A 116287-nucleotide genomic window follows, 5' to 3' on the forward strand; every position below is an offset into this window, starting at 1 on the left:
GCTGGGATGGGGCTGGGGACAGGGCTGCTGTCCAAGGAGCCCATCCTGAGCTGAGGGCTCGGGGTCTGAGAGCTCCCATGCTGGGAAACTGGGAACAGGGGGCTGTGGAGGGTGGCTGTGCCACGGGGGGGACACCCCAGGGTGCCCTCCAGCAGCTGGGCTGAGGGTTGTGGCAGGGAGTGCAGGATCTGCGGCCCCGGGAACACAGGGCCGTGGCAGAAAATGGATTTATTGTGTTGGGGAGGAATTCCCTCTGCAAAGGACAGCGACAACACCAGAGCAACACCCAGAGGGGACTTTGCACATGCAGCCAGGATCTGAGCCAAGGAATTGCTGCCAAGGCCAGCAATTACTGCTTGAAACATGGGAGAAACTCCAACCCATCGTTAATGCAGGAATTTACAGGTATTAGAGCGAGACTCTGTTGCCTTGGGAAGGCTGAAATATGTAAATACAATTAATTCTCATTCCAGCGTATTGGAGCTACCCTAAAACCATGTTTATTCTCAGCAAATTCCAGTTCAAGATTGAGTCTAAAAGCAATTAAACCAGGATCTTACAAAAGGAGACGCGCAGAGAGGCAAACGCCTCCGTGCTTTCGCAGCTTCCCGTGTAGCTAAAATTAAAACTTCGCATAGACTAAATCTGAGCCCTCCCAGTTGTTTCTTCTGTCTTCCTGTGTAGCTGCGTGTCCTTGGCACATGCCTGAAATCTGCCCTTTGTTAAGAATTCCGTGGTTTGGATCAGATTAAGCTGCTTTTTTGAGAGTGTGTTTGCTATTTCCCACGCCCCGTGTCCCAGGAAGTCACCGAAGGGCAGTGCCAGGGCTGGACTGGGAGAGCTCTTGGGTTCTTTTACACTGTCCAGCTTGGCAGTGGCTTCCCTGGGTTTGTGGCACTCAAGTCTGGCTATTTACCAAAACACTGGGTGTTTCCCAGTTCATTTGGGATTCAGCTCCTTAGGGGTGAGGGTGGCACTTCCTCCCACCCCTACATCCTCCTGGTCTCCCCGTTGGGCTCCAGGACAGTCAGGTTTCCTCTGGCATCCTGATCCATTTCTATGGCTTCAAACAGAGACTTGAAGTTCCCAGCGCCGAAGCCCTGCAGAGATGGCAGTGTTACAGACCGGGGGCTCGGTGGCCCTCAGGGCTCATGGCCAGGATCAGCGGGAGATCCTCAAACCAACCTGGTGGTTGTGCCTCTGGATCACCTCCAGGAAGACCGTGGGTCTGTCTTGAACTGGTTTGGTGAAGATCTGGAGCAGGTAGCCTTTTTCATCAAAATCCACCAGGATTTTCAGTTCCTGGAGAAAAGAAGTGAGGCAACGGCTTGAAGACCCACAGAGGAGCAAGTGGGGCTCTGTGGGACATCCCTGCAAAGCTCTTTGGGGAGCTGGTCCAGCCCTGGGCAGGCCTTCTCCTGCTCTGACTCACCGCCAGCTTGTCAAGGTTCTCCTTCACTTTGATTTTGGCAGTTTTGAGCCTCTCCCGCAGCACCTGGTAGTAGCTGGAGGGCACGTCCATGAACTGCATGCCCCGCTGCTTCAGGTTGGTGATCTGCAAGGCAGGGGAGAGCCAGCAGGGCTCAGCTTGGGAGGGGTTTGTGCCAGGAGCATTTCCTGGGATGGGCAGTGCCAGGACTCAGGTGCTTTCCCGTGGCTTTGGCCAGCCTCAGCCATGAGAACTTGCCCCATTTCACTTTGGCACCAGGAATGGGCAGGCCCAAGATGCCCTCCCCAGGCACTGCAGAGAGCTGTGCAAGGATCATTTGTCCAGCTCTGACCTGATACCTCTGGAGGCCCTTTGGTCTGGAGAGGAGCCCAAACCTGCGTGCTCAGCAGCAGCTGGGCTCTACCCACACCTGCCCCTGCCCCAGCTGAAGGTGGGTGATGCCTGTGAGGCTCAGCCTGGGCTGCCTGAGTCCCACCAGGCGCCCTGCAAGCACAAAGGTGCCCCCAAGGGCCCTGCAGACCCCAAATGCTTTAAGCTGGAGGCACAGGCAGCTCACAAGTGCAGGCAGGTCCCTTTGCAGTTATTCCCTGGGCAGTTAATCCTGGTTGTAAAACAACCAGGACACAAAGCTCTGTGTTGGCTCTGTGTCCTTGCACCCTGACAGGGTCATGGTCCATCCTGTGATGAGCACTGTGCCCAGAGCTGGGGCAGGGTGGGGCCCAGGGCAGGGGGTCCCAGGACAGGGGGTCCCAGGGCAGGGGGTCCCAGGGCAGGGGGTCCCAGGACAGGGGGTCCCAGGGCAGGGGGTCCCAGGTCAGGGGATCCCAGGACAGGGGATCCCAGGACAGGGGGTCCCAGGACAGGGGGTCCCAGGGCAGGGGGTCCCAGGACAGGGGATCCCAGGACAGGGGGTCCCAGGGCAGGGGGTTCCAGGGCAGGGGGTCCCAGGGCAGGGGGTCCCAGGGCAGGGGGTCCCAGGGCAGGGGGTCCCAGGGCAGGGGGTTCCAGGGCAGGGGGTCCCAGGGCTGCACTCACCGCTGAGATGATGTCGGGGGTGTTCAGTGCGATGTGCTGGACTCCGGCCCCTCCGTAGTAATCAATATATTCCTACAGGGAAAAGATGTCACCATGGCAGTGACAGCACAGCTACAGCTGGGAAGGGATGGGTGTGGGCTTAAAAATACACAGGCGAGATCGGCCCAGGGGCGCCATGGAATGACAAAGACACTGTTGGTGACATGGGGTAAACTGGCTCTGCCCAGCAGCTCTCCCAGGGTTTGTCAGACACGAGCAGAGCCAGGATTGCTTTCTAGCAGCCACTTCAGCACAGCAGGTCTGCTCTGGCTCCAGATCACTGACCCTTGGTCCCTTTCCCTTCACCAAGCCCTCTCTAGAAGTGGAGGCAGCCACATGGATAAACCACCAGTGTCCACTGACCTGGATCTGGGATTTCTTCTTGCCAGGTGCTGGCTCATTGATGGGCATTTTAATGGTCTCCTCATAGTTGGTGACCACGATGGAGCGCAGGGCACTGAACTCGGTGTGCAGCTGCTTGTCATCCACTGACCAGAAGCGGTGGAAGAGCAGGTTCTTCTGGTACCTGCCCGGGTCACAAGGGGCACAATCAAGCCCTTGCTCCATCCCCACAGTAAGGAAGCTCTGCTCTGGCTTTATCAGCCATAGCCACCCCTGTCAGAAGCGGTGAGACCAGCAGAGCTGTGCTGCTGCTCCATCCCGCCTCCCACCAGCTCTCCTCACTCTTACCAGTCCGCCACTGGGACCATCTGGAGGTCAGGCTGGTTCCCCACAACGTGATCAACAAAGCTGAGCTTGGTGCTTGGTCTGTGGGGAAAGCCAAAGGTCTCAGCCAGGTTCAGGGGTGCCCCACAGCTCAGGGGGCCCCAGGGCAAGGCAGTGGGGATGTGTCCAGCTCCTTGGTTGGAAATCCCACCAGAACACGATGGCAGAGAGCCAGGCAGGACCCTCTGGAAAGTACTCACAGCTTGGACAGCAGGGGGTCCTTGAAGAGGGGTGGGTGGTACCCAGGGAGGAACAGGCCCTTGTAGTTGAGCTTTTCTATCAAGGTGTGGGTGGTGTCACCGTACTGCGAGGGGGAAAGTGGTTGTGTTGTGGCTTTGTTTATGTGGGGGCCTCCCAGGTGCAGCCAGCTCCACGGCCCTGCCCTGCCCTGCCCTGCCACTCACCGTCTGGATCACTGCAAACTTCACCTTCCCAAATTTGTCCTGCTCCACCCACGGCTCCTTCACCACCACAGCACCGCGCTCCTTGGCTTTCTGGGCAGAAGGAGAGAGATCCTGTCCTGCCACAGCTCCTTTGGGCCAGGGAGAGACATCCCCAGGCCCCCCCTGCGTCCCCTCACCGTTTTGGGGGGCTGTGTGGGAGGGGGTGGAGGGGCTGCCCACCTGCACGATGAAGTCACAGTCCTCCACTTCGAAGGCGACGTCCTTCACCCCGTCACCATGCTTCACCAGGTGCTCCCCCATCTCTGCCAGGAGCAGGAACAGCCACAGGCATGAGCAGAACTGCTTTGCTCTGCCAGAGCCATTTCCCACTCCAGGCCCCCCAGGGACACCTACCCTCATTCCCTGGGTTCAGAGCAGATGAGAAAACAAACACGATCTGCCGAGGAAGAGGAGGAGAGGTGAGGATGGAGCTGCAGGTGAGGGTGGAGCTGCAGGTGATGGTTTTCACGGTGGGTTTGGCAGCACCACGTGTCTGACACCACCTCACCCTTCCCTGCCCTGGCAGTGGCACCTCTGTCAGGGGCTCCCTTACCTTGTCCTGCTTGACCACGTGTGACACCACCTCCCTGCTGCCGGTCTCCAGCCCCCGGTACGCCAGCTCCTCGAACCCCAGCTTGTTGCAGTAGTAGGATGCAGCCTGTGGGCAGGGAGGAGTCCCTCTGGTTGAAGCTGCAGGGCTGGTGGCCCAGAGGCCATGGAGTACAGCCACCATGGCAAGTGCAAGTCACATCTCCCCTGTGTGTGTGTGAGAACAGGCAGCAGCTTCTCTGCCTCCTCCAGCAGCCCAGGGGGAACAAACAGAGGCAAGAAAGGGCCGGGATTGAAGAAAAAGCCCAAATTCGGTGGGAAGTGCTGCCTCCAGAGCTTCCTGCGAGGCCTGCCACGGAGCAGCAAACATTTCTGTGTATCCCCTGTTCAGCGAGGTTGGGTGAGAAGCAGCTCGGGCGTGAAGCAGGGAGGTGTTTAAGTCACCCAGGTCAAGGGATGGAGAGCAGCTGCCCTGACCCCGTGCACTCTGCGGGCTGGTGGCCACAGCCGAGCTCGGCCACGTGCGGTTCCCGTCGCACGTCCCCGCGCACGCCCCCGGCAGCCGCCCCTCGCCTTGCGCAAGGGCCACCAAGGCCATCGGCGCCAGGCCAGGGCCGGGCTCCGGGACACCGGCACATCCCCGGCACGGGGGCGGCCGGGATGAACCCACACCCCCCTGGCAGCCAATGCCCCGAGCTCCCGGGCTGTCCCGGCGTGGGAGGTGTCCCCTGGCACAAGTGTCCCCTGGCACAAGTGTCCCCTGGCACGCGTGTCTGGTGCCCGCAGCCTCTCACCTGCTTGGCATTGCCGACCCAGAAGGTGATGGAGTGGAAATGGATGAAGCGGCCTCGTTGGGGCTAAAAGAAAGGGAAAACGGGGCTGAAAGCTGCTGCTGCTGCCTTTCCTGCAGCGCTGCTCGGCTCCAGAGCAGGGGGAAGCGGCAGCAGTGACCCTGAAAATGCATCTACTGCAAATGCAAATGTTAATCTGAATTAACTGGGTGGAACAGCCCCCAAATGGTGATTTCCAAAATGCTTTACGGTCGAGTCCCACAGGATCCTGAACTGCAGGTTGGAAGGTACAAAGCCCCATTTTGCCTCTGCCCACAGCCGTGGTCCCGGTTGTCCCAGTGCCCCCTACAAGTCCCAGTGAGTGTGCACCTGCTAACCTCGCTGTGTTAAAGATTAATTCTTCCACAAAAGCTCTTACACAACCACCAGTACCAGGACAGATCTCCCTTCGATCCGTTCCCCACCACTGCCCAGCCTGGCACAGGGCACCCCGCACTGGAAACACTTTAAAAGTGAAAAAGTTGGCAAAAAAAATGCAGCATTTGGAAATAATTGTTGCATGGAATGAAGATTCTACTTAAGGCTTGGTTTCCCTGGGAAATACCCATCATCTCCTGTTTGTCGCCCTCCTCCCAAAACAGAAATTTCAATGATTAATACTAATTTACAACGAAGATCCTGTGTGACCCAGCGAGAGTTTTACTCCTGATTTCAACAGGTAATCAAGGAATTTTTACAATTTGCACTAACATCACTGGTTTCACACCAGGCAGGGAGGCAGGACAGGGACACGACTCTTACCTTTTCTCCCTTGTCTGTGTAGGACGTCTGAAAGAGAATGAGAAAAGAGAGACATTAGCGGGACAGGCAGGTACAGCAATCCCCAGGGAGCTGAATCCAAAAGTCAGGCTGTGAGGAACAGCTCTTCTGTGCCACTCCCAGTCGCTGGAAAACCCAAAATCAAGCAGAGCTTAAATCTCCCAAGGCGTCCCATGCCATGGAGCCCCGGACATTTGAATTAATTCCCATCTGCTGTCCCTCACCATTTCTGTGACCTGGCGATGTGACAGAAGCAAAGAGAGCGTCAGAACTGGAAGGCTTTCAATATAACGGCGGGACGGGGAGGCTCCTCCTCGGCCCCACCTTCTCCCCCCACCAACCCAGGGATGTGTTTGGTTTGGGCTGGAACTGCCCAAACCTGTCACTGCGGCCGTGTCACGGGGTCCGCGCGGCCGCGGCTGTGGCGCCGCGGGGTGAAACGTGGAGGGCAGTGAGGGTGCGTGTGCAGCACATGAGGCTCAGCGGAGGGTCGGGACCCCGCTGACCCCGCAGCCACATCCCTGCCCCGTGTGTGCCGGGGTCACAGGGGGGTGACGCAATTTGGGCAGCACATCCCCCGGTCCGCCCGCTGCCCCTGGGGACACTCACCCCTCCTTGGGCACATGTCATCCTGGCCAGCGCTGAGCCAGGACAGCCTGCAGAGCCCAGCTGGGCGTGTGCTGGTGTCTGGCACCTTCAGCCCCGGTGAGCCCAGCGCTGCAGGGACCCCAAAATGTGGGGCAGCAAGAGGAGGGGGCAAGAGACGGCCCTGCCGGGGAGACACCAGCGCACAAACGCCGCCTGACTGGGAGGGCTGGGAAGTCGGAGCCTCCAGCAAGGCCAGAGAGGATGAACACAGGGGGCTTGGGTGGAGGACAGGAGGACAGGGGTGGGAGTCTCGTGGTGGGGCTGTCCCCTGCTGCCACACTCCCTGGGACATGGATGCCATGCAGCACCCGGCAATGTGCAGGGGCACGCACTGGAGAGGCGCCGGCAGCAGCAACAGGGTCATAACATGGTACACCACGGCTGTGCCACCCAGTGATGGTGACACCGCCGTGCCACTACAGAGCACCATCAAAGCTGTTTAACTCACTGATGGTGACACCGCTGTGCCACTACATGCCACCATCACAGCCACCCTACGGCGCCAGCACAGCAGTGTGACCCAGTGACGGTGACACCGCTGTGCCGCCCCATGCCAGCGCCACAGCAGTGGCTGACGCAGCTGTGCCACCCCGTTATTGCCGTCGCCGTGTCACCGCTGTGTCACCGCTGAGCCGCCGCTGTGTCAGCCCCGGCACGGTCCCCGTTAGCCCCGCCCCGGCCCTGGCTCCGCCCCTTCCCCTGGGCGTGGTCCCTCCGGCCCCGCCCCGGCCCCGCCCCGCGCCCGTCCCGGCTCCCGTCCGGCCGCGGCCATGGCGGATCCCGCCGAGGGCCGCTCCGTCACCGTCAGCGATGTCCAGCAGCTGGTGCGGCGCAAGGACGAGATCGAGGCGCAGATCAAGGCCTGCTACGAGCTGCTGGAGGGGGTCAGTGCCCGGGCGGGGCAGGGCCGGGCCGGGCCGGGGGGCGCCGTGCGGGCCCGGCCCCCTCCCAACCGCCGCCTCTTCCCTCACAGCAAAAGGGCGTCGGGATGCACGAGCCGCTGGTGGACGCCGAGGGCTTCCCCCGCGCTGACATCGACCTGTACCAAGTGCGCACCGCCCGGCACAACATCATCTGTGAGCGGGGAACGGGAACCGGGCGGGGGGGCCCTTCCCGCGGCCGGGCCGCGCCCGCATCCCGCGGGATGAGCCAGCGAAACCGGGATGTGCGGGGGAAACGCGGCCTCTGCCCGGGGACGGGCACGGCGGTGACGCCGCTTAGTTCTCTGAAGCCCCCGTCTCTCTTGTGGGGAGCCCAGGGCTGCGCGGAGCCTGTTTCCCTGTGGTTCTGCTCAGTGCTCAGAGCTGCCGCCTGGGCTGAGTCAGTAAAATGCTTTTGTCCACGGGTTGCTGCAGCGGCACTGAAATTCTGCCACTGCTGCGGAGCCGTTTGGGATGTGTGAAACACAACTAAGCTTTTCTGTGCTGTTTATAGAATAAAATTTGGGTAGGAAACAGCTTGGCATTTATTTCATTCCAGGCTTTCCCAGTGCCCTGACTTTCAGGATGGGTTTTTCTCTTTGTACGTAACAGCAGGTGACTTAATGGAAAGAAGACTTAAGTTGCTCACTGAGTTCTAAGAGATCATGGGCCTCCCAGCCCTTCTGCCTTTGCATGTTTACCAAAATTCATAGGGTGGTTTTCTCTGTGTCTGACTTTTACTGATAAGCATCTGCCGGGCTGGCAGCAGGCCCCAGAGATAGAGCAGAGGTTCTTGCTGAGATCAGAGACAAGCAGGGCACTGCTTGGTGTGGCTGCACAGGGGAGCAGGTGCTGAGAGCCCTTTGGGGAAAGCCTCTCCAGCTCCCTGTCTGCTCATGGTGTCACCCGCAGGTTTGCAGAACGATCACAAGGCCCTGATGAAGCAGGTGGAGGAGGCTCTGCACAAGCTGCACGCCCGGGAGAAGGAGAAACACGCCAGGGATGAGGCGGAGGCCTTGGCCGAGGCCATGAGCCAGAACCAGAGCCTGCCCCAGGCCTTTGCCAAAGTGAACGCCGTGACCCCGGGCTCTCCCGCCAGTGTCTCGGTGCGTTGGGCACAGCTCGTGGGGAGGGCTGTATCTGGAGCCAACAGCTCATGACTCCCTCTGCCCTTTGTTAATAAGTGGACATAAGTGAGGAGCTTGATTGGGGTGTCACTGGCTTTTTTTATCACGTTGGGATGTCCTGTGAAGGGGCTGGTCAGTGTACAGGGATGAGATGGGTGTTCTTTGAGCTGTGCCCTGGCACCACACAGCTCCTTCCATGCCTCACTGACCATTCCAGCCTCAGTATTTCCCTTCCCATGAAACAGAACAGAGGAATGAACACTTACCTCTCCCTGTGGCCATAGAGAAGCTGTAGTGATGTTCACTTGCCTGAGTGTGAGAAGTGTTGCAGCATGTCTCTCTCCCCATGTCTGGGTGAAGGGTGGTGATCCTGTGATATCACCTGTCTCTGGAGAATGCAGATGCTCATCTCTCTTCTATCTCTGTCCAGGGACTTCAGGTTGATGATGAGATTGTGGAGTTTGGATCTGTCAATGCTAACAACTTCCAGAACCTGCAGAACATTGCCACGGTGGTGCAGCACAGCGAGGGGGTGAGCTCATTCCTGCTGTCACTGCATTCTCTTGCCTGTCTCTGTTAGCCACAGCTTTTTCTATGGAACTTGGATCTCTGGAATCATCATTTCCATGTCAGAAACAGTGTCAGATTCGCTCTGTGCTGTTGTAGCCTTGTTCTCTCACAGCACAGAGCTGTTCGCTTACGAATGGAAGAGGTGTGTGCTCTTTGCTGTGAGCATCATTTTGTTTGTTCTCCCTGGGGACTCCCTGCAGCAGCATTGCTGTGCCACCCTCGTGGACTGGCCAGAGAAGCTGCCACAACCATTAAGTGCTTGCTGGTGGAAGTGAGGGATCTCCTGGAGATTACTTCACTCTCTTCTTTCAGTTACAGCCACAAGAGTGGGAATGGGCACTGCTGCAGGACAGTTCCTTGGGCTTAATGTTCTTCTGGTGCTTCAGCAGATGAAGGAAGAGAGTTGGCTTTGTGTTGGAAAAGTGAAATATTTTGGTTAATTTTTTATTTTTCCCTCTCTTTCAGAGACCCCTGAGCGTGACTGTGATCCGTGGTGGCAGAAAGGTGCACGTGGGGCTGACTCCAAAGCGCTGGGCTGGGAAGGGCCTCCTGGGGTGAGCTTCTGTTTCACTTGCTGGAGGGGAAGAGGCTTTCACCAGCTCAGGTTACATTTCCTGAGCCGGATTCCCTGTGTCACTTCCCACTGTGACAGACCTCACCAGGGAGCTGGAGGCTGCTGGTTCTGCACAGCAGTATAGGGAGTCAAGTTCCATCAAACATGAGCACAGGGAGAAAGATCTCAGTGGCTGGTTTGTCTGGTAGAGGAAGCCAGTGGAGGAGGGTTGTGGCGGGTCTGATCCATCCCATATCAGGTCTTCTGTGCCTGTTTGAGAAATGAAATATTAAATTTCCTTTATTTAATTTAATACTTCCTTTCTACCCTCTTCTTTTTCAGGTGCAATATTGTTCCTTTACAAAGATGACCGTGGCTTGAAGAACAATAAAGCTTGTGCCTGCTTTCTGGACTCTGATCTGGTTTGAACACTTCCCTACGTGGTGTTGCTGTGACCTCTGGTGCCTGAAGGTTTCTGGCAGAGCAGGGCCTGCCTGCAGTTCAGAATTGCACTGGTTGTCAGGAGGAACCTGCAGAGCTGCAAGATGTGGCTTCTCATCTCTTCCACCTTGTATCAATTTAGAATAAGGTTCCAAATCTCACTTGATACATGCTCCGAAGGGCTTGAAATGCTCTTGTTTGGTGATAACAGAGAATTCCTTTTTTTCCTCTTTAAAACTCCTCACTGAATATCATGTAATATATGCTAAAAAGTCCTAGAGCTGTTTTTGATGCCTGTCATAATAGGTGACAGGCAAGAGATATGCAAGTTTGATACCTCATCTTCCCCACGTTTCCACAACCTTTAAAGTCAGTGAACATACAGAAAGGATTTTTGGAATGCCCAGTTATTTTAACACAATGAGGTAAGGAATTGGGGTTACCATTCTAATTTTGGAACTTCTGGTAGTTTATCTAGTCATGATAAAAGCACTCCTAATCTGGCTTCTCTCTCTATTTTCTTCTAATTTTTAAAAAAATTTGTTTATTTTCAGGAGGTGATTTTAGGGTGTTTTTCTGGTTCCAGCCAGGATGGGGTTTACCTTTTTGTGCCTTCCATTCTCCTCTCCATCCTGCTGTGGGAGTAGGATGGAGAATGGGTGGGAGACACATGGTCTGGGCTGTTTTCAGTGGGAACAGTAATTTGGGGAATACCATTCCTAAACCACAACAGGTGCATAAACTGTTTGAAGGGATTCTGGGAATAACTGGTTTGTTTGAAGCTTATTTCCAGTTGAACATCAAAATGGTCTCCCAAGACAATAAAACTTGAGTATTGCTTCTCTCTTTTCTCGTAGAAGTCATTATTTGGGGCAGCCTCTCTGGGTCAGGGAGATAATGGGAACTGATAACAAATCTCCTTTCTGCTCCCAGCAGGGTGTGAGGCTCTTTCTGGGCAGAAGGAAAAACAAATTAAGTTTAGAAATTGTTATTATTTGAGCTTAACAGCAAGGCTGAGGTCAACAGCTGGGAGCGTTTGGAGCTGATTATCTGCAGGGGTGGAGTGAGAGCCTGGAGTGAGCCCTGGGAGTGGATTCCCTGTGCAAGTGCCGTCCTGGCAGAGAGCTGGGGACCGTGGGGGACTGGCAGGGCTTGGGGGGATGATGTCTCGCTTTCACTTCGCTTGTCCTGCTCAGGGAAGCCACTGGAACAGAGCTGCCTACAACTCCTTCTGGGGGGCATCGGGTAAAGATCCCTCACCCCACTCCCCGGGCAGGGCGAGGGTTCGGTCCCGAATGGCTCCGGCGATGCCCAGAGGGGCTTTGTCACAGCCATGAGCGGGATTTAGGCTTGGGCAGGGTGAAGGGCTGAGTGTTCCCTCCTCTGGGTCCCTGCTTTGGGCGGGGGGCGCAGCGCTGCCTCTTCCTGGCAGCCGGGGAGGATGAGGAGGTTCTCCTCTCTTTCCCGGTGTTTCCCGGTGCAGCCGGTGAGGATGAGGAGGTTCTCCTCTCTTTCCCGGTGTTTCCCGGTGCAGCCGGTGAGGATGAGGAGGTTCTCCTCTCTTTCCCTGTGTTTCCCGGTGCAGCCGGTGAGGATGAGGAGGTTCTCATCTCTTTCCCTGTGTTTCCCGGTGCAGCTGGTGAGGATGAGGAGGTTCTCCTCTCTTTCCCTGTGTTTCCCGGTGCAGCCGGTGAGGATGAGGAAGTTCTCCTCTCTCTCCCGGCGTTTCCGGGCGCAGCCGGTGCAGCCGGTGCAGCCGTTGCCTGGGAACGGCGGTCGCAGAGGCAGAGAGACGCGGGGATCGCTGTGTCGGTGAGCGGGGGGGTCCTGGGGAGGGTCTCCGGGAGGGTCCCTCGGGACATGAGGAGGCGCCGAAGCCTGGAGGGGTCTTGGGAAGAGCTCCGTGTGAGCGCGGTGAGACCCGGCGACCGCGGCCGCTCCCGTCCCGCCGGGCCCAGGGGAGGCTTTTTCCCAGGACCTCTTTCCCCTCCCGTGAAAGTTTTCTGCGCACAAGGTTTCGGTGTTGGCTCAAATCCAGACCCGTGAAGCCGGAGATGAAGCAGCTGCCGCCCAGGAGCAGCTCTGTGCTCGCAGGGACTGTGACAAAACCCCATCCGAAAGGGGAATTTCCATGCCCGGCGCGGTGTGCAGGCAGACAAGGGAGGGAGCCTGCGCTCAGCCGGAATCGCTGCGCTGGGTTTGCGCTCAGTGTGGGAGTGTTACTGGAGCTGAGAAGGGGCTCTGGGCCCCATTTCCCAGCTTTACAGGTGCCCTTTCCTCCTGCTCTGCCCAGTTCCAGGTTGTTGTGCAGCCAAATCTGGGAGAGTGTGCGTGGGGAAGTATTTCAGAGGATCTCCACACCCCAGCTACCTGGGAGGAGGGCGGAGGTGTGGATGGCTGGTCCATGTGAAGATACACTGGAGTAACCCATTGAGGGAAGAGCAGCGCTAAGCAGTGAGCCCGGGGAGATGTCCCAGGACAGACAGACAGCTCAGGAGACAGATGTACAGCCTGAGGAGGTGAGGGCAGCACCATGGAAAGTCCTGTTTGAGACAGGGTCTGGAGCAGATCCTAGTGGAACCAGCCCCTGGGATGTGAGACATGCTGGGGTTCATTCCTGGCAGCCACAGGGCAGGCCCCACACAGACCAGCCCAGGAGCCAGCATTCACCAAAACCTCCCTTCCTTTCCAAGGATGCCCTTGCAGCTGCCTGCGAGAAGGAAAGATCACCACAGGATAGTGAAGAGTCACCGTCGTGCCCCCGGTCATCTCCTTTAGGTATGGGGATCTCAGACACCCTGGCCAGCACCTGGGCTGGGAGCCAACGCACCCTGGGGGAAGGCAGTGCTGGAACATCATGCCCGGAGGGTGCTGGACCCCCTGAACCATCCCCAGCACAGTCTGAGTCCAAGGGAGCCATCTCCAGCCCTCTCCCAGGCTACAGGGAGAGGCACACACAGCATAAAGGCTCTGCCAGCTTGGTGTGGGCAGCCTCGCCGGGGATGCTGTTCCGGAAGAACAGGGACAGCAGCCTTCACCCCCTTGTGAGTACCAGCGGGCACAGTGCCAACGGGATGCTCCACATGGCACCCAGCACTCCTGCCCCGCTCTCTTCCATCACCCCACAGACCTCGTGTGCCTTTTTTGTCCTGGCTGCCGAGAGACATGAGCTGCCTCTTCCCTGCAGGACCTGTCCTGGGTGTTCGGCTACAACAGCAGCCTGGCCGTGCACAGCCTGATGGACGGGGAGGACTGGGTACTCCTGTACGTCTCCTCCCACATAGTGGTCATCCACGATATCCTGCGGAACAAGCAGTTCCACCTGCAGGTCTGGCACACAGCCGAGCATGTCCCTCCTTGTCCTCCCCTCCTCCTGAACCCCCTCCCTCCACCTCTCTTTCTGGTGCCCTGTGCTCAGGGGTCACCTATAACCAAACCTGTGAGCAGCCCATACAAAAGGTATGAACAGAACAGCCCCAGGTTTGCAACCTCCAAGGCACTCTGCTGCTTCCCTCCCCCAGGGCCACACGAATGTCATCTCCTGCCTGTGTGTGAGTGAAGACAAACGCTGGGTTGCGACTGCCGACCAAGGGCCAGATGCTCTGATCATCGTGTGGGACTCCTACTCTGGGTAAGCTCCCAGGAAGCTCCTCTTTTGGAAATCCTCGGTGTCCAATAAATCACTCAGGACTGACTCCAGTCTCAGCTGAGAGTAAAACGGGAGAATGCAGGGACAGACTAAAAAGCAGCAAAGGAATCAAAAACCAAACCAAGTTCTTCCTTGTCCTTGTATCACCCACGGGACACTGAGACAGGGCTGAGTTCCCCAGACTAAGTACATCACAGCTCCATGCTGTAGGATCTTCAAAGATCCCTGGTGAGTTGTTTCCCAGCACCATTTACTTGGGAGGAAGGGATGGAGGGGACACTGAACACCACCGGTGTTTGCAGCCTCCCTCCTTCCATTCCTTCTTCCACACAGACTGGGGTGGGTGGGTTGTGCCACAGACTTTGCCAAGTGACTGCCTTGTACCCTCTGTGCTGCCAGGAGCACCCACGAGGTCTCTGCTCCGTAGGGTACCCGTGCACACCATCTTCGAGAGTCATTCAGAGGACGGGGTCTGTGCCATTGCCATTTCCCAGGATGCCAAGTATTTGGTGACCATTAGTGCTGCTACGGTGCAGGTGAAGAGAATATCTCGTCTTTCTTAGCTTTGCAGGATAGATACCTGGAAGTCTTTTGCAGTGCAGCACAGGGGAGGTGGGAATTCAGATAGGGAGAGCAGGAGAGAAGGGGAATGGTTTGCAGAGTGATGCCTTGTTTGTCTGAGCCATTAGAAGAAAGACCTGGATTTCGTTCAAGTGAATGCTGCAGAGTTGAGAAAATGGATCTTAATTTGGGATAAAAGCTTCTGACTTCATCACTTTCATCTAGGAAATTTCTAGCATTATTTCCTGAAATTAAGCTTTCTGCTGCCAGGCTGTGCTGGGTTTTACCCTGCTACAATCTTTTAGGCCATGCAGCCCCTGCAGTGGGTGGGGAATGGGATTTACCTGGCTCCCCCAACCTCCCAGAAAGCCACAAGTGTTCCTTGGATTTTTCTTCCCTACTCTTCCAGAAAGTTTGTGTTTGGCGATGGACTTTGCCCACAGAGAAAGCCATATGCAGCATAGAGCTGAAGCCTGAGTTTGGGCATCAGGTAAGTGCCAACGTGGGCAGAAGGGCTGGAGTGGGCAGCCCCATCCTCACCTGCTCCCCCTTGTACCCCCATGCCCCCATCCAGCACGGGGCTGCTGGTAGGTGTCAGCTGGGGATGGGGGGCAGGATCATACCCCAGCCCTGGGACACCCTGATGGAACAGAGCATCCCAAGGGTTATCCCTGTTCCTCTGATGCCTGACAGGCATGGGGTGTCCTCTATTTTCAGTTCACTGCAGCTGGTGAGGTGGTTTTGGATAGAAGAATAAGCAGAAAGCACTGCTCAGCTTGGCACTAATGCAATTCTTTGAATTTCAGGATTATGTAATTTTTAACCCTCAGAATCCCCATGAGTTTGTCAGCAACAGCAAAACCCAAATGATATTTTACGTGTGGGTAAGTAGGGATATGGGAAGTCGTGTTTCTGGTGTCAGAGAGGAGTAGGCAGTGGGGGCTCAGGGGCTGGGTATCTGTCCACAGCTGGGGTCACACGCTGCAGAACTATCCCTTCCCTGCTCCCTGCCCTTGCCAGATCCCAAAGGGGTCTGGACAGAGTATCACACTCCCTCCATTCCTGCTTTCCCATGGGCCCTGTGCCGTTCAGTAGCTTCTGGAAAGCAGCAGATGGAAGAAGAGGATGCTTTGTGCTCTCTAGAACACCTTAGAGCCTTTCTGCTCCAGGAGCCCTGCTTGGGTCTCCACAGTGTGGGGAGGGGACCTGTGGCACTGCAGAGCTTGGTTCCAAAATTCCTGCCCTGGATGTTTTCTCTGCTTTCCCCAGGATGATTCCGGTTTGCAGTATGGGGCACCATTCCTGAGCAACCAGGTGAGCACAGCAGGGAGGGACCACAGCATGTTACCCTCCTGGCTTTTCTGCTGGCAGCAGCAGTGTCCCTCCCCATCCCCTTAAGCAAAAACAGTGGCTGTGGCCCCAGCCTGTCCCCCTCAGAAAGCACGAGCCAGGTTTTCCCAGGCTGAGCTCAAGCAGGGCTCTCTCTCCAAGGTGCCCTGGGGCTCTTGTCTGTCGCCCTGCCATGGGACAGGAAGGGAATGTCATGAGGACCAAGCAGAAACCTCTCTGCTTGAGGAGGGCAGAGCCAGCTCTGGAATAAAAACACAGCCTGGCTGCTGTCTCCACAGACCTTCAAGTGCCTGGTGGGACAGTTCAGCCAGTCAGTTTTCCATTTTAACAACACCCAAGTTCTGACGGGCACCTCGGCCGGGAAGCTGGTGGTGTGGGACATGGACAATCCCCGCACACTCCCCGAGGAACTGCTGGCCAAACCCCACGGAATAACAGCCACCAAAGTGGTGTCAATGCAGAAGGAGAGTCTTACCGTGCTCAAAGTGTTGGAGAGGTAACAGGCAGCCCTTTTCAGTAGCTGCAGGTAGTCCTCAGGTACCTCAGCTGTAGGAGTGGCAGAGATAATATTGGAGTTTTATGTCGCTTGGCAGCATGGTCACTCATGCAGGAAAGTGCTGCTGGTTTTTGAGTCATTTTCCAGCAATGGATTTGCCTGGGGGTGGAAATGAGGTTGAGAAGTCGTGGTGATGCGATGCCAGCTCTGCTGGGGTAGATCAGACAGTGGCTCAGCCTCCCGGCCGCTACCGGCAGAGGGAGCAGACAGCCACCAAACGTCGCGACAGCCTTGGGGACATGGCAGGGACACGGCAGGGTCACAGCAGAGCCACTGGATTCTGCACAACTCTGGCTTTCTCCTGCACATCTGTGCAGGGTTCTGCTCGTGTGCTTGTGCAGAGAAATGGGGGAGAGATTTGCATCCACACAAGGATGCTCTCCAAGAAATACTCGGGAGCTGTCAGTCAGTGTGTTTATTAATAACTTTCCCTTCCCTGCAGCTGTATAGTCACAGGTGATGTGGAAGGGCAGGTTAAATTCTATGATGGGCAGCTGCGGCTCCTCACCATCTACAGCCACGACAAAGTGGGTCCCATCCAGTCCATCTCCTTCTCCACAGTCCTTCGTGATCCTCCCAGTGCCCTCCCAGGCAGCAGCTGTCCCTTTCTCACCAGGTGAGTGTCTCTTTACAAACCCAGGTCTTCTCCTGTGTTTGCCTTGCAGTGGAAAGCTGGGGAGGTGGTCAGTGAGATCTGAGGTGGTGGTGAGTGAGAGCTGCGCCATGAGCTTCTGCCTGGTCTGGAGCAGGATTCAGCCTCTCCTGGGCAGGAGAGGGAGGCAGGACATGGAGGGAGCATGGGTGGGCTCCAGCAGTATGGGAGCCACCCAGACACTGAGCTCGAGGCGATGCCTAGGTGCAGACATGGCATTAGTGCAGGCGTGGTGGTGATTGGTTTCTCTGTCACGTACCCGGCACACCAGGCAATGCTAATGCTGAGCTCTCACTGGGCCCCTTAATCCTCCCTTAAACCCCTCCCAGGGATGGTTATATCCAGTTGGATTTTATCATGGCTTGGCAAGCTAATTGGGGCCATGGCACTGATGCAGGGTTGTGCCACACCGACTGGTCACCAGCCCCTCTCTGTCCCTCTGTGTGATGTAGCTATGTCTGAGGAATTACACGGAGCCTGCAGGCCAGATGAAGCTGTTGTGTGGCTCCATCCAGCCTGCAAAGGCACGTCTGTCACTCCTGCTAAGGCTTTCGTGGCAATGTCTGGTCTTAGCCATGTGTGTTTTCCAAAGAGCCGTGTGGGACAGATTCTTCTCCAGCCTGGAGCAGTGTCCTGGGGGATGGTTTGGTTTCCCTGTTGGTCTCTGTTGTCTCATCCCTCTTCCTGGGTTGCTGCTGCAGCTCCTGCCACCTGCAGCTGCTCTGGGCAGTACAAAAGGCAGAAAACCAAAGGGGAAAGCCTGAGCTCATCCCAGAGGCTGGTGGGATTAGGAATGGCTGGAGAGCCCAGCTAATGCACGCAGGAGGTGCAGAGCCCATCACTGCCTGGGCCTGATGTGCATAAACTGGTGGCTGTGATGGAGCAGCTGGCAGAGGCTGTGCTTCCCCACTTGTCTGCCTGTGCAGTTTCCTAGATTCAGCCTGGAGAAGGCTCCAAGGAGAACTCATAGCACCTTCCAGTGCTCCAAGGGCTCCTCAAAAAACAGCTGGAGAGAGACTTTGGACAAGGCTATGGAGTGACAGGACAAGGGGAGAATGGCTTAAAGTTAACAGAGGGCAGGGTTAGATGGGGTAGAGGAAGAAATTCCTCACTGTGAGGGTGGTGGTGTCCTGGCACAGGTTGCTCAGAAAAGCTGTGGATGCCCCTTGCCTGGAATTGTTCAAGGCCAGGTTGGATGGGGCTTGGAGTAACCTGGTCTAGTGGAAGGTGTTGAAACAAGATGATCTTTAAGGTCCATTCTTACTCAAACCACTCTGGGATTTCTGTGTGGTCCTCTATTGTCCCTTTTACTGGGTCCAGACTCTCAATCAGGCAGACTGAAACGATGCATGTTTGTGCTGTAATGTGAATAATTATCCAGCTGTGTGCTTCACACATCACCAGTCACACGGTGAAACCTCTCTGCTGTGCTGGCCAGTGCGGCCAAGTGAGCAGACAGGGACTGAAACTGCCCTCTGACCTTGGCCACGGCAGCACGGTCAACGTGGAGCCACTGATGGTGGCATGAAGACACATGAAAAGCCCATTCAGAGTATCTTCAATTGCTTATTTGCCCATCTCACACGCCAGTGATTTGCAAAGGGCAGGAGCTCCCCAGATGTTGTTCATCTTCTAGTTTGCCCAGCCAAGTAGAAAATGGAACTGGCTCCAGTGTCTTCCTGTGGCCATTTCCCAGGTCATGAATACAAAGTGCCACTTGCCTTTCAGGTCAAGGAGCGTTTGCATACTGTGTATCATAAAATATAAGAGATTGTCCAACTAACTTGCCAAAAAGAGACTGATGTGTAATATAGCTTGGAGGGACACGAGCCAGTTGGTCTGATTCATTGAATTCTGTTTCTCTCATGCTAAACAGGAACTTTATCCTTTCAACCTCTGATGCAACCATGTTCCATGTTGCAACAGACAGCACAAACTTTGAAAGAATCATGCAAGAGGCGAAGAAGGCTGTGAATGCCATTGCCTGCCACCCGAAGGAGCCACTTGTGGCTGTGGGGAGTCACTGTGGGCTGCTGAAGGTGTGGGAATACAAGGAGACCCAGTACCTGGTTAGCAGGATATTCACTGAGGCTGGCATCCAGTGCTTATCCTATGATCCTGAAGGTATCCCAGCCCTGTGTCGTCCCCATATGTCAAGCATTAGCCTGCCTGGGAGGAGTGATGGTGTCGTGAGAGTTTTCTGGTCTGCTTTCCAGGTTATTTTCTGGCTGCTGGTTTTACTGATGGAAGCGTTTACATCCTTGATGCAATTTCCCTTCAGTCCATCTGTGAAGAATTCCAGTTCTCGCAAGGCCCCGTGACTCACATCAGCTTCTCTCACGATTCCAAGTACCTCGTAACCGCTGTAAGCTTGTTTTTTCCGCTCGGTGATTTACATGCGCTGCTCGCGGGGGAGCTTTGGGAGGGACTGGGAACTGCCGGTCATCCTGCGAGGCACAGAGCGAGCAGGGCAGAGGGCCGTCCCTCCCCTGGGGCTCGGTGACTGAAATGCAGAGCAGCAGGGCAGAGGGCTGTTCCTCCCCTGGGGCGTCCTGACTCCGAAATGCTTTTCCTGGCTTGAAGTCACTCTGTAAAAACGTCACCAGTCACAGCGGCTCCACAGACCCGCTGCTAGCAGCGACTCGTCCCTAACTTTAGTGACAAGTCTTAGCTCTGCATCCATCTGAAGAAGGGGCTGGAGTATAGATTTTTCCTCCTGGCTGGTGCTTTGGGAGGGGGCTGCTCCCTCAGTCCCGTGTCTCGGTGTAGAAGTACTGAGGCAGTGTTGAAGCACTTTGGCTCAGAGGTGATGATCTGTACAAAGAAAAAGATCCCCCTCGTTGACCTTTGTGCTGTTGTTGCAGGATGAGACTTATTCAGTAACTGTTTACAAGAGAGTCCTGAAGAACGGGAGCAGATGCTGGGAGCACCTGGCAGGGCTGGACTCCCACTACAAACCCATCCGGAGCATCCTCTTTGGGGTCCACTCACACAGCAACGAGCCCAGGCTCCTGAGCCTCGGCGAGGACCGGCAGCTGGTGGGTTGATGCAAAAGTTTAAAGGACAGTGAAGATTTGTGGTCAAAGGGGTGGGGCTGGACAAGGCCATCAAAGGATACTCCATGTTTGGTTCCATGGCTCCCAAACCTCACCCCACCAGCTCCGTTGCTGGGGGTTGTTTCTCAGCCTGGTCTTGGTGCTGAGTTTCTCCTATTGTGGGCTTCTCCAGGAGATGCAAATCCAGTGAATCCACAAGGTCAAGGGTGCAGGGCAGACCACAGGGGAGTTGCTGTGTCTCCTTGTCTTCCCTTCAGGTTGAATATGACCTGAACAGCAGCATCAAGGACCACTTGGTGGTCACACAAAGGAACAGGCTGGAGCAGGATGCAGTGCCCCTGTGCTTGACCTGGTACCCACAGCTCAACACCGAGTCCTTTTTCCTCACTGCCAACAACTGCTACAAAATGAAGCTCTACAACACGATGACCAAAACGTGCAGGTAGATTGATTCAGGCCTGCCATTGCCTGGGAGCCTGCTCCTGATCATGTATTCTCTTTGGTCTAATGACCACCATATTCCCACCCATGGGCATGTGATTTTCCGTCTGTGATGCAGAACTTGGGATGGCTCTAGAGCCCTCAGGTCAGTCCATTCTTACACCCACTCTGCTGTTCACTGTCATTCAGCTAGGTTGTGGCTGCAGGTGGATCTTGGCCTGCACAGCACGTTGGACCTGAGATGTAGCAGTTAAGACATCAGACAAAGAGATTGGAGTCCACATGAGCAAAGCATAATAATCCCTGAGCACTAAATTAATTTCTGAGCCTCTTCTAGCCAGGGACCCCATCCTACCCTTTTCTCTCAGACAGTAGCACAAAGCCTCCGCACACCTCCCATATCTACCCATCCTTCCACACAACAGCTGTTCAGAGGGGGGAAAATGTTTTGGGCGGCCTAGGGTGGATAAATACATCGTTTGCCTTTAGAAAGACCCTTTTGGGACCAACCTATGGCTCTCCCTTGGAGAAGATACAAATCCTCCCTAGGACAAGCTCTGCGGACCCCCAGCAACACTACCTGGTGTACATTACAAGGGACAAGGTACGGAGCCCCACCTGCCCTGCCTTACAAGAGCCCCCACCTGCAGAGCTGGAGGTCCCTTGGGAATTTCACTGAAGGTGAAACCACGTGTAGGCTGGTCCTGCCTGAGAGCTGAGCAAGCTCCTGAGGAAGAGGATGTGGCACTGCCCCAGTGGGACCCCCAGCCCTCCCAGACTCCCTCTTCCCTTACAGGTGGGCTTGCAGATGCTGCCTGTCGATGGCAACCCTCACAAGTCCTCAGCCTTCATTTGCCACCCAGATGGTGCCTCTGATTTTGCCATCTCCCACGACGGGCGTTACATCTTTACAGCCGGGGGAAAGGAGCGCACTTTTATGAAATGGAAGGTCAACCTGCAGTGAGTTTTGGCAGGAAAGGGAAAGGAATCGTGTTACTGCTTTCCACAGCTGCTTGGTCGATCCATTGGGCCCCAAGCAGCTATGTGGGGTGGCAGTTGAAACAGGGGGGACGTATTTTTGGGGTTTTGTTCCCCTCTCTGTGATGTAGGAGGGATTGAGCCAGCAAACCTCACAGGGGTGGCCACAGTGCCTAAAGAATACTCCAGGCTGGAATATGGTGCCCAAATGGTAAGAAACTGGGCAGAGGATTTTGTGATTCTTGTGAGGGCCTGGCCAGTGTGATGGGAGGTTGTCAGGGTTAGGCAGGGAGCAGAGGAGCAGCGCTGGCTGCAAAAGGAGCACACAGGGCTGCTGCTGATACAAAAGTCTCTGCTCTCCAAATGGGATAGGAATTTGCTGGGAAATCCCCCCTGTGTTTGAAGACTGGATTTAGGACGAGCTACCTTAATCCCATAAAGCTTTGCTTACATGAATAAATGGGCTGTAGTAAGTGGGGTGGTTGAAGAGTGGAGGCTGCTTTAACAAAGGAGGATCTCCAGGCTCTGGCCCAGAGCATCAGCGATGAATCCTGCCAGGTTTCTTACGCCATCCTCTGCAGGTTTCCCTCTGCCAGATCCCTTGGGCAGTGGTGCCAGACATGCTCCCACATGACAGGAGAGTACAACACCAAAGGCAGGATAGATATTTTGGTTTCTTGGCATGTCAAGGCCCAAAGCTGTTCAATGCAATACATGTTTGGGGCACAGGCTCTTCCCTCAGGGCCGCAGGTGCCCAAGAGATACATTTGTACATAGAAACAGAGCAAGGCAGCTGTGAATGGCATGAAAACTGTCAGGCCACCATGGAACCACTTCACACTTCAGGGACTGGGAAGGGAGCTTAGTCCACGGCAGAGTTAGGATAGTGTGGCATTGTCTCCCTCAGTCTGTGCTGTTTGATTTTTTTATGTTTTCAAATCCTGCACAACACCCTCCTAGCACAGAGCACTGTATCTCCTGGTTTCTGGGAAATAACTCCATGGGAGCTTTTAGCCCTTGCTCCTATGTTTGCCATTTGATAAGCGCCTGGGAAACACCACTGCCCCTCACCTTCCTAGGACCAAGGCTTCGTGGACCACATGCTGGTCCTGCAAGGAACACATTTTGCAGGTACCATTCGCTCTGAGGAAAGCCCAAGGAGTGCCAAGATAGCTCACCTTCATGTGCCAGAACAAAGGAAACCTGAGTGGGAAAGCAATGGCTTTATTTATTTTCTTTTCCACTTTGTGTGGCTTAAACAGTCGGGGGTCAGGATAAGCGACATTTTAAGGAAGGCAATAGAATATAAATGATCCTTCTTTATAATGGTTGGCCAGAGTCCAGGCAACATTGAATTTCTGTGTAATTTGTTTTTGGAGCGAAGTTTTTGATGAGCTAATTATCATTTTATTGCCGCTTCTGGCATCTTGTGAATCTCCACTGTGTTTAATACCCAAATAACTTAATTATGAAAAAAGCATGAAGCTTGCAAAAAAACCCCAGTGGAGGCAGCACGACAGAGGTGTGTGTGAAAGCTGCAGCCAGGCTGCCAGACGTGGGGTATTATGCGGCAGTGTTATGCCATGACTGCACTTCCAGGCTTGGTTTCTTTTTACATCTGCCCAAGCCAAAGGGATTCTTTTGGCTCCAACTGCCTATGAAATTGAAACAAAGAGGTGGCTACTCAGGCACTTTCAGTTTAATGCAAACTGCACCTGCGACTCCGTCGCCCGCCACGGCAGAGGAAGTCGGGTAATGGATTGCACTGAATTATTGGGGAAAAATGTGTTGGATCAAGGAACAGGGAGTCGTGTGGTTTATTGCAAACACCAAGCCCCAGCCTTCTCTGCATGTTCAAAATGCTGATCTAGCTAATTCATCTCCCTCAATGTCTCTATAAGGAAGCAGAAAAGCCGAATGCCAGACACCAAGTTCAAGTCCATGGAAAAGCTCCTGGCTCCCAGCCCTGTACTCATTCCACTAAACAAGAGGACCATTCAGTAATAATTAATTCCCACACTGTGCTATTGTATGTAAAACCTGGGTATGAAATATGCTGTAGAAGTGCAGCTGATGATAAAATAGCACAAGGTTCAAGGCAGTGCTTTTCTTTCCTGAATTCTGAGGCCCAGGGATTTTATTTATTGAAAGTGTCTGTGAACAATGGCTAGAAAGGGAACCGTGAAAGCTCTCCTCACATGAACCCTTCCTGTGCCTTCTTTCCTCTACTTCTGCCAGTGTCTTGGATGCTGCTGCTTTCCTGGGTGGGGAGGACTTGATCCCATTCTACAACCTCCTGGATGGTGGCAGAGAAGGCAAATTCTTCAGGGTAATTATGCTCACCGTGAACGCTGTCTGAACACCTGGTTGGGGTTTAATTTATACAGGCCTGACATTTCTTTATGTTTTGTCCAGCCTGCCTTTAACAGCAATCACATTGACATGGCTGTTAGTAAACCCTAAATGGAGCCTTATCTTCTGTGCCTGTTGGTAACTGAAATTTGCAGTGTTTGTTTGAACCCCTGGCAGGAACTGGAGGACTATTTTTACTACGTACAGCTGTGCAGACAAGGTATCGACACACTGGAGAGGAGACAGGTGTCAACACATATTCCCTTGGAGGAAATTCCTTCTGTAATGAGAGCAATAGGATTTTATCCATCAGAGGAAGAGGTTAGTCAGCTGTTTTTATTGTTATTAAAAGAAGAAAGAGCAAGACTGATTGCACTTCCCAAGTGTTCTAAGGGCCGAATTCTGACTATTGCCATGCTGGATGGCTCTGGGGTATATTTATTGTCTTTCAGTGTATTTTTTTCTGGTCTGCATCAACATAGTAGTGGTCAGAATCTGGCAGAAAATTCCTAGAAAAGTTTCCTTGCTAGCAAGTTGGGCAACTGCAGAGGAAGGCTGAGCAAACCTGTAGCCTGACAGCTCAGAGTTGTTCAACAAGGTAACCTCAGGGTCAAAATTTTACAGCAGAGAGAACTGATTTAATAAGGGTGCTGCTTCTTCCCCTTTGTGTGGCTGTTTCTCCAAGGCAGTTTGTACTGTATACAAACCTCATTTGTAATGTGTAACCTGGCATGACTGAATCTGAAGCCAGGAGATTTGAATAACGGCCTCTGAGCACCAGCTCCAGCCCATCACTGCAGGAGAGGCTCCCCCAAGGGAAGAGGTGCATCAGTGCGCTCCCTCAGCCTTTCTGCAGGGGAGATTGTGTTCATCTCTGCCATGGCACAGGAACCCACAGGCTGCTGAGGCGCTGCTGTGAGTCTGTGCCACCCCATCTGCCCAGGGATGCTCTGCCAGGAGAGCCACCAGATGGGAGGCAGGACCTTTGCCAGAGCTGCCACCAAACTGACTCACTTTGGAGCCCCCACAACCAGCAAATGTTTGTCTGAGCTGGGGCTGCTTTGCCCTGGTGCCAAGTTGAGGTGTAATCTCTTCATGCTGTGTTAGATCTTTTCCTTGGGTTATCACGTTTTTGCCTCCTGGGGACACAGAAAACATATTCCCTTGGGAAATGTCTCTGCAATAGTAACTGATAATGCCCCACACTTCTCCAAATTAAAATATAAACAGCATTTCAGGCATGGAAACAGAGGTGCTGAGCTGTTGTGAAACCAGGCAACCTACCATCAGTAATAAATCCAGAGAGAAGGTTCATCTGTCTCTAGAGTGTTTTAATAAAAGAAAAGCAGGAGGAAGAAAAGGCAGCTTGGGCTGACTAGCAAAGCTTTTGGGAATTGGTATTTTTCTTTTGTATTTCAGTGGGGTTGATATAAAACCTAATCCCAGATCAGGCAGAGCCGAGTGAAAATTACTGTTCTTGCTTAGAGTGACATTCACCGCAGGAAAAATATAAGGCTGAGATTTCCCTCTTCCCTGGGCTTCATTCAGTGGAAAAAGTTGTGACACAAGGACAAAGGCCCAAGGCTGAATGCAAAGTCTTCCCTGGAGAGATCTTGCATCAGCTTCCCTTCCCGGGGAGCAGCAGGCCTGGTACGTGCTGGCACGGGGAATTCTCCCGGCGTCTCTCTGCTGCCCGTGTATCTCTGAAGGGGCTGCAAGTACAATGAAGGCACGGAGCAGATGCTGCCTTTTGGACACATCTGCACAGCTGCTGGGCTGACTCACAGACTTCAGGAAAACCACTGGTATCCAGCACAGCCAGTGCTTGCCTGTTTGTCCAAGACGAGAGTCCAGCAGTGCAGGGCGTCAGCCCCATTGAGCACAGTTTGGATTTGGCTGGTGCAGCACCTGAACCCACCCCCAGACACGGGGAAGAGCAGGGGAAGATAAGATTTCTCATCAGTCAGGGTGTGCAGCCTGGTTCTGTCGGGACCCTTGTGTGTGGGCTCCCAGAGCAAGGATGGTGTGTTTATTGGTTTGTGGTTTGCCGGCCCACTGTCCCAGAGTGGAGACACAGCTGTGCCCAAGGTGCCGGTAACAGCTGCAGGGTCACCGAGTGCCTGTCACAAGAGAGGAAATCCAAAATGCCTGTGGATGCGTAATCCCATCTTTACTTGTTATTGTCATGTCAGCAGGTGTGTAACTGTTGGCCATTCCCATCCTCAGCTGCCGAGTGCAGCTTCCTCCTGGGACGTGGTCATGGCACCCGTGCCACCAACACGCGCACGGTTCGGGGACGTTGGCATTCACGGGATCAGAAACTGGCCCAATGTTCTTCAAAATAAATCTTGTAACAATTTGCCTTGTCTTGATGTTTAGATTGAAGGAATGATAGATGAGGTAAAATTCAGCAAGTATGCGGATACCAGGGAAGAAGTGACAAAAATCAATTTAGATGATTTTATCAAACTTTATATAAATCATCGACCTGCGCTCGGCTTGTCAATGAAAACCATACAACGAGCATTTCAGGTTCTTGGTTATGATAACAAGAAGGGAGACAAAGTTATTGACAGAGGAGACTTCCTGTCACTGCTTCAGTGCAGAGGTGAGTTATTTTGTTTCTAATACCAGTTTTCTGCTTGCTAGCTCTGCTTGCAATTTCAAAACTTTTTCCCTGCAGCAAGAAATGATTCTGGAATGAGAACCTGGTAACCAAGGCAGGCATGAGGAGCCACCTGCCTTAAGATTTTAAATTGAATAATCACTTGTCTTGTCCCAGCTGTGCTTCTTTTACTGCTCTGGAAATCTCCGCTGGCTTGAGTATCTCAGCTGTTAAATGATAAGTATGGATCTTGGCAAAATGTATCCTTCTCCCTGTGTGCCCCTATCTGAATTGCTGTTCTCTCTTCCAGTCACATAGGCTCTGGAAAAGCAGTATAAAACTCATAAAAGGGAGACAAGAAAGGAGGGATGAAATTGGTCCTGGACTAAATCTGTGTAAGATTGAAAAGATGGGATCATTTAGTTGAGCTGAATAAGAGAGAACACCATAAATGTGGGTGTTAATATGCTTGTGGCCAGTGCCATAGAGTGCTAGTAACAAACTTCTGTTGTCTTACTTCTGGTGTAAAAGTGCAGCTGAGCATTAGAACAGGTAAAGGGAAACGCTGGTTTACTCAGTACATCACTTGGCAAGATTCCTTGCCACAAAGATCCTTGGAAACCACGGATTCAACCAGTGTGAGAAAGGTTAGCTATTTATACAGATGGTGTGAACACCCATAAATAGGTACATCAGATAGAACGGTTTCATAACAGATCTATAACCTCATGCTCCAGGGCATGAGCCAACCACTAACTGGGAACAAGTGCTATGTCCGTGTTATTTCAAGATACTAAATCAAGACTTTTCTCCATCTTTCTCTTCCTCTGCCTGAAAATGGCTACATGGACTGTGGTCTGTGCCAGGAATTCTCCAGTGGGAATAGAAGCTCAAGCCCCTGCTACTGCAATGTTTCTTAAAGAGCTGTCTGCATCAGAATTTCTTCCTTTGACATTTTCCCCCAAAAAAGCTAGAGGAAAGAACAATTTTCCTCAGGATCAACATTTTCCTGTGTTGGGATCATGTGTTTTACTTGGCAGTGTATATGTCCCTACCTCAGAAAAGACAGATCCTCTTTTGAACTGTCCTGTTTAGTTTCATTTGAGCTGCTTTTGAGTTTTTGTGCTCTCAACCCCATAACCCATGGGCTGGTGGTGCTCTGTTTTGTACAGGGGAGAAGATGACAGAGGAGGAGCTGGCTGAGTGTCTGACCACCCTGCTGTGCAGGAGACCCAGGAAAGGAGAATCTGAACTGGACACCTGCGATCCCACAGGTACAGGATTAGCATTCCACACAGCACAGAAGCAGGATTGTTTCAACTCCCAAATGGAACAATTTAAATTTCAAACCCAATTTACCCTGTTAGGCCAAGAGCTGTCAAAACTGCTCAGATGGGATTGCAAAAATAGTCACAGAGCTACAGACTGTCCTTCATCCACGCAGAAATTGCACGGGTGTATCTAAAAATAAATGGACAATGAACTATAACTGGGGCCTGACAAGATTACATTGCTGTTTATCTGCTGGCTGGAGCTGAAATTAGAAACACACAGGGAAATCCCAGTGCTGGTTTCACCCGGGCCGCAGTGCCCATTGTAACAGAGCTGTTGGTAACGATCACATTCGTCTGCAATTTATGTCCCAGTCTACACCAGTCTGGAACAGCAAATTATAGCATTCATTTGAGCCAAGCGGCTGTATTTAATTGCCCATTGTAATTGGAACGGCATTTTTGTACAATTCACGTCCCAGTCCCCACCAGTTTGGAACAGCATCTGTTTAGGGTCACTGGCAGTGGGCCCCATGCAGTAAAGGTGCTGCTCCTGAAAGGAACTTCGGAATCCCTGGATCCCTCAGGATCCTAAATCACATCAAATCGACCAAGTGTAAATCTTGTCCCATGACTCCTCTGAGGCACGGAGCTGCTGCAAGGTGAGACACACGGATTTTGACAGGCTTAACCCCTGATATAAACACGTAAAGTATGAAGCTAGTAAACCATCGCTTTGTCATGATCCCTTCATGTATCTTTAAAAACATTTCATTCACTTATTGCTGCTTATAAATTTTACCGGAAAGCCATTGTGACATTGCTTCTGCGTGTCTCATGTTGTTATTACTGCTCTCTAGGTGCAGCAGCTTTGATTGAAGAAGAAATTCCAGCAGAAATCACAGCAGAGATATTTGTTGCAGACATTCTTGGCTTACCTATTGCTGAACCAGAAAAAAAGAACGGAAGGAAAAAGAAGAAAAAAGAAGGCTCAGAATCATAGCTACCACTAGATTTTCTATTTGTTCCTACTTTCCAGAGTCCTCTCCTCAAATATCTGCAAAGTTTATGGCTTGTGTTTATTGCAAAGTAAAGGTCACATAGTTGCACTTCAGCTAAACTCTAGAATAAGTCCCCAGTTTGGCACATGCCACAAACCTGTAATTTCACACCTATATAGGGAAACACTGGAATGGCTGGAAAGAATGAAGCAGGTGGCCACTCCATCCTTCCCAGAAGTAATTTCAGGTGGGTTTGTGCCAGATGCAGTCTATTTTCATTACTTTAAGACAGTATTCATTTGTGAAACTTGACAGCAGAAGAGCAGTGTAAGAGCATTGTATTGATTCAATTCATTGATAAATGCTTTGACAGGTTAGAATGGATTTATAATTATAAATCCAATGGACCTCGGTAAAGAAATAAATGCTGTGGTATACATTAAAGTCACGCTTCTCTTTTGGCCTTTAAACTGACTTTTTCTTTCTGAAAGTAGTAATTCCAATTAGCAGCGTAATATCAATGGGGCGGCATCGCTCTGTGTGTGTATAAACAGCATAATGAGACTGATACAAGTTGCTGTAGAAAGATCAGTGAAGTGCTGTTGAACGGCTTCCTTCTTTACATCATCCTCGGCATCAATTAGAATAATAATGTAGGCCCTTAAGAAGCGTTCCTTTCAGAAGCAATGTTTTTTAAACAGAGATGGCTGTTGTGTACTCAGAGCATCTGTGATTGTACAATTAGCAGGAGCAGCAAGGTGTGCATTAGGGAGAAGTTAATGAAGGAGTCCAGCAGTACCACACCAGAGCTCACGGGTCTGTGACAAATTTCCTGCAGAGCATCGCCTCCCATGGAACTCATTTACCCTCTGTGTTCCATGTCCTTCCATAGATCTTCGTGGAGCTGAGCCTCCAATGCTCAGAAGCAGCCCAGTTCCATGGATATTACTGGAATTATTCAAAGCAGCTGAGAAACCTTATAACCACCGGGGGGAAAAAAAAAAATCAAAATCTGCTAATTATGGATTTATGCTTCCTGTTAAACAGGGGAACTTCATCGCCCATCCCCGTGTTCAAGGTCTGTCACAGCAACCGGCGCAAGGGTAGGACGGGTGTCTGTCACTGCCCTGTACAAAAATAGGTATTATCTCTCTGTAAAGTGCTTTGAGGTTTTTAAAAGCCCTGGATTTCAGGACTGGATTTTGCTTTGTGGTAAAATGTAACTGTGCTCTTGATGCTGCTAGACTGCATTGGTTCATCCCAGAATCACGAGAATCAGTTCGGTGGGAAAAGATCTCTGGGATCATCGACTCCAGCCCTTGACCTGTCACCACCTCGTCACCTAAACCACAGCACCAAGCTCCACATCCAGTCTTTCCCTAAAGGGGAGGTGATTCCACCACCTCACTGGGCAGCTCTTGAGGACCCTTCAGAGCGGAGGCGAGCTGAAATCGGATAAACTTTTTACTTCTGGGGTAACTTACAGCCTCAGCTTGGCGGAAGCGGGGAAAGAACGTTGTCTCGTGCTCGCTCCAGCGAGCACTCGGGGAAAACCAGCGACGGGAATTCTGGAAGCCCCGCGCCGGCGGCCGCCTTCGGATTCTCCCCGGCGCGGGCTCCATCCCGCCCGGCACCTCCTCCGCAAGTCCCCGCCGGGGGCGGCTCGCCGTCCCCGCGGTTCCGCGCTGTCCCCTCAGCCCCGAGAGCCTCGCGGGGGTCCGGCCCCATCGCCTCCCCTCACGCCGCGGCCGCCCTTCCCGCCACCCGCCGTCCCCTCACGGCGCGGGCCCCTCCCCTCCCCGCCGGCCCCGCGCGTGCGCGGAGCGCGGGCCCCGCCGGGCGGGCGGGCGGAGCCGAGCGGAGCCGCCGAGCGCAGCCGTGCCGAGCCCCGCGCAGCCCCGGCATTGTGCGGGCGGGCGCCCCGACACACGGACCGAGCCGCCGGCCGCGCCGAGCGCCGCGTTTCCCCGCCGAGCCCGCCGCCCCCCAGCAGCATGTCGGGCCGGTCGGTGCGGGCCGAGACCCGGAGCCGGGCGAAGGATGATATCAAGCGGGTGATGGCGGCCATCGAGAAAGTGCGCAAATGGTGAGCGGGCCGCGCCGCGCCGGGACCCCGCGCCCGCGTCCCCCCGCGCCCCGCGCCGGCCCCGCGCGGGTCCGGGGCTCGCCGGCGGCCGCGGGGGGCGGGGAGCCGGCGGCACCCAGCAGCCATTTCGCTCCGGCGAGTCACATGAAGGCGGCGGCGGCGTGTGAGGGCGAGAGGCGGCTCCATTGTGCGGCCGAGCCCCCTCCCCGCCGCCCCCCGCCGCTCCCCGCGGACCCCGGCCCGCCGCCCCTCGCCGCGGGTCCCGGGCCGGGCGCCTCGGGCACGGGCGGGCGGCGGGGTCGGGCCGGGCGCCTCCCGCCTCCGGCCGCTACAAAGGGCCCGAGGAGCGGGCCCGGGGTGGCTCCGCCGCCCGCTCTTCTGGGTGGAAATAGCGCTCGGAGAAGTGTTTTGGAAGAAAAGAAAACACGTTAAGAATACCCCTGTAAACTCCCGAGAGTTTATTTTTTTGTCGTTTCCTGTTTATGTGTTGATTTTACCTCCCAAGTTCCCGGGGTTTGCGCGTAAAAGCGCAGCAAGCCCGAGCGCGATCGTCTCTCACCGACGCTCCGGGAGAGAGCGCGAAACTGCGCCTGGAACCTCTCTTAAATCATAAAATTAAAGGTTATACCCCGTGTGAAATAAGTCCCTTTTGTTAGGCCTTTCAACGCGTGTTGGCATTTCTCCGCTTTTGTCTTTTTTCCCCCCTGCTTTTGTTAGAAAAACCCACGCGAGGTGTTTAAACAATACAGCGAAGCGATCGCCGCCGTGCTCTGCGCGGTCGGTCCGGGGGTTTGGGATGGCATAAAGAGCAGTGCCGGTGTGACTCAAGAGTGAATCTTTCTTCCAGCAAGTTGGCTGACTGTTCAGCATTCTCTGTGCACGTATCTTAAAATACTTTCTCTAAACATTTGGAATCCACGGGGAAATCCCTTGCGTTATTGTTACTGTGCATCGCTCAGCTGATTTGGTGCTTTGAAATCAAGGGGACACTTCCATTGTCCTCCTCACCTAACGCTTTGTTTTCGCTGAAAAAAAGAGCAAAACACAGACTCGAGCGTGTTCGTTATTAGGGTGAAATGGATTGTTAGGTTTTTTAATGGCCTTGGGCACACGAATGGGCCCGTTGGCGTGAGCCGGACAAAGAATCGGGACGTGTGTCCAGTAACGCCGGGCACGGGATGGGGATTTCAAAGAATCCAGCCTTTGTGCAGGGAGCCGGAGCAGCCCCGGCTCCGCAGCTCGGGTGGTTTCAGGAACTCTCTTCTACTCGGGTGTTGTTTTTAAGTGCAGTTTGCTGACTGCTGGGCCGGCTTTGGAGGGTGAGAACAATGTGCAGCGGTGTGACAGGACTTTTGTTCCAGCCGGAGCGTGGTTGGATGTGTGGGACTGTTCTGTCTGTAGGTATTTCATTCATGAGCGCAGCATGCTCCGTTTGAATCCTGGTTTGTGGAATTCAGAGTGGAGTAGGGACAGAAGCTTGGCCATTCAACAAAATACCTAATTTTTTTTTTTTTTTCATTGGCAAGGACTCTCTGCCATCATGCCAGTTGCTATGGCTGTTTCTGTAAAACAGAAATCTTATGGTATAAATAGATTTCTCTACATTTTAACCTTCACGACAGACAACTTGCTTTAGAGGGTTCCGGTACAGTCACGCAATGTTTCTGTTGATTATTGTCAGAAGTATTGATAGGACTTTTTGTGCATGCACCTCACAAGTATTCACATAGAGCAATTTTCTTATTTTTAAAGGAATTATACTTGGAAGGTGAATCTCATGGTTACTCCCCCCCACATGCAGGCAGCTACAGCAGGAGATTAGGTAGAGGGATTCTGTTTTGTGGTTTCAGTGTTTTGAGGAGGCTTGGCTTGCTAAATTGAACTTTCCACACTAGCAATTCCTGCATCTTCAGAAGAGCCACATCGGCAATTTCCAAGTGTGCAGTTTCATTTGCATAATAGGAGCAATTTGTTGCCATCCACAGCTCTTCTGTGGAAATGCAGCCACTGAAAATTAAAATACCTTGCATCCAGCATTTCCTAGAACAGAGTTTTGTGAGACCTGTGTGCTCAGAGCAGTGCGTGCCAGGGATGTGCAGGGAGACAGACCGGGCTGTGAACTCATCTGAGCAGGCAGTGGCTTTATCCAGGACACTATCCACCTCTGCAGGTGTGCAGCACCTTGCTGTGCTTGGTGCTTCTCAATCCCTGTGCTGCCACGTCTGTGAATGTGCCTGCTGGAAAGCAGCTTCCATCAGGGCAGGCTTTGTTCCTCAGAAAATCAGAGTTCCTGGACAGCCAGCGCTTGGATGCAGGTCCCCTGTCTTCCTGTGGTTCACGGAGCGCGTGGCACTGCTGGTTGTTGCTGAAACTTAGTAGTAAACATTGAAGTTGTTACGTTTTTATCTCGAGATTACTGTAACCTTATCTCCTTTGTTTAAACCAGGCTAGTGAATGGGCATCTGTTTTGGAAAACACACAGCGTGTGCCTTACAGAATACATGGTTGCCTTGTGTTTGTGTGGCAGAAATGTCGAATTTATGCAGTAAGAGGACAGTTCTACCTTTAACAATACTTAAAATTCTCCTCTCAGATTTTTTTGTCTCAGTGAATGCTACAGGATCGGTTTTTTGTCTTTAAAGGTTGATAGGTACCTGTAGATTCCAAGTGGGCTCTCAAGAAGAGAGGGGCAAGAACTATTGTGCCATCAACCAGCATTAGAAAAAGACTGAAGACGCCCTTGGTTTTTGTCAAAGTCTGATTTAGCAAATGAAGGAAAGTACTAAGAGATAGGGAATGTGCAGGAGGAAAGCATAAGTGGTTGGATGTCTTGGGAGGCAGTGAAATAATTTGCATGGGTACATAGCACTGCTGGGCCTTAGGACAGCTGTGCCAGCATGTAAGAATGGAATACCTGGTGGGAATAGGTAATCCTGGCTTTAGAGAATGCACCAGGAATGGGGAAATCCCACTGAGCCTTGCCTTTGAACTGCGGGATTTCTCAGGGGTCCTTTGACCTTTTTCTGACCCATCAAAGCCCTGCTCTGTGGGTAGCGATAACACCTTAGGAAGAAGAGGTGAACCTGGACAAGTGGTGAAAGTACCTGGAGAAAACTGAGGGGAAAAGCACCCACAGGTTGTGTTAGCTGATGCCATTGCCTGGGACCGTGAGCTGTGGCTATTTAGGATTTCTAGGCAGTGCTGCTGTAGCTTTTCTGTTCACTGTCTCCATTCAGACTTGCTAAAATGCTTTTGCGTGGTATGTAGTGCTCTGAGATTGAGCTTCTGCAGGTTTTGCTGCTCATGCCTCCTCCTTCAAATGGGCTTTCGTTCTGAAAAGGAGTCATGATGTCTTTGGAAAAAGGCTGTTTGCTGCTCCCAGATCACCTCCCTGCTTTAGCCTGTCTGTGTTGGGTGTTCTGCTAAGACTGTAGTTCAAGTAGTGGTGGTTGAGGTAAAAATACCCAGTGTATATGTGCAGGAATGCACTGAAGTTCTGTAGTGGCCCAGACACCCTGTTGGCCATGCTGTCTTTTTTCTGGCTTGTCATTATTTCTTTCTGAGCCAGGATATGCTCTCTCACTTCAGTGGAAGCTGAAGGTAGAGTTCTGGCATGTGTAAGCCATGATTCTCTGCTGTGAGCAAGATGCTTGTGGCCACGTGGAACGAAGCAGGGCTTGCTTTAAGCCATGTGTACTTTACAGGGGACTGCCCAAATGTGCTGTACGTAGATAAACCCACAGAGAAGGTGTCTGTGACCACATGTCCCTGTCCACATGTCTCTCTACATGGCATTTTATTGTATTTGCAGCCTGGTCAATAAACACCATGTGTGTTTGGGGCTCCTTCACGTTAGTCACTAGACAAACATCTACTCAGCAGTAGGCGTGCTCGGAAAAGCAAGCCCACGCTTCAAAAAATCATTTTCTGTGCAACTGACAGCACTTTTTTTGTATAATAATGGCATATTCTTTCCCATCCCCTTTCTCTTTTGCTTGATCCCACAGGGAGGTCATAATTCTGTGATTTTCACCAAACTCTGTTGCAATGCAAGTGAGTGTGATGTGATAAATTCAGCATTATGACGTCACTTCGTGATCACCAGCAGAAGATGGGGTATGTGGGAGCAAATCCGTGTGCAAACGCAGATCACTGTGATGAACGGTAGTGACGGGGAAAGGCCAGACAAGTGGGGGAATCCTCTCCTTGTGGGATATATTGGCAGTAAAGGCTTTCTGTGCCTCTGCCATCAAACGTTCCTGGCACTCACTGCTGCTGCAGAAGCTGCCTTGACACTTTCTGTATAAGTGTAATATACACTGTTGTGTTTGCTCACCCGTAGATTACTTTTATATGTGGAATCTGATGTTCATCTGTGGAGCTTTAGTGTTATTAAACAAAGTATAAATACATTTGAGAGTCTTGGTTTTTTTAGAATGGGGAATTGAGTATATAATGATGTAAGTTCTGAAATATTAGTATGCCTCAGGCATAAGCACTGAAGAAGTGTTGATACTAATGGTTACCCTTTGTACCCTTGGCTGTCCTTTAAATGCTGTGCAGATATAGTTCAGAATTTAAAAATGCTTTTACACAATTTCAGATAAATGTAAGGGTTTGTTTCTGTTGCACTGATTAGTTTCTGAATTTGCTGTAACTAAAATGTTGAAGATACTTCTCAGTGTGGAAGATTAAAAGAAAAAATACTATTGTATATATTTCAGTTTTGCCGTTTTCTGTTGTTGTTACTTCTGAGTCATTCATGGAGGAACAGGAGAGCTTTGAATACAATCAAAATAGGGGTTTTTTTGTAAAACTGTGGAGTTTTATGAGCTAGACATGGACAAGTGAAGTTGATAATTGCCACATTTTTAGCCTGATACAGTGTCAGGTTGATGGTGTTTCATTAGCATCTTTTCCAATCCAACAGTCAACATAGAGAATAACAGGGGATGGTGCAATAACAGATATTGCTCAGTCATCACTTATCAAAGGTGGAATTGAGTGATGGGGGTGGAATTCTGGTCAGGATCTTGGGGTGGGTGGGTGCAGCAGACAGGAAAACAGGTGAAGGAACTATTTAAGGTTTCACAACGGACTGAGCACAAGAGTTGATGAGTTCCTCATTCCTATTCCTGCCTTGGGCCCGTGAGGATCTTCTGTGATTCGTGCAGAATTTCCCAAACTTGCTGCCACGGGCAGCATCAGTAAATTGTCAGTTCTCACTGAGTGAAAAGGAAAGTCCTCGACCAGCAGGTTGGGATGATGTCTTTGCACAAAAGATTAAAAAGTCAGTGTTCAGAGTAGAAGTGGGTTTGGGGGTTTTGTCTGCTAGTTTGGATTTTGGGTTTTGTGTTGAAATGGTAAGGCAGTAAGTATTACAGATAATATTCTAAGCTTAATTTGCAATAAATGTCATAAATCTTGAAATTATTTTACCCTGTTGATCTTAAATGTCTGAAAGTCATTGCGTTTCTTTGTTAACAAATTTGTGTTTGTGCTGCCAATGCTTTTATTAAGTTTTAGAGGAGGTTGTCTTCTTTTTTTCTTATTAACACTTTCATGGTCTTAAACTGTTAATACTGTAAATATTTACACATGTAAAATATTTGCATAATAGCACTGTGATGTTGAGTTTTCTTTTTAGCCGTAAGTGTTTGCAGGACTGGGATGTTGGTGTACTTCCATCACAAAATATTCCCGTTGTTGTCTGAATTACTGTGTATTGAAATCAGTTAAAAAATCCCTAGAGCTGAGGGTTATCAAAACTTAAAGTGGTACGTAAAAAGCTCAGAAGAGTTAAAATGTCAGGGCTAACTTTAACACTAGAAGGAAAAAGTTACTAATATAGGTTTCCTCCTGTGTTCTACAGTCTGTCCAGTGAAGATGCTGTGTGAGGCTGCTTTGAGATGCTAACAGGTATCTTGAACTTTTGGTTTTCCAGTGCAGCATCTCTAAGTAATATTTTGCTGTAGGAAAAGACTAAAACCTTGATTTTTTAAAAAAGCATTTATTCACCTCTCCCCACACCCAAAACAAAACCCTAGCTGGTTTTATTTCCATAATTTCAAAGGTTTTCTTAAGTAGAAGTAAATCTAGTTTGTCTTGTATCCTTAAAAAACCCCAAATTATATCATGATCATCTCTTCACAATTAAGTATGCTCTCATTATTGACATGCCCTCATCTCCACTGTCATTTTTGTCGCATGTAGAGCTCCAAATTAGAGTGAAATTGGATTTTGACATACTTTAGCCACCTAGTGTACTCAAATGGCTGTGTCTAAACACACTGAGGGAACACTGCTCCATGAAGAGCAGTGGGAAAGAAATTAATTTGAAATAGTTTTTGACTTCAATTAAAATATCATTATGGACAGAGCCAAAATGTATCAAATAGTCATATATAGTTCAGTTTTGCCTTTGTTCTTAATTAAACAGGAAAATGCCTCTTCTAAAGGGAAAATATAAGATTGGCTTTAGTAGCTAAAACAAATAGTCAGGAAGATGTTTGTGACATTTGTACAGTGTGGCTGCTTTTGATTCTGGAGGCCCTTTCTAAAAATGGAGCTATCACTTATATAAAAATATATATTTGGAGTCACATCCAGCTTCTCCCATCCTGCAAAGAACATTTTTTATTTTTTTAATCTATAACTAAATCCCAAATCTATTATTTAAATGTGTTTATGGGAAGAGGAAAAAAAAAAAAAAAAAGGCTGAGATCTCATGCCAAATAAATTTCAGATGTTCCTGAATATTTAATGGAATCGGTCTTTGTTGTTAACTTTTAATCGATCCATTTGCAGAGCTGCATTGCAAACCCAGGAACCAGCAGTGGTAATCTGTGACCTGAAAACTGATCCCAGAAACGTGATGAAATTTCTCTGGCATTGCGGACCTTCTTTTAATCCCTGACGTGCAGAGCTCAAGGAACGCATCCCCCTCCATCCCAGCGCTGGGACCCCGCAGGCAGAGCCGCCCTGCAGCCACTTTTCCTTCCCCGTTTGTCAGTGTCACCACTCACGGCTGGCAGGCTCTGCACCCGAGGTTGTGCCGTCCCCTCCCTGGTAGCTCAGCCTTGCCTTTCCCCAGAGCTGGGCTCTCCAGAGTCTGGACTCTGCACCACGGCACGTACTGCTCCCCGTCAGGCTGGAACTGCAGAGCTGTTCTGTCAGGGGTGTGGAGTGAGAGTTAAATTGCCAGCAGCAAATTTCTGCCCCCCCAAATAAAGCTCAGATGGTCAAAATGCATCCAGATCTCTAATCCCATTAAACAGCTTCATGACAGTCAAAACGCACTGGTCTGTCTAAACCCTCTTCTGCTGTCTAGAAACTTAAGTGAAAATTGTAGGCATTAAATCTGCATTTTCAATTGCTGTTCTTCTTAACTTTATCTTTAATCCACATCTTATTACTGCTACTGCAGTTACTCACCCAGTCAAATAACAGCCCTGAGAAATCTGGAGGTTAGCAGTGCTCTAGCAAGTTGTGAAATGCAAAGAACAATTTGCACAATGCAGTGCTAAAGACGATGTAATAGAGATCATCCTACTCGATAGCCTGTTTAAATCCTTGACAACTTACAGTAGTAGATCACTCTCTTCTGAATCTGAAGTTTAACTTCTCCTGCATTGTAATTTTGTAGGGAGAAGAAGTGGGTGACAGTTGGCGACACATCCCTAAGGATTTACAAATGGGTACCAGTAACAGAGCCTAAAGTGGATGATGTAAGTATCCTGCAGTATCTCTCTTTTTCCAGATGTAGATGCTCCTGTTTAGGCAAAGTTGAAAGAAATATTCTTTGAGCCTTTAAGCTACGACTGGTGTGGGTCTTGCAAGCTCCAGGGAGATGTTGATCTCTACAGCAAGTGATGTTGATGGGTGAGTGTGTGACAGTCTCCCTGGAGTCAGCTGGGATCAGTTCTCAGAAAACTGTTAAACATGCGGCTGAAACCGAGTTTGAAACCTTTCTCTAACTAACTGGGAGGCAGGGAGGGAAAGCTGTGACATGGATTATTTTTCCCCTCTTTCTGCCTGGTGATTTAAAGAAAGTAGCTGGTTTGAAGCGGGCAGAGGGCATATTCTGTGTGTGCATCACTGCTGTTTTGCTCAAAAATAGGTAGAGAACACTGACACGAGCATAGGAATATCCCGTGGAGCTGGGATCACTTGTATTAAGGTGTCCAGCCAAATAATACAGCAACACACACTTCTGTTGTCATGTGTGTATTCTCTTGATAAATGTTCTGTCTGTGCATCTTGTTTTTGTTGTGTGCACTGTTTGTGTGGTGTAAAAATCAAAGGTGATAGGACTTACAAATTGGTTTTTAAAATGATTGTTGCTCTCATGAGTTGTAATATTGTGATAGAGAGAACACTAACCCATGATACCACAGTAGATTAATGACACAATAGAAAACTTGGGATAAGTTTGATACCCTCTCCTTGGGCTGTCATGTGCTTTTACTTTACCTGAAGTATGAGTGAAGGCCTGTTTGGAAGAAAACATCTGTATTATTATTCTGTGTTATTAGATGTGTAAAACGGTGGGTTTTCAGACAAGGCAGTGTCATGACCATGTCTTACTCAGACTCCAAATTTAAGACCTATTTTTTTTTTTTTTTTAAATCAGGATTGCTTTAACCGAGTTTGTTTCTTTCTGTGCTTTGGTTGCCTCACAAATTTCAGGGACTGTCAGATGTGGTAAACCTAAGGGGTTCTTCCAGTGCTTGGGCAGCCTCTCTCTGAAGTTACCCCTTGGGAATTGGGAAACCTGCCCATTCTTTCTAACTGTCAAATGTTTGGTCTTGATTTTATTATTTATAGTATATAGTGGGGGGGAAATTGTGCTGTCCCTGTGAGAGGGAGTGCAGGGTTTAGGATATTTAGGCTCAGGGCTTCTGGCAGTTGTTTTCCTGCTCTTCAGCTGTGCCTGCAGGATGGGTGCTGTGGGACTCAAACCCAGAATTTCTAAGTGAGCTTCTGGAGGAATTTTGAAGGTCACTGCTACCCAAAGTCAAGTTCTCTATTATGAAGAATGGGTTTATGTAATGGTTCCTATGTGCAGAGTTTAATTGTGTTTTCTAAGCCATCATCTCTAGGCTGAGGCTCCACGTTTGCTGAAATTGGGACACTTGTTTCAGACCAGTTACACTGGTGTCCTACAGTCATGTTCTTTTTATTTCAAGTAGAGGCTGTTGTGCAGCTGCAGTTGTTGCAGGCTTGATATTGGCAGGGTTTCTGTCCTGTGGCCCTGGAAGTTCTCACAAACACAAGCACGTATATTTTAATGATAAATACCAGGTAGAGATAATTTTGTCTGCTTAATTTTTGTTGTGGACATCCTTTTATATCTGATTTCCTTCACTCTGAAGGACCAGACAGTGTATTTGCTTTTCACTAAAACAGAGGAGTGATACCTTCCCTATTTCAAATGGAAGTTGTCTTTGATTTTGGTGAACAGAAATGATATTACTTCTCCCCTCACGTGTTGCTCCCTAGACACTTTGACATTTCTCTGCACTACAATTAGCTTGGCTTTTCCTCCTCCTGGTTTGTGGAAGGCTGTTCTGGAACCTCACCACTTTAATGGTTAAACCTCTTTAAAAAACACCTGTCAGCTGAAATTGCTCACAGTCGCTTTCAGTGTTTCTTTTGTGGCAGAAGTGTCCTTTTTATCTTTGAAAAACAACAAAACCAAACCTGGGAAGGATCTTGACCCCTCTGATCTTTCATTTTGCAAAGGTAAAGAAGTCAGTGTGGTCTCACCTCTGTTTCATGGATCAGCGAGTAAAATCTGGCTTCTCTATGTAAAAACACAGTTTAGAAGTAAGCTTAATAATCTGTTTAAAACAGAGAAAAAAAAGTCCCTCCAGATATCACTTGTTGAATTTCTTCTGCAGTGTTAGGCAGTATTTGATTGTGGTTCAGTTCCTTTCCTGGTTGGAGGACGGTCTCTGTCCAAAGGGGTGGGCTGAGAGCATTCTTCCTGAAGTCAGGCTTTTAATTGTCTCCTCAGCAGGCAGGATCTCCAAAAGCAGTGCAGCTGGCTCCTTTTCCTGTGAGACTGATTACGTCACCTCCTAATTGCAAGTGCTGCATCCCTTAGCAGGCTCAGATTCCCCACGTGATGGATGCCACGGTCCCTTCCTTTGTTTTCATCCTTGTGGGCTGGGAGCAGGGTTGAGAGCATGCTTGTAGGGTTGGGACCTACAGCTCACGCAGGGCTCTTTGCTTTAGGTCAATCTGATTTCTGTTAATCCATCTTTCGGTTTTAATGAAGAAACAACATTAGTTGTAGAGAAGGAGGAGGTTTCACTTGAGATTGTGAGCTGTTCTTACAGAAGCGCTGAGTGGGGAGGGGTTTTACACAGCAACGTGGATTTTTCTGCATGGCCGTAGTCTCATTTGTGTGTGGTGCCTTTTGTTTTTCAGAAAAATAAGAATAAGAAAAAGGGCAAAGATGAAAAATGTGGCTCTGAAGTGACCACCCCGGAGAACAGCTCCTCCCCAGGGATGATGGACATGCATGGTGAGTGGGAGATCAGACCCAGTTCCCCTCTTACCCTGCTGTGAGAGTGTAAACCAGCAACCTCAGATTCTCCACTGCTCTGATGTATGGAATCAAACTGAAAAACACCATCTGATACTCACTTGGTACCTTGGACTTCTCTTCTGTGGATGTACAGTTGTTTAAATGCTGTTTGTATTTGGGCTGTGAATGTAAGGGAAAAAATTATTAGTGGAGCTAAATATGAAAATAAAATTATAGATGCACTGCACTCAGGTGGAGTAATACCTCAAAAGAGTTTGCTGCTTGAAGAACTAAAAATGCCCCAAAGCCTCAGTGGGACCTACTATAATTTAGGCAGGTTTTGTACTTTTTAAGTCTCTTACTGATTAAGGTCAGGAGAATTCTGCAAGAGCCAAGAAAATGGGCTCTGGTTCTGTGGTGCCTTTCTTCTGCTGCAGCTTGATGAAACTAACTGCTCAAAAATTAGCATTTTTTGTTTGCCAGTGAGGCACTGTGAGGTCAACTTTATTTCACTTTTTTTTTTTTTTTAATGTGACTTTTGAGTGTTAGCCTGGTGTTTATTACAGAGCAGTTTGCACAGCTCAGCTCTGCTTCAGGTTTTTACCTTCTGGGTGTTTGGATAACAATTCTGGCTGAGAACACAGCACGGTTCAAGCTGATAAGAGAGGATCACTTTTTAGTGGGTTTTAAGTTTTTAATTTCAGTTTTATTTGCATTTGTGTTGCCTCATGGTTGCTTTTTGCAGTGCTGACAGCAAGTGTGGTCTTATAGTTAAAGGAATGAGCAGGGCTTTTGCAGATCTGGAATTGTTTTTCATCTGTTTCAAACCTTCTAAGTTTTGCTTTGGTCAGATCATTTAATTTTTTAAAGTCTTGATTCTCCCATCCGTGAGGTAAATATACTGATTGCTTTTTTATCACTTTATTACCTGTGTTTTTAACAGTACAATTTCACACTGTACAGTTTTGTGATAATCTTAACCTGAATTGACTTCAGGCTGCTCTGGAGAGAGATGGTCCCAACAGCAGCTCTGTGCTCCTGAAGTCCTTTGGATATACTGGTTGTACAGATGCAGAGGGAGGTGGCTTTACTTGTGTTCTAGTCATTTAATTCATAATATTTTGCAGGGTTGGTTTTCATGAGGGAGCAGGAACTTCCCTCTTGGTTATCCTTGGAGGTTGGTCTGGCTAAGGAAGTTGCACCCCAGTGCTATCCATAAAATAACAGCTGAGCTACTTAAACCACTGTCACAGGCAGAATATTTCCTGTTAACTACAGATCTGTGCTGCAGAAGATTACTGGGATCCAAGTCTTTGAGGGCTAGAGAATATTCTGGACACTTACCACTTAGAAACTCGTAATATTGGGACTGGATGTTCATTTCACCTTGAAGGGGTTTTGTGTTGTTAATTTTTTTTTTTTTTTTTTTAAACCTTTAGGAGTCAGTTAAAAAATACCTGCTTATCTGAACATTGGAGTGATGGGTGTTTGTAAATCTGCAGCATGAACTTAGTTAGCCCTGTGTTATATGAGACTGCTACTTGAGTTGATCTGGTTTATTCATATTACAAAATTCTGGCTTCTTTTGGATCAGATCTGGGTAAAACACTCTTTGTTTTAATGCATAAAATCAGAATTAGATTTTTAGTAGCTGCTTGAAGACTCCTTAGGCTGGTGTGGAAAACAAGTTGGAGGTGTAGTGTGAGTCTAAATGAGTGGACTCGATCCCTAATGAGCTAAATTATATCATATGTTATCAGGGAATAATATGGAAGAATTGAGGTGTGCTTTGCATCTTGTCAAGTGAAACTGTTGTTTTTCATTCTTCTGTTCACAGATGACAATAGCAACCAGAGTTCAATAGCTGATGCTTCCCCAATAAAACAGGAGAACAGCAGTAATTCCAGCCCAGCACCAGAGCAGAACTTGGCAACACAAGCAGACGGCACTGAAGTCAAATCTGACGAAATTCAGGCAGAGGCAAAGGAGCAGCCTGGTTCAGAAGGTGAGCTGGGAGGGCCATTTGAAAGCCAAACAAGAAAAGTTATCCTTTAGTGTGTTATTTATTTGCTTACCCACTTTAAGAACTGGAAAATAACAATTTGAAAGAGATGCTTTCTGAAATCTTGGCATTTATGTGAAAATGGACCACAATTTCTCCGACCTACTGGTGATCTTTCATACAACTGGAAAGGTCACACTGACATTCAGGGTCTTTTCAGAGAGAAACAAACAAAATACTGGTTTGTTGTTCTCAAATCTCAGTCTTGAAAGAAGAAATAATTTAAAATCATCTTTGAAATGGCTGCTACCATGTAATCACACAAATCCTGGAAGGTATTAGTTTGTGTAGGTCTCTGGAAATTTATGCCTTAATGTGACAGTAAAATAAGAGGTGAGATACTTTGAAAGTACTTTTGAAATTGTGTAAATTATAATGCAAGCTTTCTTTTAACCCTGTTAGCTACGTATTCAGAAGTTAGCTCTGAATTCTGTCCTAATTTTCCCAAAGCAATACAAGATTCTGTTGCAGTTGTTGACAGATTAAAAATACGTGTGGGTTAAGGGATTGTTCTGAACATCACTCTTTAAATTTTATTTGGGGTAATTGAAACATGCTCTGTATTTATATTCTTGGACAGATAACTTTGTCCTATTATAACAGATAAAAGATGTCCTTAGCACCATTCTAACAATTTGGTTGCAGAATTCTTTCCATACCAAAGCAATTAAATTACGCCCTCCTGATTTAGTTCTTCACTCAGTAGATCCACTGACCAATTTAAATTTAGAACCTTTATCTTGGTGATGTCAGAGTGGTTAAATATGTTAAGTGTTGTCATTGTTAACTGGGGTTAAAATTTGACAACAGAACCATCACCAAATTGGAATAAATCAGAGCACCATTTCCTTCAGAGAATATCTCCACCTGCATATTTGGCCACAGTAAACAGTAAGGGTTTACTCCTCGGTCTAATATTGTCAGAGCCTGCTTATGTGAAGCTGTTACATAGCACATGTTCCCCTGGTTAAATTTAGGTTCAGGGAAAATCATAACAAGTCCTCTGGATTAGTTCCAGAGCCAGTTCTTGTAAAGTGGAAGGGAGACATAATGGCAAAAAGTACCTGTTATTAATGCAGGGGGTTTTCAGTAGGTTAAATGCTGTGTTAAACAATTTATTAAACATTTATCTACCTTGCTGTGATCAGTCAGAGCCCTGCAGTTGGGACATTATTCAGCTGGACAGGGTTAATGACCTTGCCTGTCTATCTCTAAAATCAGGGAGGTTCCTGTAAGCCACTTTATGTGGTCAGAAATGCTTCATGAGGAATTCGTAAATAAAACAGGTGGATTCAAAGCATTCTGCTGTGTGAACAAGTCCTGCAGGACAGAGTAGCTTGAGGCTTGGTGGTTTAAGGTAAGGATCCCCTTGCCCAAAGCAGGCTGAGTGTTTGATCAGGAGCAGCTGGGAGAGAACAGCAGTGGTGAGCCTGGGCTGGCTTTGTCACGGGGAGATGGGCACACGGCTGAGTGCTCCTCAGCTCAGTGGAGGCTCAGAGATACACAGCAAAAATCAAAATTCAGATTTCTTTGGACCCTCGGGACTTGTTTCTTTATCAGCATGAAGATGCTTCTGTGGTGAGATATGGACAGGAAGAGGATTCTGCCCGAGTTGGCTGAATGTCATCTTGGAGATGCTCGTGATGGGCGTCACTTTGTCTTGAATTCAGAAATGCTTGTGATGTTTTTCATACAGTACACCACAAAAATAGCAGTTACTCACTGGTTATGGCATCTTCATTAACCAAAGCTGTCCAACAATTTTGTTCGATCTTGCATTTATCTTCATATAGAATAAATTAATATAATCTTTGGGTCAGGGATCTAGGAATATATTTTACATGCCCCTGTTCCCTGTTTAAATAAATGGGTGCTTTAACCTTGAGTCTTCTGTAAGTCTTGTTTTGAGAGAGAGAAGGGTTTAAGAAAACAACCAACCAACTAAAAAAAAAACCAAAAAAAAAAAACCACCCAGTGAAAGCTGGAAGCAAGTAACAGCTATAACAGGCTGGAAGACTTCTTCACACCTTTCCACCAGAGTTAAAAATGTACTGGTTAACCTAGTTAGCTGAATTTCTAAATTCTATCTCACATGTAGTATCAAGCAAAAAAATGGATTTTAAATAAATGGCTGAAATTTGATTCAGGTAGCTTTATTCTCTCTGCTCAGCCACAGGTTTTTAGATCCATCAGTTGTTACAATGCAGCCTTTTGCTTCTGGTTTGAGGGAATTCCTTTGCAGTCCAGACTTGTTTGCTGAGGGCTTGGACATCCTGTTTGAGGCTGTGCAGGAGCTTGGCTCCCTCTAGGGTCTGATCCCAGGGTCTGTGCTCCAGCAGCAGGAAGGAAAAGCTTGGGCAGCAGCTGGGTTGTGATCCTGGAGTTTGATCTCAATTCATCATATTTGTACACTTGTTATGTGTGTTTTTCATTAATGGTTTCAATGTGGGTGAAATGGATGTGCTGGGGACGTTGCTGATGGGAAAACATCCTGGAAAGCTCCTGCTGAAGGCTTTCATTTGTTTGTTTAAAATTATTTCTTGCCATTTCAGATACCTCTGATGAACAGAATTCACAGTCTTCAATGGAAAATTCCATGAATAGTTCAGAGAAAGCAGAAATTCAGTCCTCTGGAGAAAATGATTTAATTACAGAGGCATCTAAAAACTCTCAGGTAACTTTAAGTGCAATAGTCTGATTGCAGGGATCTTGGAAAAGTTTATTTTTACTTAAAAGCAAATATAAGGAGGGCAGTTGTGTATTTCTGTTAATTTCCAAAGTGAGGACAGTAAAGCAGCTGTAGAGTATTAAATGTGTCTGTACCTGGTTTTGTGGTCCAGGTGACTGGCTGCCTGAATCTCACAGAATTGGAACAGTAAAACCAGATTGGTCTGATGGATTTCTTGGTTTCTTAAACCAGACCATGTTTTGAAGTGTATATTAACATTTTACATTAAAAAAATTGCTTGTAACAAACCTACTGGACCCTTTGAGGACCATTCAGAAGTAAAACACCTTGTATAAAGGTAAATGCTTATGGCAGTTAGGAGAGTTCATTTGTGGATGCTTGGGAGTTTATTCACTGAAACACTGAAAAATGCTGGGTGGGTGAGAAGAAGAAATTATCCTTGCAGTTGTGCCCTTCTCAGGGCAGGACAAGTCCAGATGCTCAGGCAGAGCCCTGCTCCTCCTGGTTTTCCTGTGGGTCCTCAGTTTCTGTGCACCCTCCATCGAGGCTTTCCTTGGAATATTCACTGTGGGTTTTAGCCTGGAGTTAGAATTTTGCCCTTTGTAGACGACAACAAGTGCAAAGATGTGGAGGTAAGATGTAAGTAGAGGAGTGATTTAAGGCAGCACTGGGATGTGTTCTGGCATGCAGGGATGCTTTGTCTGGGACACGTCACACGCCGGGGAATTGGTTGGTGCTGTTTGTTTGATGTTTATGGTGCCTGAACTTCAGTGCAATGATAACGTGGCTGTTTTTTCTTTTTCCCCCTCATTAAGGACTCTGAAGGAGTGCCACCTTCTAAAAAGATGAAAGTAGAGGCTTCCCAACAAAATGTTGAAGAGATTTAGACTATAGATTTTTCTGGTCAGTTTTTATGTAAGGTACATCAGTGGGCTTAATTATAGAACAACCTTACTTAAGCATCTTCTCTTGGATGAGGACAGAACTCCTAACTTTTCAAGTTACCAAGCAAAAATCCAAGAAAGCCTAACAAAGGTTTAACTTCTCAGACACTGAAAACTTTTTCCTGTGAAACAAACGTTGAGAACTTTTAAGTTACTGTCTCTGAAATGGTTGGAGTAAACAACTCAGGAGGGGTCTACGCACTGTTTCTAAAGTCAAAATTACAATTATGTTGCTGCTGTATTTTTTTTTTTTCATTTCTCTATTTAACATTGTAAGATATTTAAGGATGGTACAGGTCAGGTATTAGCTTTCATGTGAAGTTCATTGTTCTGGCGTGATGTCTGCTTTTGTTTTGTGCCTTGTGTTCTGAAAACAGTGCTAACTTTTAAAAGTTGTTTTGCAACTGTCTCCTTTGCAAAGTGGCCTATGTTTGCATAATGCCATGTAGTAGGGCTTTTTTTTTTTTTTTTTTTTTGGGTTTTTGTTTCGTTTTTAAGTTTTAAATCCCTGGTGCTTAAATTTTTAAACAACTACAAATCAGGAAGCCATTTTCACTCTTGGAGTCCAAGGAGTAAAAGGAGCTTGATATTTTATTTTAGCAGCTATAGTGGAGATCTTTTATTGAATGCATGGCATTCGCAACTGTAAATTTGGTCTTCTAAATACTTAACTTCATCAGAAGTTAACATGATCTGTTTACCATTTATAGTCCAGATCTGAATAGATATTATAACACAGGCACCTAAAATACTTACGTATTAGGTCCAGATCTCTGTACTGGGTACAACTTGCTTTACAGGAAAGTTCCACTATGTACATAAATAGGATCAAAGGGATTGATGCACAGCGAGTTTATTTTCAATTGGTCTTTTTTGATATCATGTTTTCACTGAACTGGATTTCATTGTACTGTTTCATTATGAGATGTTTACTTCTATGTTCCAGGAAAATACTGTAATTGGGGGGTGGGAGGGTTCCTTATTCTCTTTCAGCAAGTCTTGTAAATAAGCCTTGTTGTTTCCATAGTCCAGTTCCTAACTTCCAGTTAGGAACGTTCCTTCTCTTCCAATTAACGTCCAAGTGTGCTTATGCTAACTAAACGAACGGAAAGGCACAAAGGTAGGTGCAGCTCCCCTCAGATTCCTGGCAAGCAGAAGTGTGGAACCATCTGCATCAGGTCACGAGGGTCTGGTCTTCCAGTGGGCTTTGTACTTCCAGGGAATAAACGCCCGGTGTCGGTGGAACCGCTGATCTCCCACTTCCATGCACACCCCTCCATCCATGTGTCCATCCGTGCTGCTGGATCGGGCCCTTGCTCCGTCTTCTCCTGGCGTGGGAGATGGAACTTGGAATTTCGAACGCGATCTCACGGCTCCGGAAATGGTTGCGTGTAGTTTGTAAGCGGAAAAACTGTAAATACTTTTTTAGACGAAAAGAAAAAAAAAAAGGAGTTGCTTCCAGTTGATAATGTTTTTTTTCATAAATTAGGTCTTCGTGAAGCTTATTTAGGTCTGAATTCTCCAACAGTGAAAATGGCTTGCACTTAGACTACTGCATTACGTTTGCAATTACCACTTTATTAGGAAAAATAATAAGGAACTGGGGGGAGGGAAAAGGGGAGGGAGGAGTGGGGAGCCAATACTGACCTTCCGTAAGATGTTTGTAGGATTGAACCCCAAATAACCTATGACACTCAACTTTTTCCCTTATGTTGAAATAAAACATTTTGGATTTTAACCGAATAAAATTTGATTGCAAATCATTCATGTAAACAGCGTGCTCCCTAATAAGATTTTGGGATTTCTGGTCTGATCATGAAGTCCGTTAACATTCTGAAAATAAGGAAATGAGGAGCCAAAAACTGAATTTGCACAATATATGCAATGAAACGGTAGAATTCTCTCTTGAATTATGTGTATGCCTAAAATGTGAATAATTGGTCCATGACAATTGATTTGTATGTATATTACATTCAGATTTAAGTGATATTTTGTGAGAAGTTCTATTGATATATTAAATGGGCAAATCTAGAAAGATTCAAACTTCTGAATATTTTTGATTTACTAACTTTTCGTTATTCCTAATGCTAAAACGAAACGAATTGATGCCACCTTTGACAAGCAGTCGTGTTTACTAATCCCTCTCTTCAGGTGCATCGCAGCAAGTTTTGAATTTTCATTTTGTAGACGTTTCCAAGGGAGTAAATAGACTTTTCATTTAGGAACTAATTCCTGTGCTTTAGGAAGAAATAAAATATATAAATAGCACTAAAAATACCTCAAATTTTTCATTAGATAGAAACATTTATTGGCATTATTGACATCAACAGGTTTATAATTAAACTTCCTTTTCTCTCCTGTGGCTTCTGCTCAGAACTGTTCATTGTTCTGTGGCTAACGAGACAAGGCATCATAACCATCTTCCTAGAGGCTTTATTTCTGAGGTAGAAATCCTTTATTTACAGCTTCTACAGAATGCATTCAGATCTTTTATTTTAACCAGAGATTCTAGTGACAACAGACAACTGAACAAGCAGATAGATTTGGGTTCCTTAGACCTGTTATTGTCAGTCTCTGAGGGAAGAGACTTTGACATTATCTGGTATGAAGAAATCCAAAATAGTGTATAAGACTGTTATTAGTCTTTTTTTGAAGTGCCTGATAACATTTATGGGCCAACGGATGTGATTGAACACATTTTAATGCCAGAAAGTACAGATGGGACCAAACCAGAACATGGAATTCAAATCCACCTGAGGTTGGAAACCAGATCTAAATCCAGCTTTTTTGGCTTGGACCTATCTCTACCCAAAACTTGTTTTATGAACTCACTGTAAAAGGGTTTATTGAAAGCATTGAGAGGTGGGGCAGGAGGAGAGATGTAATTTTTTTCAAGATGACTGAAAGTTCTCATGCAGCTGATGTTTTAGAAATAGTGCAAATATCAAGAAGTGCTTCCTTGCTACAATGCTGAATGTTGGAGCTTCAGTTAAAATAAAGAAATAAAGAAATAAATAACCGAAAAAGAAAAAAAAAAAGAAGAAACTAGAAGCAAGCAAGTAATTTAGCTGAGTTTGTGGAACACGTGGGAAGGCCTTCCAGATAATCGATTTACTCAGCCAAACATTTTATAGCAGAACTATTCCTTGGAATTTTTATGCTTGGGAAAGTAGTTGTTAAACATTCCAAAAAGTGCTGGCACTTACAAAACAACAACAACAACAAAAAATCAACAAGGCAGTATAAAATATTGGTTTTGGGTGGCTATCTTCATACATAAACATTGTCATGTTTTGGAATGTTCTTTATATCTAAGGGCCTGTTAGAAGGTGTAAAGAATTTTGTTTTCTTCAATACCTAATCGTTTTCCATCTTATGATTTGTGTGTGTGTGTGTTGTACAGCAGTATAATTTTTCACTTATTTATTCCATCGGTAGTTATGGTTTGTACAATGTACAATGGTTTCATTTCAAAATAAAATAAAAAAAATCACAACATGAATGCTGTGTGAAGAATTTTTATCAAGAAGCTTAATCTCAGTTTGGTTTTGGTTTTTTTCTTAATTGCAATAAATTTCTGTTTTTATAAATGGTATTTTTAAATGTGTGTTCTCTGGTGGTGTCTCTTTTGATAACGTGTAAAATGATCACCTTTGAGCAGTCCAAAGGTGTCTTGATAATTGTGTGGTGAGGCAGGGGCAGGTGCTGGTTGTAAGAACAGCAAACAGATACGGCCAATGTAATTACAGCAATCTGCAGAATAATTTGGTAATTTAAGATAATTCATTTACCAAATTCCTCGTTTGGTGCTCGGTTAATGTGTTCCGGTAACTCGAACCGGAGGGGGTAGGGAAGGCAGAGTGTGGAAACGTGCTTCAGTTTGGAAACCAGCTCGAGTCTGATGCTTGCAAGGGTAAAACTCCTGAAGAGTTTTGGAAAGATTCTTTACATTCAAGATGGATATAAAGTGTCCAGCTTATTTTTAGTGTTCTGTGTGCTCTGTCCCAAGGTGGCCTGCAGCTCCACAGGCAGCTGGGCTGGCTCCCAGCGGGGTGAGCCCCAGCCTGCTCCTGCCTTGGCTCTCTTGCCCCCCTCACATTTACCAGGGTGCTTTGTAACATCTTCACCAGCCCCTTAAACTCACCAACCTGGGAAGGAAACTGTTTTAGTTTGGTTTTTATCCTTCTCCAGATTAGTGAATTAAACCGGGAGACGCGTATCAAGGAGTTCCATACGGGGTGGAACTGGAGAGAGAGGAAAGGACAAGTAGAAGCAAGGCTGTAACTCAAGATGGGTCCCAGAAGGAAAGGCCTCTGAACAGGTAAGGCTTGTGCCAGGGACAGAGCAGCAGCAGCCTGGAGCAGGGCACGGCTGGAGGTTTCCTGGGAGCAGGATGGGTACGGAGTGGGGCTGGACTCCCACACTCACCCCTGGCCCAGGCTGTGAGCAGAGTCCTTGAGCTCTTTCCCTTATCAGTATGGGAATCCTTATCTTCCTGTCTGTAGATTCGGGAGGATAATCTCACCACTGAGTGGTGTGGAATACACTGGGCGTTAAACAGTTAGGATGTCTCTGTTCACAGTGTGTATTACAGTCGAATTCCTCCTGTCCTAAAAGCCTATTTCAAGGAATTGATGTTCCTTGAGGGTGGTGGCCTATGGTTTACCTTGCACTGTGGATTGATGAAAAACAGTAAGAAAAGACTCAAAAATGCTGTGGGCTCTTAGTGTTTCCCTGTGCCTCCTGGAATTCCTTGCTGTGGAGCAGGAGAGGATCGCTGGCAGTCTTGAACTGTTACTGATCACCTAAATGCTCATCTTAAAAGGGCAAACCGAGAGGTCTGTCTCCAAAACAAATGGAATTATTTTAAGGGATGCTCCTTTCCTTACATCTGGCAGAAGAGAAAACCCTGAACTTGTGTTGTAGCTGAAAGCTGCTGCCCTTTCTTTAGATAATGGTGTACTCCTAACACTTCCTAGAAAATTGCACTGCTACCTAATGATTTTATTTGAACAAGTTACCTGTCTTCTCCTGCAGGAGGAAACACTGGCTTGCTTAGAATTTAGTGAGGTCAGTGTACAGGCTGTTGTCATGGAAATACTTTATACAGTGCTGCTACTTTTGTGATCTTTTTAGCTCAGACTTAGTTCTTAATAAACTACATGGAAGACTTTTAATAGGTATTGTTAAACTGTGAATGTTGTTTTGAAATGTTTTCATTTTTTTTTGTATTTAAAATATTCTCAGCATGTCTTGCTGGGTGGCAGCACTTTTTTCTTTATTTCCTTTTTCTCTTTTTCCTCTTTTTTTCTTTTTTTTTAAAGCAAATGTTAATATAAGATAGCAATAACCAGATTTGAAGCTAAATATGACTGGCCTTTTCTTCAGAATTTGAGTCATGCATGATGCTGATTAAGAGCTGAATGCTAGTTTTGTTTTTTAAGGATCTGAGACAGCTCTCACATGATGTGATCATTCCTTACTGTTGCTTTCATGTGTGGGGAAGTGTTTGACCTACCACTCCTCCCCTAAACACAGGGATCAGCCTTGATTCCATGCTAATGGGGAATGTCAGATCATTGCATGGGCGTAATTGGGATATTGCAGGGATGCCTCTTTTCTCCTCGCCCAAAACTTGCTCTCAATCTCTTAAGTCTCCCTTGATCTTGTTTCTGGTTTAACACACCAGAAAAAGTGGCTATTCAGTGTTTGGCAGCTTTTTCCCTCCTGAGGGTGGCTATGTAGAAGAGCCTGGTTTTTCATGTTAAGTGTGAGGTCCTAAAACTGAAATAATATATGCAATTTAGTAGAAATGCTTTGGAATGTGTGTCCTAGGATCTGACTGCTCTACTGGTCATGGAGGTTTGAACTGCAGGGCAAGTTTGAGATCTTTTCTCTTGACTTTGTGTACACATGCACATGTGTATGGGGTTTTGTGCTGTAGGATGATGCTCTCTCCCCACACTGGCCCTATTGCTGTGCTTTTATGTTAACCTACAGGATCCATTTTTTCTTTTATGCTTTTGAGAAGGATAAAATCTGACCTTTACTTCCCCTGGAACAACTGTGGTTCCTTTTTATGTGCTGCTGAGCAGGTACTAGTATAGGTGTGAGCCACTAACCTGACAGCAGGAGCTCCCTGTCCTGACCTCTCTGTGACTCTGCAGGTCTCCAGCTTCTCTGGTTGTCCTGGCTTCTTGCAGACCGCTTCTGGAAAATAAGAAGCAATTTAGTGCATTAAAGACAATTTAAGTATTTCTAGAGCATTTGCTCTCTCAACATACTTCAACCATTTTTGGACTGTCCTCTACATCTTGTGTTCCTCGCAGTCCCTTAAGTTTAAGAATGTTTTCCATAATCGTTAGAGCTGGAAGGGATTTCTGGGGATCACTCAGTCCAACCACCCTGCCCAGGCAGGGTCACCTGGCGCAGGTGACACAGGAACGCATCCAGGTGTGTTTGGAATGTCTCCAGAGGGGGAGAACCCATCGCCTCCCTGGGCAGTTCCACTGCTCTGCCACCCTCAACGTAAAGGAGCTGTTCCTCGTGTTGAGGTGGAACATTTCGTTTAATTTGGTTTAAAAAAAAAAAAAAAAAAAAAAAAAAAAAAAAAAAAAAAAAAAAAGTCCTGCTGGATCACTTAAACCAGCCATCCTCAGAAAGAGTGGGGACATTCCTGGCACAGGGCAGAGGCGGCAGCAGCGCCTTCCCCATTTTTTAAGACCAGCGATCCCGGCGGAACCTCGGCGCGTCCCCCATCCCGGCGGGGGCAGGGCGGCGGCGGGGCCGCTCCGTCGCCTTTAAGCGCGGCGGGGGCCGGCGCGGGGCGGAGCGGGGCGGTGGCGGCGCAGAGCGGGCGCGGGCTCGGCCGCGGCGGCAGCGGGGCCATGGCCGCCGACGTGTTCATGCGGCCGGCGCGGCTGCTCGGGGCGGCGGGGCCGCTGTCCCCCCGCACGGAGCCCGACGAGGACTCGTCGGACACGGACGACGGCGGAGCGTCGCCGGGCGGGGGGCGGCGGTGCGGGCCGCGGCGGGGGCAGCCCCCGGGCCCTCAGATCATCCACTCGGGGCACTTCATGGTCTCGTCGCCGCACAGCGAGCACCCGCCCAAGAAGGGCTACGACTTCGACACGGTCAACGAGCAGACCTGCCAGACCTACCAGTTCGGGGCGGCCCGCGGCGGCGGCGGCGCCGGCGGCCGCCTCAGCATCGACGCGTCCCTCACGAAGCTGTTCGAGTGCATGTCCCTGGCCTACAGGTACCGCCGGGGGCCGAGCGGCGCCGGGAGCGAGCCCCGGCCGGGCTGGGCGGGAAGGACCGCGCCGGGACCCGGGACCGTGTGAGGGGAGGGGTCGCAGCCGAGCGGGGTTCCCCCGGCCCGACCCGACCCACACGCGGGGTTCGGTGCCGTTTTTGTTTTCAGCGAACTTGGGGGATCCTGGCGGGCGCTTCCCCGCAGGCCCGAGGCCCGTGGTTGGGGGGGGAGCGGGGGGAGTCGCTGCCGCCCCCGCCGTGAGGGCTGAGGGCTGGGGTCCCGCTCGCCCCGGCTGGCTGCTGGCGCCGCTGGAAGCCCTCAGCATCCCGCGGCCAGGCTGGGAGCCGCTGGAAGCCTCTAGTGCTAAACAGAAACCCTTAAAGGGCAAAGTGCCCCGCTCGATGTGAAACCCGGCCAGTTTTCCTTTTTCCCCTCCCCAAATTTTATTTTTGTAACAAAGTCAAGCAAGCCGGGCTCTGTCGCCGTTTCCTTTGTTCCTGTGGTGGCTGCAGCTGGCAGCAGCACTTCCTGGGTTTATCTGCACCTTTTGCTCAGACTTCGATTGTGCTTTTCATCTCTTCTGTAAGGCGTTATATTCCCATTTATCCCCTTTGTCTGTCATCCAAAATGGAGGCAGAGCTGTGGAAGAGAAGTGTTTTGGAAAGATGTGTGTCTGCTCAAGTCTTTTGTTCTGTGTGATATAGCAGAAACCGGATCCAATCTGATGTTCTCTGCTGAGCGTATTTTGGAAGTTGATTAAAAGGGTTGATGGAAAATGCCTCTTGGCATATCAACGGAAATATTTATTTTCATCCATAGGAACCATGTTAGCTTGCTAAAAGAAAATCAACTTTGCCCACCCCAAATTCCTCTATTTAAGTATTGCTCAATGAAGAGGAAGCAGTAGAACTATCCTGTGCAGTAGTGAGAAGATGTGATGTAAGTAATCCTAAAATTTTGGTAATATTGGCCAAGAACATTATTAGTTATTGGCAAGAGACTGAACCTCAGATAAGGTGTATGATATACAGTGGATATACACGGTTGTGTTTTGCACTTACAAAAGAAAAAAAAAAAGTAAGCCTTAATTAAAAATTAATCAATCTGCCTTTATTGTACAAGCTGGGAGGAACTTGCAAAAGAACCATAGGGATTTTGAAGGACAGAATTGGACTGCTCATATGCATCTGCTCCTCAGCCTCTATCACCTTTGTTTGATTTTGTGCTTCCACTAGTGTGTCCTTGGGATTTTGAAACTGAGGATCACATCCGATGCAAAGGAATAATTCTTTTATGCTGACTGACTGTACTGAACTCTGATGTAGGTGAATAAATCAAGCACCCAATTTATTTCAGAAGAAATAATTTTATCCTGCATGCTGGTGGTAGCGTGAGGCAAGGTGCAAAAAATATCTTCTTAGAGGCTGCCAAAGAAAAGCACGTTCTTAATGCTTAGGGTTTGCTGAGTTGCAGCCCTGAAGCATCCTGCCCAGATCCAGCCAGCTTACTCAGCAGCTTTGGGATACAATTTTTAAATCCGCCAAACAAACCAACTGTAAACTTGGGTCTAAAAAGGATTAAAGTAATTCTGGGAAGTCTGATTTGAGGTGATGAACGTGGCTGTGAAATGGGAAATGTCTTTTTAACAAATGATTGAGCCTGTAGGTTGTGGGTGTCTCTGTCCACATCGTCCTCAGGTTGGATTTGATCTTGCTTGGTTTATGGCGATGTTTTCATGGCTGTTGCCTCATTTCTCATTATTGCCTGTCAGATCCAGCACTGACAAAACACACAGATTCTGTGTTAATGTTTTTTGTGCTGCCTTTGCCGGATAGAAATTCACTCTAGAAAGGAGCTGGGGGTGTGGAAACCAACAGCAAAAACTGTAACACAGAAGAGTGAAGATGTGTGGATTTTGCTTTGCGGGGGCTTGAGCTGCCTGCAGAGCTGGGTGATGCAGCGGTGTTAAACACAAACCCAAGGAAGCTGCTGTAAGGGAGCTCTTTGTGTGATATTTATTGACATGTGACGCTCCTTGCTGGTATTTCAGTGTTTAAAGTTTTAAAGAGAAGCAGTAAAAAACGTGTGGTACGCATTAGCTCTGCCGATGGACTAGAAAGCAGAGTTTTTCTAGATTACCTCAGTCATTACCTGGGTCATTACCTCGGGTGGTTTGTTTGGAAGCGACCAAATTTATGCTGGATCACGGATTCATGGTGTGCCCTGGGCTCTTTTAATTGTGCTGTAATTTTTTTTGAGTTTGGCTTTGTGCTGTTAACGGTCAAACTTTTTATGATTAAAAAAACTTAATTTCTGAACACCAGGGAAGCGATTCCCTCCTGCCTTTGAGCAGTACAAACCATCATGATTCCAATTTCCATCGCAGCTGTTTCAGTCACACAGCCAGATGCACAGCTTGAAAAGTCTCATTTCAGATAAGCCATTCCAGAGAGGAAGATATGCCTGTAGCATGATCCCCTGTACAGTGAGCAGATTAAAACCATTTTTTAAATTAATAAGTAACTTATAAACGCTGGGGTTTACAACAGGTGTCACGCAGGCTGTACTTTATCTAAATGTCACCTGCTTTTCTGATGAGATTGATTATGGGAGCTGTACCACACTGATAGAGGTAAAAGAACATTGGTTTTCCCCTTTTAGCCCCTTCATCTCAGCTCTTTAAATCAATGTGACCTTGCAGACCCTGACGCGTAGGTAGCTAGAATTGATCTGCTGCAGGCAGGTCACTTTATACAGGAAAAATATCTTAAAAAGTATTCTTCTCAAAATGAGAGAGACCTTTGACACTGCTCATTCTAATGAGAAACTGTGCTCCTGGGTGCATGACCTACAATGGGCAGAATTAAGTAAAAATGTTATGTCATGTTATTTAATTTAGTAAAGCACTCTAATAACTTTACCATTATCCAAATAATTACATTACCCAGAAATAGCTTCCCGAAGCTGAACTGTATTCAGAAATATTCCAACAACAGCCTGTCATGAGGGTTTGGTTTTTTTTTTTTTCCTGAGATTGGGACACAAGAATTTTTTCTCTTTGTTTTGGAGACTTCTTGTCTCCAGTGGAAGAATCATGTTCAGCTCCATATAGAATGCAGGCTGAAGACTTTTGCCTGTGTTCTACGTGGTGAAAAATTGTGCTTTACAAAAGGGCAGTGTAAACCATTTACTGCCCTGACAGTCTGGAATATGGGACATCGGACTTCCCTGTGGAAAGCTTCACTTTGGGAAGAATGGTGCATAGTTTAAGGTTCAAAACCTGAAATAGGAACTTTTCTGAATTGCATGTGCAGCTCTGAAAAATGGATGTTGGGAATCAGTGGCCTTGTGCTAGTTTATCTCAAGGGTAGAGAGGTAAATCCTGCTAAAATGACTAATGGAATTATTGCAGGGAGTAGGAAATACTCCTGGAAAAGTGTATTACTCTTGGAAAAAAGTAGATTTAAGTTGATTATTTATTTTCTCTGGGTGTAAAATGGATAAGTGACATTGCAGATTTCAGTTATACGCACGCCCTGTGAATAAATAAGAGGTTGATGAGGCTCTGAGACCACATAAATAATAATTTTGTGTATGAAGGTTCCCTTCTTGTGCAGTGCTGGGGAGACAGTCCTGCAGTGGAGAGAATGGGCTCCCCAGATGTGTGTGGTCACGTACATTGTGTAAACAGAGCACAAGCTTTATTTTAGGAATTCTTAATGATACTACTCACACTGGGTGGTGTTATTTTTAAACTATTATATATTATTAGTCAGTCATTGCTTATCTTATAGCGTTGGGCATGGTAGGGTAGATGAAGATGAGTTTGTGGGCTCATTTATTCTTAAGTAGCCTCAGAGTTCTCTCACCTTTTAATAAGAGCTTAAGGAACATGCCAGGTGTTGTACTTGAGGTAAGAGTGTTAACGTTGGCATGAGATCCTTGTCCAAAACCCTCTGGATCCTGCTTGCTAAAGCTGCGCAGAGCAGGAGAGTGGGGTCTGGGAACTGGGACAAAAGCTGCCTTGTGAGCAGTTTGCCAGGTCATTTCTAGATTTCATCTCTCCTCTTTAGCAATATGACTCCTTCACTTCATGTAGATGTAAGCCAAAAATATTCCCTTCCTCAGTGGACTGACGTTAGGGGTCAGCTTGTTTCCAGAGCACCTTTGCCACACATTCTTTGTTAGTGCAGTGTTTGGGGGAGTTCTCAGCAGTGCTGATACCACCTGGAGACTAAAAACTTCCAGAATTCAGTTACATATTTCACATTGCTGCTTGTTTTACTCTGATAAAAACACCTCTCTTCACCTTTGAATTTAGCCAAACTTGAGCAGACTTGCTGTTACAAGTATTTTTTAACCGCAGTGAGGATCCCTTCAAAGCAAGGGTGCCGTATTCAGGGTGCAATGTGAATCAGGACACTGGTACTGAGCCTCTTACCCTGCTTATGTCAAATGCTTGATATAGTCACAAGCTTTTAAGCTCTGTGTAAGATGCACTTTGAAATTCCACCTTGACAACCTTGAACCTCAGGATGGTTTGCAGAAGGGTTGCTGAGCTGTTCTTGTCTCAGAGATGCATTTCTTTGCCCAAGTAAACATTTAGTAGTGGTAGTGAGAAGGCCTTGGTTCAGATTAAGGTTTTGGTGTCTTCAAGGCTACAAATGACTACAGGAAGAGCAGACAAATTCTGTGGACAGAGGTTTAGATACAGGGACAATTTTGTTTGTTTTGCTCCTGGCTATTTTGGTGTCTCTGCAGACTGGTTTCTATGGACCTGGTTGGGCAGGGTGTTACTATAGAGGTGAGGGGACAGTAGTCACCTTTTTCATTAAAAACACACATTGTTGTCATCTCTTGAGTTACCATTTAATCTACATGTTTTGTTGTAGTTCTCATCTTGGGTTTTTACTCAGTAAACAGATGTTATTTTCTGGCTTAAATACAACATGGATTTCATAATCATTTTTGATGGATATGCTGAAATAGGGAAGAGGGAGCTAGTTTGTCCTCCGACTGCCAGTTCTCAAGAAGTTTTGCGTGATCTGAAAAAAATTTGGCTGAACTTTGAGATTTGGCATGATGTTTAGTGAAGAGTTTGTGCTGCATGATTATGATGTGCTTTAAATGGCAACAGAAATTAATACATTGATTTCCAGTTCTCTCCAGCCCCTTACCCGTTTTTATTTCTTTCTGCTGAGTGGCCGGAGGAATTAAAGCCAAGAAACCCAAAATTCAGGTCTTGGCTTTACTCATGTTTTTCCACACACCCCTTTAGTAGGTCACAGAACCATTCTTGTGTGTTACTTTCCCACGTGGGGGGGGAAAAAAAAATTTCCATTCTTCTGGAAAGCAGAGTTGATATTCAGTCACTTGAGCAGCTGCTTATCTGACTGTGTGTCCTTAAGCTATGATTAGTCTTAATCAAACAAAAGGGTATCTAGTGATGCTGCAAGCTGGGAAGGGGTGGGGAGGAATAAAGGGAGCTTTGTAGCCATTTTCAGCTGAAGGCTGGGCATTTCTGGGATGTCAGAGGCATTTTGACAGGCTTGAAGGAGAGAGTGAACTCTTTAAGTTGTTTGGGTGGGTGGAATTTCTCCCCTAATAACAGCACTCAGAGATCCGTTGTAAAGCAGGAAGAGTTGAAGGGGCAAGGAATGAGGCTGGAAGCTCGCTGAGATGTGGAGTGAAATTAAGAGGATCTTTGAGGAATGCACTGAGTGAATTAGAAGGGCCAAGATAAAGCCACAGGAAGAACTGGACGGTGTTGACAGAGGCCACAGGGATGGAAACAGGAAAGAAAAAATGAGATACTGCAAAGTTTAAGTCAAACAAAGGATGTCTCAGCCGACTGAGTGGGTTTGAGCCTGGGTTACAAACTGAACCCCCGTGAGTGGGGAAACCCCCTGCAGCAGGGGTGGGTGGAATGACAGCAAGGAAAGGGAAGTCTCTAATAGTGGTGGGGACTGTGGAGAAGAAAAGAGGTTGGAGTTGTACTTAAATGAGATTTGAATAAAAGGACAGAGGTAAATGATGACAATGAGTTGGGGAGAAAAGAGAATGCTGGTGTAAGGCTGTTCAGGGCAGGAGAAATAAGAATGAAAGGGAGGAATATATGGAAAGTAAGGCTAGATGATGGAAGGTGTGGCTGGCGCTGGAAAAGTCCAGTGTTTATTCCCCATGCTTTGATCTGTGATGGGAGTTAGATAGGAAGCACTTGGTGAGGGTGTGCCTGATAAAGGAGAGAATGAGCTGGATGGACTCAGATATGGAAGTCATGGATGATCAAGCAGTGAGATGGCGGCAGGAGATCTGAAATTCCTGGTTTGGCTCTTCTCATGTTGCCCTGCTGCCTTTTGCTTTTGGAGAGAAAGTGTTCTCTTTTTAAAACAGAGCAACAACAAACCTTATCAGTTGAGAAACCTGGACCAGTTTGGGTTTAATCTGGTATTTTATTTTTAATTAACAGACTACAGGCTATATGCTTGCAACTTCCTTTCTTTGTATGCAGAAATTAATTGCATGTACAGTTTCCCTCATCTGTCCTTTGATATCTTAATATCATTGGCACAAACAGTTCTTTAAAGACAAAACTTCTAAGCTACTTCTGAGGAAAAAGACAAGCTCTCTAAACTCTTTGATGGCTATAGAAATATTTTACAGCTTTCATACAATTTTCCTTTCGCTCTGGAAAGGAAACCTTTAACATGTCCATAAAACAATTATGAAGATGATTAGGAAAAGTACTTGTTTCAGTTGCCTCCAAAGAAAATAGAGTTGGTTCTTTGTGTTTCAGACAGTGATGGAAAAACCTGAATCTGATTGTTTTTTATGCAAGCTAGAGTTACACTATTGTCGCAGTTTCTGAAGCAGGAAGGCTTGAAAAATGGGGTCAGGAAAGGCAAGGTTCTTCAGAAATTGCTTCTAATAGTTTTAGTATCAGAACAAAAATTCTGAACATGATCTTTTCAAATAATTTTTGTTTGTTTGCTCAAATGGGAGTTGGAAGGTCATTTTTGGTTGTTTTTGAACATAAAACACACTGACTTGGTGTCACTCCTGATACAATTAATGGAGCCATCCCTTGGTAAGTAAAGCAGCCATTGCCATTGAAAATGTTCCAGTGTGAATTTGCCACAGCTTATTTACTTTGTGACACAAAACTCTTCACTAACCCTTGGCTTCTTGGCTGTTGATCTTAGATAAATCAGTTACTGCTTTTTCCTCCCTTTCTCCAGTCTGAAAGGACCAAAACAGTGTCGACACTTCAGAGTCCCAGATGTGTGTGCTGGCCTTTTAGAAAGAGGGAAACAAGGCATGTTTAGAAATATGAAGTTTAGAAGTGAGCTGACAGAGGAGTCAAAAGGAAGACCTGTCAAAGATGACACTTCAGCTACAAACTTAATAAAGGAAAGAGAACAAAAATGGAAGAAAGATTTAGAAGGGGAGGATGAAGAAGATGTGCAGCTTACTGACATGTCCCTTAGAAAAGCTACTGAACTGATGAGGAACCTTACAGGTAGAAATGACAGGGTAATAAAACCAGGCTGGGATTTGAAGGGCGATCCTGATGCTTCTGGAAGGCAGTGCTCTACTAGGTGCCCTTGGCCCTTCACTGAATTGCCTGAGAAGCACCTGCTCCCTGCCCTGGCTGTGGTTCTGAGAGGCGTTGTTGCTCTCATTGTCCAGTCCCCAAAAAACCCTTTAATATCTGGAGCATCACTCTGGGTTCCTGAATGTGCTGCTGACAGTGGCCTTCTGGAGAATCTGGAAAACCCTTTTGTTCTGTTGGGCTCGGAAGTCTAAGTGGTGTGAGCTCGTTTGAGCTGTCAGATGGTTAATAGCCATTAGAGGCATGATCCCTTTCCTCAAGAGAGATTTGTTCAGGAGCTGAATGTGCCTCTCCAGGCAGCAGGAGGGCCCTGCCTGCTTGGGAACCCTTTACTCTGCAAGCAGAAATGGAGGGCTCCTCATCTGTCTTCCTGCCTTGGCTCCATGCACTGCAGTTGCTGGACTCTGCTTCCCTGTGTTAAATCTACAGCTGGATTAAACAGAAGTTTGCTTGAACTCGGTGGGGATAGTGTTTTATCTTCCTGCCATTCCCACACGTGTGACAATCTGTGACAGTCTCTTATCGGTCTCCTCCAGGATTAAAGCCTCTGAGGAGAGCCTGGGTGACACCTTGGCCGATCTGTGTTGTGAATGGCTGCAGGGGAATCGCCTGTTCCCTCTCTGTTAAGCAGATTTCACTTTGTGCCTTAAGGTATGGAAACTCTTGAGTGCTGCTTAAGAGCAAGCTCAGCAGCAGTTACCTTTGTGAAAGATTAGTATTTTTAGTTTGCTGTCAGCTGTGACACCAGTGGGTAACAGAAAATGGGATTGTAAAGGACCATAGGAAGCCATCTAGGCCCAGGGGAAAGATCCCTTCCTTTGGGTGGTTATCCAGACCACGGCCGCTTGTAAGGTATGTGAAGGTACAAAGCCCACAGTGTTAGGAGTGGTTCTCAGGGCTGCTTTGTCACCTTTGGGACTGCAAGAGAAATGGTGACATGCCAGATAGAAAGGGCTTACAGGGCACTGCTTGGATTATCATGTAGCAGGGTATTAGTGGAAGAATCTGATTCACTTCAATTAGTGATATGTCAGTGTGTTTTGGCCAGAATACTCCTGACCTAGAGATAACCCTTTGCCATGACGTGGTTGGTGATGTACCGTGATGTGAGGAAAAGCTTCAGCTGTTTAAGTAGCTAAGCATTGCTGCGTAATGAATGGATCGCTTTTCCTGAAAAGCACAGAAAAAATTTAATGACTTATTAAATTTTAATGACTTGTTAGAGAGCTTTTTATCCTTGGTTTTGTGTTTGCAGCACATTATCTACAACAGTAATGCACATCTGGAGACCTTTTAGTCTCTCTACTTCTAGTTTAGCTGATGATGTAGTGCAAGGAAGCAGTGGCAATACAGCCTTTTTTGCTATATTTAATGCCTTTTCTTGCTGTATTTTTAGGTGTTGTAGTGTCTTCCTACATACAGAGACAAATGCTTTTTAAAAAAATTATAGTGGGAGATTTCTGGGGTTATCTTTATTGCTCATTTATATCATACCAGAGCAAGCAGAGAATATCTTTTTGGGTAGAGTACATACGTGGTGTTTATGCTTCTGTTTCATTGCCGATTAACAGTATTTCCCTATGCATTCTCCCGGTGATTTGGGGATAAAAGAACAGAATTCAGAGCAGAAATAAGTGTTGAGGCTGCTTTTAGCTGAAAGAGCAAGGAAGAATGGTTGAAGAGATTAGTCCATGAAAAGTTGTCCTTACTCAAGCAAAGGAGTCTGGTGCTTGTTACAGTTTTGTTCCTGCATGAGCTTGAAAGGATTTCTCCCATCTCAGGAGATGGTGTCCTCGTCTTTGCCGCTTTTGGGTGAGGCTTACTTGTCCTAGGGCTGGCTTGTGAATTAACAAGAATTGAAGAGTGGAGCCTTAAGGGTGACTGAGGGGGTAAGGAGAAGATCCAGATAACCTTGCTCTTGTGTAATAGGTTTGCCCTTCTTGAGAAAGAGGGTTGCTGGTAGTTGTTTTGGAAGTGAGATAGCAGCTGCATTGTTTACAGTTGGGTTTTGCAAATCTGGGGGGAAGGTGGCAGCTTGCAAGTGTGACCTGCCCTGAACTCTTTTTGTGGGATGTTTGCTCCTCCCAGCTTTGTCCTGCACTGCATCTGCCCTGGTATTCTGAGAGTCCTGCTGATGTGGGTCCTCAGAGGTGTCTGTGCTGAGAGCTTGTGTGAACACCAGGGCCTTTAGTGCCATTAGAGTCCCTGTGGTGAGTGCAGGACCTTGGTCCTGTGTCCTGTCAGGCAGAGGGAGCGAAGGAACAAAGGTGTGCAAGTGTTTTGTCTTGACAAGTTTGTGTTGCAGCTCTGCTGCTGCTTGGAACAGATCTGCAGAAGCACAGTTAAGCAGGATTGGGCCTTTTCTTTTCACTGATCCATCCAGTGGAGGCTGTTAGTCCTCAGAGATCAGCAGTGTTGTTCTTTATGAGAGACATGTCTGCATTACAAGATTCAAGCAAACCTAGCAGAGGCACGAAGGAGGCTTTGCTTCTGGAATCTGTCAAGTTCATTGTTTTCAGAATTCTGTAGCGTGGGATGTTTACTCGAAATCCTGGCCTCCTTTCCCTCTGCTGCTTTGTTTACTCTCCCTTCCCTCAAGGTCCCATAGTAACGGGTGCTCTGCCTGCAGCAGTTCAAGGACACAACAGCTGAAGTGACCTTGGCCAGCATGGCTGGGAGACCTCTGGCCAGAGTGCAGCACATCAGTGACTTCTGTATCCAGCAGCCAAACCCTTCCCCAGCCCATGTGAGCTTGTCCAAAACACTTCTTGTCCACATTGCCCCATCTGTGGCAGGGACTTGGTTGTCTTGGCACCAATTTCTAATGTAGGGCAAGGGTTAGACTCACTCCAGCCAGCCAGGGTGATGATACAGAGCCCAGGCCTCTGTGGTAGTGCTGGTGTGTCTTTGGAGCAGCTGGAATGTGGGGTTTCACAATAGACCTAAAAATAACTCAGGCCCTCAGTGTTTAGTTACTGGATGTTGATGTGAATGTGAGCCATCACAGGCTCTTCTGCTCAAGTCTTTATGCATCCTACATCTAGATTTTAGGCTGCTCTTAAATCCAGTTTGTCCTCACTGTCCACACCATTCACAAAGAGACAGAGACCAAATGGTGCAAGAATTGTGGAAGAGCTTCTCATGTCTTTGTAATTGTTTGAAGTCCATGACTGCTCTTGATTATCTTTTTATCATGCAGACTTTTGCTTTTGGTGCTGTGGTGTGACACTTGATTTACCCTGTGTTAGTTGTTGAAAGCCATTACTTTGGAGGCAGATGTGACCAAGGTAAAAAAGGAAAGGCATGCACATAAAAAAGAAAACTTAAAAAAGAAGGCAAAAAGGAAATACCTGAGCTTTTGGGTCTGGCCGCTGTTAGAGAAGTGCCAAACAGGAAGAGGGCAGTGGAAGATCTTGCTGCATTCCTGATCTGCCAGTCATTGGATATGGATATTATCTGCTGCCACGTTTCCCAGAGCAAAGAATGATATAATTTGTTTTGTTCTTTGATGGTCACTCTCTGCTCATCCTGATGAATTTCTGTATGTTTACGTAGGAGCTGTAGTCTGAGTAAATTCAGCCATGGCTAGTCAAGCTCTGTTAATAATATTTACAGTGACAACTGTGCATCAGGAGAACTCCCAGTATTTGAGTGAGAGGCAACACAGCAAAGTCCTGATCCTGCTAAGCTGTGTAGTGGATTCAGGAACGGCTCTGAAATGTGCTCATCTGTGAGCAGCACACAGAGGTCTGGATGTTACAGATCAGGCTTCTTGTGTTAGCTCATCCTGTTAAGTGTCCAAGGAACGTATCTGTATAAACTCGTGAATATTGGTATCTGCACAGCTTAGTCCAGCTTTCTGTTTGCTTGGTAAACATCTGTCCTTGACAGGATCGAGGTTGAGGAAACTTGGATAGAAAATGTGCTGGTGGTGTGGCAGATGTGGGAAAGCATGAAGCTATGAAAGGGAATCAACTACTTGCTTTTGCTCTTTAAAACACAGCTTTTGAGACAGAATATTGAACGCAGGGGTTGTAGAGGACGTTTGCCACCCGGAAACATACAACAGTGACTTTTCTGGATAAGAGGATATAAAACTTTAAGAAAGGAAGGACTAAGTCAAGGGATTTGGATATGGTTGTGAAATATTTAGCCCTGTTACAAAGCCAGAGAAGCTCTTTGAATGTTGTCTGCTTATTTCAAATGAACGTAGTCTTGGGATGGGAGAGCTGACTCGTTCAGGAATACAAATATCCTCAAGGAGGAACCTGCACCCACTTCAGGTAATTATTAGCAACTATGTTTGACACCTAAAACAGAAGACAGAGATTGTGAAATAATTGCTTTGGGAAACCAAAACAATCTGTCCAAAAACTGAGGCATCCAAGCTGTTGAGAAGTCACCATAGTGGCTATTTTCTACTACAAATGTCATTATCCTTCCCGTTTCAAAGCAGAGTCTTGCCAAATCAGTATACATGCTCAGCTGGGGGCGGGGGGGGATGTGTCTATAAAGAGCAAAAAGAGAAACTGTGTAGTTCCTCAGTTCACTTTTAGGGAGTGAGTTAATACACTCGCTAATATCATTTTCCTTTAGAGCTGGGAGGGGCTGGTTGTTGGGAGCTGTCAGGATCACCGTAGGGACGAGCTCATCCTGCTGTGACCCTTCCCCACGCACCTGCTCACCCACTGCTGGGACTGAGCACAGGAAGGCTGGACCTGTGGCACCCTGCATGGGTGTTCTTACAGCCCTTGCCAAAGCAGGTGCCAGGTGCTGGACTGAGTTGCACAGTGTTTTCATATCAGCTGGGGAAAAATTCCAGGCAGCGTTTGGTCTCTGGAAGCTGCGGATCAGGCCAGAGAGTCTGGCTGTGGCTGCTCTCTGTGGCAGCAGCCCCGTTCTGTGCTGCTGCCTTTAGGTGCTGGGGATTCCATGGTCTTGTGAAAGCACAGAGGCAGTATGTTTGTGACTGCAGTGACACTGTGATCTGAGTCATTCCTCCTGTGAGGAAGGGTAATCTGCAGTCAAACTGCCTGGGAACAAGAGACATTCTTGAATCCTGGTCTCTCTCTCGTGCTGTGTGAAATTGTTAACCCTTAATGGAAACCATGGAGTTAGATTGCATTTATTTACCTTATCAAATCAGCAAATGTTACTGAAGAGCAGAGCTTAGCTTCATGAGTAGATGCATAGAATTCCACAATAAAAGCTAATTCATTACTGTTTCTAATAAAATTTTGGTCTGTGAAGGCTGTTGTTTAGGAACTCTGCGTGGATCCCATCTGTTTTTAGTATCCAGTTGTACAAGTAGAACCCTCAAATCTCCAGTAAAAATCTTAGCAAAGCTTAAGGAGACTAAAACTTTTATTAGCAGTTTTTATTAGCACATTAGTGGGCTTGGTGTGTAAGCTTGGCATGTGGTGATTATAGGCTGGGTGCATGTAGCAGGCTTTTGGAAATGGGGAGACAGATCCTAGGAAATTCTGAGAGGTTGCTTCTCTCCATAGCAATAAACTTGCAAGAAGTGTTACTTATCTTTTACATGAGCTTTCCCAAGGGACTGTCGTGTCCCCAGGACAGGACTTTATAGGATGAAGGTTGGGAGTGGGGTTTTTTTTTGTTTGTTTGTTTGTTTTGCGATTTTGGCACATAGGAAAAACACAGTTTAAAGAAAATACTTGAGTGAGTGTCATTTAGTGACTTGGTTGTTGTTTTGCTTGTAGTAAGATTTGTGAAAGTGCTGATGCTGTCACGTGTTTTACTGGTGAAGTCACCACTTGCTTTGGGACATAAACCATCTCAGTCCCTTTGAAAGTCAGTCCAGCAGTGTCTTTTAACTGATGCACAGGTGAATGGCGTGAGACTTTCTGAACCATTTTGCTACTTGATATTTAATCGTGGTGGTTACCTGGAGCAAAGGAATGACTTTATAAGGGTATCATGCAATAAAACAGGGTCCTTCTCTGACACTCGCCGCATGCAGCGAGGTTAAATACTGCTTTATGAAGTTAACTGCTGTGAAACGTTCATCAGTTCCCTGTGCTGTGCATAGTTACCATAACCACCACCAGTATAAAATAACAGATCCAACAATTCAGCAGGACTGCAGCCACCAAGGACAGGGTTGATCTCTCCATCTGTGTGTGGGAACCTGGCATTGCCCTTGGCCTCTCCAATCCTAGACAGGCAACGGGAGCCAGCTGGGAAAAGTGTGGTGAGGATTATGTGGCACGAGCATTATTAGCAGCTTCCCTGCCAACCCGTGTCCCAATTAATTAAGGAAGGATCGCTCACACAGCCTTCCCTCCATTGCAGCAGACAAATCTTCACAGCTCCAGTTTGGCTGATGATCTGGAGGTGGAAGTTTGTTTTCCACTCTGTGTTCTCTAAATGTTCAACCTTCCCCGAAGTCTGTGGTCTTGGATGGGTGGATCCTGGGAATTTAACGGCCGTATTTGAAATGTGGCTGCCCCCATGGCAGTGCCATGCACAGGGCAGTGGGGTGTTCACCGTGAATTGAAGGGCTGGTTTTGGTGAAGCATTGCCAGAGCACTCGTTTGTGCACAGTCCAGGAAAGCTTCTAAGTGGAGACTTTTCCTGTGAGTTGTGCATGACCTTTTAGAGACTTCACCCCCCACCCCATTGCAGGCTGTATTATGTGAGTTCTGGAAGGAGCTTTCTCTCTACATCATCTTTCTCTGGGATTTTGACTGATCTCTGAGTAGTTTCTGTAGTAACACAATGGTGCCTTTACCCTGCTTCTGTCTCTTGTGTAGTTTCTGGTTCAGCTTTTATGTAAACTTTGAATAAACTGTGTGTGCTGTTGCAATCTTGAGTCTGTAATAACTGAATTTGGGAATCAGCCTGGTGTTTTTCAAGCTGCAGGGAGCCGGCTGCAGACAGCTGGGATGAAAGCTTTGTGTCACAGGGGGAGAGCTGGGGGAGCATCTCTGCTTTTTCAAACCCATAAGGCGCTTTCAGAATAAGATCCCTGAAGTCTCGCAGTGTATTTATAGGCTTGTAATGTTGTTCAGAGAATGTTACAGTATCCTCTGCGGCAGAAGTGCTGGTTTCAGGTTTCTCAAGCATGGTAAACAGCTCTGGGCTCCGGCGGTATGTGAGCTGCTCAGAGAGCTGGGCTGATCTGCCACGCTGATAGGGTTTGTTTGGGTTTTTCAGAAGCTCCATGTGTGAAAAATCTTTTTAAGTCACAGATCATCACATCTTGATCAGTTCATTAATCTAGGCTGGGGCCTTAATGTTCAAAAAGATGCTGATACATTTACAGCTCTCCGTACAAGAGGGTCCATCACCAACAGCCATCCTTTCAAATGAAAATGGAGGTGTACTGCAAAACCCTATCAGTTCCTGATCATCTGTATTGGGAAACAGCTCTTTGTAGTGAATATTGTGATTCTGAGAAGGCTGATGAAAAGCCAGTGGCAGAAATCAAGTCTTAGGAAGAAGTGGAAAATTTTAAGACGCTGAAGTAGGATCACTTTAGTTAATATTGAAGCAGCTCTAAAAATGACACTTCTTTCCACCATGCACGAGAGCACAGGAAGCACTTCAGAAAGAAGGAAAACAAAATGTATTGAAAAAAAGAAGGAAAACTAAATGTAGTGATCTGATGTGAAAAATGTAAATCTAATCCTTGCTAAAGCTTACCCTTGCTGGTAGCATTTCTAGCGTCGGGTGTGTGTCTGAGGTATGCTTGGCTGGTGTTCTGTCCTTGCTTTTCACTGACACACTTTGTGCTCATGGGCAGCTGCTCTCCATCACGGCATTTCAGATTTGGGCAGTGAAAGGGGTGGGATTTGCCTCTGAGCCTGGATCTCAGAGCAGTGTGTCAGTTTTGTGTGTCAGCTTCTTTTTCCATGATGGGGTTTCTCGTAGTTCTTTAAGAAGGTCCTGATTTTGACCGTGGAAGTGTGTGGCATTTTATAAAGAGTTAATATTTATAAAGTTACAAAGTATGTGGCTTTTGTAAGGGGGCAAAGTTAAGGAGAGCAGGGATGAAGGAGAGGTCAGCAGTGACAGATGTGATGGTAAGGCCCATTTTCTCAGCCTTTTGACTGACATATTAATGACAGTACTTAAGAAGCCTTTTTTCTTCTCATGCTGTTCCAGTTCTGTACTAAAGTGAGCCACTGTTGTACAAGTGTCTGAAAAGCAGGAACATTGCTAGAAGTATCCTTTGATTTCTGACTGGAAATGAGAAGCTGTCTAAATATTCTGAGTCTTTAAATAGCCACTGGCTGAAGGACATTATGGCCTTCAAGTCTCCTTGATATTTGTACTGTTCTTTGTGTTTGCCCAGTGCTATTTTCACCCTTTCATAACCTGTGTGAAACCTGCATCTGGTGAAGGCATTTCTCAGTGGTCCTTCCCAGCTGCCTGCAGCCTCCTCCTGCACGCAGCTGACCCTGGCCATGTTGTGTTTGACTAAAACCACAGCAAGTGACTCCTTTCCCTGGGTGACACAGTGGTGGTGATGTGAAAAACTCTCAGGGCAGGTATGATAATGCTCCCAAAATGTGAGTTTTTCGTCTGTCCCTGAGGAGGCTGCCTTGACACAACACCTGCCTGGTCATTCCCGAGTCCAGCATAGACCGGGTTGTCAGAGCAAGAGCTCAGGCACTGCAAACTCTCATTTATGCTAATTACATTAAACTTTCAAGCTTAAAATAGCATTGAATTTATAATATAAATAAATCATTTCTTGTGGATTTGTTAGGGCAGCAGGAGTATTTGCTTCAGGCATACAAGTGACCTTTCACTTTCCTGTTCCATTTCAGGAGGTGCATACCTGAGCCTGCCTGCATGAAATCAGTTGAGATAACATATTTCTTGGCAGGTGTTGGAATTCCAGTTTGCCAGTGGCTAAATTTGATCTTTGTTTTTATTTTTCTAACAGTTCTTAATAGGTAATGCTCATGACAGAGGAAAAATATTTGTCTGGTCCAGTATCTCTGTCTTCAAGATGAAAGTATTATTTTTAAAAGGTGATGTATCAACCAGTGAGGGGACGTTGTGGTTGGTTTAAAGTGTTTGATTTAACTTCAGCACGAAGCTCCCTGCTGTCGTTGGTGGTCTGTGGGCAGTAGAACATCCCTCCACAGCCCTGAGCCTGCTACTGTGGGAGGGTTTCAGGGAAGGAGGATGAACCAGGTAACGAAGCAAATGACCTAAATCTGCCTTTTAAAATGAGCTCTGTCTGGGATTAGTATCCTCGAGCTGCAGCTGGGATTAACTGTGTAGGTAGGAATTGTAAGGTGCTAGAACGTGGTCTTCTCACCAGTCCTACACACATTCACGCCGTGTAGAAATGTTTTGGTTTCTCTTGCCTGCCCCTTTGCTCCAACACACAATGCTTATAATCTGATTCTCTGAATGAACCTTTGTTTGGGGAAATACTGTTAGTTTTGGCTCTTGGAGAGCTGAGCTGACAGGCCCAACTCCCCAACAAAACAGATTGGAGATTAAAAAATGAATTAAAACCACGCCTTCAAAAAAAAAAAAAAATGCTGGGGAGAAGCCAGAAAGTTCCTTTTCTGTGTTGCTGAGAAAGCTGATCTATTTAGCTACTGTACTATCAAGTCTGATTTTTGTCTTATTACTTAATTTAAGAGTCTCACTGCCATTACCTGTAATAAAAGTAAAATTCTTACTCTACCTCAAAAAACTGCATGATTGCGTACAGGAAGGAACTGGGGGGAGGGAGGAAGTGGGTTTGGAGGCTGGAGCTAATAAGGCAAAAAAGAGTTTTTTTAGCAAAAAGGCAGGGGGAATCCATTACCTAAACAGGAAAGCATAGGACATTTCTGTAGCTCGTTCCCATAACCTGAATTGACAAAATTTTGATTTGAAAAGAAAATAATTTGTTTACAACCATAGCACATTGGACTCTAGTGATCTGTAGAAGGAATTCCGGCAGACATGCAGGAGCTGCCTTCCAGCCTATCTGCTGGCCTTGCTGGGAATACATATTTGGGCAGCAGGACAGGCCTGTGGAATCTAAACCACAGCACTTGGTGGTTTGTGTTTAAATTCCATGTACCGTAGATCTTGGCCAGGTGCTCTCTGAGTGCAAGAGAAAAAACAACACCTCCTGAGCTAGGGAGCCAAATGCAGCCAGATTTTCCTTGTCCCTGCATATCAAAACAAGTGAAAAATGAGAGGGTGGAAATTAGGGGTTTATGTGCAAAGCACAGTGGTACATCAAAAAAAATCCGTGTGCTGCTTCTACTGTGTCACTCACACACTTTGCAGCCATGGGCATGTAATTCCCTCTTTCCTTATTTTAAGCAGGAGATCCTGCATTCCATCCTCAGAGGATGCTTTAAAAACTTCTTACTTGGTGCAGCATTTAGTTCACTACAATCCCAAGATCACTTCACAGGTGAAATTCCTGCTCAGCAACTTTTACACATCATGGTGTGGAGAGTAAACTTAAATTTTTCTGAATGGGAAAAGGGGATTTTTCAGGCTGATGTTTACAGCAAAGTCTTCCCTATTGCCTTTTATTAGAAAAGGATTTCAACATAAGGCTGTGGTACTGCTGTGAGCATTTCTGAGGGAGATAAAAATGGGGAGCTGCAAGTTGAATCAGAAACAGCTGAATAAAGCATTTGAACTGTGTAAAAGCCATAAGCTCTACCATGCTATACTATATAGTTTCCATTTAATCAACATGCATTCAAGCCACCTGTTAAGTGGAGGATATGTGGAATTTATCTTAATATTTTAAAGTCTGCTTCTCTACCCCTTCAGTGTTCTTTGTAGAAACCAGTTTCCTAAAATGCTGGCATTTCTTAAGGCTAATAAGTAATGAAAAATCCCTAAATGTCTTCTGGGTTTGCACACAGGTAAATGTCCCCTTTCTGCCCACATCTGGAGGGTGCTTGTGTTATGTGGTTTTATGCTGACTGAAGTCCAACTTAAAATCCTCTGCTTAAGGGAGGAGAACAGGGGATTCTTCTGTTGTGAGTCATCTCAGAGCTTGATCCTGCTTCTACAGATGTCGGAAGGAGTTTCTCATTGAGTTGATTAATTGAATGTTGTTTCAGTGCTAGGGAGAGCTACTGGTTTAAATTTTGTAGCAGTCAATGGCATCTCTCGTGTGTCTGGTAGGAAGAGGGTCACCCCTTTGCCTTGTCTCTGCTGAGTCCGAAGCATCACTAAAATATCCTGCAAGATCATTAACTGACTGTTATTAACCTAGAGCAATGAGATTCTCAGAGGCAAAACTTGGCTTGTAAATGGATACTGTCAGTGTACTGCTAGAATTCAAACCTGCTCTCTAATTACGTTTCAGTTGATTGAAGAAAAATTTAGAAATCAAAGGTGTTGAAGGGAATCGGGTCACACTCTCACAGTGGATGTCTGTTTCTTGTACTTTTTTTTTTTTCCCCCTGCAAATTTTGTGATGTTTGAAGGTTTGTAATTGTTCTAAAACACAGCTACTTTCACTGGAGTTTTAGAAATGTAGAATTGTTAGAGATCAGTGCTGTGTTATCTGTCTGCCTGCTTGGATCTGAGTTGCCTGAGGTATAGTTCCTGAGCTGGGAAAATGCCTGTAAAATCCTTGGTGTATCCAGGACTCCTAGGTGAAAGTTTCAACAGACGGAAGTAGCACCCTTGGGTGCCTGCAGCCTCTCCTCTGACAGCCCTCCAAAGCACGTTGGGGCCACTGCATCCAAGGGGATTTCCAGCTCTGCTGGCTGCTGAGCTGAAGCTCTTTTGGCTGGTTTGCTGTGATCAAATCACTTGATGAGGACATTTGGATTCAGGAGGTGGAGATTTCTTCATGGGAGACTGAGCTGAGCTGCTGGAATGCATTGCGAGTCACCCATCAGATGGTTCTCAGCTGCTTTGGTTTGATCTGTGTGTGATAGTGAGGAGAATGTGAAATTCCCCCTTCTTTCAGCATTGCTTACATGAGCTGAGCTTCTGGCAGCAGCATTCCCTGCAGGATGCACCCAGGAGCCCGGCTCGCTGTGCTGCTCAGCTTGAGCACCCTCTGTGCAGCACCAGCATCCCCACAAGCTGTGGGTGCAGCTGTCCTGGCTTGTGCTGTGCACCGTTGGGTGCAGTTCTCCCTTGGGATGTTCTCCTGCTCCCCTCGTTGGGAGCAGCATCCCTGCAGAGCTGCAGCAGCTGTTGGAGCGGGGGCCAGGAGCACTGCTGTGCCCCTGGGTTGTGCTGCAGGTTCATGGTGGCCATCCACCTGTTGGGAAGTTGCTCCACATTTGCTGTAGGAGTTGGTGTGGTCTTCCAGAACTGGCAGGAGCAGCAGCCAGATGGTCTCTCCAGTTGTTTGGGTTTTTTCCTTGTTGTTGTTTTTGCTGCTTTAAAATCTGAAGGCTGCTTTCAGTTAGGCAGCTGCTCCCAGTCACAGTGCTGTTCAAAGTAATTGACTTTCCATTGACTTTGGAATTTGGAATAGTGTCTAAATATTGTTGTCAGCTTCATGCTGATTCCTCTCCACTGAGGCTGAAGTCGTTTCACTTATGACCTCAAGCTGGACTTGTGTTTTGCTCCCATGGGAACTAAAAATAATAATTACTTTAAGAATAGGTTCTTAATCACTTCCTTCTTTTGATGTACTGGTTTTGTTTAGCATTTTCTATGAATATAATTGAAAATATTTTAAACTATTTGTGTTTTAATTCCAGTTTTAATTAGCTCATTGAAGATGCAAGGAGTGTACCAGACTTGATTACAGGTCCTCTTAGTCTTTTTATAGAAAAGCATTTGCTCTTGTTATTCTGAGCAGATTATTAGAGTTTTGTTGCTTTGGCAAACTGTCGAGTCACACAGAGCTATGAAGAGATGAACATTAGGCTGACAGATTTCTTAGTCAAAGGCATGAGGGCACTTTGTCAGTGCTGGTGATGCATCAGCACGTTAATCTCCTGTCTCCAAACTGTTAATGTACAGATGAGAAACAGGAAAAGATGTGCTTTAGTCTGGGTTTAGAAGGTAGGATAAGGCATGGAGTGGCTCTGAGGCAGAGCTGGCTGTGCAGTGAACACTGAAGGTGTTGGGATAGTTTGCAGTGATGGGAGAAATATTAAATGGATGGAGATCCACTCTCTGCCCTTACACATGGGTTGGGTAACAGCAAGATGAAATAGTTGGAGATCTTTCCATTAACTAAAAGTCTTGAAATTCATAAGTGGAGTTTTGGGAGATGTATTTCAAAGAGTGGCATATGGATGCACTACTGAAAAGAAATAATCCAGAAGGATTTTCTAAATGTCTGTGACCATACAGAGTCTGATGGTACTGAGTGTCTTAAAGCACAAGTACATTAATAATGATTTTTCTATTCCTTGCTAATAGTTGACATGGTTTACTCTCCCTCTGTCAGTGAAGTTGCTTACTCCAGCAAGTCTGCTTGTCTTGGGGATGCTTGTGTTCTATTTTGTGTACCAAATTTTGTTTATACTCTATTTTTTATCGTGCACCAGTGTCACAAAGGCTGCAGCACAGCCTTGTGGCATAGTCCTGGGTGCAGCCTACAACCCCAAAGGGGCAGCTGTGCAAGGACAGGGCTCACAACTTGGTCACTTACCCATTCTCTTGCTGCTGGGAATTATCTTTTTAGTGCGGTTCATGCCTGGTCTCTGCATCTGCTTCCTTGTGCATACAAGAACATTGCAGTTTATTTTTAAAGAGGGCAAGGAGGAAAAAAAATGATATCACAGTCAGGCAACATCTCATCTGCTGGTGCATTGCTACAACCTGTTGCCACAACAGACATTTTATACAGCAGTAAAATTGAAAGAGCCAAGCTGGTTTTCTTTACCTGTCTCTTGGCTGATGCCTGGCATTTGCTCCTCTGTTACTGTCAGGGTACCTGAGTGTGAGAGCAGTTGTGGTGTCAGCAAGGGAGGAAAGAAATGGTGAGCCAAATACCTGCAAAAATGTTAGTTTAATATCCTGGTATTGGCAGCTCTGGCATTCTGGTAGCTTTTGTTTAGGCTGAGGACTTCTTACTTGTTTATAGTATTGCATGTTTTAATTAAAAGGTTTCTCTAAAAAGAGCTGCTATTGTGAGGTTTCCCGGACCAAATAGGAAAGTGGGATCATCAGTTCTCCCCCCTCAGGCTCTATGCATGGGCTTTGGTGAGCCAAGGGAAGTGCCTTGTGCTTCTGTAGGATGTGCTTGGAAGTGCCTTGTGCTTCTGTAGGATGTGCTTCCTATTTGCACAGCCATTTTAGAGCTTACATGTGAAATGAGCTTTTAAGATAAGTAATTCCTCTCCAAGTTCATTTGTACTGAATGTGTGAGGCAAATGACCTGTGCCAGGGCGCTGTCTGTGCTGGTACATCTCCAGTGCCGCTGCAGATCACGGCAGAGACCATTCCTGACTGACCACGTGCTCAGGGCATCTCTTCTGAGAGGGCACAGGTTTGTAGGTGCCGTTGCTGCTGTCACTCCTTCGTGTCCATCAGCCCTTGACCTGCTGCTCGTAGTGTGTCAAGGTGAACCTGTTTCCTTTGTTGTTGTGTGAGGTGCAGTTGGTATTGATGGTCCAGTTCCCTCATAGCAAGGTTGCACGAACAGCACAGGAGACAAGCTTGGAAGATGTGGGGCTAAAACCCTCCAAAACAAGAGAGAGAACCTGGGATAAGCACAGTTCCTATACTTTAATCTCTGGCTTGAAATTTACGATGTTTTGAGTATTTCCTGCTTCCTCTGCCTGGTCAATAATATGGATTAATGATTCATAAAGGTGTGTTTTAAGGGCTGGGTAGTTTGTGTTTATACAGTGCTTACTAGAGTCCCTGCTGATTCTTCCTTTTTCTTTCCATTTCCCTTCCACCTCCCAGGAGCATTCATGCATAAGCAATTTCTTTTTCCAGCCTTGCCTTTCCTTGGAGAAAAGTTACTCTTTCCAGCCTGTTGGTACTCCTTTGTGCCCAGCTCTGATTACCAGCAGTGTAGAATTGGTGGGTTATGTTTTTTCTTGGGCCAGAACTGGCATTTCATTCCTCCTTTCCAGTGTTACCAGCCTCGAAAATCAAATGGAGCTGTATCTGACCAAACATACAGAAGCCTCTTAAATAATCTGATCCCAGTTGGTGGGAGCTCATAGATTGGGACTAGAAAAGGTGTGATGCTGGCGAAGAGGAAAGTGTGGGTGAAATGAATTTCATTCCTGATGATCTTCATGAGACCAGTTATGACAGTTCTTACGGAGAACTCTTGAAGACTGGGTTCATCTCTGGCTCCCGGCTCAGTGAGCCGAGGACAGCAAAAGTTGTGACTGGCCAAGTGCAGCTGCTTGTTTCATCTCTTGACAGTTTGACTGGTTTAGGGGGATTATTTGAAAGGAAGGGAGAGAGAAAAATTGAAAGCAGTATGATTTGTTGTCTGTTTCATTGCAGCGGAAGGTTGGTTTCACCGAAATGGAAAAATTTTAAGGGATTGAAGCTTCAGTGGAGAGATAAAATCCGTCTCAATAACGCCATCTGGAGGGCCTGGTACATGCAGTGTAAGTACCGTGCTGGGGGCGGGTCTTTCTTGAGACATCGGTGAGAGCCAGAGAATTGAAATTCTTGTCTAGTGAAAAGCTTGGAATCTGCTCGAGGTCTGACGTTTCAGAGGCAGCGCCGTTGGATGAGGGCGTTCCTGGATGTGCCCGCACTGAGGATGTGCTGAGTGCTCCAAGCACAGCCCGTGTTCTCCCTGTTTGCTGTTTATGGGGAAGGAATCCTGGCTAGGCTCCCTGGCACACCTTGCCACTGAAGTGACAGCTCTCTGCAGGTCCTGCTCGTGCTCAGCACTTGCATTTTCGCTGTTGTTTCAGACCTGGAGAAGCGCAAGAACCCCGTGTGCCACTTTGTGACCCCTCTGGACGGCTCCGTGGACGTGGACGAGCACCGGCGGCCAGAGGTGTGTGAAACTTTGGGAACAGCCCAGTGAGCTCTGGATTTGTAACAGGATTTTCTGGTCTGCTGGAAACAAGGGCAGCATAGCCAATTTGTGCTCTGTTTTTATTTAGAAGGGACCACTAAAAGCAGAGTGAACCCGGTTTTGTTAGTTGATCACGTTAGGATGATCAAGGTGCAGCCAGAAGGACATTTCTTATCTGTGTAACTTTAATGTTAATGTTGTAGTTTAATGAATCATAAGTCGTAGAAGTGCTATATGAATAGTTAGGATTTTGACAGCCACTGCTGTCTAATGACTGGAAGTCGGTGGGAAATCAGAGTGATGAGTATTTTCAGGACTGAATCTAAGTGACCCTGGGAGAGTTTTCTGGATTTTATGTAATTGGAGAGGTGTGGTTTCAAGAGAACAAGCAATTTCTTTTTCTGTGGTGAGGTAGTTTCACAGTCAGATCAAATATGAGTTTGTGTTCTTTCATTTTTGTGCTCCTGTAAACATAAATGAAAACTAACATCTGCCCTCTGGCTCCTTGCAGAAAACCAGTTGAGGCCCTTGATGTGGCAATATGTGGCTTTCTCTATACTGCATAACTCTAGAATAATTTGTAACTCAGAGGAGTTCCAGATGAGTTTGTGGAACTGTCTCAGGTTTTTGAAAGAACAGTGTTGATGTTTGTGTTGAAAGTGACCCTCGAACACAAAGTTAAGGCTCTCATTAGTCTGCTCTCCCTAACTTACACACTGCTCTCTGTGATACATTGAAGACCCACATTGTCTGATCCTTTTGTTGCCATCAGTGTGTGGCCTGCAAGGTCCTCCCTGAGCTGGACATCAGATTTCTATTGCTTTGTCTCATTCGTAGCAGCTTTTGCTTCTGTGTGTGTCTGTGCATGGACCTTGTGAAATTCACAGGATATTGTGTGCTTTATACGTTATATTTCAGTAAATTAATTTTAAAGGGGTTTTTTTGCCATTTCTTAACTCTTGGTTATGGTTGAGCTGCTGTGGGAGATGCTGACAGTGCAGTTGGACGTCATCTTGTGTTTGTTTTTTTGTGGGAAAGATGAAGTTGGTACTGTCAGATTTGCTCTGTGATAGCTGAACTCTGGGACAGTGTGGGCTGCTGATACATGAGCTCAAACAGAATTAGCATGCTTTCTTTTGCATTTTTTATGCCTGAATATTTGCTTGGAAATGTATTGAATATCCAGCCTTTATGTGATTCTGTGTAATTCATGGTATGTGTTTGTGTTCTCAGGCCATTGCAACAGAAGGGAAATACTGGAAACGAAGAATTGAAATAGTCATTAGGGAATACCACAAGTGGAGAACATACTTCAAGAAAAGGGTCTGTTGGTTTACATAGTGAAAATAGTTTGCTTGAGCTTGATCAGTATGTTGTTGCTTTTTGAGGTTTTCTATCACTTTTTCTGGCATGCAAGAGTACTTAAAACAGATGATAAGCTGGTGCAGACATGCTCATCTGATTAGTTCCACTTAACTAAAAATCATTGTGCTGGGGCTGATTGTGCATGATTGGGTCTTAAAAGTTTTGTAAAATCAGGTCTTCCACTGGCACATACGGCACCTATTCTGACTTCACCATCCGTTCTGTTCTCCTTTTGCAGTTGCAGAAACACAAAGATGAAGATCTTTCAAGTTTGGTCAGGGTATGTAGCATGCTTGTGGAACCTGCAGTAGATAACAAAGTTGTAACATGCAGTAGCTTGCTTTGATTAACATCTAAAGACAAGCATCTTGCTTAAGCCTTAATTAAGGTTAGACACCTTAATGTTCTGTGCCTCAGAGAGCAGTGTAAGATTTGTAGCTTGAATTGGAGGGAGGAGAGGTTGAATGTAAAGTGCTGTGACAGAAGACGTGGGAATCAGCACTGTATGCCCAGAGAGATCAATCTGTTTGAGGGCTGGCACATGATTTCATCTTGTTACTGAATTGTATCTGGCACTGCTGCCTTGCTTGTGTAACTGGATCTCTGAAGATGTGGGAGCTGTGTGTTGCAGATCTTCCTGCTGTGCCCACAGCTCAGGCAGATAATATACCAGGATCCTCTAAAAGGACAAATGGTATCACCATTTAGTAATTCCCCTTAAACTATCAAACCTGCTTTGGGGTTATAAACCGATGATCAGAAGCACTGTTCTGCTGTTCTTGCAAGGCAGTGCAGTTTAACTCAGCCTGTAGTGAGGGATGGGTAAGCCAGGGCACATTATGTTGTATTTTTCGTGGGCAAAAGGTGTCTTGTGCAAACTCGAAGTACAGTTACACTTCACTGCACATCAGAGTTTCAGAAACATCTCACAAGACAGGAGTTGTTTTTTGCATTCTTGCTAGTCATGTTTAATCTTTATTCATATGAAGGGATTGTTAAACTAGGTGCAAAAATACTTGTGTAATCAATCAAACAAGAAAGTGCTGTTACTTGTCTTACATACTTTTAGTTAATATCTGGGTTTTGGGCAAAAACCTTTGCCAGAGTGTTGTGGTATTTCAGTGAGCTGAAGTTGCTGCTGTATCGGAAGCACCGCTGATGTGTTTCTGTCCATTTGATGGCTCCTCAAATAGAGGTTCTTTCTTTAAAAATGTGAAAAATGAGGGCTGCTTTTATAGATCTGCACCAGACTGCTTTGGCATTGCTAAGCAGCCTGACCTCTCTTCCTTTCCTTTGGCAGGATGATGATGTGGTTCTCTGGCAAAAAAGAAGGTATGGCAGAGAAACCCCAGTCCCCATGGAGGAAGGCAGCCTCTTGGATGCTGACATGCTCATGTCCGAGTTCACCGACACCCTGTTCTCCACACTCTCTTCACATCAGCTGGTTTCCTGGCCAAATTCCAGGGACATAGGTATTTGTTGGCTGTAGCTATGTTGCAGTGAGAGCTCCTACAAAAACTCTGGTCTGTTGCTTTGCTGCTCTTGTAGTCTTGCCTAAGAAATCTGTCTTATATTGCTGATACAGATAAAAACAGGTCAGGGAATGTAGCTGTCTTATGATTCTGTCTTAGCTTCTTATGTGCTGCTCCCAGCTTTGCCCCCTAATGTTGCTCTGAATAAATCTGTGATGAGCAGTAGTTACTTTATCAGTGGTGAAGGCATTGTGATTTGTCTCAGAGCATAGCTGTGTATTTTTAAGGGAGTGCCTGTGTATTATTGTTTGGCTTTGTCCAGTAGAACCAGTGCAAGTTTCACCTGTACAAACAATCCCAAGAGCTGTTCAGCTCTGTCTGGAGGCTCTGGCTGTCTGATGGGACAGCACGTGTCCACTGTTCACCATCTTTGCTGCATGGATGTCTGAGCAACTCCAGAGCAGCCGTGGTTTACATGAATTGTACCCAAGGCAAATGAAATGGGTGATGGTTTACTTTGAAATACTCTGCTATGAGCTGTGGTGGGTCAGGCTGTGCTTCCCAACAAGGCTGTGTGTAGTGCAGCAGGGGCAAGACAGGAGGTTTGGGAGCAGGAGACATCTGAGCTTGGCAATCCCAGATATCAATTAGAGCCTTCAGGTTTCACCTCTTCCATTTTAATAATTGAAAGTTTCATTCCCCCATGGCTTTGGTATCTGGACTGTGCTGTAGCTCTGAAGAGAAGCAGATGCTCAGTTCCTTTCAGCAGCAGTTTTACTGCAACATCTTGGCCAAGCCTGGCTGTGGAGTGTTTTATTCCTGCTGCTATTATTATGTGAGTGATGGGAAGCTAATCTAATTGTCTGCTGAATTTTGCAGGACACTTAGGAAATGCTGACATGATTCAACCAGGGCTTATTCCTCTCCAGCCAAATTTTGATTTTATGGATACTTTTGAGCCTTTTCAGGGTAAGAGTCATATATAGAGTTCATTAATTTCTTAAATATTGCAGTGATTTATGAACTAGGTTTTAAAGTTTAAGTGTTACAAACATCTAAAGTTTCCTCATTTCACACTTTTTAGTGAAGAAGACATTTAACATTTTGCTTGTCTTTGAATGTTTTATGGCACTGTCAAGAATTCCATATAACATTAAACTTTGATGGTTATGGATCTTCATGGAAGTAAAGAGTCATATCTATTTGCTGGCTCTGCAGGCAGTCTGCATCAGATAAGTGGACTTTGTGGGACTCACTGAGGATCAGCTCTTGGCTGTCTGTGTGTAGATGAACCTTTAACAGGACTGATTTTTGCATTGTTCTAATTTGCATGAAAGTTGAAGGAGTCAGCTCCAAAGAGTTCAGTTCCTCTGGAAGACAGCAATTCACTGTTCAGTCAACAGCAGTTGTATGAAGTAAAGATCTCATTATTTCATTATTTGCTAAATAATACTGATATTCCTGGGAATTTTAGGGTCTAGCAGTGCTGTATCTTGAGTTTGAAAAATAGAAAATTAATAGGTGACTTTTCATGTTTCAGAATTATTCACTCCCAGTCGCTCCAGTAATTATTTGCCTTCCGTGTCTGCTGTCAGCTCTGCTACCACAGACAGCAGCAGCCACTCTTCCCAGGTAAGGGAGGTTTAAAACTGAAGGCTCTGACATGAGCCATGTCTGCTCAGGAGGAGTTCAGACATGTCTGAATCAGTGATATTTCCTTGTCTCTCAGTCTCCTGTCCTGCCGTCGGGTTCGTTGCCCAGCACGCTTCCAGCAGGGAACATGAGTGACGGACTGATTCCTTCCTCAGTACCTGCTCCTGTCATTCCTGACGTCGTTGCTGACCAGTGTTCCAGCATTAGAAGCGAGGGATCTTTCATCCAGCCCGCAGATTTCCCTCCTGACTCGTCTCTCAGCGGGCCACAAACTTTTATGTCAGTGTTCCAGACGCCCCTGCCGGTGCTGCAACCCACGAGTTCCCAGCCGCAGTCCCCGCTGCCCGCGGTGCCGCTGAGCTCCAGCCTGAGCCCCGCGCCCGCCGCCTTCGCTGCTCCGGAAACGCCCAAGTTCGGCCTCTGTGAATCCTCGGTCATCACTCACACGGCTTCTGCCACGCTGACCCACAACGCCCCTGCCACCACCTTCAGCCAGAGCCAGAGCCAGAGCCTGGTCCTGGCCACGCAGCAGCCGGGGGCAGGAGTGCCTTGTAACCTGGCCTTCCAGACTGTTGTGCAGGGGCAGCCCCGGCCCCAGCTGCAGTCCCAGCTGACGTTTGCACTCCCCAAACCTGTTCCTCTGGCCGGTGCTGGGACGAGGCCCAAACAGTCACAAAAAATAGTGCCTGCTCCGAAGCTTGAAACAGTGTCCTTAGTGGTAAAGAATGCCTTCATCACCCCAGGTGAGGAGCGCTGCGGGAGGATGTGTTTGTCTTCTGAGTGGGACTAGCAGGAGGAAAAGACCTTCTTGCTCTATATAATAAGTTAAAATAGAGCTTCTGAGTTTGTCCACAGAACCCTTGAATCCACTGGCTGAATGCAGTGGCTGCACTGTTGAGTGGAATGCTCTGGACTGCTGCAAGGATTGGAAGCAGTTTGGTTTGGTGTGAAAAGCTGACCTGCAAAAGGGGGTCTCTCTTTGTAATGTCTGTGATGGGCTGTGAAGCTGCACCAGCTAGCCCCACTCCTGCCCCACAGAAACCCTGGATTTAGGTGTGATGCTGTTGTGATTAACTGCCCCTCAGAGCATTCAGCCATAGCGGAGGAGGAGATTCTCCTGAGGGAAGATCTCTCTCCTGGAGATCTTTGTTTCAAGCAGTCTGGAAACCCTTGAGATGCTTTAAGTCAGCAGTTGGTTTCAGGTCGGAGTAGTAACACGTGGGACTTCCACACTGGGTGGGATTTGGAGCTGCTGGTGCTGCACAAGGCAAATAATAAGATAAGGAGCAAGAATTGTGCTTGAGGTGGTTCTTGTGGGAGAGCTCAAGGCTGAAGCAGGACAGGCAGAATGCCTTTCTTGGGATTATTGCAGTCTGTTTTTAGACTTGTACTGGCTGGGGGCCAAGTGACTTCAGCCACTTGAAATGTGCAACAATAATTCAAGAAAAAGCCTGCCTGGAGGAGTAATGTTAAACAGGCTTTACTGGGCAGTAGGTGTGTCTGCCAGGTCCTGATAGTGAGGTCACCCACCTAAAAGAAAAATCACTGTTCAGTAGAAGATCAGACCCAAGCTCTAATTCTAGGATGTCACTGGGATCAATTTGGTCCATGACTAATAGCACAAGGGTGTTAATGGCAGTGTTCCTATCTATAGTATGTTATAAACCAGCAGTCCATGTACCTTCACCAGTCGAGACGTGCTTTTCTCACGTAGTAAAGATTGTAGGCAACTCATTTTCAGAAAGCCTTTGCTCCTGCTTTTCTCAGTGCTTCCTGGGTTGTTCCTCACCCCATATATTACTTTCCCAGTGCTCCACCATTTACTTCTAGACCATCACAACCTGTGGCTTTGTTTCTCATCTGGATTTGTGGCATGTGTTTGTGGATCATGGTGTTCTTAAACTACTGGTACATCAAGCTCAGGGGACAAATCCAAGAATTTATATAAATACTAGAGCTTTATTTTTGGCAATAGAATAAATATCAGTGCTTCGGTACTTTTCAGGACAAACAAATCATCTCCTGACTGTGAAGCAAATCACATTATATCTTGTGTTAGAACTGCTGTGTGGTATAAGGACTCAAAGATCTGTGCAGATTGTCTCATCAGGTGCAAGACTTAACTGCTGTCACCACTTGATGATAAATGTACTAATTTTGAGAGGAAAGTCTGCAAAAGATGCATGTGTAGGACAGAAACATGAATCATGTAAAGAGACTTCTAAATATTGTTGCTGGTTGCTGCAGTTCCCCAAATGTGGAAGTCAGAAAGGCCAAGCCTATGCAGCAGCATTAATGCACTGGTAAGAGTAGGCTCTTGAGATCAGTAGAGATGTCCTAAGTCCAGCTGAACATCAGTGAACCGTGGAAGGGTTGTGATTCCAGTTTTAGATGTGGGAATGCTCAAAAAATGAACTCCCTGTGTCAGTGACAGAGGTCTCCTCCAGACAGACAGACAGCAAGGGCTGGCACAAGGTTTGTGCAGTCCACAGGCCTCTCTTATGGAGGCTGCACAGAAACTCCAGTTGAGTCAAAGTCACAGGTGACACTGTCAGGGAGGGGACATTGGATAACCCTGCACTGTCTCCCTGTCCTCCTGTGTGTGTCCTTCAGGATCCTAATGCTGAGCTGCAGAGGGCTGGCTCGGCAGGGGCTGAGCTGTGCTGACACTTCTGCATCGTGGCTTTATTTCTACAAAGGAGAGCTGAAGCAGTACAGCCAAGAGCGAAACCAAATATGTTTGGTTTAGTTTTATCAAAACCCTGACAGAAGCTGTGTCTTTGTGGGATTCTTCCCTTAGATCCCTTAGTAACTGTTTGGGATGGTCAATCATGTTCTGTTTGGACTGGGCAAGAACCATGTCAGCATGAATGCCGTGGTAGTAACTGCACGTCTGCCTTGGTTACATGGAGATCTTCACAGATCATGGGCAGACATTTGCTGCTGTTCAGAATTACCTCTAGCTCCCTAAGCACTGCAGAAGTCCTGGGTCTTTAGTATATTTTGTGTAATTTTGATGCTGATTTCCAGTCGCATTTGGTTGTCTTGTGGTTGTGTGTCATCTAAAGCAGCTATAACGCCAGATAGTGAAAGGAGCTGGTAGGCTGAAGTGCTGAGGGAAAGGATTTAAGATATATATATATACACAAGGAAATGTGAAGTATTGAGTCACTGACCCTTCTTGGGTCAGCAGCTCCAGCAGAGCAAGCCTGAGATCCCAAAGTGTGTGTGGAAGAGGAGAGCTGAAGATGGTCATCCTGTCAAACCCAGCTCAGATAGAATGAGAACACTTTGCATCTCCCTGAGTTACTACATACATCTGTAAATTCACCTTGAAACAGTGACAGTGATGCTAAAAAACTCAGAAATAGCTGGAGTGTTGAAGTCCTTTGTACTGGATTAAGGGGGTTGAGATTATTGAAGACTGGTGTTGTTTTAGATCCACACCCGTGTTTAATGACAAGTTATTTAATACAAAATAATCTCCATCTTTTGTTTTTTGTCTCATTAACTATTCTAACTGAATTGTGTTCTTCAGCTGCCTTTCAGGGACAGTCCAGAGCTGTGATTGTAACTCCAGCACCTTTAAAAAGAGAGGGGATTTTGACGCCAGCCACGTCTCAGTCTAATGTTGCAATTGCACCAGCTGGAATTGTCAGAGTAAGGAGAAGAAAAAAAAAATTATGTATTTGTTTTCTAGGCCTATTGTTTGCAAGTAGTGAGAGCCATAATGTGCTCAGGCGGGTAACAAGCCCACTAAATCATGTTACCCAACATATGCATTTGTGCATTCAGCATTATGTTTGCTTATTTTTAATGCAGCCACTTTATGGGCTTGGAAGCACTTTCCAGTCTTGACAGGCTCTGTGTCACACAGCAGTAAGATTCCAAGGAGGCCTGTATTCACAGTGCTGTGGATGGGGATGGTTGGTGCTTTGTGCAGAAGGTGGAAGGGGCCCAGGGAGCTCACCTTCCCACTGCCATATTGGAAAGCATGCCTTGGGTATGTGACTGGGTTTCCCCAATGTGTTGTGTGCAGGAAGATGGAGATAGATTTTAGTATATTATGCTGTTGATGTGTTGTAATACTGCTTTAAGTTTTAAGAAAGGATACTGGTCTCCTGCCAGAAGCCTGACTTTGGTGCCTGCCAATTCCTTATATATTAGCCCTTGTTTCGTGTCATCAGATTGTTAATCATGTATTAATTTGCTGCTTTTAGTGAAAGGCAAGGTAACAAATCTCTCTCTCTCTCTTTTTCTTTCTTAATCTCTCCCCCTACTTCCTCCTTTCTCTCATCCCTTTTCTCCCTCTGCCCCCACACTGCCCCTCCTGCTCTCTCTTTCTCTGTTTTTCTCTGTGCTGTTTCTGTGCTGTTCCCAGGCTCCCGGGGTGACGGAGTTCCGTAGTAACATTCTGGTTGGTCCAGCACAGCGAGCACCAAGTAGTCAACAAAGCCAGTCCACAGTCTCACATCTCTTCCCTCCTAGTGTAGTCCAGGATGTGTTGGTGAAAGGAGAGCACATCCCTTCCCACTGTAGCAGTTCACAAGTTCCCTCACCTACACCTAGTAAGTTAGAAAGCTGTAAACATTCTCTTCCCTGCATATAGAAGTGTGTTTCTGTTGGGTAGGCAGGACATAAATGGGCCTTGAGGATGCCTAGATAATTTTTAAAGGAAAAGTTTTTCAGGCCCTTCTACCCCACAGCTTCAGTTGTATGCAGCAGTTTGCAATTTTTTGTCTTAAATGACTGTTCAATGGCTCCTTTCTAAAAGATGTGCTGTCATAGTCACCAAGAAACAAAAGGCATCTCTGTAGGAAGTGCTGAATAGGTTTGTTGTTGAGTGTCATAGCTCTGATTTTGACTGGAGGATCTCAGACACAATCCTTGTAGGTAAGTGCAAAGACTCCTTTTGCATGTGCATTGGTGGAGCATTCCCTGGGCTGGTTCTGGTGGTAAATGGCTTGTAAGTGTCACCATCACATCCCAGGCCTTTAGAGATGAATGGGAGAGCCCAGCAGGGCAATGGAATCACAGCCTGTGCATCCAACATGCTGAAATATGTGTGTGTGAAAGGCCTATTACATGTTGCTATTCAGAAACTATCATGTGACATGATATCCTGAGCTTTTCCCAGCAGTCTTGGTATTTTCTAGCATGTGGTAGCTGCATCAAACAGTGTAATTTGGTTGCTGACTGCATTTCAGTTCAGTTCTGAGTAGAAACTTCTCAGCAGTTATGTTTGCTACAGAAAGTTGTTTGTTAATGTGTCTTGTGTTTTTTCCTTTATGAAGGCCGGGACTGTCAGAATTCAGGCCAGGCTTCCCCCTGCACCTCTGAGCAGAGCCCCAGTCCACAGTCTCCTCAGAACAGCTGCTCAGGAAAACCTGCCACTGACCCTGCTATGGCTGCATTTAAGGTGTGTGTCCTTTCCTTTGAGGGGCTTTTCTTTGCCTTCATAGGTACTTTTCTGTCCTGATGTCTGAGCATGGACTAGAGAAAGTTGTGTTTCAGGACAGTAGCATATTTTTGTGTCGGGCTTAGCTTACTGCTGCATCCGTGGTGCTCTGTGAAATTCAGAATGTGAGACTCCGATCTACTCTGCTCCTCAGGGTTGTGTCACCAGAGGGGCCAGTCTTGGCTGTACCTCTGCAGGTCCTTACGGTCGTGACAGCAGTTCCTGCTGTGGCTCACAGGAGTGTTGTGACAGGTGTCAGTTTACTTGGTTAAAGGTTTCAGGTTTAGTGTTCTAAACCGTGGCTTTTTGCCGTTGTTCTGTTGGGGCTCTTCAGTCTGCAGGGCTCTGGCCATCGCTGGAGGGGAAGTTGTTGACCTGCTGAGTTACTTACATGTCTCCAGTGATGCTATGCTGCTCCACAGAGAAGCAGCTCCACAGACTCCACGAGTTACACCTGTAAAACCCTTCGAGAATTACTGGGGTAAGAACTCGGCGGTCTAGAGATAGCACCCGAGCGCTGGTTGTACCTCACACACAAGCTGACCTTGTCAGAACACTTTCTGTGGTGGTATGAGAAAGTTCTCCACAAAATCCCCATCAGAACAATCAGCTGTAACCCTCTCATTCATTATCTTGTGAAAGGGAGTGTTACTTAACCTTTTTACAAGTGCCAGCCTCCTTCTGGCTTCTCTGGCTCTGTGAGTTGTGGTTACTCCAGGGCAGAAAGGTAAGTTTAACATCTGCAGCCTGTGACTATACTCAGGTCTAGATCTGTTGCAGAGGACAATCAGAACTGCCCACTGCTGACCATGCTGCAAGTTACTCACAAAAGTTGGTGGGGATTTGCTTGGCGTGAAAGCTCACAAGCAGTGGATGCAGCCTGTTCTGCTGCTAGAGAGTAAGGTAACAAAAGGAACAAATCAGTAGGGCCGGCTGATGGTGGGAAAGTGGAACAGCAAGGACACGGCTATGGAATAGGCTTTACTGCCATGTAAACACACCTGCTCTGACAGGAATTGCTTTGGATTTGTATTGTTACTAACTCTTTTGTAAGACAAGAAAGAAACAATGATATTTTCCAGGCTCCAAATGTATGTGCTTTTGTTCCTCTGTGTTGCTAGTTAGATTAAACGCTTCTGTATTGCTAGGTAACGTGGTTATTTCAGTTTGGCAAAGCATAGAGGGCGCTGGAAATCTCAGTTCTGCTCACGAACCTGCATTTTCTTTGGTTCTGGGCAACCACTTCACTGCTTTATTGCATTGCTTTCTTGCATTATAAAGTGGGGTAATGGTGAACTGCTGCCAGAAAGCCTCACTCTGGCAGGAATGTGTTCTCAAAATGCAAATTCTGTTGAAGAGGTTTCTTCATCCCAGGTTTTCTGTAGCAGACTCCCAGGAGAAAGCAGTAACTGAGTGGTGCAGCAATAGGAACAACTCAGGCCGGTGCTGCCAGACTCAGAACAAAGAAATCCCTGGGCCGTTACACAGTTGCGGCCTCTGCACCTCCTTCACAAACTGTATGGAGTGGGGATTTTTGGAGTCGTGTCTGGAGTAGTTTCGTTCCTTCCTGGATCCTTTCTGTGTGTCGCTGCTGTGGCTGTGACACGTGTAACCATCCCAGGGATGAGCCCTGGCTGTTCAGGCTCCGGCTGAGCTGGGCAGGGGCCACAGGGCGGCGGTGTGGCTCCAGCTTTGGGAAGGGATCCGCCGGCTGCTCCTTTGTCCTCGGCAGCTCAGAGGCCTTGGAATAATCTGGCCTTCCCAGTGCTGCAGCAGAAACGAGAGCTCCTTTGATAGCTTGGAAAGTCTTCTCTTTCTATGGACACCAACCTTGACAGCTCCTGTCAGTGGTTTGTGTAGCGTCCCAGCCCTGGGATCCAGGGGCTGCAGGATCCTCCTGTGCCTAAAAAATCCTTCCAGTTGTTTGCTTTGTTACTGACTGTGAGGTATTTCTAGCACAGGCAGGGCCAACTCTGGGTCTACTGATCTTTGTTCTTTTCTTAACATAAATCCTAAATATTTTACTTCCTGATGACACAGCTGAAGTTTAGAAAGAGGTGTAGGGTGACCTTTTCTTTCTGTTAAAGCACTCCACAGACAGAATATCTTTCAAACCTTTGTGTGCCTTGCTGGCAAGTAACAAATCATGTGCATACTGTACAAGTCTAGAACCTCTAGGTAACATAACATCCTTCAGATTTTGTCTTTGCCATCCCGGCATGTGATGCTTAAAATAGGTGCAGATGTCAGAGGTGGGTTGGTCCACAAACACACTGTCAGTTCATTATTAAGATTCTGGAGAGTCGTTCCAGGGGAGACCATGAATGCCAGCAAGTCAACAAAAATGACCCTGAATTTGAGTAGCTGAAATAGTCACAGCAGTGAAATAGTAAAAAGGAACAGCATAGACTGAGCTGATTTTATTTATGCAGAATCGAAGGATGAGGCATCTTTCTGAACAAAAGCGAAGGTCTAATATCAAGATTGGTTTCAGTGCTCTGAACAGCTTGGTGTCAGCCAACTCCAAGTCGGTAAGTACTGCAGCAGCACTTAGAGTTTAATGTGAAATGTAAGAAAGAGCCATTCTAAAAGTCTTGTTAATAGATGTAATCATTTCACTGTGAGTAGTCAGCTGAGCGCAGCAGAACACACACTGCAGGAACACAGCAGTGACCAGAGTAGAATGGAACAGCTCAGGTAAATTCCTAAAATTTTCTACACTACTGAGATCTCTGCCTTCCAGCAGGAGTCAGAGGCGGGGTCAGTTCAGATGATCTGGAAAATCTCTTTAGGACTCTTTACACCACCCAGCTGTCTTTAAGAATCAGGGCCTTTTTTTTTCCCCCTTTCTTTCGCACATGGGTTTAGAGAGGAAAAAAAAAATCTAACTGATTTTTTTATTGTCAAATTACTCTGTCCAAACTAAAAGTTTACTCTGGCTACACTAGTTAACTGAGTTGACTAAATTGAAATACAAAAAAATTCTTAGTGACCTTTAAATACCAGGAGCTTTGAAACATAGAAAATACGAAAGCTTTTTGTGCAGCAGGTTGATTCCTTTATATAATTTTTATAGTTTCAGAAATTTAGGCAATACGTTGTCAGAATTTTACTTCCTGACTTGAATAGCCTATTTTGAAAGGAAGTCCTTTTTGAAAACTCAGCTTTACTGAAGTGTCTGGTTATTTTATTTCTCAAGTACAGATATTTAATTGGTTCCTCCAAACTGAAGAGTATTACTACATGTATCTGTACACACATCTGTCTCCTTTGGTGGGTCCTTCTTAATAACCTCAGGTTTCCCAAACAAAATAATTTATATTATCAACTTCAAGCAGCACTTCCACCAGCACTGTAAATCTTTCTGGAGATGTAGCACATCCTTCAGTACTTAAGAACTGTAAAGATTTTTAAGAGGACAGATAATGAAATAAAACATTTGAAATTATTAAAATACTTCTTTCAACAAAGTAGCAGAAATGTAATTTATGGAAGAAAACAACCCCTGCAGCCACATTTCTCTGTACTGGAGTGCAAAGAGGATTCAGAGAAAGGCAGTGTTGAGTATGTGAAGTGTTTGCTCTGCCTGACCCTGTGCTTTTACACACTGAAGGAAAATTAAAATGTGCTGGAGTGCAGGTTAGGAGGACAAACTTCCTGAACTCAGGTTGTTGCAGGAAGCGAGCCGTGTGTCTGTGTTTGGCCTAGATCAGCCATGCCATCACACTCCAGAAGACAGTGGAGTACATCGCCAAGCTGCAGCAGGAGAGGACGCAGATGCAGGAGGAAACCAGGCGCCTCCGGGAGGAGATCGAGGAGCTGAACGCCACCATCCTGTGAGAACGGGCAGCTTCCAGGGATGGAGCAGCTCCAGTGGTGCCTGGGCCAAACAGGGAGTGTGTGCTCAGTGTCACACCGGGGAGCAGATGGGTGTTGGGCAGAACAGAGCTGCTGCCAGCTCCAAGCAGAGCTTCTGTGGGATGGGCACTGGTGCAGACTGTGGATTCTCAGCCAGCTCTGAGCATGGAATGCGCAACAGTGGCAGCATCAGGGGGGATGTGTCAGGTCAATAGCTCTGAGAAGAAGTCAGTGTGGATGTTTTTAAAAAGCTCATTGGTGATTGAGCTCTTGCTCTTCACAGTGGCTTTGCTGCAGTTTTGTTGTTTGTAACCAGAAGTGTTTGTAGCAGCTTGATTAAATTGCTTTGCTGCATGAATATAGACAAGATTACTGGGGAAAGAATTTTTATTCCTGACTGGAGCAGGGGGGATCTGACACTCTGGGGGGATCATGCACTGGGAAGCCCCTCCACCACAGATACCAGGAATACTTTTCTCCTGCTGCAGTTCAGTCTGGAAGAGAAATATGTCCTTTTTGGTGGGATTCTAACCTCCAAACATGTTTTCAGTTCTTGCCAGCAGCAGCTCCCCGCTACCGGGGTTCCCGTAACGCGGCAAAGGTTTGACCACATGAGGAAATTGTTTGATGAGTACGTGAGAAGCAGGACCCTGCAGAACTGGAAGTTTTGGATTGTATCCTTTTATACCAACCTGACGAACTTGGGCTTTGGTACTTTTGAACCCGGTACTTTTAGAGCCAAGAACTTGGGATTCTGATGCTGTGACTTGAAGCCAAGTTACTGAAGTAGCAAATGTCCTCAGTTTTCATCCACATCTGCGTGGATATGGATTCTTGCAGAACTTGTTCACCTCAACATGCAGGAGGTAACTGGAAAGTAAAATGCAGAGGCTAGGTTTTCTTACTAGGTTATTGTACTGCAAGAAATCTTTTGTGCACTCTGCTGTAACTGCAGCTCTGGTTGTCTTTTGGGAAACATACATAGACAATAGCAAATATCAAATATCTCAGCCAGGGGGATGGGGGGAATTACAGTTACTGAAGCTGTTCAAAAACTTGCACATTCCCCTTTTGTTTTTTCCTTTTCAGGTCAATGTCGAGGAATTCTGCAAAATATGGTGAATATCACTAGGAGCTAAGGTTCAGTTTTTTCCTCAGTATTAGTGTTACAGATTTGAAAATACAGTTAGTAAAAAAACATTTCAATCCCTCTGGCAGTTGGAGTCCATTTAGAAATCCAGTGTTTTCTCTGCCACATTCCCATAGAATGTTTTGAACTCCCCCTTTGTTGTCTCCCTTGACATTTGATGGTTTGCAGTTCAGCATTATTATTAAGCCATTGTTTGAGTCCTTCAATGGGATGGTTTCCACGACAAGCTTTAAGGATCTGAACGAAACTGCACTGGCCTGGTTGGATCAGCACTGTTCTCTTCCTGTTCTGAGGCCAAGTAAGTGAAGTTCCATCCATCAGCTCTTCAGATCATAGAAGGCATAATATCATAGCATTTCTTTAGCCTGAGGATGGCAGAGAAAGCACATGATGCTGAACGTGGCTTTTGCTTCCTTTTTGTTAGCTTAGTGAGAAAATAAGAGCCTCTTCTGACTGTGACGGCAGAAAAAAAAATATTGAACATACCAGAATTTAAACTGTCTTTAACTACATTTAAATTTCAAAAGCTTGGCTCCAGTTGGAGTACATTTGGCAGTGTGATTTATCTCATAATGAGGGAAGACCTCTGAGATTTGTATTCAGCTTTGGAGTCACCTTCTGTTTGGGCCTCATCGCTCGATTCTTTCCCTCTTGCCTTTCAGCAAGTATTTAATTTACACTTACAGCTGTCAAGAGGTGCTCTCATTTGTAGAATAAAGATCAGCCAGATAAATAGCTTTTCCTGATGCTTACCTGCCTTTTTTTTCTTTACAGTGGTGCTGAACACCCTGCGGCAGCTGAGCAGGAGCACCTCGATCCTGTCGGACCCGTCGCGGCTGCCGGAGCAGGCGCGGGAGGCCGTGGCGAAGGCGAGCAAGAGAGCTGGGGAGACCTAAAACCAAAGCCACTCTGAGGTGCTTGTCCCAGGGGTGGAGAACCCGCCAGGCCCTGCCTGCCCAGGCTCCTCCAGTTGGTGCACTTTAGAAAGGATTCTCTCCATCGCCCGAGACTGTTCAGGGCACCCGGCCCTGCCTTGCGCAGCGGTGCGGGCGATGCAGCGTTGTCAGAACGTTTGGGTTCCTCTCCAGTGCTGTGCTGTGCTCTGTCACGTGAGAAAAAACCACCAAGCTCAGGTAAACTCGGCAGGTTTGAGCCCTGCAGGCAGCAATAGAATCTCCATCAATGCATCCTTATGCAACGAACGAAACACCCTCAGTTCTCTGAAGTGTAAATCCTGTACACCAAGGAATGTGCTCTTCGAGGGGAAAAAAGTACTTCTGATTTTGTGAAGCGAAATGTGCTTTTTATTTTGTTTCCTGGTATTCAGTTCCATGTGTTTTACTTGAATAGTGAAAATTGTTAAAACAGGATCGTATGAAAAACCAAAGGAGAAGAAAAATCCGTCAGCGATGTCAACTCGTGGCAAAAATACTAGAATTAAAATCTCAGGCTGTGTTTTGTGTATTTTTATTTTAATGAGTGTATCATTGTACTTGATCAGTTTCAAGACGTGCTTTATTTTCTAGTAACTAAAGCAGCTGATTTTTATTTTTTTTAATATAGCCATTGCAAGGGAGCAGCAGGCTGTGCAGTAAGTGCAAGAAAGCAGTTTTAGATTGTATAAATTCTGCAATTAGGATAAATACATGAATTTTATATCAGTTTAATCAATGAACTTTTTTCTTGCACTCTGCACAGTTGAACTGCCACCCTCACAAAATGTGCACATATAAAACACATCCATAGGTAAATGTAGTAGCACTTCAGAGACAAGAATTGTTTGTAATGTTAAAAAATTGGCTTTTTTATTATCTCAGAAGCTATATCGAACCACAAAGACTTGCAGTCCGTTCTTTGCTTCTTGGTCTTTTTTTGCTTTTTCTTTTTGCCTTCTGTCTGAAAAACCTGAAGGACTTTGCTAGGCCTGGTCTGTATGAGAAGATTATGTTGAACGTAAATTATAGAACGTGTGAAAATTAGTTTAAAACTCAAAACACTGCATAACCTTTTCCTGTGACAGTTTCAGCACGTACTGTGCTCTGCTGCAGGTAAACTGAGTCCTGTTCCAGCAGTGATTGTCCATCCTGAGATGAACACTGGGATGTTCATTCCAGCTGATTGTTCATAATCTGGGATGATCCCATGACCCTTGTAATTCCACTCACAACTTGATCCTGATTGTTCAGAGCTGTGCAAATGGTGGGAACACTTCCCTTGAGCAGTTTTCTTGCAGTTCCGAGAGCAGGCTGGAGGTGCTGTGCAGCCTCTCACAGTGGGAAAATGAGGAATACCTGGAACATGTGGCGGTTGCACACTCTGAAATGGGCTCAGTGGGTTCTCCTTGGGGAAAGGAGCTGTTCTCAGCATTGTCCCCAATCTCCTCCACTTGGTGGGCCAAAGTTTGGAAGGAAACAGTTGGCCTGGGGAGCAGGACTGAGCACAGGCAGTGGTTTTGTGTTTGTTTCTCCTTTGTCCTGAGTTTTTGCAGCTAATGGCTTTCCTTGCAGAGTTCCTTCTGTGAGAGCAGCACTGTAGCAAGGACAGGGCACAAAAGGTGAGCCCCTCCCTGCATGGAGGGGACTGAGGGCTGAAGGGAAAGGCAGAATGGCAAATTTTGTAGCAACACAGCTTCCTGTTGTAGCTGTGCAGGCAGAGGGGGAAATGCTTTTATTTTCTCTTTTTTTTACAGTAGATTTGACATATAATTTGAAGTTCGTGGCACTTGTGAAAACCTGTGTCCCTGTGATAGAAGCAACGAAATTCCAAGTGTCAGCCAAGGAATGGTGTGCAAAGGTTATCACAGTAAAGAAATAGTGAGTAGATTTTCTGGAGGGATCATCTTTCATAATGTTGTGATCAGTTAAGCAATATTCTTTTGGATACATCAAGTACAAAGTGTTGAATAAGTAAATCCTTTTTTGTATCAGTGCTTTCAGTCCTCCCATTTTTATCACCAGTTGTGAATTTGACTCCAGTAAAATCATTTTACACTGTGATGAGCTGTCTCTTAGGTCCTTTCCTCAGTGGGCTGATCTCACCGTTTGTGTTAAAAACATGTCTGGGTTTCTAGCAAGAAAGCAGCAGGCATATTGTCCAAGAGCTGGTGTTTTTGCTGACCTTTTCAGATGAGCAGATCCTGTAATGCCTCCCTTGCAGTGTGGTCTCCTGCCTGTCAGCAGTGATGGTGTGTGATTTTTACCATTTCTGGTATCGATGACGTGGGTATCTGGTATCGATCATCCTTCAGGGCCCAGGGAGAAAAACCCTAAAATCTCATATCTCACTGGTTGGATTGGAAACTGAAAGCAACCTGAAAGGAGCAGGGAGGGGTAATTCACCTGTGCTGCCAAAAACTTTGTCCTTCCACAGTTTTGACGTGGATGGAAAACTCATCCACCAGAATGCACTGAGAGCTCGTTACAATTGGAGGGAAGGTGGTTGTTTAACAAACTGTGGTGCAGAAACAAAGCACTATTAAAAAATCTTAAGGAGGAAAGAATTAAATATTGCTTACTTAGGCAAGAGTGTAGGAGGGAGGAAAGGAAAAGTGGAAGGATACTTTCCACTAGTGCAATTACCAGAAATGATGTGGCTGCTCTTTGAAGCAGTGATTCAATACATTCTTGTCACCCTTTTACTGCAGATCAGAATTCTTTTATCAGTCAGCCTTGTGAGGAGAGTGATTTCACTCCATTTGGAAACACAGGAGGAAAAAACTGGTTTATGTCTCACATCTGAACAGCAGAGTCACTAAAGACTGATATGGGAAGAGATGGACCACGTATGTATTAGTTCCTATATAGTTTTCCACTTTGATTTATGTTTAAACACCTTAGTCTGTATTTCTTACGGAGGAGTTTAAATGCTTTATTTTTTTTTTTTTTCAAAGTTTGATAACACTTTCTCCTGTAATTTAAGCACTCTGATTTCCTCAGTGTCACCAAAGTAAGCAAGCCAAGCACACAGTGCCTATAGTCTGCACAGAATTGCAGGTGCTGCACATCTGTCTGGTGCTAAACTTTTGGAGAACCCCCATATAACTGAATACAAGTCGTATTCTGTCAAATCCAACAGATTTCACTCAGTAAAGGAGTGGCTAAATAATTTATTTATGGCCTGTGATATGCACAAAGTCAAACTGGGATTGTCTGCTGGTTCCTTCTGACCTCAAATTGATAATGTAGGTGGCCCCATGCCAAACGCAAGCTCTGGAGAACTTGGGCATTATCTGGTGTAGTTATTGGCTTGTATTGCAGTTATTGGCCTCCTTTTAGCAGGAGGAGTAAGGGGTGAAAGTCCAGGAGCAAACTAGAACTGAGGGAATTACTGAGGAGTAGGATCAGAGACAAGTGCACACATCACCATGACAGTCTGATCTCTGCACTAAACCAAAGGATTCTTGGTTGATACCATTTGGCCTGACTGGAATGTTCTTTGATGTTTTTCTGGACCCCAGGGGAAGGCTTCCTTCCAGGGGGTGGCTACTAGAATGTTTCCATCTGTGCCTTAGATCTTGGTGTCTTGTATGCTTTTGATTAATCATAAGTCACTCATTGTTCCCCCTAAAATGATGCACTGTGGAAAATTCAGCGAATGGAGGAAGTGGGGCTTCCCTGGCTTTTGAGAGGAGTTTATCTGTGGGGCATTACTGTGAGCCTTTCAGACTGAGGTTGTGAGTAACTGTGTGTGTGTTTGGAAAAAAACAATTGCATCTTTCCTGCTGAATCCACCCCTCTCCACTGCCGTGTGCAGGAACACGTGTGCACAAATGGACATAACCTGAGCTCTGACCAAGCCAGGAAACAGGCAAGGGCTTCAACCTCGAAATCTGAAATGGCTTGAAAAGACAAAGGGCTGTCAAATGTATTGAAAATCTGCATCCTTTTGTATCTTCAGGGTTTTTTACATTCCTCTGTGTGTGTGTGTGTGTTCACATGTGGTAGAAGGGACTGGTAAAATTAGTTTTGTTTGCTTTTAAAGCCCAGAACTCCTGAAAAGCAGTTTGAGAACAGGAGAGGGAAGCTCACTGCAGAAATGTTCAGTAAGATAATGCTTATTTGAAGGCTGTTTCACTTTCTAGAGTGGATAATTCTTGCCTTGATGGTGCCAGTTAGAAAGTACTGCTGAAAATGGAATGGGTTTTTCTCTGTTTTCTCCTTTTTCTTTCTATTTCTTGGTTCCTTTCCACCTTTATTGCATGGAAAACCACCAAAAATCAAAAGGCTGATGACATCCAATTCAGGTTCTTTAGGGATTTAGTCACACCAGTCTGGAGGACTATGGACAATTGTTTGTAAGTTTTAGGAGTTTTTTTAAATTAGGTGAGACATCAGGAGTTTTTCTATTACTCCTCAATTTATACACTTGAGTCTCAGAGGAGATGATTTGTTTTGGGTTTTTTCTTTTATAGGACCCCAATATTTTTCCCACCACACCAGTTAAAGCTATAGTTTTCTTTGGTTTCATTCTTGGTTGGATTTTCTGCTCATTTACTGTGTTAGAGCAGAATTGATAGAACCAAACTGTAGCTTTATCTGTAAAACTTGAGTTCTTCAGTTACAATTAAAATAACTTCAGTTACAAAGAAACACACCGTAGGTATATAATGGAATTGATTTCTAGCCGTTGTCTGAACTTTTTATATCTGAACTTTTCCAACATGAATAAGGTTCTCAATCAAACGATATCAATGTTATGAGCAAGCTTTTAACAGTACATTGAATAAATAGATAATTTTCTTCTTCTAATCCTGTATTTAAATGTGTTTTAAGTGAGTGGAATTCATTCTTGTTAAGAAAAAAGGAAAAAAAAAACCAAACTTGAAGGTATGAGGACTTCAGGTTGTGCTCTTGCTTTTGCTTAGGTTTCCTGTTCTGTTGCATGACAACTTCTGTTGTGCTGTTGAAATGTAGCACTTTCCAGTAGGTCTGTTAAATTGTGCAATGCATTTTTTTTTTATATTTACAACCAAAACAATAAAGGATATTTTTTGGAAGAAACTGGTTGTAATGCCTTTATTTTCTGACTGGAGGTGGGGAAATGGTAAGTAGAATTACTTGTGGGCCGGGGTCGGCACTTGGCATCCTTTTTGCAGCTCTAAAAGGTGACAAGGGCTCATTGTCCTGTGAACAGTGCTGGGGTTACCTTTGGATCTGTGTGTTTGACATTCTCAGGGCAGGGCTCAGTATCCCCTATGGAGCTGCTGAAGTTTGGACTCCTTTTGGGATTGATGTCAGTATTAGGCACTGAGCTGCTTAAGTCTCTTTAAAAAATGAAATTAATAAATCTGCCTTTAATTATTGATTTTTGTTTTTCCCTGGTAGGACACTCCAGCTCTCCGTGCTTCAATTGTCACCTCCCTGGCATTTTGGATTTTCTTGCTTAGTGGAAGCAACAGTGAGGCTCTAGTTGAAGTGAAAGGTAATAGAAGAGAAAGAAGGATTTCGTTTTAAAATCACCGCACAAGAGTTTGTTCTGGTTGATGTTATCCTTGTGATTGGTGCCTTTGACTTGGTATTTCTGATGAGAACTTCTGATGAGTCAGGCCTGCAGTTCCAGGAGGTACTGGGGTTCAAAAACCCTGCATTTAATTTTTCAGAAATCACAAGCTTGATCTCACATAAAGCATTTTGGTGGGAGTGAAGAGCAGTGCTATTTCAACAGTGATAAACCAGCTCTTCAGCCTGCCTTCACTCTTGACCAAGCACTACAAATGCCAGAGTTACTGCAGCGATGCTATCTAAGCTTTCTGGGAGGAAGCTGTGGCTGCAGAGCACTGTTTCTGTGCTACTGATTTAGTGGTGATTTCAGGGAGGCTGCTGTAACTTCAGCTGAAGCGCCAAAAGCGTTTGTGAAGTGGTTTCTTTTTGTGGCTGGCTCTGCTAATCCTTGAACACTGCCAGAAGTGGACCCTACACTTGCTCTGTGGAAATGATGCCAAATGAAATCACTGCTGTGAGGGAATTGGCCCTTCAGTGGGCAGAGAGCTCAGGGCTCTCTTTATATCTAAAAGAATGGAATGCTCACTAGATTTTTATTTATCTGTTTTAACCTACATTTGCCCTCAGGAGCTCATCTCAGCCTATCCTCATCCCTGAGCACTTTCTCCAGGAGGTGGGTAGACAAGGAATGTTTTTTTGGGGTTGGGGAAGTTCCCTGTGTGCAGAGAAGAGCCCCTGTTGTCATCCAGAGAGATGTTTAACATGTTCCTGTTTCAGAACAAGGTGTGTGTGTCACACCCCCAGCGCCTTCCCACCACCAAATGGAAACAAACCTGTGAAAGATGAGAGTCATCACGTCCCTGGGTCCTGCTGCTGCCCTTCTGACACTCCTTACAGAGCCCATCTGTGGCTCCTCCACCCGAACTCTTCATTCCTCATAGGCCTCAAAAGCTTTGTTTTCAACCAGGATAAATCTCCTGCTTGTCCGGACATCTTTGCTGGTGACCAAATCCTGATCACAGCAGCGATGCTCCCTGTGGCACAGGTGTATCCCCTGCAGCCCTCCAGGGCTGGGGAGGATTTGTCTGAGCCCTGCTAACCCTGCACCACAAAGGCCACGGGGCTGCAGATGTTCTCTCACTGTTCTGCCTGGGGCTGGTGCCTTTTCCTCTCAGCAGTGGCTGCTTCGAGTCTTTCCCCCCCGGGGAAGAACAACTCTTCTTTCTCAGGTGGCTCTTCCCACAGATGTGAGTTTGGACAGACCATCTGACTCACTTCGATGTCATGTTAGCACTGCTGAGGAAGCATTTCCCTTTCTAAGGAGAACACTTTTGCTGAGCTATTTATATGTTTAGAAGGCAAAACAAAAGCCATGCATGGGAGAGGAAACCACAGGGAGCGGCCCTGTATAATCCTCTGGTTCAGCAAGGCTTAAGTGCTTTGTGTCAGTCCTTGGCAGTGGTGATGTTTAAGCCCTCGGGATGTGACTCTTATCCTCCTCGAGTGCTTTGCTGACCTCACCTGAAAAGGTCAGCCAGGTGTTGCTTTAAGCACGTCACCAGGAAGTGATCTTTTTCCAACCACTCTTCTTTTTCTATTAAAAATGAAGGATGGGAGGTTGGAATTTTACCTTCATCATCTCCACAGTTGTGTCTGAAACGGGACCTATTTGGGAGGAATTCTTCCCCTGGCTTCAGCAAGGAGCTTGGTCCCTCTGTTCCTCTTGGGAAACGAGAGCTTTTCTAGGATCTCCCCTCAGTTTTGAGGGGCTGGCAGTGTAACTCAGCTGATATCAAACCTGCTTTTCATGGAGAAGTGTGAGCAGAACAGAGCCAGCGTAAAATATATTGTAAAAAAGAATTAGTAAAAAGAGACTCCAGCACTATTTGCTTCATTTAATGTTTTATTAAGTTCCAGTTTCTATCCAGAGGTGGTAACAGGAAATGAATAAAACCATTCATCTAGTAAGTGGCAAATAGATCCCTTTCAGTATTAAAATATAAGAGTTTTAAAATATAAATAAATAAATTTATAAACTAATTCCTTAAATAGATTTATAAGAATAGATGTATTGTACAAATTCATAAATAAAATTCTCTAGTGGAGAGAGAAATACAAAATCTGCCTGTTGACAAACAACTTTTCTATTGAAAAATAACTACAAGATAAAAATATAAATAACATTAAAATGACTGAAATTACACTTTCCTGATTACTTATATATGTCAGGGTTGGCTAAATCACCCTGAGGCATAGTCGTCCATCCTTTTATATGCTGTTGCAAATAAGACAGTATAAATAGTTTTATAATAAATACGATCAATAACTTAACACATTCATCCCTTAAATATTAAATTAAACTAGATTATATAGTTATAGAGAGTAGAAAGCACATTATCAGTGTTGATCCTGGCATCAAACTGATCCCATAACCCCTGACAGGTCACATTTAACCAACCCTCCAGCACCCTCAAGTTAATTTTTAATCCTAACGCATCAAAGTGCCGCTTCAGAGTACAGGTTTGCCGTGAGTTGCATGATGTCCTCGTATTTCTTCAAAACCCACCAGGTGTAGGTTTTATTGTCCGCCAGGCTCATGCTCTGGGCCTGGGGATCCCCCTGGGGCGGGTCCTGGCTGCTGCAGGTGTAGAAGGCGGCGCCTTGGCTCAGCGTGGTGCTCAGCTGGCTGAGGTTGCTCTCGACCACGTCCGTGGCGCTCTGGGTGCAGATGGTCTCGATGTGGCCCCGCAGGGTTCGCAGGGCGCTGCGGACGTGGTGCAGGGCGCAGCAGTTGGCCTGGAAAGCCAGACACTCGGGAATTCTGGCTGCCATGTCTCGGCCTTTGGACATCACCGTCCGGGGCTCGGGGTGGAATGTTGCAGAGATACACTTGTCCTGTGGGGATGGAAGAGGAGAGAGAAATTGTTAATCCTTTGGTTTCCCTTTCTCATTTGTGTACCCGTTTGTCGTGTTTTTGGTTGCGGTTCAGTCGCTGTTTTAGCACTTCCATCGCTCTGATGTGTGCAGTTCCTCTCCCTATGCCTTGCTTGCCTTGGTTCTCAGCTTTTCTAAACCTTGGGTTCTAATCTTTGCTGTAGGGGCAAAATTTATCTATTCCAGAGATCGGGTTTGGCCTCTGTGTGTTTTCATCTGTTTCAGCAGAGGTGGTTTGGATTTCAAGAATGAATTCAGAGGAAATGTCAACATTGGTTTTGATCAACATACTCTTGGGAACAATCCTAGGGACTGAACTTTGAGGCAGTGACACCTGGGTTCAGTGAACATTTTACCTTTTTAGGGAAAGCATGGGTGAGCAGGATTTTTGGCAGAAGTGCTCAAGCACTATGGTCAGACTGAGGGGTAAAGCAATTCTCACCACGTTTCCAGTGATCTGACTAAACTCCTGCAAAAAGATGCCCAGGAGACTGAGAAGGAGCACTGGGAATCAGGAAGTTCCCAGCTGGCAATGAGCTGAGGCAAAGTCACCCAAGCTCTCTGCAGCTGCCCTTGCTCCGGCTGCCCCGAAATAACGCAATGAACGCTTTCCTTCTTGCATGAAATACAGAGAAGGGTCTACTTTAGGTTTTTACCCAAATACTTCTTTTCTGGTGTTCCTTCTAGTGTTTTATAATAATTCAAGAGATTTCCCCGCAGACATAGGCACAGCACATGGAAAATGGTGCACTTACATAGAATTTGAACAACTCGTGCGCTTTCTTTTGTATTATTAATGCCAAGGTCGGTATCTCCGGAGTGAAATGATTCTGTCTCCGTGCTGTAGTCATTTTGCTTTCTGATGTCTCTGTCGGTGCCATGGAGCCCAAAGGAACCAGTAAACAGAAGAGGAAGATTGCAAACCTGTTGATCTCTGCATTCAGATGAGAGGAAACCAAAAGGAAAGAAATGTTACAGTGATTAGTCTCAATCTTCTGCATAGCTTTTTGCAATTCTTAATAGTTTTGTGCAGCGTGATACATCTTTAAAGCATACAGACACAAAGTGGCTGAGCTAGAGATGAACATCGACCAGGGCAACCTTACAGGCTGTGGCCAGGGTAAGTTACACCCACCTGCTCTGTGTTCCATGGTGGGATGGGACAGCAGTGGCTTGGCTGGGAGCTGGCGTTGGCGCTGGTTCTGGAGCTTCTGCCTGCCTGGGGTGCCGTGGATGGGGCCAGCCAGGCTGCATTTAAATGCTGTGGAGTCTTGCGTCAGTGGCTCCCCCACAATATTTTTTTCTTTCTTTCTTTTTTTTTTTTTTTTTTTTTGAAAGTGATAATTTGGGGTTTTTTTCTTTTTTTTGAAAGATTACATCAAAAGTTGATTCAAATGCGTGTTCACTGATTGTGATCTAGGTGCAGTTTCAAACTGACATAGAGGGTGTCCTGTGTCATCTCTTTGACTAGGAGCTTGGGATACTTGGCTTGGCCATCCCATCTAAATCCTTGGGCTCTCCAAAGTGTGGGATTAAGAACATAAACTCTTGTTTTATTTATAAAGGTGGTTGGGAGCACGTTATTGTTGCCCAAAGCCATTGCTTCTCCTGCAGAGTCAGTGTAAGAGTGGGCCAGTGCACTTGGCAGGGACTGAAAAAGGCTTGTGTGCAAGGTAGGCCAGGCCTCCAGTTCCATGTATAAATCCTTCTGCTGGATGCCTGTAGGACCCTGTTCCTAAGGGATGCTCAGGATCTCCCCATCCCTGTCGCCCATCTCCAACTCCCCTGAGGCTGTATTCTGCTTCCAGTAACCAAATGCAGGAAATTCCCATGCACACCAAAACAGAGAATAGGTGCTAAATAATGCCAAGGAAGAGATGAGTTACCATGGCCTATGGAAAGGTTGGTTCTGGCAGACACTTTATTTGAGGATTTTACTATTATATGGTGGAAAAATTGAGACAGGGAGAAAGAGAGATGTTTCTTTGTGCGTGGCATTCCTTAGGAAAGTCCCTACAAAGGCAGTGGTGGGTACAGGTGGCTCCTTTCAGGCAGAAGGGTGATTTTGGAGGGTTTCTTGTTTGGAAGCACCAAACCTGTAGAGGTACAGTTGGTCAATGGCCGACAGGAAGATATGCAGGAGCTTGTGTATAAAATATGCCAGTTGGGCACTGCCAGTCCCCTTCCAGCTCTCCCAGATGGGCACAGCCTGGGAGTATTGGGGTCTGGTCTTCCCCCAAGAGCAGGAGTATTTCTTTGTGCAGCGCTGAAGGCAATGGGGCCGAGTTAATTTAAATAGTGATGAAAATAAAAGAAGCAGAATTTTTACAGCATTGCTTTTCCACAAAACACAATTCAACCACTGGTAATTTTCTTTCAAAGACTTTCAGAAGATTTTACTTCATTTTCTCCTCAGGACAGCACTTTACCTGGTTATTCTACACCAGGACATGCCATTATCTCATAGCCTGTGCACGCTGTGCACATCCGTTCCGGTCTGTACAGGGCTGTGATAAGCTGCTGAGCTGATCGGGGAGCAGGTCAGCATCCGTCCTGTAAAACTCAGCCTGAGAAGTTCAGCTTTCCACCACGTAACCATCAGACACCACAGGGCAACTGCAATTCATTTGGTGAAGTTCTGCTGACACATGCTGCTCCGTCAGCTCTCTAAAATGGAATTTGTGGCCATTGCCTCAACATCTATCACTGGAAAAAGGAAATTATTCTCTGTCTGTGGAGACCTGATGCTGACCTGAGACACAGCTGTGGCTTTTGTTCCTGGAGCTCACCTACTTTTTCCAAGTGTGGGAGCTGGTATTTTCAGCCATGAGCTTGTTTTCTGATGGCCTTACATGGTTGTGTGGCAGTGCCCTCCAGGTAAAGTGGAGAGCTGGGCTTTCAGAGCTGACTGACACCCTGACTGCTTCTTCCCAGAAACCTGAGTGACACTCAGGACATAGATAAGGGAAATGGCAAATTCCATGTCACAGGTCCCGGGCCGGGGAAGAATGCTGATGCTGCACCCTCTAAGTGCAGCATGAGGCCACCTGCTCTTTCCCTGGTGGGGAGCAGCCCCCAGAACCCAGCAGCAACCAGAAAATCAGGGATTTATTCCCAGCCGGGTGAGTCCGGTGTTGTTCCGGATCTGCTCCACCCTCTGCTTGTAGTATTTGGTTCCATGGCACTCTCTCCTAGCAACAGGGACACAAACCACTGAGCCAGGGGCTTCCCTGCCAGGCTGGGGCAGGATGGCAGCGCCCGGCAGCGTCTCGGCTGCTTTTCAGGAGTACCTGCAGCACCTGGGGCTGCAGGACTTCCCCTGTGGCTTCGGCAGCTGGGTAGGGGTCTGAGGGGGGCACAGCCGTGGGGCACGGCACAGGGCTGCCACTGCCTCTCCTCTCTCCCCGTCCGCAGAACAAATCTCGCCTCAATGCCCTCAGGAGCCCCCGGGCAGAGCCAGCGGGGCTGGAGGAGGCCGTGCCACCGGGAGAGGAGACCCCCGAGGCGCTGCTGGAGCTGCTGAGAGACCGGCACAGTCCCTGGGCACTGCCCCCCGACTGCAGCCCCCAGGAGCGGCTCCTGCGGGAGGTGGCCGCGCTGGCACCTGAGCTCCTCCGTGGCTCCGGAGTCTTCCAGGCCGTCAGGTCCCTGCGGATACTCGACAAGGGGGTAAGCGCTGCTGCTGGTGCCCGTAAAGCTGTCGGCCAGGGAACCGTGTCTTCTGTTGTGAGGGAAAACGTCCTGGGAAAAGGACACCTTCCCATGCCAGGGTCTTCCCAGGTGCTGCAGCTGGAGTAGAGCAGCTCCCCACAGCCTCCCCAGGATGTTGTGCTAATCCGTGTCACACAGATGTCACGAAGATCAACGCGTGTCCGTGTCACCTTGGCCACGAGGTGCCTCAGGGACGAGTTGGCCAAACCCAGCTCTTTGCAGGTGGAGGAGGTGGATGAGGGTCTGCTGCGGTTCCAGCAGCTGGAGGAGCTCGTCCTCAGTGCCAACCGCATCCGCAGAGTAACCTCAGCCCACCTGCCCCGGACTCTGAAGGTGAGCGAGAGGGGTCTTGTGCAGGATGGGGCAGGAATTCCCATGTGGGAACAGAGGGAAAGCCAAAGAGCTCGAGGGGGTGCCAGGAACAGCTCACTGCCAAGGTGTTTGTTCCTTCTGTCCTGGGCAGGTCCTGGAGCTCTGCTGCAATGCTGTGGATGATCTGCAGGACCTGTGTGCTCGGCCACCCCCGGAGCTCCAGCACTTGGGGCTGGGGTACAACCGGCTGTGTGGCCCTTCCCAGGAAAAGTACTTCACCATGGATTTCTGGTAATGCCACAGGCTGAACGTGGGCTCCTGAAAGGGAAATGAGCAGATGTGAACAGGTGACCTCAAGCCACGGAGGTGGCCCTTTTTTGGGAAAATACAGAAGGGAAAATTTTGGGAAAAATCAGAAGGGTTTTTTCTTTGCTCTGTGTCTACTCTCTGTGCAGAGCAGTCTGTCTCTGCTGTCTTCTGTCTCATGCCCAGAGGTTGTCTTGGTCCTTAGCAAGGTGTGAAATGTTGAGATCACTGGGGAACTGCCCTGTCACCCTGCCCACCACAGTTCCATTTCCCTGGGTAGTTTACTTTTTCCATGTCCTTCCCAAAGCTACTGCTGGAGGTCTGTAAGGATCTGAAGTGTAGACTGCATCATCAAATGGTGCAGTGGGGTCATCAAAGGGTGCTAAAGAAATGTTTTTTGTTGTGGGGCAGACTGGCAATGGACTGTATGGCTCAGGAGTTTGGGACTGGTCTCCAGATTTGATTCCTCTGTTCAACCCAGTTTGTGCTGGGGAAATATGATTTTTGTTTCTGTTTTTGCCCTAGGGCTGTAGCTTTCTATCCTCAAATGGGTGCTGGCTGCCTTACCTCCTCCCCTGGGTTCTCTCCTTAGGCCAAACCTTGTCTCCCTTGACCTGAGCTTTAACAGCCTCACAGACCTGCTGGAGCTGGTCTCCCAGCTGTCCACGCTGCAGAACCTCCACATCCTGGTCCTCCAAGGGAACCCCCTGGCTCTCATCCCCACTTACAGAGGCTTCCTCGTGGACAGCCTGCCCAAGCTGTCCATCCTCGATGACATCCACGTATGGCCTGAGGAGAGGCAGCGGTTCCATGGTCTGGCAAGGCAGCCAGGTGAGCCCCCGCCTTTGAGCCTGCCTGTGCTGACCTGTGGTTCAGGAGTGGGGTTTGCACTGTGGTTGAGCTCTGTAATTACAGTCCAGGTAGTTTCAGCCTTAGGCACAAGAACAACCCATCCCCGTCCCAGCACTGCCTCAGTGTCCTGGCCTGCCTCAGCTTTTCTTCCCAGACACCGTCTGTTTTTATGGTTTTCTGGCTTTCCCTCCCGAGCCGTGGCAAGAGGAACATCTGTACTGGGGAATGTGCTCACGTGGTGCTGCACTGCCTGCACACAGCGGTGCCCCCTCTGTGGTACATCCCTGACTGGGACGACAGCAGGAGGCTGGGGACACCCGGGATGGGGAGCCTCTCTTGATGGCCCCTACTCAATGAGTTTATGTGCTGGATGTGCTTTTTGGAGACTCAAATGTTGAAGGAGCAGAGCAGCCGAGCCAGGAGGTGTTCGTGTGGCTTTGGAGTGACCCCACGTGGCAGTGGTTTGTCACGGCATTTGCACAGGCTGGCACCGAGGGGTGCCAGGAGGTGGGACGTGGGACCTGGAGGTTTCTGCTTGCTCTGTTCCTTCCTCTCTCTGGAAGGGAAGCGCTGCAGCTTCACGGCAAGATTGTCTTCCTTTCAGAGCTGATGAGGAGTGAAGCACGAGTGGTTGTGAGCATTGGGGAGATGAAGGGACTCCCTAATCCAGAAGATTTTCAGCAGCTGGAGGTTGGCTCCGAGGGTCCGGTGATCACCTACAGCTACTGTGTGACCTACGAGTTTACAGAGGGAGAGGAGCCCGAGGACAGGGGCAGCCCTGAGGTTGGTGCTTGATTGTGCTCCTGGAAACAAGCAGCATGGCAGGTCACACACAGCAGGGGGAACTGCATCTCCAGGCTATGGGGTGATGGGCCTGGCACGGGCAGCAGCAGTGCTGGGGACAGAATTCCCATGTGGCTGCATCCAGCAGGACAAGCCCCAGCTGCCCAGAGCTCTGCACATGGGAGTGCACTCACAGTGCACTGCTGACTGTGCCAGACCTTTCCCTGGCAATGAAGTCCTTTCTTCTCATGAGGGTGGTCTGGGGAATAGGATTTTGGAGGCAGATCCGTCTCTGTTCCAGGGAAAAAAAATACACCAGAGTCCCACAGTGGCCATGCTGGATGTGGACAGCTCTGCTCAGGACACAGGAGAAACAAAGAGCCACCAGGAGCCTGCAGCCACAGAGGAGCCCAAGGCCCACTCTGGTAATGTCCCACCTCTCAGGGCAGGTCTATAGCTCTTTTTGGGGTGTGGTGGCATCAGGATGTCCCTTGCTGTGCCAGCTGGGCTGTTCCTGGGACTGATGGACACCAGCCATGTCCTGGGGTCCTTCTGTCCTGGGGGAAGAGAAGTCTCCTCTGAACTTTTTTGTGTCCCTACACAGCCAAGGTGTTTGCCACCCGTGGACAGCCCTGGGCAGACACCATCGACTGCAGCTACAGGAAGGAACACATTGCCAAGGACTTGGTGGGGCTGAAGTCCTACCTGGAGGCTGGAACAATTGTCTCGGTTGTGGAGGAGAAGGTGAGGGTGTGGCTGAGCTGGATGAAGGGGGAAGAACTGCTGGGAGGCCCAGTGGCATCACCTTCCCTCTGGGAGGCAGGCTGGGATGGCAGTGACCCTGGGCCAGCTCCTCTCTCCGGGCAGGTGCTCTCATGGCCTGTGGATCCAGAAGAAAACACTGTCCCAAATAAGAGGGAAGGACAGGAGCTGAAGAAGAATGGTGCAAAGGTATGTGCTGGGAAAAAAACAATGACCAAATTCTATCTGAATTGCAAAAACAGTGATGGGAGAACAAGGACCCTTCTCCTGGGCCAGTTTGGTGTTTCAGAGTCAGACCTGTCCCAAAGTCCCCCATTTCTGTGGGGGGAAGGCAGCAGCCATTGACACATACCTTGACCTGGATGCAGTGGTGTGCAAGGGGCTGGGTTGGGGTTGCTTCTCTCTGATAAAGGGACCCCAGCCTTCTACTGAGGCCTGTCCTTCTGTCCAAGAAGAAGCAGAAAAAGAAGAAGAAGCAGCAACGTGAATTCCGCAGCGACCCTCCCATTCGGAGCACCCTGGGCACCGCGAGGGTGACCTTGGAGACCCTGCTGGCCACCGAGGACCTGGTGGCAACTGTGTGTGACTTTGGGATCCTGATCCCTGAGAAGCCACCAGAATCACCAGTTCTGGAGGAGAAGGTAAGGAACATGTCCCAGGGCAGGGCTGGGGTTCAGCAAGTGCTCTCTCTGGCTTGGGCATCCATCCATCCCTCAGTTCTCCTCTCCTCAAAATGGGGCTGAAATAGCCCTGCCTAGCCACCATCCATCACTGCTGATGTGGTTATTTAAGGCTGATATTAGCAAGCCTGCTGCTTTCTCTGGGCCTAGGAAAATAGATGAGTTTATTTTTCCATTCCAGAATGTGTAAGCAGCCACTCATGCTTCCTCTGGTGCTCTCTCTCAGCACGGCAGCACCATACCAGCTGTACCAACTTTCTGTTTCCTGGATTCTCTTCTCTGAGCAGCCACTCTGCTGTGCTCCTGCTCGCCCTCACCTCTTTCCTGTTCCCCTGAAATGCTGCTGGCAGCACCCAGATGATGACAGCTGTCACAGGGCTGAAGGAGGGCAGTGAGTTTCAACACAGCCTTACTGTGGAAACATCTCTCTCCACAGGAGGTAAAAAAAGGCAAAGACAAGAGCAAGAACGCCGAAGCAGGGAAAGGAGGTCTGGCCAGCCGGAAAACCGCGGCGACTCCAACTCCCAAAGGTGACAGAGGGTGGGGTGTGTGAGAGAGCAAACAGGAGCAGGGCCCGGCCACCCTGCCAGCTCCAGGAGCAGGGATTTACTCATATCCTGAGCCGTGAATACAGACATTGACTGCGGGGCTCTCAGGACAGACAGCCTGGATTCTTTAGTCGGTGTCTGCGCAAGCACGGAGGGTGGGCTGCCAGCTGCCCTGGGAGACACACACCTACTGCACCCTGTGCCAGGGGAGAAGGGCAAAGCAGATTCTTGGGTGAGAAAAGTGCTGCCCGCAGTGTCGGCCGCCAAATGTGGGCGGTGGCGTGGGCGGGCAGCTGGGCGAGGGCTGCCTGCGATGCATAATGTGCTCCTCATCCGCTGCCAGCTCGCATCTCAAAGCACTTTGCAGAGGGGATTATTGTTCTCTCTGGTTTGGAGATGAGATGCACAGAGAGCCCCAGGTGCTCCAGCCAGCCCAGGGCTGGGAACAGATCCCAGTCTGGTGTCACCCATGAAGAAACCACCCCGAGCCCGCCGGGTGTGTCCCCCGCCTCCCCAGCGCGGAGCTCAGGGCTGCTCAGCCGGCAGCGTCGCTTAATCTGCCAGAGGCAAACCTCAGCCTGCCTCTTACAGGTTTTTTTCCAGCCGTCTTAGTTTTGACTGCAAAAATAGGAATGCCAGCACATCGGAGGGGTAATGCAAGAGCAAGAGGAAGTGGGAGAGGGAAGGGGTGGCCAAGCAATGCTGAAAAGCTGCTCGTGGGTCAAGGAGGGCATGGAGAGGGCCAGGCCTCCCAGCACTGCTCAGAGCCACCAAAGGAGCTTTGTTTTCCTGCTCTGGCATCAGATTTAAGAGTGAATTAACCCACAGAGCTCCAGGCTGCTTTCTTGTGCCCTGTCACCCACAGCAGGGTCCCTGTCTTTGGGGAGGCTCTCAGAGCTCTGCAGTCCTGGGCTCTGTCTGCATTCAGAGAAGCCTGTGGCCTCTCCCAGCGATCTGAAAAGAACTCCTGGAGCTGCTGTCCCCCGCAAGAAGATGTGTATTTGCAGTGTACACTCAGCCTGTTGCCGAAGCAGGCAGCTGCTGTCAAACAGCTCAGCTTCAGCAGCGGTTGTTCCTTCCTTCCTTCCCTCCCTGGTGTGTGGAGAGGGCGTGCAGGAGGTTTCCCTTCAGCTCGAACGAGGGTAAAAGTGCTGTTGTGTGCAAGGAAACCCACAGCAATTAGAGACTGGTGCTTAATTTGTTGCCCCAGTTTGTCTGTGCAGGTGGCAGCTGCCTTGGCCTCACTGTGAGGCCACCGAGTCCATATATCAAAGTGTGAGTGCAAAAATCAGTGTCTAAAAATGACAGCTCGCTACACCCACTGTCCCATGGCTGTGACTCACCAGAGCACCCCACTTGTGGCTTTTGGAGGAGCTGCTGGAGCCCTGCTGAGCTCAGTGTCTGCACGTCCCCAGCTGCTCGGGGCCGTTTGACACTCGCCCACACCTGGGCACCTCCTTGGAGCTGTGACAGTGGCCGTGCCCCGGGGGACAGGGAATGGCTCCCAGCCGTGTGTCCAGCGGGGCTGTGCAGGGACCGGCACTCTCACAGCCGGGAGCTGAGGCTGATTTGCATCCCTCAGTCAGCAAATGCACACAAATAATAAGTCTTCTCAGAGGAATTGGGATCACTTCCAGACGGCTCAAAGAGGGAAGGCAGCGGGCTTTGTCACAAGTGAACCGCTTGCCCAGACATTGAAGGATGTCTTCAGAAGTAGTCTCACGTAGGTCTCATTTTACCCTCTGCTTGATTTTCCAGGATCCTTGAAATATTTTATTTCTGCATCTTTCTTTTGCCCTAGGGCAGTTTCACAACAAATTGACCCAGGTCAATTGCTTTTTTGGGCTTATCCGAAGTCATATTCAAATAGATTTCCCTTGAGGCCCAGTCAGTGCTGACAGCCTTGCACACTGCTGCTTTTAGGATGATTTACTGTCTCAAGACCGTGACAAATATACTTCTTATCACAGAAAAAGGAAAAAACAAAGACACTGCCGAAGTGGAGGAGGGCCAAGAGCTCCAGCTGGTGCCGCTGACAGTTCAATTCCAGATGCAGCTGCTTCGGTGGCCTTTGGCAGCCAGCACCCAGAGCCAGGAGAACGTGGCCGTGGGGAAGACTCAGTGATGTGTCCATAGCAGAAGCATGAGTGGAAATAAACCACACGGGAACGCCGCGTGGAGCCTGGTTTGTCTGAACCGCCAGAACTGGGGGATGCCCCGGGGCTCCTGGTGGTCTGGGGCTTCTGCAGGAGCTGGAGCGGGCGGGGGGTGTCGGGTGGGTGTGCCGAGCCGGGGACCCACTGCCCCGGGGCCGGTGCCAGCCCCCCGCATCCCGCATCCTCCGCCCGCGGGCGGGGCTCGGGAGCTGCGGGGCGGGGCGGGGGCGGGGGCAGCTCCCGGTGAATCGCGGAGGGAGCGGAGGCTCCTCCGCAGAGCAGGGCGGGGGTTTTGCCGCTCGGGGTCACCGTGGAGTGGCGGCTCCAGCCCGGTCTGCGCGCCCCGGAGGGGCCGGGGGCTCTGGACCGTCCTCACCGGCAGCACCGGGTCCCGGTGAGAACCGAGGAGAAGCACCGAGACACGTCCCGGCTGAGGTGGGAGGAAACGGCTCGTCTTCATCTGCCCGCCCGGGGCCGGTCCTGCGGCGGATGCTGCCATGTATCCCAGGATTAAAAGCCTTGCACTTTACACCTTCTCAATCACGGCGCTGGCCTGGGTGTTTTACATGAAGAAGGAGGCGAAGTTGGCAGCATCGTCTGCGCAGCAGAAAGTGGATGTGGTGGATCACCGACTGCAGCCTTCGGTTCTGGACGGCGCTGAGCACACCAAGTGTTTGCCGAACTTGACCTTTGCCAATTCTTCTCTCTCCCTCCCGGAGCCTCACCGCGTCTTCTTAACCTACAAGCACTGCAGGAACTTCTCGGTCCTGCTGAGACCTTCCAGGTGCAGCAAAGAGATGTTCCTCCTGCTGGCCATCAAGTCTTCCCCCATCAACGTGGACCGGCGCGTGGCCATCAGGAACACGTGGGGGAAGGAGGTCTCCATCGGGGGCAGGCACGTCAGGCTGGTGTTCCTCCTGGGGCGCTCCGAGGCCAAAATCCAGCTGCAGCCCCTGCACCAGCTGTTGGCTTACGAGAGCCAGGAGTTCGATGACATCTTGCAGTGGGATTTTGTTGACAACTTCTTCAACCTGACCCTCAAGGAGCTGCATTTCCTCCGCTGGTTCACGGAGGACTGCCTGCACGCCAGGTTCGTGCTGAAGGGCGACGATGATGTGTTTGTCAACACTTACAACATCGTTGAGTTCCTCCGGGAGCTGGACCCTGAACAGGATCTCTTTGTTGGGGACGTGATCACCAACGCCCGGCCCATCAGGAACACCAAGGTCAAATACTTTATTCCAGAGCCCATGTATGGAGCCACCTTCTATCCTCACTATGCAGGAGGAGGGGGATATGTGATGTCTAGAGAGACAGTGCGTCGCCTCCAGAGCACCGCAGAGGCCACGGAGCTCTTCCCCATAGACGATGTGTTTGTGGGAATGTGTCTGGCAAAGATGTCAGTGACCCCAAAGAACCACGCTGGCTTTAAGACTTTCGGGATCCAGAGACCTTTCAATCCTTTTGATCCGTGCTTGTACAAAGAGCTGATGGTTGTGCACAGACTGAACCCAACGGAGATGTGGATCATGTGGACGCTGGTGAAGGATGACAGCATTAGGTGTGCGGTGTCGGTGACGCACAGCTACAGCAGGGGCTGGAAACGGAGCTACTGATGAGCCCAGCGGGATTGTGGCTGGTGCCAGGGTACTTAAACTAAAAATCAGGCCGTGATAGAGGCGTGTCCGTTACTAACAGACTGCACTGGAGCTGTCGTGGTTTGGTTTGCAGTGAGTCTTGTTCTGGCTTTGTGAAGGTTACGGGGAGCTCAGCTCCTCCCAGCCAGACTGCCAGGGGAAGTCACCAGTGCCACCTGCACTGGTGTCTGACTGCCAGCCAAAGTAAGTCTTGTGGGGCAGCCAGCGATGACTAACTTGTGACAGACCATTTGAAATTTACTTGAAGGCATGGAAGAAAGGCCAGTATGTCCTGCTGGGTCTGCTGTCCCGGGGCAGCGACCCCACAGCTCCTACCGGACAGCAGGAGAAAGGGAGTGCAGTGGGGAAGGAAAAGCTTAAAAAGTATATGGCCTTAACACAGCAGTGATGATGATCTGAGGGCCTGGGCTCTGCCTCCAGCCTTTAGGCTTTCACAGAAACTCACAACAGGTTTACATGCACTGGAAACTTTAGCACAAACACTTTCTGATCTGGTTTGAGAGGAGCCATGTGTAATCGTGGTAGGAAGAGTGGTTGTATCTTCCCATGTTGTGTGGGAGGTGTTTGGATTGTTGTTGTAACGTTGTGTGCAAATAAAATAGTTTTGAAAAGTATCTATATGGGAATATTCTTAGGTCTCCTGAAGGCTAAGAGCCCTAAAAGCCAGGGAAGGCTGAGATCTGGTGCTGGGTATTTGCATTAGAGAGGATTAATGTCATGTGGAATGGATACTTGCCACTTTCTTTTCTGTGAGCTGTTCTCTGCCCTGTCTAGACAAGATGCATTGACACAAAAGTGATTAATCTGAATGTGCTGGAGTTGCTAATTTGAGAAAAGATCAAATGTAGAACTAAGTTTTGATGGTATTTTGTGAAGCTTGTCAGTGTCTTGCTGCTAGAGCAGGAGCTGTGGATGAGCAGGAAGCAGCCTGGAAACCTTAGGGGAAAAAACAAGCAAATGAGTAAAAAGGAAGTGTGTGATTAGAGAAAGCAGAGCCTTTTGTGCTGTGCTGTTGTAATTGCTGTCTCTAGTGCCAGCTGCCCAGCATCCACCCCCCCACCAGATGGGAGTGGAGCTTTCAGAAGTGCCCAGGAAGCGCTGCCAGGAGGTTCTTGCTTGTCCTACAGACAGGGACACCCTGAGAGCAGAGGTGAGGGAGCTCTCCGTGGGATGTTGAGGGACTGCTGGTAGGACGTGCTCCCTTGGCCCTCTGGAGCACCTGGGGTAGCTCTGGCTGAGCCCCAGGGCTGACCCAGGCTCTTGGGGCAGAAGGTGCCACCTCACAGGAGCTGTTTCTGTGCCAGGGGTGAGTAGGGGTTTGTCTCTAAGAACTGGTGTGTGTCCATCCTCAGGGTGGTTCTTGTGCAAGTTGTTACTGCGTTTTCTGGCTGCAGCTCCAACAGGGTTCATTAACTGTCGCTGAGAAAGTGCCTGTGTGTAGTTTTAGGTGTGTTGGCTTTGTAAACAAGGCCGAGTGTCTGCAGCAAACGCCAGAATCTGGGCACTGCCAGGCTGGTCCTGGAGAGGAGACTGGATGGAGCGGGCACCGTGGTGCCCTGTGAGCTGCTGTGCCAGCACTTCTGTGATCCACTCGATGATTCCCAATGCAAACTCAGGAGCACAGAGCATGATGTCATGTCTGTTGTGGGCTTAGATGTGTGGGCTAACCCCCACCTGGCAGCTCTCACTTCCTAACAAAGGTGAGGGGCTCCCAGCTGCCCTGTTTTGGGGGTGATGTGGAGCCACTGGTGCTCCTCAGCCCCACTTTGACTGGGCTGGACTGACTGGCTGGTTCCAGTCACGTCAGGCTGGATGTGTGTGGGATCAGCTCTCGGCAGGAAGCGCAGGATGTGCAGTGAAACAAGAAGTGGGGTCACAGCAGGGCTGGGAGCAGGGCCTCAAAGGGGAAGAGGGACTTTCCTGGCTTTTGCCATGCAAACATCTGAGTAGAGTTACTGTGGCATCCTGCAAGGTACACAACTTGTTTGTGCACTCGGTTCAGGGGCTTGGCAGATGTTCTTCAACTGCACGAGGTACCAAAGGAGAGAGGCTGTGGTTGGAGGTTGACCTGAGGGTGCATTTGGCTCCTGAGGGCTCGGCTGTGCGACCACTCAAGTAATCCTCTCATCACAGGGTTTTTTTTCCCCTGAAGCTCCAGCCCAGAGCTGTCCTTGGCACAGGGGACACAGCTCCCTGTGAGCTGAATTCCAGACTGTGCCATCCTCCTTGGATACAGCAGCACCCAGTGAGGAGCAAGGAAAGATGGTTTGTTAATTTTCTTTTTACTACTTAATCTATAAATGAACAGTGCTGTGCACCTGAGATTGCATTTGTTGCAAAGGCAGCCAAAACGAGACAGTTTATGCTGCAGGTAAGAAAACTCCTTATCAGGCACAACTCAACTGAGTTACAGCAACCTTGACACAGATGCAGTGGATCAGATGCTAATCTGTGGTGAAAAACCTTTGATAAATGTGTGTTTTCTTACACAACCTG

At 47.5% G+C, this 116287-nt stretch overlaps 7 protein-coding genes across 7 annotated transcripts; 6 read left to right on the forward strand and 1 right to left on the reverse strand.

Moving 5' to 3' along the window:
• Positions 1–489: 489 nt before the first annotated feature.
• Positions 490–6220, reverse strand: HPD (4-hydroxyphenylpyruvate dioxygenase). Its single transcript, XM_040080982.2, has 14 exons — positions 6077–6220; positions 5835–5861; positions 5037–5099; positions 4247–4351; positions 4048–4090; positions 3874–3956; positions 3655–3744; positions 3451–3554; positions 3215–3292; positions 2888–3050; positions 2486–2557; positions 1433–1555; positions 1186–1302; positions 490–1100 (listed from the first exon to the last, which is right to left on the reverse strand). The coding sequence occupies exons 1-14, from the start codon at positions 6077–6079 to the stop codon at positions 990–992; spliced, it is 1182 nt and encodes a 393-aa protein (XP_039936916.1). The 5' UTR covers positions 6080–6220; the 3' UTR covers positions 490–989.
• Positions 6221–7247: 1027 nt separating this feature from the next.
• Positions 7248–10955, forward strand: PSMD9 (proteasome 26S subunit, non-ATPase 9). The gene is made up of 6 exons (XM_040081298.2): positions 7248–7384; positions 7474–7576; positions 8333–8526; positions 8978–9079; positions 9583–9671; positions 10013–10955. Exons 1-6 carry the CDS (start codon positions 7271–7273, stop codon positions 10038–10040), a joined length of 630 nt encoding a protein of 209 aa, XP_039937232.1. The 5' UTR covers positions 7248–7270; the 3' UTR covers positions 10041–10955.
• A 2068-nt stretch (positions 10956–13023) lies between these two features.
• Positions 13024–29007, forward strand: CFAP251 (cilia and flagella associated protein 251; the record flags this gene model as incomplete). The annotated part of the gene is made up of 20 exons (XM_040081127.2): positions 13024–13155; positions 13299–13439; positions 13633–13742; positions 14188–14296; positions 14731–14811; positions 15128–15205; positions 15591–15635; positions 15950–16167; positions 16670–16843; positions 18756–19003; positions 19096–19244; positions 19744–19917; positions 20193–20377; positions 20866–20980; positions 21173–21336; positions 23593–23683; positions 23884–24027; positions 26086–26314; positions 27484–27585; positions 28443–29007. Coding segments are annotated over 20 exons (2832 nt in total), but the record flags the coding sequence as incomplete, so codon positions are not given.
• A 1427-nt stretch (positions 29008–30434) lies between these two features.
• Positions 30435–50368, forward strand: BCL7A (BAF chromatin remodeling complex subunit BCL7A). Its single transcript, XM_040080855.2, has 6 exons — positions 30435–30669; positions 38315–38396; positions 41104–41200; positions 43041–43208; positions 45818–45939; positions 46770–50368. Exons 1-6 carry the CDS (start codon positions 30578–30580, stop codon positions 46839–46841), a joined length of 633 nt encoding a protein of 210 aa, XP_039936789.1. The 5' UTR covers positions 30435–30577; the 3' UTR covers positions 46842–50368.
• Positions 50369–53785: 3417 nt separating this feature from the next.
• Positions 53786–98627, forward strand: MLXIP (MLX interacting protein). Its single transcript, XM_040080627.2, has 17 exons — positions 53786–54156; positions 77165–77271; positions 77587–77672; positions 78927–79016; positions 79297–79338; positions 80359–80530; positions 81410–81499; positions 82071–82162; positions 82260–82926; positions 85722–85843; positions 86565–86751; positions 87478–87602; positions 90074–90172; positions 91350–91477; positions 92050–92173; positions 92818–92947; positions 93424–98627. The coding sequence occupies exons 1-17, from the start codon at positions 53786–53788 to the stop codon at positions 93543–93545; spliced, it is 2754 nt and encodes a 917-aa protein (XP_039936561.1). The 3' UTR covers positions 93546–98627.
• A 6644-nt stretch (positions 98628–105271) lies between these two features.
• On the forward strand, positions 105272–112102 carry LRRC43 (leucine rich repeat containing 43). Its single transcript, XM_040081099.2, has 12 exons — positions 105272–105361; positions 105438–105692; positions 105957–106067; positions 106198–106337; positions 106945–107183; positions 107809–107987; positions 108289–108412; positions 108592–108731; positions 108855–108938; positions 109202–109390; positions 109866–109959; positions 111954–112102. Exons 1-12 carry the CDS (start codon positions 105272–105274, stop codon positions 112100–112102), a joined length of 1794 nt encoding a protein of 597 aa, XP_039937033.1.
• Positions 112103–112388: 286 nt separating this feature from the next.
• Positions 112389–114720, forward strand: B3GNT4 (UDP-GlcNAc:betaGal beta-1,3-N-acetylglucosaminyltransferase 4). Its single transcript, XM_040080973.2, has one exon. The coding sequence runs from the start codon at positions 112631–112633 to the stop codon at positions 113747–113749; it is 1119 nt and encodes a 372-aa protein (XP_039936907.1). The 5' UTR covers positions 112389–112630; the 3' UTR covers positions 113750–114720.
• The last annotated feature ends 1567 nt before the right edge of the window (positions 114721–116287 follow it).

This window comes from Hirundo rustica, chromosome 17 (assembly GCF_015227805.2).
Source record: "Hirundo rustica isolate bHirRus1 chromosome 17, bHirRus1.pri.v3, whole genome shotgun sequence".
NCBI lineage: Eukaryota > Metazoa > Chordata > Aves > Passeriformes > Hirundinidae > Hirundo > Hirundo rustica.

Excerpts from the sequence above, each read along its gene's own strand:
- PSMD9 (XM_040081298.2), top strand. The coding sequence starts at position 7,271 with ATGGCGGATCCCGCCGAGGGCCGCTCCGTCACCGTCAGCGATGTCCAG. Across the intron at positions 7,385-7,473 it reads GCTACGAGCTGCTGGAGGGG|CAAAAGGGCGTCGGGATGCA; the intron begins GTCAGTGCCCGG and ends CTTCCCTCACAG. Across the intron at positions 9,672-10,012 it reads GCTGGGAAGGGCCTCCTGGG|GTGCAATATTGTTCCTTTAC; the intron begins GTGAGCTTCTGT and ends CTTCTTTTTCAG.
- B3GNT4 (XM_040080973.2), top strand. The coding sequence starts at position 112,631 with ATGTATCCCAGGATTAAAAGCCTTGCACTTTACACCTTCTCAATCACG.
- MLXIP (XM_040080627.2), top strand. The coding sequence starts at position 53,786 with ATGGCCGCCGACGTGTTCATGCGGCCGGCGCGGCTGCTCGGGGCGGCG. Across the intron at positions 86,752-87,477 it reads AGTTCCCTCACCTACACCTA|GCCGGGACTGTCAGAATTCA; the intron begins GTAAGTTAGAAA and ends TCCTTTATGAAG. Across the intron at positions 92,174-92,817 it reads AGAACTGGAAGTTTTGGATT|TTCAGCATTATTATTAAGCC; the intron begins GTATCCTTTTAT and ends GATGGTTTGCAG.
- BCL7A (XM_040080855.2), top strand. The coding sequence starts at position 30,578 with ATGTCGGGCCGGTCGGTGCGGGCCGAGACCCGGAGCCGGGCGAAGGAT. Across the intron at positions 41,201-43,040 it reads AGGGATGATGGACATGCATG|ATGACAATAGCAACCAGAGT; the intron begins GTGAGTGGGAGA and ends TTCTGTTCACAG. Across the intron at positions 45,940-46,769 it reads AGGCATCTAAAAACTCTCAG|GACTCTGAAGGAGTGCCACC; the intron begins GTAACTTTAAGT and ends CCCCTCATTAAG.
- LRRC43 (XM_040081099.2), top strand. The coding sequence starts at position 105,272 with ATGGCAGCGCCCGGCAGCGTCTCGGCTGCTTTTCAGGAGTACCTGCAG. Across the intron at positions 108,939-109,201 it reads TGAAGAAGAATGGTGCAAAG|AAGAAGCAGAAAAAGAAGAA; the intron begins GTATGTGCTGGG and ends CTTCTGTCCAAG. Across the intron at positions 109,391-109,865 it reads CACCAGTTCTGGAGGAGAAG|GAGGTAAAAAAAGGCAAAGA; the intron begins GTAAGGAACATG and ends CTCTCTCCACAG.
- HPD (XM_040080982.2), bottom strand. Across the intron at positions 3,745-3,873 it reads ACTGTGACTTCATCGTGCAG|AAAGCCAAGGAGCGCGGTGC; the intron begins GTGGGCAGCCCC and ends CCTTCTGCCCAG. Across the intron at positions 1,101-1,185 it reads TCCAGAGGCACAACCACCAG|GGCTTCGGCGCTGGGAACTT; the intron begins GTTGGTTTGAGG and ends CCATCTCTGCAG.